Source organism: Xenopus tropicalis, chromosome 4 (genome assembly GCF_000004195.4).
Source record: "Xenopus tropicalis strain Nigerian chromosome 4, UCB_Xtro_10.0, whole genome shotgun sequence".
In the NCBI taxonomy this organism is placed as follows: domain Eukaryota; kingdom Metazoa; phylum Chordata; class Amphibia; order Anura; family Pipidae; genus Xenopus; species Xenopus tropicalis.
In genome coordinates, this window is record NC_030680.2 from 71,568,950 (window position 1) to 71,713,128 (window position 144,179).

At 36.2% G+C, this 144,179-nt stretch overlaps 1 protein-coding gene across 1 annotated transcript; it reads right to left on the reverse strand.

The window, feature by feature from the left end:
* Positions 1 to 20,695: 20,695 nt before the first annotated feature.
* Positions 20,696 to 67,846, reverse strand: LOC100493356 (ninjurin-2). Its single transcript, XM_018093359.2, has 5 exons — positions 67,768 to 67,846; positions 67,443 to 67,565; positions 57,102 to 57,254; positions 42,200 to 42,300; positions 20,696 to 21,180 (listed from the first exon to the last, which is right to left on the reverse strand). Exons 2-5 carry the CDS (start codon positions 67,557 to 67,559, stop codon positions 21,033 to 21,035), a joined length of 519 nt encoding a protein of 172 aa, XP_017948848.2. The 5' UTR covers positions 67,560 to 67,565; positions 67,768 to 67,846; the 3' UTR covers positions 20,696 to 21,032.
* Between the last annotated feature and the right edge of the window lie 76,333 nt (positions 67,847 to 144,179).

Sequence of the window (144,179 nt, forward strand, 5' to 3'; positions counted from 1 at the left end):
TTCCTATTTGTGTTTCAGGCAGTAATGTACATTTATTTTTCTTTGTAATTGTTATACCTGTGGCCTAGCATCTGTACGTAATTGCTTAAAAAATGTAGATATGAACAACACCTAATGTTAATTAGTTTAAACTTTGAACCCCCCTTCTATTCCCTATCTGACTTTTGACAGCAGGCAGATGAGAAGATGCCATAGAGGTGTGAATCCCTAAGACATACAATTTTGTACATACCTGGGGTAGACATAATAAATAAAAGCCAACTTCTTTGTTCACAATATGCTTAGTCTAAGCACTGCTGTGTCTCTAAATCCCTTACTAATCATATCCCATTGCCAGTAAATATTGATATATTTAATCACTGCATGCTTTAGTAAGTCTATTGTATCTCAAGGGGAAATATTACTTTGACATTGATGTCACTGATGAAGCGGTGGAGGAAGGTATGGGGTGTAGCAATATGTATGGGGATAAACAAAGGTGTTAGGGGTAGACATATTGCACACAGGATTTGAATACAAGGGCTGTATAATTAATTTACACATTCTTGGTAGTTCCTGACTACTTCAAAGTATTATCAGAGACTCCAAGTCAAGTAGTATTTCAAAGTGGAATTGTTTATACAGTTGTTTTTAAACTTGTTGTGAGCCAATCAGAACCAGCCCCCATTTTGGTCAATGGGATAGAAACAGTATAACCAGAGAGCTGGATTGCTGATTTTTCATGAGTTAGGTTAGGGAGAAGTCCTGAAGGCTAATCCCTATAGAACAGATCCTGTGGGCATATTTAAAAGGAACTCTGTATCATTTGCTGTCTCTGGGCTGGATAATCGAAATAAATTAGCTTCATCTCTGGAAAAGAACCGTGGCTGTTTTTACCTGGTTGTGGTAAATATTGGAATATCCAGTATATTTGTAATAATATACTACATCTACACGATACACAACATTGAGAAGGACAGGGAAATGGTGGTGTAAGAATCAGAGAATATAGGACAGACATCTTAAAAGATAAAACTAACCTAGTTAATGTAATGTAAAGCTATTGTTCTGAAGATTTGGGCTCCATAGTGATCTTTTCATTGTAACTTGTATGTTGTAAATGACAGGCAAACTAGGAGAGTTTCAGGGGATACCAATATGTTGCCACATATGCCTCCTTTGTACGTAGTTCTGACCACAGGCAGCACTATATACAGTGAGTGCAAAGAGCTGCACCTCAAGGCACAATAAGGAGATAATATGCACCTTGCCCCACCATGATTAAAGAACATTTTTTGATTGCACATGTAGAAGTGGTCTATGTTAGGAGCGACTGTGTTGCAATGATCACACTTCTGTTCTGGTGGGAACTACCCTGTCCTACTTTATGCCTTGCTGCAGACACTTTTAGAGGAATAAATAAAAAATGAAGGAGTAGAAAAAAAAACAATATCTGCAATAAGATGTTTTAAGTTTGGCAAATTTGGAAAAAACATTTTACTGACCCGTCTGACAGCAGAAAAAAAGTTTTTTTTTAAATAGATTATACCAATGTATATTATATATTCAAAATTCTTACTGGAGAAGCTGTTATTTTGTAACAACCAAAAATACACTATGTGAAATTAAAATTCACTATGTAATAACTACCTAACAAACAATATTACATAGCACTTTTTTGTTCTTCCAAAAATGCCCCTTAGCCTCAGGCATACAACTTAGATTGTAATCTCAGCAGGATATGTACTCATTGTGCTTGGGAAATTGGTACAAGGGAAGCTGTCATCTCGATATGCAGTAGACATACTTGTGTGATTTTTTCGAATGTGATGCTCAGGAATTTAATCTTGATTGTGATTGTGTAACAGGAAGATGTTTCAGTTGTGAATATGGAGCTTTTTTACAGTCAGATTGTTACCTTTAATAGATGGAGAGACTGCAGTGATCAGGTAAAAACAATGTGTATATTGGAAAGGTTTGGGGCTGGTCTAATTACAAAATACTGTGCTATTAATTGTAAAATGATTTGATTGCATTATGTTTAAAGTATGTAGAGATTATATAAATAGCAAGAGATATTCTACTCCAGACATATGAGGAAGGATACTATGTAGTTAGCACAGGTGACAGCTTTGCCAACATACCCTTTGAAAATCAATATAAAACAAGCTTTAGAGGCACTAAGGTTTCTGAAATGATTTGATTTATGAAAAGTAGGGTTTTATGGTTCATAAAATCTGGAACAGCTTCAGGTTACTACTTAATTATACAGAGAACACATCTGATAGCCTCTGAATTAATATAACATGTCTGAACATTTGGATTCTCAGGTCCTAAATGCATTGGACAGCGCTCTCCTTGTATATCAAATAATTAACACAACCAAACCACTTTAAATTTGCAACAAAACCCTGAAATTGAGTTTTTTTCCCCAGATTTTTTAGTAATAAAAGGTTCCAAAAAAGTCACAATTTTTTAGAGATTTACTATGCATCAAACCTGCAACAATTCTGAACCTGACAATATGCCATCTAAAACTTGTTGAGATTATGTAGACGTCTGAGATGTCCCTTCCCTGGAAGATCTTTCTTTGCTTTCTTTCGATTTTTGAGATAATTGGAAAAAAGTTGCAGTTATAATGTGAAAAGTCAAAAAATTCGAAGTTTTATGACTTTTTCCTGCACATGCTTTTTCAGTTCAGATTTTTTCATACAAATTATTTTTGTGTTTATTCAAAATTTTAAAAAGAAAAAAATTAGAAAGGTTAGAGTTTTAGTAAATTGGTTTGAATTTCATACCTATATCTGCAAATGTATTTTCTCTGCCTCAGATAAACTTTATGTGCCCACCTTTGTCACAGTTAGAAAAGTCAAAAATTGGTGTTTTTTCACTATCCACTATCCGTAACATTCCAGAAGAGTGTATTATAACTCCTTATGCCCAAACCTGGTGCCTTGAAGAGTATTTTTAATGTAGGGTCAATTTATAACAGAAAATCCCACCAAAATGCTCTCATCATATCACAAAATGACTGCTGTAACACTATTAATTGCCCTTTCCCTTTAGAGACTTTTAGAGACTCCTCCTTGGCCATTCCACTGGCTTCTGCTACCTTTCAGGATAAAAATTCAAGCTGACCCTGACATTTAAAGAAGTTCACAACTCTGCTTCACCCTACACCTCTGAAGTATTCACCAAGTGCTCATTACACTTTCCTAGGGATCTGCTCCTCTACACCTCACCCAGTACCTTTATACATAAATGCATGCATTCAAGGCTTTCTTAAAGCTCCACATTTTCTCTGGCATTCCCACCCCTCCCATAATCATCTTTCTCCTAATCTCTCTGCCTTTAAAGGAGAAGGAAAGCCTAAGTCACTTGGGGGTGTCAAAATGTTAGGCACCCCCAAGTGACTTTAATGGGTTACCTTGTACCCTGGGCTGGTGCCCCTGTTAGGAGAAAAACGCACCAGCCCGGGGTACCTGCAGCGCTTTCTTATTCCACGTTGGCGCTTGCGCATTAGAGTGAAAAGTCTAACTTTAACAACAAAGTCGGCTTTTCACTCTAATGCACATGCGCCGGCCCAGGGATTTTGCCGCGGAAGAAGGAAGCTCTCACTACAGGTACCCCGGGCTGGTGCTGTTTTCTCCTAACAGGGGCACCAGCCCGGGGTACAAGGTAAGCGATTAAAGTCACTTGGAGGTGCCTAACATTTTGGCACCCCCAAGTGACTTAGCCTTTCCTTCTCCTTTAAATAATCTCTTCTTTCTTTAGAGAAGCTTTTTCATCAGTAAAAATGATATGCCACTGCCACCTACTAAGGGCAATGCAATGCTACTTTGCTTAATCTGATTTGCCCATTACACCTTGTGTTTTCCACTCCCTTTTCTTTTTCTCCTATTAGAAATTCCACTTGGGGTAGAACTACATAGGAGATTTTGTTAGATGTAGTCAGTTGGACAGATCTCATCCTACGAGTTAGATGTAGTTGCACAGCTAAAAATAATGAAGCTAATAATAAAATCAGATCTATAAACTACATGAAAGTTTTGCCCTCCAACATGACAAGACTGCCAGAAGGGAATGCTGCATGCTGTGTTTCCATCTGACATCTCAACGATATACATTGACTGCCGGATGTAGATTCATGAAAACAAGAAACCATTTGACTTTATCAGATCAGATATTGTAAGTTCCCACAAATCTCTTTTCCTTAATGTTTCATAGATCAGATAAAGTCTGACCCGCATAAATATTCCTTATTGTTGTACCTTTAAGGTTACTGCTATTGCTTTTATAATCTTATTTAAAACATCATATGGTTAGATTTGCATTGAAGCTGTTTTTGTACTAACACTGATACTAATGTATCACTCACCTTTAAAAGCATTTTAACTTTCTATCACCAAATGTTTCATTTCTTTTTTCCCCAGCTTTTTTAAATAGCTGTTGATGGTAACAGATAAACTATATAATAATCAAATAGAACTTTTACGTGTAGCAGACAAAGAGCTGGACTGTTGCTTATTGATCCTTCTACCTGTTTATCAGCTCTGGATACAATTTACTGGCTATCAACCTAGGTATGTACCAAGCTCTGCATCTGTACCAAATGGAGAGCTAGGAGAAATATACAGTGGAACCCTGTCTTGGTGTAGCAACCTTGGTGTAGCAATTGTCTAAATCTTGTTGTTAATCAGGGAAGGCATGAAAATCCAATTTATCAAGGACCCTATTGCCAATGGATTCTGACCTCTTTTAGTGGGTCTGCACAAAACTCCCAATTTAATTATTTAACCGATCAGCCCAAAATGGACTACAACTTGGATGGATAATCTCACTAAATTAGCTGATTTGCCCAAATATACCTAGATGTATACTCTACAGAACATGGACTGATTCTGCCTATTAATTAATACACGGTGCTATGTTTCATTAGGAGCCCATCATGGGAATTAAAAATAAATGGAAATGCCAAAAAAAATGTCACTAGATGCTGTGTTAGTGCTCTAGATTTAACCATGCTAAGGCTGAAGTACTGGGTGGAAGTAGAGACAGAAAGAATTCTATTTAATGGAAATTCCCTTAATGGGAAATCTATTTAGCTGTTCAAAGCAAGATTTATAATTATTATTTTAAGTCTAGACTTCTGTATCAGAGAGGTGAGACTGTATATTATTATCACTTGAATGAACATGTGCTAAAAGTTCCAATTTATTTTTTCACCTTGCATGTCACTTTAAAAGCATCGATGCATACTTATTAACATAATGCATATCACAGGGCAGATGACCCTTCACCCACAATAACACAAAATGAAACCTTTTTCAAAAATGCCATCACAATTATTGAAAAAGTGTGATAATGATAATAACACTTGCTCTTTTTCTTTCACACTGCTTAAATCAATAATGCACATGTGAACTGTGTTGGCTGTTTGCGTGTCTATGTGTGTGTGTATATATCGACATACAGGTATGGGATACATTATCCAGAAACCTGTTATCCAGAAAGTTCCAAATTATGGAAAGGATATTTCCATTAAATGCAAATAATTCTAGATTTTATAGTATTTAATAGAGTAGAAAATAGGGGGGATTGATCAGTGATATTCCTTGGTCCCTTGGTCATTAGTACTTTAATATATTTCATATATCTTCAAAAACAGGGGTTGTATTACAAAGTTGATGATGATGATTCGAAAATTGCCCAGCCAAATTTATTTTGGTTACAGTAGTTGTTTCGTTAATTTGGCCAGATCCGTTGCACTTCCATTGTCCTTATATTTTACGTAGCCTTGGAGTGCTCCCACAAGCCTCCTATTTGTATATTTCTGTACTTTAGCAGAGTTATTCTGGAGGACGAATGGGCACACCTGCAGGCCTAGATTTATGGTAAGGCAAAAATTTAGGGGTTGCATGCCACCCAGCCACACCTAAACTTTTCTCACATATGGAGCACTGGGAACAGGACGAGCAGAAAACTTCAACGCGTCCTGTCCCCAGTGCTTAGTATATGAGGGTTGGGTACTGCTATTGCTGGTAACTGGAATATGTGGGTTCTGGTGCGATGTTTACAGCTGGTCAGTCTCTATGATCTTCCAAGTGTAAGAAAGAACAAAACCCTTAGAATTATTGGCAACCACCTTTGTAAGCCATAAAGAACCACAAAGTGTGGTTTTTGAACCACAAAGGCGGCTTTCAGAGGGAATCAATCACATGATATACCAGATTGGCCATTATATGGAACAATCCAGTCCTGGTTCCAATCACAGTTTATACTGATGGGCCATTGGGGTGTCCTATGGTGAGAATTCCCTGTTAATTATCTGGGAAGAAGGGTGAATGCAGACTGGCTGCAAATAACATGAAACAGAAATAAATACCGTAAATGTTGCAATTCCTGTACTATTTGCCTCACTTTTAAGTTGAGAAAGAAGAAGAGAACATTTTCTTTTTCAAAATAAAAAAAGTTTTATCACAAGAGGTTTATACAGACACAATATGGGGTTTACAATTGATTGCATTGATCAATTCCCACTCATTTGTATGCTTGTAGCTAATTTAGTCTGATCATTTGCACTTTCATTGTACTTATTTAAATGACATGAAGGCACATTTATCAAACTCAAATTTTGTGTATTGGTACACAAATGAAAATGTAAAAAAAAAAAACTAACAAAACCTCTAAAACCACAAAGCAAAGAAAGGTTAGCCAACTGAAAAAGGACAGCTGCCAATAACATGACCTCAACAGCTTTTAGATGGCGGATCTTTTCTTTAGGATTAGGAGTTTTAGAGCAAAAAAAAAATTACATAGCTTTTAGATGGTGAAGTTTTGTATAAGTGTTTTTCGTGGTTTTGATGCATAGTAAATAGGCATAAAATAGACCCCTACATTTATATACAGGCAGTTTTATGTGATATTTTTATTAGAGACCTGCAATATTAAAGGGTACAGTTCCCCTTTGGGTTCCAAATAAAGGTATGAAGTCGGAATCAATATGCTTACATATTAAACCTTTTGATTGATTTGCAGAACATTTCAGTAGGTCAGATATTTTTGTTTCCTTGCAGGTAGTTAAAACATTTAAAACATTCTGTTGTGCTCATGTTCATGCTGTCCCTAGCTGTCATCTAGTGACGGCCAGCTAAGGCAATCTTAACACCTGGGCATCTCAGCACAATAAACTTAATAGCTCACTAGAGCAAAGCAAACAACTTGTCTTTTTTCAAAATGTCAGTGATTTAACATCAGTTCTAGCGACTTTATCTTATTTTCCCTTCTCTCATGATGGGAAATCATCTATGATCAAACAAAAGTCAGAGTTTTTGTTTCCCAAAAGAAGCCGTCAAAGGTCAAATATGCAAAGAGTTCAAAGGGACAGCATTGCTTTCAGTATACACAATTTTATTCCTATTTGCTGGTTTCAGAACGGTCTCAAAGCAATTTTAGATAGAGAGGCATAAATACAGCCTGGAGCTGTTGATTGGTTATGTTTTGGCATAATGAGATTGAAAGTCATCTCGATATACTGTGGCTTCCAGGGTGCTTGTGAAAAGGGTCCTCTAACTGCAAAAGAATTCACATTAGTTAACTCGAGAGGTCAGGAACTATTGAACATCAATCATTACACTTTTCCTCTTTGCTTCTGTGGGAGATTATGATGAAAATGATAGCTTTCATTTCCAATATACACTAGAAATTCTGTTATTATGATAAAGATACATCCATAAACTGAACACAGTGAAGCAAGGTAAGGAATAATAAAATGTGTCTTTTTTTCTCTACTGATAAGACGCTAAACATGAAATCTGATCACCTATTTCTTCAATGTACAGAATTAAATCAATGATTTTCTAAAACACTTTTGCTTTGTGTACGGATAAATAAAAACTATTTAATGGCTTTGTTTCTAAAACAATTCTTAGCCAGTATTGGCCAAGACATAGAGGGCCAAGAGCAATCCAATAATTGATGAATATAACTAAGATCAGTTACAGGCCTTTCCCCACCTCAGTAAAGTAAAGGAAATATGAAAAAACAATGTTTCATATATGAAATGAGATATCAGCTAATTGTATCCTGTACATGTATGATCATTATTTCTTTAACTCTTTCTGTGCTAGGAAACGTTTATCTTGTTGCACCCCATATTAGCAACACATGGGATAGCTAGGATTAAACTAGGAATCCGAGTCTGTTCTCCTAGTGTACCCAGCCTCTTTAAATAGCAAATAAAGCTCTACTTACAGATATACAATGTCATGGTTGTAATGCATAACCAGCAGTTCCATTTAAGCTGTAAATCAATACTAAAATAAATATTTCAATCACTGCTTACCCCTTTGTTTTCATGAGAAATAATATGTTTGACATGGCTAAGTGTCTATATTCTCTTTTTAGGTTATTTAATATGCTTGTGACTCCTGGAAACAGAAAGATGTTTAAGTGGGTATCTATGGACATTTGTTATGGTGTCAAAGGTATTAAAGGTAATAGTGCACGTACTTTAGAAAAACACACATCTCTTTATCTCTATACAGTATAGGAGCTCTTTGTGCACTTTAGAAAGCTGACAAAACCAAGACTACTATAAAAAGGAGAATAGCCAACCACATGAAAACTAGCAGATTTGCCACTGGAAAAAGTCATATACTGTACATTTTGGGGTACACTTTCTGATGCACAAACATCCATTATGAGTCTGAGATTCATGGCTACATACAGAGAAACTCTTTCTAATGGTGGAACTTAAGCAATAAATCTTAAAGCTTAAATCATCACCATATTTCAAAACCATCATAAAGAAATACTGTTATATATTAACCAATTTATTAGATTTACATAAAACCAATTATTCTTATTTTAGAAGAGACCCTAGACATGATCTATGGCTGTTTGCACCTTGTGTATGATCCAGGATGGCCTACATGTATCTATGCTTGGAGTTTTCATGAGGACACTGACTCTTAAAGTTATTCAATTTCTTAACTGGTTATTGGCTGATCATTTCTTGTAGCATGATCTTCTGTACATTGTAGTAAAATTTGTAGCAAAGACCATACAATATATGTACCTTGCTGAAGGATTGACCCCTAAATTTTCTATTACTGGAGTGTATGACTGAGAATGGGGTTTTAAATGTGAAACCTGGCAATGGAGCCAGCTCTATATGAACCATGTGGTGTCAGTTTCTTGGAGATCTAGTGATATTTGGCAACTTCACATGAATGACTACCTATGCATGACTATGTATGTTGCTAGCCCTCTGATGCCACTTTGGGGGTGCTTAAACACTGAGATGCAGTACAGAGCAATGTTTCCAGCCAGTCATAGATTAACACCTGGGACTCTCTATGGTAGGATTATACAATGATGGCTCATTTTCAGTACTGATGTGATCCTAGCTCAAGCTATTACCATTATCAGCCTTGGTGAGCTTTTAGATATTTTCCTTTGGATATTACATTGTTAGACTCTATAGAGGGCCCATTAGGTATATTCATTTATCTGCCATAACCATTTTCATGAATACAAACATAGATATTCTGGTACAAAGTAACATATACACACACACACACACACATATATTATTTAGGGATGAATAAAACGATGCCAGCTTTGATATGTGTTTGATCCAAGAGTACATTCAACTTCAAGCATGTCTTAACTGAAATGCACTGAAGTTGAACATATTAGCATGGAACAGCTTCCCTAGCAGGGTTTACAAAAGGAGCTGCCATGCAGAGACGAGAATATACATACATTTATGATGGCAGTAAAAGTAAACAGAATTTCAGTATGAAACTTTATCCTTCCTTGTTTGTCCATGTTTACAGCCTCTGCCATAGCTATCACAACAAGAAATGCATGCAGACTAGTTTTCAGAGACCCAATATTTATTCACAATTGGAAAAAGCATCTTTGCAAACTATGAGAAATGACACAGACATTGAGATTTTCATTCAAGCCAACTGCAGGATATTTGAGAAAGACATGATTGAACCATTGATTTGTCTGCTGCTATAAACATAAGGTACAATGTTTGGTTTAAAAATTGTTTTGAATGGTAATAGAGCTTGTGTGTAATATATTCTGACATAAAATCAGGGACCAGGGAAATTGCTTTTGGGTTAAAAACTGATATTTACAGTATCTGGAAATTTCAATGTATGTAAATGTATGCCTGATGTTCTCTTTTCTGTCAGATTGCAGGTCATTAGGTTTGACAAAGGTCACAATTGGGCGGATTGTTAAGATGATTCTGAAATGTTTCTTTAGGATGCCTGGTTTATATTCACCTTTCTTCTTAAAGTAAATAAATACAACCACTTAAATAAGAACAACAATTTGCATTTTGGACTATAATATTCATCATTGGACATTGGCTAAGAATTTATATTGTGCATAACACATTTGCAAGAGCAGATTTAAATGACATGTTTTTTTGATGCAAATACAGTAAGTAAGTTTCTTACTAGTAATGAGTGAATCTGTCCTGTTTCACTGAAAAAATTCACGAAAGGGCAAAAAATGTGCAATACGGAAAAATGACGGAAAAACGTCCAAAAAAAACTTCATATCTTGAAAAAATTCTCCAGTGGTGTCTTATCGATTGAAATTTGGCATCTTCTTTTATCTATGTGCGATACTGTGTTCTCACAGTGTTATACTGTGTCAAATGACTGCTGTACAATGACATCTTATATATAAATTGAACATTAGTTTACTAATCTACCACACAGTGCAAGTTATTGGCATAATATTAGGGATGATTAGAGATGTACTGAATCCACAATTTTATGATTTGAGTAAATACTTAATCCACTGCAAAAGGTTGCTAGGGTTCGAATTCAGTTTATTAAGATACTCAGATTCAGCCAAATTCAAATCCTGCAAAAAAACTTGGATATTCTAGCCAAAATGCAATTTTTCCTAGTGTAACTGATTCATTTTTGCCAGATACTGTGTACAGGGTTCTGTTGTGCCTAAGGGTGCTGCCCCTTTCATTTCATGCACAATACAAGGTACAATGGCATTAGGTACAAAGTATAAAGCTTTATGTATGATGTTTTAGCTTGCCCAGGTCTACCCTTATTTTAGCACCAAAAGCTAAACCATCAAATAGTCAATACGCAAAAATGATCCATAGCTGAGTATGAGTATGATTGGACTTTCCCTTGACCTAATAATTAGTGATAGGCGAAATGTTTCGCCAGGCATGGATTTGCGGCGAATTTCCGTGTTTCACCATTGGCGGATTGTTTCGCGAAACGGATGAAAAAATTTGCTGCGGAAAAATTTGCCGCGGGCGACAAAAGAATAGCCGCGCAACAAAAGCATAGCCGCGTGACAAAACAATAGTCGTGGGTGACAATTTTTCTTTGACACGCAACATTTTCGCCGTTTCACAAATCTTTTGAAAAATTTGCACATTTTTCAGCGAAGCAAAACGGGACAGATTTGCTCATCACTACTAATAATGTCTTAATGTCTTACATTTTGAAAATCGTTGATATTGGTAATACTGCTGTGTGCAAAACATGATATAATGCTTGCAGTGTAGGAGATTCCCTCTATTATTTGCATTTCGAATATACAGTTGTGGTTGATGTAGTAAAGTAAAACCAAACCAAACAGATTTGCTGTCTATTGTATTTATTTGGTATGTTGGTGCTATATTTTCTTCTTCTTCTTCCTAATCAACAATTCTTCATCATCAACAAACTTATTAAATAGAATTTACATACAACAGATTAGCCGGTATTCAGTGCCTCATCACTGTGTGAGCATGGATTGAATGAGTAACAATGCAAAGGGTTCTTAATAATTGAGACTTTGGTAAAAAGCACATTTTCTCTCAAATGTGATTTTACGAACCTGATACAGTTGTATATTTTTTTAAAGGTATGTAAACCCTAGGAATGAGCATTCTGGTAAAAACACATTTTTCTTTTACCAAAAATGCTCAGCTTTTGGAGCAGCTTGGAATTTCTAGCCCAGTTTAATAATAAGCACTTTAGGAAGTTGGGATGTATGCACTTCATTAGGGAAAGTTGAGTAGAGGCCAGCATCCAGATCTCCTTGGCATGGGATGTTCATGCTGCTGTAATGCCAAAAAGAGGGTGTTTGGAAAAAGTGTCATGAAATACCTGATCCCTATGAATAAAACCCTGAAACTAGAAGTATGCCTTTAAAGGCAATGGTATTCTGTGACATTTGGCAGTTGGATTTAATTTGTTTCTACTTTTTAAATTATAGGACCCTTTTGTGTTCTGCAGCTTTCAGTTTGACCTTTCTATTTGGCTTAAAAGGGACTAATCAAAATGCAAATGATGCAACGCACATACAAACATGAAATAAATATTAGTTATTAGTAGTTATGTATGATGTATGGGCTGCCATTTGTCCAAAGCACATGTTATCTACATACATTCTATATACAAAAAACAATCCCCAGTACACAGAATTCATGTGTGGACATATACTGTACACTGGTAAAAATATATACAAAAGATATATTTCTAGTGAAGAATGAGAACAAAAATCAATTTTGTGCACAAAAGGATATTTTATAGAAAAGATTCTATAGCACAGAATTCATTCTGTCAACAAAATGAATACTCGGTTCCACACAACTGATAAAATATCTATTCTGTGAAACAATACTGTCAATCAAATTCCTGAACCAATAAAAACAAGCATATTCATTATCCAATAATATGCAGGTTTCAATTTACCGGTCTTCCCACTGTTTTAATTTGTCTATAAGTGTTGACTGGGGACGGTGCAGCCATGTGGGGCAGAACTAGCAGTCTTTTATCTTGTTAAATAAATCCTACAAACAAATCTTTCTTTGTGTGTGTGTGTGTGTGGGGGGGGGGGGGGGGGCAAGGTCAGCACTTTATAGAAACAATTCACACAGTGGGAAGAAAGACCTATAGATCTATGGACTTCAATTAAAACTTGCATGCTATTGGATATTGAATATATGTGATTCTTATTGTTTCAGTAATTTGACTGACAGCATTGTTTCACAAAATGGATATTTTATTAGTTTTGCGGAACTGAGTATTCATTTTGTTGATAGAATGAATTCTGTGCTATAGAATCATCCTTTTTGTCACAAGCATTTATTTTGTCATGAAAATCTAGCTTGGTATATGCTATTCAGTTACACCATTATATATTTTGTCAAAGCTTTGTTTTACATAATTCATTCTGTAAGAAAACTGCTTCTGCTGTATGGATGTTATACATTTGTGAGACAGAATGCTTGCTAAAATTTAAAGAATGGAGTTTGTAATATAATAATATTCTTTTGTGCATAAAATTGATTTTATTCTCAGAAATATGTCTTTTTTATATTTGTTACCAGTGTATATGGCCACACATTCATTCTGTGTACTGGCGATTGTTCTTTGTATACAGAATGTATTTTTGTAGACAAAATGTACTTTGGACAAACGGCTCCCCATACAGATGGATACTCTGTACAGGAACATTTTTCCCCAGATGCCAGAAACGGGGCCTGCTCCACTGAAACTGAGACTTATGTGAGTTGAAGAAACTCAGTATACCAGAAATACATTCACATCATCCTCACATATTGCAATAACCTGCCTGAAATGATCTTGAAGATCTCAAATGCAATCCATGCACTGCCAAGTGTAACCAACCGAGTGCAAGCTTCACTCTTGATGAACAATAATGTTTAATAATGATTATCATTCTGGTGGAGTCCTAATCTAGCCTTCTGATCCATTCACTACAAACAATCACCTTAGGAATATGTCTATTTACTGTTCATCCTCTGTCTTTTATTTATGATGTTCTTTACATCCACAACACTTATAGACTGGTACAAACATTAGTTCAACCACAATCAGTTCTTGCACTAAGCATCCGTAATATAACTGAACAATATTAAGACCTAAAACTCAAATCTGGCATCTGACTGTATACATGGTATTTATGTAATGTTATAGCTATTCAGTGAAGACATTCTGACAAAAATGTTCACTCTGCAGTCATATGAGTATAGATGAGAACATTTTTATTAGCTGAAAATGCCTTTCCTGTCATTCATATCTTTATCAGCTTTGGAGCATGTATATCCTTTGCAAACAAATCTAAGGTGTTTCAATGTATGGGATGCTAGGTATTCTACTTCTGGCTGTAAGGTTGTTTTATACTATCAGAGTGTATAATTTCCTTCACACTATGGCTTAGTTGAAGAATACTGATTTTATTCTTTCCCCTGCAGTCATATCAATGCTTGTTCCCATATCCTGCTCTTATTTTGCTTAGCCAGAGGTCAGCTTATATGGAGGCATGTATAATCCTATCAGAGACGTTATCAAGACAGTAATCTCCTTTACACAATGCTTTCAGAATTAATGCCTGCAAGCTTTATCTCCAAAGATGTATTTCCCTACTAATTGCTTTAGCAGGGGTGCTAGTCCAACAATAAGTTTATTCCAATTAGACCACATAAGAAATAAGTGCAGATCTGAAACTGCATGAACATGGATTCTTTATGCTTTCCTGATAAGCACACAACATGTGTCTGCATGCTTCAGTACAAGCAACAGATTGCTATCATCTTGTGCTGGTACATAATCAGACTGAAGATCTAGGCCTAAAATTAGACACATTCCTTGCAAAGTTAAAATGGCCTTGATCTGTTAATCAGTGTCTCGGCACAAGCAAATTAAGGGGAGCTTGCTGTTGCCTCTCCTTAGTAAACTCTGCATTGTTTGACTTTATAGTGCTCCTTTTTTATGGCTGTTATAGAAAGTGGATTTTGTAAAACTTTTTTCTATCTCAGTATCTCTTAGCATCCTTAAAGGAATACTACCACAGAAAAATGTTTTTTTTTTTTTACATTTCAGTTAATAGAGCTTCTCCAGCAGAATTCTATACTGAAATCCTTTTTTAAAAGAGGAAACAGGGTTTTTTATATTTCATTTTAAAATCTGACATGGGGCTAGCCATATCCTTACCATCCCAGGTGCCCATAGTCTTGTGACTTGCTCTGATAACCTTTAGTCTTTCTGTACTACTGCGCTGCAAGTTGGAGAGATATCACCCCCTCCCTCCCCCTCCAGTAGCCGATCAGCAGAACAAAGTTTAGGTAACAAGATAGCAGCTCCCTGACTCCTCTGCTGAAGGAATCAGCTGCCTGGCCTGATAGTGCCTCCATGGGCTAATAGCACTGCTGGTAATGTCCTAAATTTTTTGGGATGGGTGAACAGGCAAAACTGCCTACACTGCCTGCCAATAATTTAGGGTGACTTCAGGCATTTCTCTGCCAGTTAAAATACATTGTGGAAAAACAACCCATTAGTTTTAATTACCTTGTACAGTAAAAGATACATAGATAGATATATCTACAAAGTATGCACTTGTAAATAATGATACATTGACTTCTATGAAGAATAATTCCAGATCCTAAATACATTAAACAGTGAGGGGCAGAAGTAGTGGCACCCAAAATACATTCAATACAGTGAGAGACATAAGGTAGTTGCACCATAAAATACATTAAATACAGTGAGAAGCAGTAGGGACTTTAGCCCCAAATACATTAAATACAACAAGGGGCAATGATTTCTGACAACCCAGGCCACCTTACCCTTCCAAAAAGCAGGTTTGCTGAATTCTGGAGAATATTTCAGCATTGTAGACATCACTACATGCTGGACACATAGTTAAGCACTGGCGACTTGAGTCTTAGTGACAGTACATTGAAGAAGAGAAACAGTAGCTTATCTAAAAGCAGTTCTAATGTGTAGTGTTGGCTCCTTCTGAAAGCTCAGAATCAGGATGCACTGAGATGGCTGCCAACATACCAATATTACAGCTAAAAAATATACACATTTGTTGGTTCAAGAATAAAAGTTTAAATGGTAGAGTGAATTATTTGTAAACAGTGTAATTTATAAATAAAAAGTTTACCATAATAATCATGACAGAATACCTTTAAGGAGCCAGCACTTTTGGGAATTTTACAAAAGCTCTAGGTTCTATGTAAGTGAAAACCTCAAAAATGATGCATGTCTTGTTTGTAGAATCAAAAATTCAAAACACAGCAAGTATTGGATAGAATTAATCATTGTAAAATAGGGTTAACAAACCTTTCAGCATAAAACATACCAACTAACATTTTATACAGTGTAATTGGTATATGTTAGCCTAAAAGGAAAATGTTATGTTAACATTTGCAGTTTAATGTGCCAGACAGGAGATTTTCTATTTAAATGCTTGACAAAGAGCCTTTACAACTACTTCTCAAGGTTCCTCTCTAGCTGCAGCTGTAATAGTCCACTTTAGTGACACCCACTTAAGGCTTAGGTAATGGCCAATGTCCATTGCTGGCCTATGGCAAGTGCTACACATCAGCTAAACTATTGCAAAATAACATATGGTGGTGCAGCATAATCCTGAAGATTTATCCATGACATTGTTGGTGCTGTTATACTTACATAGTCACATAGAGTTGAAAAAAGACCAGAGTCCATCTAGTTCAGCCCTATCAAGTGAACTCAGCACACACAAACCCATACTGACCTATCTATACTCACATACATAAACCATATATACCAACTTAAATACTAACTGTACATTTTAGTATCACTAAAGCCTTGGATACAATGCGTGTTCAAGAAATCATCCACATCCCTCTTAAAGGCATTAACAAAATCTGCCATCACAACATCACTAGGAAGGGCATTCCACAACCTCACTGCCCTCACTGTGAAAAACCACCTACGCTGCTTTAAATGGAAGTTCCTTTCCTCTAATCTAAAGGGGTGGCCTCTGGTGCCATGATCTTTTTATGGGAAAAAAGAACATCCCCTATCTGTCTATAATCCCCTCTAATCTACCAACCTTGACAGTCAAACCTTGTAGTTTAAATCTTCCATCCCCTTTACAAGATTAGTTTTTTGCACTCTGTCCAGCTCATTCATATCCTTCTTAAGGACTGGAGCCCAAAACTGCACTGCATACTCAAGGTGAAGCCTTACCAGGGACCTATAAAGAGGAAAGATTATGTTTTAATGCCCTTTTTATGCAAGACAGCACTTTATTTGCTTTAGTAGCCACTGCATGACACTGGCTGGAATAAGACAAGTTGGTATCTACAAAAATCCCCAGATCCTTTAAGGATCCACCAAAACACTACCATTTAGGGACATTTTTATTATACTTTGTAAAAAACGGCAAGAAAATTTGCCACACATCGCCAGGCTTCGCCGTGTAAAAACGGTGTAATTTTTACGCATTTTTTCTTCCACCGGAACTTATGGAAAATAACGGAGTAATATCCGGCTTTCAGACGGCAATCTTTTCCATTTATTTTACACAGCTTTTTTCGGTGAATTCATTTTACACAGCTTAATAAATACACCCCTTAGTGTATAACTTGCATAACTTTGCACTTTTCAAATTTGAACCTTATTTTCCATTTTGCTTCCCAGTTTTCCAGTTTTGTCAAATCGCTCTGCAAAGTGGCAGCATCCTGTGATAATAGGGGTCCCTTCCGTTCTTGCTTCATTTTTTTACTAATTACATAAAAAATAATTTTGGATTACTTTTACTCCTAGCTGCAATACCCCTTTCCATCTCTATTTTAGCTTGCCTAATAGCTTTTTTGCATGCTTTATTTGTTTCCTTTTACCTGATGAAAGTTTCTGCTGTCCCAGCTAACTTGAATGCTTTAAAAGCACATTTTTTCTTACCAGCCTCGACACTAGCACTTTTATCCATACCAGATGAGTTCATTATTATTAGATATCACCAGGTCCAAAAGAGAACCATAGTAGGTTCTTGAACTGCCTGAAATAAAAAGTTATCAGCATATTTACAAACCTACTAGCTTTTTCTGACTTGGCCACCCCATTACTCCAGTCAATGTCCAGATAATTAAAGTCCCCCATAATAACAATTTGACCTAGTTGTGAAGCCTCCTCCATTTGCAATAGTAGCTGGGCCTCATCCTCCTTACTTATACAGGGTGGTTTATAGTACACACCATTGATAATTTTCTTTGTAACCTGCTGATTTTCTTTGTATTTGATTTGCTTAATTTTCTTGAAATCTGAAATTTTTACCCAAAGGGATTCCACACCCTCTTCATTACTGCCACTGGTAATTTCTTTAGCCCATGGCTTTAAATCTGGCTTTACATAAAGACAAACCCCTCCACCCTTTTTAATATACATAAAGACAAACTCCTCCAACCTTTTTAATCCACATAAGACAAACCCCTCCACCATTTTTAATCCCTCTGTCCTTCCTAAAAAGGATGTAACCATTTAAATTCACGGCCCAGTCGCATGTTTCATCCCTCCAGGTCTCAGTGATACCAATAATATCATAATTGTCAGTGCATGCAATAGACTCCAGCTCTCCTAATTTCCCTGAGAAGCTCCATGCATTTGCCAGCATGCAGCAGAGGTTACTACTTTTCCCTCTGATATTTACATTATGCAATGGAGAGTTAGATCTAAGATTACTATTAGGTAACAGAGGAATCTCCTTAGTTGGTAAACTCTATGCCCCCCTCACTCCTCCCCCTAACCTCTTGCTTAATGCACTGCCAGGTCTACAATAGCTTTCCTATGAAACTGTAGCTCACGCACCCCCCCTTTGCCTAGTTTAAACACTCCTCCAGCCACTTAGCCATTGTTTCCCCCAGCACAGCGGCGCCCCTTCCATTAAGGTGCAGTCCATCATGGCGATATAGATTGTACCCCAAAGAAAAGTCAGCCCAGTGCTCAAGAAACCCAAATCCTTCCTTCCTACACCAAGACTTTAGCCACACATTTAGGTCCCTAAGCTCCCGCTGTCTCCCTAAACTTTCACATGGCACAGGCAAAACTTCAGAAAAAAATGACTTTGGAGGACCTTTTCTTAATCTTAGGGCCTAAATCCCTGAACTCACTCTTTAAGGTCCTCCACCTACCATTAATTTTGTTATTAGTAACAATATGTACCAAAATCCACCCAATAATTTGTCAACCCGACAACCCAGCAACATGTCAACCCATCATGGAAGATTACATATCAGGATGCCTACATCTACCTAAAGCCTCCAAATACTGATCTTTTTCTCTTGCAGTAGTTGGCCCCTATTGTTACATTAGACAGGGCCACAAAGGGGGACTGGTATAAAGATAAACATGCAATAGTTTGCATGTAGTGGACCAATTATCCACTGTACAAAATGGTTAGATATAAAATGAAGCACCATATAAATAAGTGAATGCACCTTTGGGCATGCTGAAAAAACAATACATTTTCCTGTTCTTGGCAAGTCTAATCTATTTAGAAAAAATGGAAGTTAATGTTTGATTGGTAACATTTACTTCCATCTAGTGTCAGGGGACAGGTCCCAGAAATGTAAAAAAAAGTTGTGGTGTGATTGAATCATGCATTTTGCATCACTTCATTCTGATTTCAGAGGCTGTGCTGCGTGTGGCTCCAGTTCTACCGGGTACTCTCTACGAGGACGAAAAGTGGAGGGGGGAGGCAGAGGGTGCACTGCACAGCAGTTAAAAAAGGTACACTACTTTTAAACTGTAGTTTTGTGGGGGGGGCAAAATGAATACCCTGCCTAGGACCCCATTTAGTACTAATCCAGTTCTGTTGACAATCATTTTCCCCCAAAACATCAAAAACTGCTTCACCAGTTATTCCCTTGTATAAATAGCAGAAGTTAAGAAAAGAAGTCTCAAAAATTAAGTAGGTGTTAATATAATTTAACTTGCTTGAGAATGTCATTAAGTAGCTATTATTTAAAAAAGAATTTACAGTTTTATCCACATGACAAATATAGTTTTTTCCATTAAAGCAATGAAGTTGTGATTCAAATGTAAATAATAATACGCGTTGTTTTAAACAAAGTTACAGTAAATCTAACTTGAACATCTTTTGTTGCCTTGTTCATGATAACTATGGTGACTGATCATTCCTACGATTACTTTGTGTGTATTGAAACACAATATTCTTTTATATACTGTACGCCTCTGCTCTGGGAATTATTTGTTTAATTCCTTTGTCAAATACTCTTGATCTCAGGAAAGATCTAGCAAAAATATGTTTTATTCTAATTATTTTAATGCATAAGGCCCTGGTAGTACATCCCACTATGTGCAGCCTTATACATAAGCTCCATGATCTTTTTCCATTTTTACCTTTTGGAAACAAGGTTGCCTGGTTTCTTCTAGTAACTTAAAGGGGAAGGAAAGGCTAAGTCACTTGGGGGTGCTAAAATGTTAAGCACCCCCAAGTGACTTGAATCGCCTTGAATGAAGGTGATAATAATGATGGGTGGTATGTGATGCAATATACAGAAGACAATTTTTATGGAATATATGCTGCCTGGCAAACAAAAGATGAGATCTAAGAAAAACAGTATATAAACCTGTGGAACAGATGGTCAATATTTAGTTTAGAAATTTACTTATTAAGTGAAAATTTGGCTGTGCTTAAAACAATCATTTTGAGAAAATTAGCTTGGCAAACATACCAATAGCACTATGCAGTATGTGGTCCTGGTTATTGGGTGTGCCAAGAGCTTTTTTGAAGAAGTAATATAAGAACTGATATGGCATGTTGCATTAACAGTTCTCTGTATTCAAACAATTCTTAATTATGTCAAACACATTTTTACAAAATATTAAATAATTGCAGTCTTAAATACCTGTACACCCAAGTTTCTTTATTCACTCAGTACTTGCCTGTGATTATACTCAAAGTAAATGCAAAAACACAAAAGCTTCAATTTAACAAAACTACAGGATTTCACATGCAGTTTTGAGCCAACTATATTGTAGAAAAACATAATAAAACCATAGTTCAATAAATGTCATGTCTTGTTTCACTGTAGATTGCTTGTTCCTTTGACACCTAGAGAAAAAACACAGTAATCCTCTTTTTTAAAAGTGAATTGAAGTCTTGTCAGCTTTAGCCCACATAATTGTATTCCGTGTTGTGAGGAACATTTCTGTCTTCATAGAAGGTTTCACATAATATGGATCCCGTTAACACTCAGCGGTAGTTTCAACTGTACGAAAGTTTTGGTCCTCAGGGGTCGAGTGAAGGGGAGAGAACCAAAAAGCAGTGATGAACACGTTGACAGCTGTGATAACTAGTATTAGCCCGGTCACAATGTTATTCAGCAGGTGAACTCTAAAAGAAAAAAAGTGAAGTTAGATCCATGATCAAAGGCATCTTACATATTGTACAGGGAATATTCTTAGTATATTTAATTGCAGCTGAAACATAAAACCCAGAGGTACTTTATTTCTCTCAGTTTAAATCATAGTAAGTCTAATTGTGTCTCTTTTTAGCAGTTTACTCACCCAGAAATAAATAGGGTTATTCTACATGCTTTGTATCTATTGTTCTAGCGGTCTATGAGAAAAAAATCTCATTGGCATTGGAGAGGATGGCTCTGAACTGGCATGTATGGAGCTAGCTGACTCTTAGATCACCCTGGGGGGCAAATGCCCTACTACCGGTTTGAGTAGGAGTGTGGATAGAAATGTGAGGAAGGAAAAGCAGGTGTTTGTGAAGAGATTGGACTGGAGATTGGAACAAGAAACAATTGTTGGAATGTTATCATTTTTATCAGGAAGAAATATTTTAGAAACCATAATGTATAATGTTACTTGTGCAATACTGCAATACTGTGTGTTTATTGCTTTGCTTTATTGCTATGTATATAAATGGTACATATTAAATGGTTGAATCTTTTTAAAGGGATACTGTCATGATTTTTATGGAATACTTTTTATTTCTAAATTACGCTGTTTACATAGGAAATATTTCACTCTACCATTTAAAATGTTATTCTTGAACCAAAAAATATTGTGAGGCGCTCTGCCGGACCGGCGCGTTCTCCTACCTTAGGTCGCGCCGGCCGGCAGACGCGCTCTAGTAGGGGCCCGCACTTCCGGGTTCGGCAGGGACGGCACGGCGTTACTGCACATGCGCGATGACGCGCGTACATGCGCAGTCGCGCGCCTTGAAGCATTAGGCGCCATCTTTGTGCAGGTTTTCTAGGTTTCCGGTTCCTTTGGTTTTGGCGCCAAATTCGGCTATTTAAACCCCTTCCTTCTTGCATTTTGTTTGTTATTTCCGGATTTGACCTTTGCCTGTACCCTGACCACGATACTTGCTACCTGCCTCGACCTTTTGCCTGTACCCCGATTACGAATATTGCTGCCAGCCCCGACTTGTGCCTGTACCCCGACTACGTTCTGCCTTTGCCTTGCCTGTACCTCGTATCTCGTCTGAACTCTGAAAGTTTGCAGGACCCCAGCTTGGACCGCAGCAGAAAGTCCGGGGCCCCAAAAGGGCGTCGGTGAAGACCGGAAAGAGCTGGGAGTTCCTGTTATACTGTAGGAGTCAGATTTTGCATACAGCGGTCGCACACTGGTTCCCTTCTAACTTGAACGTTACAAATATATTGTTTTTGTTGTAATATTGGTGTGTAGGCAGCCATCTTAGTGCCTGAGTCTGAACTTTCAGAAGGATCCAGCGCTACACATTAGAACTGCTTTCGGGTAACCTATTGTTTTTCCTACTCCCATGTAACTGGAGGAGTCCCAAGCCTGACTTGGATTTCTTACTATTGAGTACTATTCTGTTCTACTGGGAGCTGCTGTCTTGCTACCTTCCCATTATTCTGCTGATCAGCTGCTGGGGGGAAAGGGAGGTGGGTGATATCACTCCAACTTGCAGCGCAGCAGTAAAGTGTGACTAAAGTTTATCAGAGCACAAGTCACATGGCTGTGGCACCCTGGGAAATGAAGAATATGGCTAGCCCCATGTGAAATTTCAAAATTAAATATAAAAAAATCTGTGTTTTTGAGAAAGAAACACAAATTTCAATGCAAAATTGTTGACGCTTTATTGTCTAATGAGTTTTGAAAAAAACATGTTTTCCCATGACAGTATTCCTTTAAAAGAGAAGGAAAGGCTAAGTCAATTGGGGGTGCCAAAATGTTAGGTATCCTCCAATGACTTTGATTGCTTACCTTTTACCCCGGGCTGATGCTCCTGTGAGAAGAAAACCATACCAGCCCGGGGTATCTGCAAGCGGGTATTTACCCCAGGTACTAGCCTGGTGTTAAAGGTAAGCCACTGGGGGGTGCATAACATTTAGGTACCCCCCCAGATTTTACCTTTTCTTCTCGTTTAAGTCTGTAATATTTGAAAATTTGCTTTCGTATTTTCGAGCCTAGAATTTCCTTCTTTAACCGCCTCTTGGCAACCCCACTCCCTATCACATTCTAGTTATTAACGCCTGAAATTTCATAACCCCAATAAGTAAAACATTAGCAAAAAAGTTTAAAATCTCATTGGGAAACAGCAGATCGCCCTCTGATACAGGAGAGAAATAGTCTTGATAATTATTTTTCTGAATTATTTCCTGGGTATAAAATACAGTAGTTAAAGGCTGGCAATTATTCTCAGTCTGATATTTTATTTAAGATATAATTGTCTTTGCTTTGGTTTAAGACCTTTATACACAAATATTTTATCACTTTATGTTATATCGCTTTCTAGTTTGACTACAAATAATAATGAAAAAGACTTGTTTCTGTGTAGCAAATCTTCTGACAGACTAATCTTTTCTTTGGCACACTTTGCATCCCTTGTAAGAGAGTATACTAAATATTTCTAAGCATCTCTAAATCTGGTGCCTTTTAATGTTTGCCAGTATCCAGCAACCTGCTGGGAGCATTGGGAGCTTGATTTTAGCTTAATTTTGTGTTAACAAAGTGACCAGATCCACTTGTTGACTAAAATGTAATTTAATTTATTCTTGATAAAATGTTTCATGTTAATTTTTGCTGTTCTTCAAAGTTTATTTTACAAGCAAAAAAGAATCCCACTTGACAAAATAAATACAGTAAAGAACGCTGTACAGGCATGGGGAATAATTTGGAATTAGGTGCATGAATGGTCTCTTCATAATTTGAAGCACTACTATATCACTTTATGTAAAATAAGACAGTAAGTTTGCCTAGGAGCAGTAACCCATAGCAACCAATATGCAGGTAGAATTTACCGGTCACCTGTTTAAAAGCAAAAATCGAATTGGTTGCTACTGGTTACTACTCACGGGCAAACTTAGTGCCTTTTATTATGTATAGGGGTTAAACATTAAAATACAATAGTACTGTTTTACCTTTATTTTTATGCTAGCTTAGTTATTATTGAGTACTCTGTGCTGTCTCATTATTACAAAAAAAAACAAATCAATCAGTTTATTATATAACGATGCCCCTAAGCAAATATTGGGAATGATATTTAAATTTGCAAAGGGCTGAAGATTATAAGTGTAACAGATATAATTTCTCTACACATGTATAGGATAATCCAGCATATAAATAGGACTGCATATGGCAAGAAATATTTTATTTGCATAAGTAGGAATGGTACCTTGACCTGTGGTAGGAATGGTACCTTGACCCCTGGTAGGATTGGTACCTTGATCCCTGGTAGAAATGGTACCTTGACCCCTGGTTGGAATGGTACCTTGACCCCTGGTAGGAATTGTACCTTGACCCCTGGTTGGAATGGTACCTTGACCCCTGGTTGGAATGGTACCTTGACCCCTGGTAGGAATTGTACCTTGAACCCTGGTTGGAATGGTACCTTGACCCGTGGTAGGAATGGTACCTTGACCCCTGGTAGGAATGGTACCTTGAACCCTGGTAGGAATGGTACCTTGACCCCTGGTAGGAATTGTACCTTGAACCCTGGTTGGAATGGTACCTTGACCCTTGGTAGGAATGGTACCTTGACCCCTGGTTGGAATGGTACCTTGACCCTTGGTAGGAATGGTACCTTGACCCCTGGTTGGAATGGTACCTTGACCCTTGGTAGGAATGGTACCTTGACCCCTGGTTGGAATGGTACCTTGACCTTTGGTAGGAATGGTACCTTGACTCCTGGTAGGAATGGTACCTTGACCCCTTTTTGCATATCTGACTGTGAATGGTACACATGCCATGTAAGGGATGCCATGTATGCAAGATGTTTGCCTCTTTGTGGACAATCCTGCCTTGGTTTATTCGGTGTTCCAGGAGCTCATGTCAGTGGAAGGTGCAAGTAAAACCCTGTACTTTGCTGTAACTGCATTTTGCGAATTTTTCGCCATTTCACAAATTTTTCCAGCAGTTTCTCAAATTTTTTGGTGAAGTGAAGCAAGACAGATTCATTCATCACTGCTTATTTTGAAAGATTTAAGAGTTGTCAGTCATGAAAGAAAGCTGTTATTTTACTTGCTTCACTGCCAGCAAAAACCTACAGGCTCCTGAAGATTATCATGTCTCCTACTAAGGCCACTGAATTAACATATTAGAGAATTACAGAGACCCTCTGTCAGCATAATAAACCCTAGTCCATCATTATTACTAAGCAATGAATCACAAAATGGGGGAAAGCCTTGCAAATTATATTCTGAATTTAAAGTGACTATCTGCCTCATGTGCATTTTGTACATTTCTGAATCAGGCCTTGAGAGATATGTTTGCATGTGGCCTGCATGATGAGTTCTACCTGCATAAACTGCTAAAGGAAAATAATCTAACTTTCCAGCCTGCTTGTGACATTGCCTTTGCTATAGAGTTAACCAGAAATGACTCTTAGCAATTAAAAGACCAAAACAGTTATTTACTTACAAATGTTCATAAAAAAAATACAATTCCAAAATCCACCAATGGTTCACAGATCCTGCACTGTCAGTCACAGGTGAAAAAAGCATTTCAGGAACAGATCAACAGAACTACAGATATAAATCTGAATCCTGTAGAAACTGTTGGATTAGTTTAACACCCATTAAAGTAATAAAGAGGGTGACTTGTATATAGCCAATAATAAACATGGGGGAGATTATGGTATTAAGATGGAAACTGATGGTCATCCATTAAACATGTTGCTTAATACTGTTTAAGTGAAATTACATTGTGGAACTTACCTTTATATCTTAAGTTATGTGCTTAAATATATTCTAACACCAATCACATATAAAAGACAATTATACTGACCTTAGAGTTTGTGAAGGGTGACAGGCCCACACTTTTGGGACAAAATTGTTTAAAACATATAAAGCTAAAATGAAGTAAATTCAGTTCCAAAGCCCATTTTTCTTGAGCATTGCCATATGCAGCAGTTGGGCTGCCCCAGTCATAGTGGTTTCCAAAAAAGGGTGACTACAAGGTTACTGTCAGACACTACTGTATGTAGAACGAGAACTCTACTCACTACCAGATGCAGAGGACTTGTTTGCTACTCTTACTGGAGGCAAGCACTTTAGTAAAACTGATTTATTAGATGCCTATAAACATAAAACTGGACCCTGATTCAAAGCCATCAATGCACATAAGGGTACTTACCATATGGAATACCAAAAACAGAGTCTTCAAGGAATAGATCATGTGTTCTGTTTATTGATGACATTTTAGCTGAAGGTTTATCTGTTGCAGAACTATTAGCACTGTGAAATGTGAAAATGCAGCACTTGACTTTTTGACTGGTGCAGTCAAAATGTACCATTGTTCAACTGTCAAACAAGGGCAGTGAACATTTAATATATGGTATTTTATGGATAGCTGATTTTACCAAAACAAAGCAAACCTTTAGTATGTTACATGAATCTAATCTTATATCTTGTGATGTACACAATTCAGATACTAGGCACCTAAAAGTATAGGTGATAGAACAGGTAGATTGCAGAGGGGGGAAATAAAGTATATACATTGGATAAAGCAGAAATTTACTGGATGTTTTATAGCATTGATCCCAATGTTTTTAACCAGAACTGTAACCATTTATTAACTTTAATGAGAACCTCATTAGTATTAGGGTGAAATGTCTGTTTTTTATTAGGATTTGTTAAAAGTTTGTTATCATAATCATAATGTTGGTATATAGAGCCAGGTCTATCTCTGATGCAATAGCCATTTATTATTATTTTGGTGGTTTGAGTAACAAAATGAATAATTCTTCTGTAATGTTTATTGCTATGCTATGAATGTTGGGAATAGTAGTTCTTATTTAAGCTTCTGTAAAAGGTTAAAAGAAGTGGTTATAGAAGACTCTCATAAGTAGGGGATGATTCTGTATAAATAACCCATAAAATACTCCCTATATAGGGCAGCTTACAGCAGTCTTTTCCCTGTTGCTTTTACGTTTGCAGGCTGCAGTTTGTGCATGTATTTATTATTCAATTTCAATTTAGTATTTTGACAGTTTGAAATGTCCTGCACCCTATCATGAAGAATGTCTCTAATTCTATCAAACATCATGGTTTTGTCTATGAAATGCTTCCCTGAGAGCAAACCACAGCTGCACATTTTGGGTTGTGGGCTGGAGATTTTACCGATCAAGAACATTGATTTTGTGGTCACTTAATAATTTCTTTAAGAATTTTGACCATTGCTTAACATAACTGGATAATTGTCAAACTGAATTATCCATCTGGAACACAGCTTAAGCTTCCTACCATAGTATGAATAATACCAATAATACCTTTTCCCAGGATTCCTGCTGTGTTTTTTAAATAGCTGTTTCTAAATTGTTTTCTAAAAGCCATTACCTAAATTAGAAGAACAGGTATTGTCTGTCATATCTGTTCTACATTTTAGCAAGTAAACCCCAGAACACAACTTTTGAATGTATCCATTGTTATGGTTTTCCATACATGGAAGAAAATAAGAGTTTTGTCACCTTGGCCCTTCACAATGATGAAACTATTGTTACCTTTTTTAAAAGAACTGAAGCACCAGGCACCAATTGACACCATCTAAACACGTACAGACATTTTACATTAATATTCACACAACAGAATGTTGACAGCAAGATTATATAGAAGCAGTTTTTATATTGTTTGTCTATATATGTGATTTTTTTTTAAAGCAAACTGTAGTTTTATTGAAAAACTAAATTACATTTCTTTCTGTATGCATTGGAGAACTTGGGACAATAGCATTTGAATGTGTATGGTTTGGGGGCTTTGAGAGTAATTTACAAATACAAGGGCTAAATGAAAAGGTCAAAAATGAATTCAGCTTACAACGCACAATACTGCTTTTATCCCAGAATTCTAGTGCAATAGCAGCTACCCATAAAATACAACACGCAAACTAATATCCATGTTGGTAAATAGAAATTTGCTCTGGTAGCATGGTATAGGATGCATGTGAATAGGGCATCTAATGAGACGCAGCAGGTCCCATGGAAACTACTGAACTGGGTGTAGTGGTCCCTGCAATAAGGCCTTGGAATTTGAGGGGGCTTAGCATGCCCATTAGGATAATGGGTGGATAGAGAGGGTAGATTCTAAAACTAGTAGTGATCAGGGGTGATTTAGAGTGGCGAACAGGTGATTTTGACCAAATTTTGCTGCATGTTCCTTACTTAGATTAATAGAATAAGAGGGAAATCGATAAGTTACATCTCTTCTTCTTGTACCTTTCCATTAATTATTTTGTACAGTGAAATAAGGATTGCATATACTTTGTAATTTTGAAGGAGATAGGTAATTATTTTTGACGAAAGCCTTTTTTTTAAAAGTACTGACTTTCTAGTAAAACTTCCGGTAAAGCAATATGTATGCTATAAACTGATACTTACACATTTTCCCACAGCATTACTACAGTTGTCTCATTAAGTACTGGAGCAAGAGATTCTTTTTTATACCTCAACATCATCACAAGACTAGAAATCTATCCATATGTCATAAAATAAGTTAAAAACACAGGAAAAACAGCTAGTGCCCTGGCTGGAATTGAACCAAGGACTTCAGCTCTGCAAAAACAGCATGGTGTCTCTATGTCAGCCAAGTGTGGATTTTTAACTATCTCTATAATTCATTCAAAAAGTGTGAGGGGGGAAGTAAAATTGCCACCATAAGGCTAATTACTAATGGCATTTTGAGCATAGAAAATATATTGCTTGGAATATGCCTCTCCACCAGTTATCAATTCTATTATTAATTTATAAAAACCTGTGTCACTCTTCATGCCAAAAATTCTTTCATTTCCAGTTGACTTCAATGTAGTTTTTGATACATACCATAACCATGATGCAAGAAAAATAACAGATAAAGAGCAATAGAATATATATATTGTTTAGCTTAATAAATATGCCCCTATGAAACTTGTGTGCTTTGTTTCCACTTTAGTTTATACATTCAGATTGGAAAAATATTTCATCTTCATCAGTTTCCAATGTGCAGGACTGTCAGCTCTTTAATCCCGTCAACATTGTTCTCTGATGGCTGCAAGGGGCTTGTAATTGACCTATAGACTATCTTGTAGCAGGCTGACAAAGCTAATCATTGCAGTCTGGTTCGAGAGGAATATCGATTGATTAAGATTTTAGATTCATTTAAATATGCAAATTGTGTTCATTAGTTTCTCAGCTGTATTAATTACATGTAAATTAGATGACCAGATTGTTACCCTGAATTAAGCATTCTGAGGAGGCTAATAATGATGTTTAACAACTCGGTGTTTCATGTAGCAGCTGCTTGTTGCTTTTAACCCCCTTCCATTTGGAGTCAGAGGTGAGTTATTTAAAGAAAAATAAAAAATTAAAAGGTTTGTTATACTCCTTTTATGCACCTGCTATGTTGTGTCTAGCACAATATCTTTACATAAAACTTTAAGGCGCATACAGTATAAAGAGTCTTGCTCATTGTTCCCTGAAGGACAACCACTGCTTCTAACTATTAACATTTTATACACCGCATAGCAAACAAGTTGGTTTTATTAAAAGAAATATCTATACCAAGGCTTGCTTGCTAACAATCTGAAGGATCACAGTCAATTTACTGTGAGTCACTAGATTCAGTCTGAACAACTGTAGAGTGCTTGTATGTGTGTCAGAGGACAATGCACAAAACATGTTTCTAAAGTACTGAACACACTGTACAGTCTAGAGAATTAAAAAGAATGTTAGCTATAACACAAAGGCCATGGCTGTAAGGTTGCTGTGACTATTCACATGCTGTACCTTTTTCCTCAGGTCTGAAATTAGAATCACTTACTTGCAGCAGACATCTGGTATTTAAGAGAGTTTTAATTGGTTCTTCCCACAAACCTCAATTTGATCAAATTAAAACATTAGAAATAGAGCAAGTCTAGGGCGTCTGTATGTAGTCAAGAAAGCAAGAGCCCAGCAGAGGAAAATATTTACAATTAAAGGGGTTTAGTAACAGGAATACCTGTATTCAAAACAAACAAAAATGCATGAAAAATGAATGTGTGTGCATGCTTTAAACATTGAAGAGGCAGTAAGAATAAGAAGCAATACATTTCTAGGCTACACCATCCTGAACATATCAATTATGTAAAACAGTAATATTCTGTAGAGTGTGGTGTCCTTTTTGGGACCCATTATGAGAGAAAGTGTTTGTAGTTAAGCATTCATGCCTTAATCTCACTCTGAGTAGACTTCGGGTTGGGGCTACCATCCATCTTGATTCAGCTTTTATAGGGAGTAAGCCCCCCAATGTGAAAAACACTGCTGTAAAAGGATGTACATGTATGCCTTAAGAAAGACAACTGACATATCACTTGATTAATGGAAACAATACATTAAGAAGGGTTTTGGAAGTCACTTCCAAATTATCCCAAGCACATACAAGGGCTCATTGTATGCCTGAAATGGGATTTTGTATGCTAAAAATGTCACTGCATTTTGTATTTTGCTATGCTGGACTGAATATATATTGCACTTGGACGCATTGTGTCCCGCCTGTTATTTTATGGAAGACTATAAATTATATATATATATCAACACTGAATTCAAAGTGAAAAAAATTCTTCATTATAGCATAAATATCAGTATTATAGCATGAAAAGTCAATGTGACGTTTCTCAAGGCTTTACTGAAATGTCACAATGGCTGTCCATGCTATATTAAACACATTATTACTTTTTTACTTTGAACTCAGTGTTGTGCCTGCAGGTACCAACATCTGGAAACCTGTTCTTAATGACATTATATAGGGGCTCCTTTACGCTACTAAGTGCTGTGCTACGTACCTTGTACCCATTTTTTAATTCACTGCAAGGCACAGAGGCATAGGCACTAGCGCACAAATGTAACAAGTTCTTAGTGCACAGTACTTTAAGGGTTACTGTAGCACATACACATACTGTAGCACTTCATATATTGGGGGCTATGTTTCTAAACAGAAATACATATTTAAAATGTTACACATGACAGATCACAGAGTTCTATTTCATTAAATACTTACAGTATTGCTGTAAATAGTTACAGTAGCTATAAGAACACTAGTTAAATGACATGTAAGACATATGATCATGCTGTACAAAATACACTTAAAATAATGGTAGAATATAGGCGCTCAAAGAGCACTATGCAGTGAATATGCTTACACAATGAATCTTCTTTTAATTATCCTGAGCTCTCTGCAAATCTAGGATACCATCTGTCCTAATGTTAGCTTTTTGATGGCATGATAGGCTTTTTCCTTCATCTATAGTTTGCCAAAATACCACAGCATAAGTTAATGAATAAATAAACAATTACTAAGAAACTGTCAGGGCCGATCCATCAGAACCTTTTTTAGTAGGAACCAAAATGTAATTGGTTGTTAGGAAAAAAGACAAAAATAAATGTTGAATTTTGTTGGTGTTCTATAATGTACGAATACACTGTACATGAATAGATCTGTTTCTGACTTTTTTAATACATAGAAGGCAATTTATGAAAGTCATTTATGGAAATCAGATGGAAAAGTTTTAGTAAATGTGCCCCTTAGTGTATACTCAAGTATATCGCTATTTGTCATTCTTTCTATTCATGTCCCTTGGTGGGGAAATATTTTGTTATTGTCAAAGTCCTATAGGTCAGGAGTTAATTACTAAAATAATGTATGATAATTATAGTGATTCCATAGGGTCACATTTCAAAGACAAACTGAGAACTTGATAATATTATAGAACAGAAGCAGTATAGTCATAAAGCTGATTTAAAAGTGGAAAATAATGTTATGTCTTGTTTTTTTTTTTTTAGCTATAAAATTGACAGGGTTGGTGTGGGATGTTTCTCAGCCAATTGAAATATGCTGGCAGAGAAATCACCTGGTGTGGCAAAATGTGGTGCTAAATGATTAGCACACAACACCTGGGTTGAGTCCAAGTTACAGACGACTAGCTCCATCTAATTCTAGTTATGGTCTTTTTTTGAATGTTTGATAAATAAATACATCCCATTAATGGAATAATTTTGTCACAGGCAGATCAGCTCTGGTTTTCTAAAATGAACAGGTGCTTTGCAATTCTGTCTTAGCTCCAGTTTACTGTATATTGTTGTCAGTCAGTTCATTATTCTTGTCACAAATGACTTCTGATTGATAGTTTAATTGACTGCTGGTACTTGTAATTGGCTAATTAGGCTGGTATGAGGGTGTAATTAGATTTTCTATTTATAGGTAATTGTGGCATTGCTGCATCCTGTTGACCAGGAAATAAAACCACTGAATTAAATTGCAATTGGAGGAAGGTTGCAATTAATCTAAGCCTGAATATATAGATATAAGTAATTTGTGTCTAGATCAAGCATGCTTATTAGGACTCCTTTTGGCCAGAGAATAGCTGGAGGCAGTATAAGTGAGATTAAAAAAAAAAGCAGATCATGAACCTCTAAAAGGATTCCAGAATTTGTATATTTACAAGAGATTGTTCCCTTTAGGCACTTTTTAATTTCAAGTTTGCTTGGACCTGTATTTCTTTATTATTTATTAAATGTTTCCACATGTATACTTTTAAATAGGTTTTAATTAAGGTAAGGACTACATTTTGCATAAGGTAAAATCACTGTAAAACTGTGTTCGCCTTTGACAGTAAAACATCAGGCATGATCTCCAGTTTTTTCCTTATCTATTCCTCCCTGTCAGAGCTGAGCCTTCTCTAGTTTTAAAGACTGACAGTCTTAGAGAAATACTTGAGTTTAAGGTTAAGAATAAAAGTTAGGTGTCAAGGGATTTATGTTCTTAAACAATAGCAGAATTTTGGACCAGAAATGCAGATAGAGTGGCAAATTGTGGTACTACAGTGTAAATGGGGATCCCATTCTCAGCCTAAATACTATAGGATTGTTAGGAAAACTAGTAGGAAAGGGTTAATATGGGATAAGATACTTAAAAACATTAAAAGTCAGAATATTATGAGATTATGCCAGCATGATTTTATGCATAATAGATCTTAGACTAATTTAATTGCCTTTTATGAAGAGGTGAGCAGAAACCTAGACTCTGGGAGGGCAGTGGATGTGATCTACTTAGACTTTACTAAAGCTTTTGATACAGTACCACACAGAAGGCAATAATTATTCTTCAACCTGCAGAAAAGTTTCTAAAACAGCTTTACTCTAGATGTACCTAGATGTAAACTTTTACTTTTGGATTGTAGAGAAAGACTACAATTCCACAAGGCACAGTGAAAAATGGGGCAATGAAACCTTTAAATTCTAAAGCCCTGAATTATATAAGAAGTAGCCGAGCCATTTTAAGTATGTTACAGAAAAACATTAAAATGAATTGTGTTGTTTAATATACCTATACATGTTCACTATAAATACAATTTATTTATAATAAAAACACCAGAAACAATGACCAAAAGTTCAAATTCAAGCCTAAAAATAATAATAATAATAATAATAATGCCATCGCTTCTTCTGCATATATATATATATATATATATATATATATATATATATATAAAGTTCATGTTACTTTAGATATATGTTTTTCACTTTTCACAAGAAATCCCGGTGTTGCTGGTCTTTTTTACACTATATATATATATATAAATAAGAAAAAGAAGCGACACTCGGATAATTGCAAAAAAAGTGTATTAAAAAAAGGATCACATATGCATATGTGATCCTTTTTTTAATACACATTTTTGCAATGATCTGAGTGCCGCTTCTTTTTCTAATATATCTATGATAAAGGGATGATACGGTGTCCTGAGGTTGCTGAGCACTGGAATATGCGCTATAGGAGGAGTGCGGTAGCGTCTTTGGAATAAGGTATATATATATACTTTTTTCTTAGCGTTAAGGAGAATAGTATTTGGAAAGCATTCTGTATTCAGGTAATTGTCTCCATCTATGCTCAAGCCCAAGATAAGGCAAAACATTGCAGCTTTCGTTGACAGGAATATATATAGAAGAGGCAAACATTTAGCAGCACACAACCTAAGAGCATAAAGGGGATGCTATACTTAGTCTCTCTATCTAATGCAAGTGACTTGTCAATCAAATTCCTGAAATATACTGTTGCTCTATTAGCTAAAAAGCTTTACATGACCTGAGACTTGGAACATTTTACATTACGCTAACCAGCAAGTAAAATGATTTATAATATGGAACTCAAGTGACATTGTGCCATTACTGCACAGAGTACTCCTTACAAGACCAACAAAACCAGAACACATTAGGAAAGTGCTTTGAGTTCAGGACAGAATTTTTGAAAACTCTAAACAATAAAAAAATTCTCTTCACAAAAAAGAAAAGTAGTTTGGAATTTTATTTTTGGCCTATCATATCTTTGGTTGTGTATAAGTGAGCATTTACTTAATAACAATTTTTTTGTCTTAGTTGTATATTTTCCTTTAAACAGACAGCTACAAGCACAGAATTCTTTTTCTGCATATTTGCATTTAATTAATATATGAAATGAAACAGAACTGTTATATCATTTGCGTTGTTTGGGATGTCACTTAATTCCTTAGAGATAGTACTAACAGCACCCCATGTGGTTACATATAATCTCTGCAGGTGTGGTGCAGGTGTGGTGTAACAGTACAAACACACACAAACTGTATCTTTGTAACCACATATCCCAGTCCCCTTGGCCAGTGATTAAGCTGCTAAAGGCCAAGCCCAATTTAGTGGAAAAGGAACACTGAAGGAACATGAGAAAAGAGTGTTGAAAGAGAACTAGAGCCCATGGCATGCCCTATGGTGGAAAAGGAAAAGGACGCCTAAAGCAAACTGGTACCTAGAAGGCCTGTTAACAATTGCTAAGAATGGCCATGTGTGGGCTGGAGGAACATCTGCATGTTTGGGGTCTCCCCTGGGATTCACAGAAAAAAAACTCTCTATAATTTCTGCCAGAAAACATCTGAATAGAGTCAAGATACTAATGTGTTAGGGATTGCAAAGGAGATTTAAAAGTACAGTGAGCAAAGTGCAGTTCCAAGCACAATTGCCATGTTTTTCCCCACAATGCTGCATTTTTTCCCCAGAATTCCAGCAACAAGGGGGAAATACACTTGGCACAATTGCCTACAGCAATTGCATTTGATTCCCAAAGTTAACACAAATGAGCTTGCATTTCGTTTCAAATCAGACACAACTGCATGGAATATTAATATCCGGTGTGACAAGCGGATGATGTCTGTGCACATTTAGGCTGTGTTGTGAAGGGAACCCTAAGCTAAGTTGTGGCAGTGCTTTTTCATGCAAGTACCCTTAATGAAAGTGGTTTTAAACACAATTGACTGCAGATAAATTGCAGGGGCCACAACTGCACTTTTGGACATAAATAAGTCCTACTATTTAATCCACCCATAAGAGCTGGAGCACTCAGACAATGTATTGCTAAACTGTTTGATTCCTATTGAACAGTTAAATTATTTTTTAGGTAGCAGATCTGCAATGTAAGTTTTTATTTATCATTGCTATATGTACCAGTTTATTTTTTAGAAGGTGCAATTCCTTGTATGGCGGAAGCACCACAAAAATGAATACCAGGTACCAGGCACACCCCATACTGCTGTACAGTTTTGTTACACAGTTTTAATTCTGTCCAAGGATAAATTAATTAACAAAAATGCCATGAACTCTCAGTTTTACTTGATGCGTTTTTTCATTCCTATCAATAATGATCCCATAAATGTAAAATGTATAGAAGAAGTTGAAAAAAACATTTGTGGGTGAGTATAAAAAAAGAAATCAAAATTTTGTTCAGGATTTCTCTTTGGTGGGTTTTGGCAATAAAAAGCTAACATTAGCTGGTTTAGTTCCTTTTGGATGAAACATAAAATAGGATCTGCTTACAAAAGGCACAAGGACTCATGTAAACAAGATGCAGTACATCTTGACCCTCATGTGGCTCTGTTAACCAGGACAATGTGGGATACAAAATGTGTCCCTCAGATAGCAGAGATTAAGATATTCCTTACAGGTCTAGAAGACAGTGTGATAAATGAAAATCTTAGTCTTACAGAACCATGTAGGTAAGACCTCCATTATTTCAAAGTAAAAAAAAAAAAGATTTGTTTACAGTACCGTAGGCAAATACTGCAAAAGAATAGCTTTATGGATTTTTTTTCATGAAGACATATGTTAATAAATAATTATTTTGACTTATTATGAGATTTATAGATTAAATTCAAAGTAAACCTAACAGAAAAGTCCTAAACAAACTTCAAAAAGAAAATGTGCTTGCAATATATTGTGAAGTAATTCCCTGATATATGAATAATGAGTTGTACTTGGGAAGCAAAATAGCGTTATTTCATTGTACACACTGTGCTTCCACCGTCATTTTGATGACATCTATATAACAGGGCCTTCAAAGGTTCATGTGTCTGACAGATTCTGATGCCTGTTTTTGTTGCTGTGATCCCCTTGTGACCTAATGGAATTGCTGGTCAAGTCTTAAACCAAGCAAGGGAAATAAGCATTAACCCTGAATCTAAATTTGCTGTCTGGCCCTCACTGCTTAGACGTGGGAAAATCCTCAGGTTAAAATAACAAATCTATTTTATTTTGAGAACTTTAAGAATTATAATAATCTATATTGCTGATTAAACAACCAACAAACAAAGCAGCAAAACAAATATTTGGAAATGTTTGTTTATGACGAAATGATAAAATAGGGAGTATGAAAAGATCTAATAGGGATTTTCTAAATTAGATGTCTCAGTGAAACAAATTTCAGTTTAGTTTACTCATCTCTGGGAATAAGGAATACTATAGATCATTTGTGAATTGGTGAATAGGTATGATGGCTAATAGTTAAGACTATAAAACAGATTTTGTATGGGATATGTGGTTTGAAAAGTAAGTGGATTTTTCTTATAAGCATCTAATCAATCTTATGTTTTGTAAAAAGAATTTTTGAAAAGGTATCTTTATAATTAAGAAGCTTAACAGCATTGATTTGGAGACACAATATTGATTTTGTAACAGATTTTGTTGCATAAAATAGATTTCTATAGAACCCAGAATTGATTTTGTTTTTACTAAATCTGTTTGTGACGCACAAATCAATTTTACAGCACGTAATGAACACATTTCACTTTTGTGACACAAAGCTATTTTGTCACAAATGTATTCCTATGGACTGACAGCTATATAGTGATTAAAACGTGTACTATATATAGGTGTTCATAATTGAATTTTAACAGTTCCGTTTGAGGAGCAACCTTTTTTCTAATTTAAGATATATAAACAGAAAACACTCCTAGTAACAATATTATATAAACTTTAATGAAAAGTATTGGGCCCAACTGTCAAGCTATTCAAAGTATGCAGATTTGTTATTGTTTTTCCAAATTATTTATAAAACTTCAGCTTTGACAAAATTATTTCATTTGAATGCAACAAAAATGTATTTCCTCACTTTGCCCTAGTACAACATATTTTAACATCAAGCAATTTATTATTGAAATCAATTTACTGAATCACATTATTTTGTATAGTAGAATAACATTTCTTTTGGTCACAATAAGAGAAGCAGAAATTGATATTTTCCTGCTATCAGTGATGTTAAGGAAGTCATTGAAATGCTACTCCAATTAACTTTACATTGCTCCTGCATATCAAGGGCTACATGCCTCTTAAGTTTTATAAATAGTCAGTTCCAACATCCACAGAAAGTGGCAAAATGTACTCAGTAGCAAACCACTAAAGTGATGTTTTTTAAGCAGGGTTCTTAGTCATTCATAATTTTTTTTTACCGTTGTTTTGATTCACAGATTTACAAATGTATTTCATCTCAGTAATCAGCAGAGAATACAAGCAGTTAATGTCACTGAATAGACCATTTTGCTCAATTCATACTTTTTTAGTTAGTTATGTATATAATATTCTTTGGTTATTAGTAATACTGTATGTCTATGAAGATTCTCATTCATCCAGGTCATGATATACAGTATCTAGTAGAATTAAGTCTAAAACAACTGGACTTTTTTCCTTTTTCCTTGAAAACATTTCACCACTCAACCAAGTGGCTTCTTTAGTTCAAATGACTGGTAGGGAATTCCCCAGCATTTAAACCCTTGAGGGTAGTACAGTTACAGGCATCCAATCACAATGGTTCCATTGAACTTATTCAGTTAGGTGTTGGCCACAACTGACAGGTGTAAGAAGGTATGATCCAGTCACAATGTTTAACAAATATAAATCTGCACCAATGTTAAAGTTAAAAAATCTTTTTGTTATTACAGTACATTTAAAAATAACTTAAACCCCGTGCATATAGCCTAATGCGTTTCATGCTTACCCAGCACTTAATTATAGGTCACAATGGTACCATGACTCTAATTAATGCAGGTGTTAATCCTTCAAACTACATGACTGGGAGTGTGAACTGTTGTGAAACCACCGGGGTAAGGATGTCAAAGCAGCATTGTATGTTGATGACAAGCAGTGTTGCAGGCTGAGCAGTGAGTAGTTATATCTATTGCTTAAAATGTGCTAGATCCATATTAAGGTGTAGCTTCTTCCCCCAGCATAAATAATTCTATTCATAGATACTTGTATTGTCACTAATTATTATTCTTAATGTACAGATTTCATTTTTAAAAGTGAAATTCTTATTTTAGAAGATATAAAGACTCATTCACAATGTGAAAGGCAAGGTGCAAAGTGCAAAAAAAAAACAGGCAAAGGCACAATGTAATCATATTTTAAAATAGATCATGTTATTCAATGAAACTGCAACTACTATTGTGATAATACTTATTAAACAATATATATATACACAAAGCAAGAATGATAATTAGCAATCACTTATCTTTACCAAAATAAAATGTACTGAGAAAAATACCAACAATTCAATGAAACATCATGGATCTCGTTCCAAGATATAGTCATAAAATGGTAAACAACATCAACATACTCTCAAACATATATTTGAGAGTTGACTTTCTTAAGATTACTAATACACCTCGTCTGACAATGGCAAGAAACTAGTTGAATTTTATGCAATGCTTATAAATGGGCACTGACAGAGAATGATGTAATTTGTTAAATTTTATAATACTTTGCCATCAATCTTTCTTCAGAATTCATTTGGTGTACTTAGCTTGATGCAGCAGTGCCACAGCAGATCTTCTCGTAATAGTTATCTACACCCCATTATTTGTGTATCTATAAGCAGGAACTTGCAACAGGGATTGTTTTGTTGCTCATTCATCTAAGAGAGAACTCAAAGCAAAAATGACAGTTAATGCTGGCCATACATGTGTCATTTTTTGATACTTGCATTGCAGGCTGACGATCCTGACCCAAAATTTATGTACTATAGATATGTCAGTTCTTAAATCGCTTATCTTTGAAAATGTAACCTGCATGACATCACATCTGCCAGAGTTTAACTCACTTTACTAAATACTAAATATATGTTTGCCCAAGACTCCACAACCCAGGGGGAACAGGTGTGAAATAGAAAATGAGATACTGGAAGCAAATGTTTCCAACAGGCAATCAAAAAGCGGATGGACAGAATAATGGCAAAGGTCAGCAACAAGCAGAAAACCTTAAGGAGATAAATTGAATGACAGTTTTATGAACTGACCATAATCAGGCAAGCATGCTGTTCCAAGTAATGGTATATACATAAAACTGCTCATGCAATCTTAGGTTAATGTACTGCCAAATAACCAGCAATAACTTTGCTGTTCTGCAACATTTTTTAATTTCTTTCCCTATGCACCAATGGTCAACCAAAATTGAATTTTTATTTATATATTTCATACTGATATAAAAAAAAGTTTCATACTTTGTTTTAAAAGAAATTGTTGCAAACATTGATTCTATTCTAAAATGTATAAATAAACATACAGGAACATTTGCTCCTTATAAAACAGACCAAAGAATGTCTTTTTGATAGGGACCTTATATTGTAAGCTTAATGTGGGCAAAGCCTGAATCATATATAATATCTGTAAAGTGGAGTATGTGTGTGTTATAGAAATTATAGAAATAATAAGGTGAAGTATTCTAGGTTGAAAATCGTACAAAAGATTGGCATTGCTATTAAGCATAAGTAAGTTAATAGTTTTACAGAGTAATGGGTATATTATCAACACATATACAATTAGCACCATTATATATAACACAATTAACAACTTAACCTGAATTTAGCTTTTGCTGCAAGTGCTAATCATTAGTAAATGCCACCTTTACATATTCAGCTAACCTAGGCAACATGTGGTAGCAATCTAGGGGTATGAAGATACAAGCCTTTATTATTTTTAATTGAAGTGTGGCACAAAGCTATAACTGTGACAACTGAACACAGTTCAGCAGTTTCAGCAACAATTGGCAAAGGTGTTTTTGCTCATTGCATTTGCTCCAGATCAGAACTACAGTAAGTATAGATAGCCAATCTGTGTCAAATAGCATTCACAATGTAATTTTTTTGTTGAGTTACCAAAAATTTCCAACACACATTGGCTTAAAATTCATCTTTCAAACACACATTGGCTAGTCTCATTGTAAACCACAAAAACCATAATAACAGTAGATAGTAGAGCCAGATGTAACATCTTATTTCATTTACTTTACAGAATAATTTGAGTGTTTTCACATAATAACATAGTACTGAACATTAAATTAGGAATGGAATCTACTATATGCAAACCTGTTTATTTTTATGTTAACTATTTTAATTAATATTAATTGGAAAACAATTGCAGTGGGTTTTTCAGTAGGTTTTACACATAATGCTGCATATTATGGAGAAAAACTGGAAACTCCAGGTTTAACATATTCTGGATAATAGATCATATACCTGTATTATACCTGTAACACTTAAGTGAACAGTTATAATAATATTGCAGGTGATAAAGACAGGACCGCATTGGGGCCTGAGACCTCTGCCGCTCCATAACTATCTGGTTAGGGAATTGGTAGGGCTTGGGAGGGGAGACTCCCCACTCTCAAATGATCACAGTCCTGCTGAATGCAGGTATCACTGTATTTACATGGGTGGCCACAGGTCTCTGTGCTCCAATACCAAGGTTGCCATTTAGGGATACAGAAAGGCCAAAGTGCAAAAAAGGCATATTGCTTCAGGTTTTTGCGTTCATACTGCCTTCCCAAGCAAATAACCCCTCTTATCTCCTAAATATCCTTAGGTATATCATAAATATAAATGGGCTCTAGTGAACAGTTTGGTGCCTAATATGCATATGATCACCACACTGCATGGTTGACACTTCAGTACATGCAAAACAAAACCATGCCTGTATTTTATGTGTTGTAAAAGCCCTAAACAGCTGACTGAATAAAACCATATAATTTTTCAATTAAATTTATGATGAAGGATACTCATGACAGACTGAGACACTATGTCTGTTTTAACATAATGCCTTGTTAAAGATCGAAGAGACTGTAAAACAAGTAGCAATAAAATTAACAAATATATTTGCGCACTTGGTATCTGAGGCTTTGAAACTGAACACTTCTTGCAACAAACCAAAAGACGGACAATTCACTGAGCTTATATAAGCCTAGAACTGATGGTAACAGGCACAGTAACATAGTGTGAAGTAGATATTACTTGCAATATCAAGTGTTAATATGTGTGGGACATTTTACAGACAAACAGAAAACATCCTTATTTAACGTAATGTAGACATGGTCTTAAAAATATTAAAAATATTTATGACAAAAGCCATAAAGACTTCTATTACATATGGTACATTTTTGTATTTTTCTGTTCAAACAAAAATATGTAAATTATAAGGTAAAATCCAGTATGAATTAAATTTGAATAACTGCATAAGAAATATTATTTCCCAAACCAATTACCTCCTAACATCTGACACCAAAACCAGAAAGAAATTCAATAATTATTCATTCTACAGATTTTACTTTGACAGAGTTTAGTATATCCTTGCCCCTAAATGCATACCTGTCACTTAGCCTACGCTCTGGGTCATCATATTCAATGTTCTTGGATCCTTTGTAGATCAAAATAGCTGCCACAATTAACTGTAGGATAACTGAAATACACTAAAAAAAAAAGAGTATAAGGATTAGAAATATACAGTTTGGTAGTAATACAGCAATACTACACACAGCACTACAATTACAGTGCAATACTACACAGGTAATAATCCTCAATAGGGAGAAAAAGACAATTACTATAACATGTATTTATTATAAATGCACTTTTTTGCATCTGCTTGATCCTTGTATACCTGTTGTGGATTATTAAAATGTGCTTAATATTATTTCTGCCCATAAATTTCAATCCCCAGGCTTGTCAATACTAGTTTCACAATCAAGAAAAGATACCTACAGTATATCTAAAATTTACAGACTGCCAGCATCCTTCCTTGGGGCCAGTGGTCTAAGCATTCTTAGTGCTTCTCCACTATTGCCCTATAGTTTTACTTTATCCTGGAATATCCCATCTGCTCATGTCTACCCTTCAGTGTCATCTTCTGTGAAAAAGCCTTTTTATAACTTTTTGTGACTTTTTAGCTTAATCAAACCTTTATCCCTGTATAATTCTTCAATTAATTAATTTAATAATCTACCCCAATATAAATATTTTACACCTCATTCGTGTTATATTATACCCATATGTATTTTTCAAAATATATATATATGAATAAAGACTGTTATGGGTCAAAGTGGGTTAATATCTTTTTATGCTACAGTATGAGCAGGAGCATAGTACTGATGTAGTTACTAATGTAGTTACTCTACATTGATGACCAGTCATCTCTTATACATTTAACACTCTGATATCTATGTATGTATAAATATTTTAGCTCTAAAAATGTGGGTTTAGGAATAAAACTACTACTTGTATCCTTTTGAACCCCATACCTATTTATTTAAGCATTGCTATAGAATTTCACTGAACCCCTGAAAGGCTATTTGCCAGTTTGGTGCACAGTGTCTGATTATTTAATTCACATTATCAGTGAATATATTGCTTTCTATGATTTTACACAAATGTAGCTTTCCTTGGTTCTTACATCTGAAGAACACCTACTGAATACTCAGAATTAGATTTTTTTCACACACTGGATATTGGAAAGTCAATAAACACACGCACACTATTTATGGAATGCCAATGAAATTACAAGATTCAGATATATGTTGACAGCTAAATATGGGAAATGAATTTTCATAGCTTCAGTTAATTCTTAGAGGTAGAATTCGATTATGGGATACTGAAGATTTAAATACGGTATGCAAAATCATGGCCGCTAATAAATTTAAAGTCTGTAAGGAGATAAATAAGAGTTTTTTTTTCTATAATTCATTTACTCAAACTGAAGTTTCAACAGCAACAACACAATGTTATTGATTTATTGGTAATGTCTTAAATGAATATGTTTCTTTGAATTATAGATAAAAGGCACTAAAAATAGATTACGACCAGACATACTGATAAATGGGTGAAATCATTCTTTACTCTTAAACTGCCAAAATATGGGTCATAATGTGAGCATTTTGGCCATTTGTCTTACACCAGTCTAGTACTTTTAATGGGGTATTTTTAATCTGGGGTCCAGCTGTCAACAGGAACTGTCTGGCCAGCATTAGAGTGTTACAGGAGATAGAGCCACATAAACCCATTTTTATTTAATAATAATCAGGAATATTGTGTTCTGTTTCATTATCTTGGGTGCAACTTTTTTGTCAAGGGGCTTTAGGGTTTATTTTTGTTTTTTTTGGCACATCAGATTTTCAGGACCATTGTACAAAAGGGTAGATATCTGTGTCATGCATAGTCATATCATTCACATAAAATTTGCCACCTTGTATAATTTGCCTAAATTTAACCAAAAAAATAATATTTGCTAATTAAAGCCTGTTGAGGCTGGTGAACTTGCAAATTGATTCAGTACAGAGGTTATTGCATCCTCTAATTGGTCTTCAAAGGTGGTTTTCTAAGGTGTGTGCCACAGTATCTATTTAATCTGAACACATTCAGGATCTATCACCCTTGCATAAGAATCTGGATAGATTCAGACAGAGATTCATAAAAGGCTCTGGAATTTCAAGCACACAGAGGCCCAAACAGGCCATTGAGGATCCTGGTCAGGAGGTAAGTAGTTCCTTGGTTTGCACAGCATTACAGCCCTGCTAATAGCTACAGCAGGGCTTAATTCGGAACAGAAGGCAGGAAGAACTCATAACTGCTGAGCCCAACTAAACGAAGTCCACAGAATGTGTTTGGATGCAAGTACCTTTAATAAAAGGGACTTTAGATGCAACTTACTGTGGGGTAAAGCGCAAATTGCACCTGCCCTAATGAGCTCTAGTGAGCCCTAGTGCCTTTTATTAGATACAGGTATGGGATACCTTATCTGGTAACCCGTTATCCAGAAAGCTCCGAATTACGGAAAGCCTGTCTCCAATAGACTCCATTTTAATTAAATAATTCAGATTTTTTAATTGTAATTGATCCCAACTAAGATATAAATAATCCTTACTGGATGCAAAACAATCCTATTGGGTTTAAATAATGTTTTATTGATTTTTTATGGAGAATGGAGATCCAAATTACCGAAAGACCCCTTATCCGGAATACCCTTGGTCCTGAGCATTCTGGTTAATGGCTCCTATACCTGTATAGGCATTTAATAATGTACAGACAAGGGTACTACCTAGAAGTTATGTTAATTATTTTGGAAAAATCTCCTATGATTACTTGCTATTCAGCATTAAAGGGTTTAGCATTAAAAAGAATTGAGGGAGGATCATTTTATTATTCACCTTTACAAAGCAGTGGTAAAACTCCGCCTCAAAGCAGGTGCTTATTTTTTTAATTTATGAGGTTTTGGTTGCATGAAACCAGTATGATACCAAACAGAGCCTTCTGTAGGCTGCCAGTCCACATAGGGGTTATTAATTAGCCAATTATTGCTCTTCTTGCTACCCCCAGGAACCTTTTCCATGCTTGTGTTGCTCCCCAACACTTTTTCTATTTAAATGTGGCTCGCAGGTATAAAAGGTTAGGGATCCCTGATCTACAGTATGCAGCACAGTTTTGGTCATCAGTACACAAAATGGACATTACTGAAATTGGAGAAAGGTAAATAAGCTAAAAAAAAGGTGTGGATTACCTTAGCCAGAAATTTTACAAATCCTTCTGCATTGGTTTCACATATAATGATGAGAATAATTTTATAACAACTCAAAGGACAACACCAGCCTGAAGCAGTGCTTTATATCACAGTGTGTGAGGTGGAGATTTCATCACTTTTTACACTTTGCTTACTGTAACATGTACTTATATTACTGGTCCAGCATAAGAATAGCCTAAAATGTTATTTTAATGCATTTTCACAGTTGTGTTTCCTACTAAGGATCGGTATTTATGGCTTTCAAGGCAAACAAAAGGGGCAGCAGTACAAAAGAAAAAATGGAATGACAGCAAGCCAGAGGACATCGATCACAAACCATTCAGAGGAGAAAAATATATATTTTCATCAATATAGGCATAGAGAGCTGAAGCTAAAAAGAGACTAGTATTCTACTTATGCTATGTATCATTTTTCATCAAGTAAATCTGATAGCACTTTATAGACTGGCTACTCATGTTATCTGTCAGATAATTTAAAATCCTGAGTTGGTCTTTATGATTAGAATGTACGACCTGCCAGAGAACATATTACATTATGGTCACCAGAACCCTGCTGTGTTAAAAAAAGAAGCACAAGTGCATTTCAACATGAAACAATACCCACGCTCTGTTGTCTGGGAGGCAATTTAAAATCGCACAGCTCAGGACTAAAGGATCATATAACATCTTTGGCTGCTTACACAAAGTTTATATTTCTTAGAATGTTCTTGACTGGAATGTGAGGAAATGTGTACAATGTTTCTGCTGATCTAAAAGCACCTATGAGTGTGTGTAGGAGGGGTGCAGAGTGATAAAAGAAAAAGGAAGTAAAAAATCCACAATGCAACATTCAGTTATACTGTAGTTGTATTTGCTGTGATTAAAGTATACAGGGATCTTATACCAATGCTATGAGTGCATATAGGAAGCAGTAGCCACCAGAAGCTGGGCAAGATGCAAAGTGCATTTAATGTGACCCCATAATGATCATTGAGCACTCATGAGTTTTACTATAAAACTTATGTATTTATTTATTTTAAATATGTATGAGACATGCAACATTTAACTTTATGGTCTAAACTAATATATTGATAGGTAATAAACAGCTTTTGCAAAATTAATTTCTACTTCACATGGCTCATGGCTAATGACGTGGATTAATGCATTTCATATCACAATGCAGCTTCTATATAATAATCATCTAACATAATAACCATCTAAAGCAGCATTATAAAATATAGACAATTGAAATATTTGATTTTTGACAGCACAAACATGCTGTACAGGTATATCCAGAATGGTATCCAGAATGCTAGGGACCTGAGGTTTTCCAGATAAGGGGTCTTTCTGTAATTTGAATCTCTATACTTAAGTCTACTTACGAATCATTTAAATATTAATTAAACCCAACAGGATTGTTTTGCTACCAATAAAGGTTAATTATATCTTAACTGGAATCAAGTACAATGTACTGTTTTATTATTACTGAGAAAAAAGGAGTCATTTTGAAAAATATGAATGATTTGATTAAAATAACTTGATTTTTGTAATCTCTGGTCCCATTAAAAAAGCATTAAAAGCCAAAATGAACACTTTCATTGCAGACACTTTTTGGAAAAGGGATTTTAGGGATTCAGGAATGAGCATATTTCCAGTTTTACAGAAATATGTTACCATCGTGCAGTGATTAAAAGGCACTACATTTCCCTGTGTGCAGTAGCCCATAGCAACCAATAAGGTGTTTGCTTTTAGGCAGGGCCGCTCTTGAAATGACAATTTGGCTCTGCTAGAGCAGAAAGCTCAATAGTCTCTCTGCACTAGAGATGGGGCCCCTTCTGCGAGAGGGAAAGAGGGGCCCCCAAACACTGCCAAAATGTTATGGTTTTTTATTTGGACGAGTTTTCCATATTAATAAAATAGCAAGCAATCATGTTTTTTTAAAATGCGTGTTTATTCGAATTAGAAAAGAAACTCTCCAATTCACAAACTCAAAAACTGATAAATAACCCAATAAAAGATTAGTCGCCTGTTCCTAGGACCAATATATATATCTAAATACAAACAGTATATATATTCTGCAGTCTCTTTTACAAAGACTCCATTTCTTTTCTTAGCAGATATATGTATAGACAAGAAAATTAGTCACACACAGTAAATCAATGTGGCAGCACTGCTCAAAATACCAATGGCTTAAAGTTTAAATAGCACAAGGGAAAAACAAATAATCCCATAAAGCATTAAGGCATGACAGGGGGATGGGTTGCCATGTGTTATTAGAGACTGTAGTAGATATTACATTTGACAGAGGCAAATCAAATATCATAGCCTAGGCAGTTGCTGAATGTGGAAGCCACTAAATGAATGCCTAATAGATCTTTAACCTACTCATTTCTAGAAGATAGAATAGAATATAGCAGAAACATCTTGTCTCATGATCAAAATGTGCTTTATTTTTTTTCAGCAGATCTCTTAATTTACATCCTATGCAGTAGGACTTTCAGTAGAACCAATATATTTAATAAACTTTAGAAAATATCATAAGACATTTTGTCCTGGTGCATATGAAATATATATTCTAAATTTTTTTATTATTTTTATTATAGGACTGGGACCCCACTGCATGAGGGTGATCAAATTAAATGTGTCTGTTTCTGTTTACAGAACATGTATTTATGGCTTAAATTAAGTAAATATCAATATGAAAATGGATGAACACAAATAGAGTGCTATGAATCGTCTTCCCATATCAATGCCTGAAGACACCAAGGACACTGAAGACCCTTAACCAGTCTATCCTGCATCGAGAATGTTTCACTTTATGGAAAAGAATTGTTAGTTATCCCATTTCTGTTTCCCACTTATAGTTGAATGTGGAGGTAGCACCATGGTTTCCCCGTGCCAATAGGCCCACTTGCTCACAATTCAGAAGAGTAGGAGGGACAAAGGCACTGGTGCTGAGTGTTAATATAGGAAAGTACAAGGAGAGCCTTTGGATGCAAGTAGGTTTAATACATATTGTTAAAGCATGCACGCATGTCCGCAGTTACAGCTATGGTTATAAATAAGCCCTTATATTTTTATATAGTTTACTCTTACAGTTATTCTGTACAGATCATTTTATTTGACTGTATCTTTGTGTACCTTTTTTCAAGTAGAATAGGAGATGGTTGCTCTTCCCGTTTTCGCTAGAACTCAAATGATACACGCAATTTTTGCACTTTGCACATTGCCTTAGATGTTGTAAATTGCCCCTTATGTCTTGTTTATATAGGTTTACTTTTTTAATGGTAGCATAGATTTTAAATTCCAGCTTGGTAACATTATAGAACGTGTTTTATAGCAATAAAATGGCAGTTTATCTTCGCAAGATTTTGGCAGCTTGTTAATGAGTGGAAGGGTCTCATGTTATAATTCTTAGAAAAATTGAGTAACAGATTTTAATGTCCCGTCCAGAGTCATTACATTATGTAACTATTATATTTACTGTCATTAATGCAGGTCTATTTATTGCTAATTACATTAGCACTGTGCCAATGTGCCCTTTTTAATTTCACTAAGATTTCTAAAGTATGCTGGGATAATTGATTTTGTTGTAAACCAGTGTAATAAAATACTTTTTTTTTTAATCTTGTAGGAAAATTCTCTTCATTTAACATGTAGGAGTCAGTGTCTTTGAATTTCAGTTTCTACAGATTAGAGCTGTAGCATTGCTTTTTTTTACATCTCTGCACAAGGAGGATTCTGATGGTGTAAATAAATTCATAGCAAATGATTCCTGTCGCTGCCTAGTAGAGATCATGGGTGATATTTAATTATTGTACCAAAGGGAAAGTTAAATATGTGTTTTTCTATTGGGCTAAATTTTTGAAAGGCACATGGCTCATCAGAAAATGGAATGTGGGATGAAATATTTGAAGTAGTAACTGCTTTAAGACAATCTTACCTACAATAATAAATGTGGATTCCTTTTTATACCATCATTTAGACAATGTCATTGATGTGTCATTATTATCTAGCAGTAAGGTAGTAATAGAAAGATGTGACTATGAAACCTTTCCGAAATAGCAAAGTCTCTCAATTATTGTTCTTTCACTATATTTTGAAACTATAAAGTCCCTTTTTTCTACTGTGCAATTTTTTTTACCACACAACTTTTTTTATTTTGCAGCCATTGGAGTCTATGGGCTTTTTTTCACAGGGAAACCTGACAAAAACATTTTTTTGGCTTCATCACTTTTGAGAAGAAGATGATGTTTGGAAATTTAAGAAAAAAGAAATGTTGTGTGCTTAATTGAGAAGAGCAGTTTAATTTGTATATCAATTTACATTTTCTTTTATCAGTACAGGTATAGGACCCATTATCCAGAATGCTCGGGACCAAGGGTATTCCAGGTAAGGGGTCTTTCTGTAATTTGGATTTTCATACCTTAAGTCTACTAAAAAAATCAATAAAACATGAATTAAACTCAATAGGATTGTTTTGAATCCAGAAAGGATTAATTATATCTTAGTTGGGATCAAATACAAACACTGTTTTATTTTTACAGAGAGAAAGGAAATACATTTTAAAAATCTGAATTATTTGATTAAAATGCAGTCTACAGGTATGGGATACAGGCTTTTTGTAATTCTGAGCTTTCTGGATATCGGGTTTCCTGGATAACAGATCCCATACATGTATAAGTTTTTTAATGTCAGCACATTTACATAACAATTTAAAGAGATTTTCCCCATTCACAACTGTCCAATAGAATTTACAGTCTGCGTCTCTGTCACATTTGTACACACCAGGGTCATTTTCTGAGGAGCCAATCCTGTTGGCTGTTTTACACATATTCTAAGAACATACAGTATACAACATATACAACAACAATACAATAAAACAATGTGGATTTATTTGACTTATTTATTCACAACTTTCTTCTAGGCTATTCCCACCTAGTCGGAACAGCCTAATGAACATTTCTCTTACCCTTTCCTGTACCCCTTTCATAAAAGGGCTCATTTACAGCAGTGGGCAAGGGGCAAAGTAATCCTGCATGGCAACTGTGTTGGCAGCTCATATTTCTTTGCATTTGAAAAATTCACTTATATATGCAGAGCTGGTAGTGTCTTTAGGAACTGTATAATACAAAAGCAGCACATGGTCAGGCTGTAGGCATCCACTACTGCAAAACTACACTGTGTCACTCAAGGAGAAGGGGATGCAAGCTATTCCTTTAATAGAGATATTATGCACAGGGCACCCTTGCACCCTGTGCCTTAAATATCTAGTGCAAGGTACAATACGCAAAATATTGTATGTATATATATATATATATATATATATATATACATACGCAAATCAGTTGGGAAGTGTTTGTATTTAATCATTCCAATATACTAAGCATAAGCATGAAAAACAAAAAATCTGCCCATGCTGATACATTTCTTAAATTACTTTTTTCAAGAAAAAAAACAGTGGGTAACTAACGTTAAAAGGGACTTGTCACCCTAATAAATAATTACAAACTCTTTTTTATTGTTTTTGTCTAGCAAAATAAACTTTACTGACACTTTGAAAATTGTTTAAGTATTCTTTAACACTGTTAAAGAATTATAATTCTTTATAATTATAATGGTGGCAATGGGCGCAGTCGGATCGGGGACCGATAACTTGCCCCTTGTTGCTGCCCCTGCACGGGCCGATAAGCTGCCGAATCAGTCTAAGGGACCGATATCGGCACCTACAATCGGCCTGTGTATGGCCACCTTTAGGCATGCAGCTATTGTCTCTACAAGAGTATTTATGTTAGATTTTAAACTTGTTTTTAATGGTAGAATGAGAATGTATGCTGTAAATGTGTGTCCATTACATCTGAATACCTAATGAATGGCTAGAGCAATTTCATTTGCACTGACAGCAGTCTCTAAATCCACCTACCTAAAGCAGCAAAGAATTCTGAATACAGAAAGATAATGTATAAATTACAATATCATATCATCATTGTTCTATTTTGTTCTGTTGCAAGCACGCAACCACTAAATATTGTATATCATCCATAAAGCACAGTGAAAACATTGAACTGTGTATTTGTTTAACTTCACCCCCCTTTTCCTTAGGGATATCATTCAAAAATGCTTAAACCTGTAGAATAATCCCTTGGAATGAAGCACAGCATACAGAGCAAAGTGGTTTAACATCAGCATGTACCTGTTTATGGTCTTTTATTTGTTAAGGAGAAAGTGAGTTGAGATATTAAAATTCCAAATTAGAAGGCAGATTTTCCAATTTAGATTTTTGTAAAAGAGGCTATTAGAAAGTGTACAGTACCAAATAGTGCCAGCTAACCCTTAAAACTTAGATTTCACTGCATGACTTTCTAAATATCCAACTTATCTACTCTGATTTCCATTTTTATTGGTCAGATTATTGCACAATGAACAAACGCTGTACTAAGGATTTGAGAGTGCAGTTTTAGCTTTCCAATAGATAATGGGTACTATCCTTTACTTTTTTCTAATTAATTTGCTAATGATCATCAACACATTTCTCAGCAAAAAGCTGAAATGTGAAAATTTAATGAATTGCAAGGTGCACATTGTATGAGACTGATGTATCATCTCCATTGTGTTATGAAGTGAGAAAGATGAATCCAGGCAGGCCAATTAGAGTAACACAAGTTTTATAGATTTCTAAGTGTCTTTAATTAGAAATATTATATATTATACATAATTTTATCCAGTTGCCCAGAGACATAGTAGATGAAAAGGATTTTATTTGACTACAGATAATAGTAGAATAGTAGAATGGTAAGACTAACGACATTTCTAGTACAGGAATATGTGGTTTAAAGGAAATAAAAGACAAGCTAAAATGCTATTCTATCTGTATATTAATCTATCTATTACGAATGATATCCCCAAGGAAAAGGGGGTGAAGTTAAACAAATACACAGTTCCATGTTTTCACTATTTACAGTAAGATTTTACTTGCTAGGCAATAGGTAGGACCTAGGAGGACAAGAGCCCAAGGATTATCATGGATAATATGTAATATATCTAATATGTATATAAATATTGTTAAAACAGAACCCAAAAATGTCTGGAAAATGTTCATTTGATCAAAATAAAGCTGCAAGAGAATAGCATTACAATAAATTTTTTGCAAGGGCTAGAGATGATTATGTGTGAAGACTATAGATAGGGGTGTAAAAAGCAAAAGATCTGTACCATGAATTGTGTCAAGGTAGTTGTGTGACCCCAGTTTTTTTTTCAATATGACTGAATGAGCCAGTGAATCCCCCCAAATGAATGATCTGGCTGATGAAAATGTTATCATGCTTTAGGTTATCAACAAAAGGTAAATTAGTTTAATTGCAATTACTGCATAGCAATGTAACTGATTTGCTTGAAACTGATCTGTTTGGTCATGAACCAAATCGCCATCTTACCCTTTTTTCCAGGGTTTTTCAATGCTTCAGATGAAAGTATTCCATATATGCCCTCACAAATAATTTCTTACAGTTTTAGGAGGGTCTATACAGAGAGGCTGTCCTCATCACCATTTGCAATCAACTCATATTGGGTTGATAGTGGTTAATTCCTACCCCTGTCTAAGCTAAGGTATAATAAATCCAGCATTACAGTCCAATCTCTACCAATAGCCAAACATGCAAAAGTTTGGTCTGCATTTTTTCCTTTATAAATGTATCCATATACAGGCCTACATTATTGGCATCTAACAAACTTCCCTCTGGGTGCACAAGGTTGGATAATGAGCAATTTGGCAATTATTCTGCTCATTCAGGTGAATGAGCAAGGGCATCTGAGTGAAAGTGAGGAAGAATTATAAAGCCTTCTCCCACATCTGTGAATGTTCTTTACATTGCCCAAAAAGAAGCAAGAGATGGAATCTAGAGACTGGCTGACAGCAATCTGATAAGCTAACAACACAGTGGCCTAAAATGCCCTCAAGGTGCCATACATGCCCTTAATGTTGGGTAGTATAGACCAAACATGAAATAAGGGAATTTGTGGTCTACTTTGAGTGCTATGCTCTTGAAATTGGCAATGGTAAATGTAAATATGCTGTTGAGCATAATAAAGTGAGTAAAACTGGACCCAACTGGACTAGAACCCAAAGTATCTCCCAGCCAGCTAATATCTGAACTTTCATACTGAGTAGTGATGAGCAAATCTGTCTCGTTTCGCTTCAGCGAAAAATTTGCAAAACTTCACAAAAATTGTGACAAGGCAAAAATGTTGTGAAATGTGACTTTTTTTTACAGGCACGCCTATTTTGATGCAACCATGCCCATTTTGACATGCCCACGCACATTTTTACTTGACTGCACTTGTTTTGCCATGACTGTGCCCATTTTGATGCCCCATGTTCAATGTGATGTGACCGCACCTATTTTGATGTGACTGCTAGCAATTTGCTGTGACTACAAGTTTTTTTGTTGCGACCGTGACTTTTTTTGACATGCATGACTATTTTTTTATGTGCTTGAATTCTTTCCGCAGCAAATTTTTGCAGCCGTTTTGTGAAAAGATTCGCCAAATAGACTCTACTTGACCACATAAGCTAAAATAAAGTAAACTGAGACTTTTATAAAATAGGGTAAAAAACATTAGTGGATTACAGAAGACTTATTAGTGATGGTCACATTTTTTCACCAGGTATGGATTAGCTGTGAAATACCACATTTCGCAATTGTGGTAAAAAAAAAGCCACACAGTAGCTGCATTTTGCAAATTTTTTGCCATATTGCAAATTTTTCAGCTAGAACGAGATTTGCTGACTAGACTTATAATATAATATATAATCACATACATTGAAAGGTGTTTGTCAATATGATCAACAATTTGACATGATTGTGTAGGCAGATATTTCAGCATGGTTTGCCTTGATTAAAAAAGCAAACACCATAAAAAAAATCATGAGGTTATATAAGAAATCACCCAGCGACTATCAACTTAAATTCTATTCCAGACGGTACATTTAATTCACATGTTTAAAACCCAAATTATCACTTAACAAGTTCAGTTCAAGAGTCTCATTTTAGAAGTATATTTTCTCAAAGTAGAACAGACAAGTACTCATATCCGCATAGGAACTATGACATTTATCTTGATTTAAGTTGGTGTTTAGCTAGAACACACAATTATGCATTCGGTATTTGCGCGCACAACCACATTTAAAGACTGCAGGAATTTTAAGTTGCTAAATCATGCCCATGGGAAAAAGTGATCATTTAAATGTACTTATGTATCTTATGCAAGCTTTTGTAATTGGTTCAATGTTATGATAACATGTAAAAATTACAATTAACTATTGTTTTGTATTTTTTTCTATTTAAAGAATCAGCTTTTTAGGGTTATTTTTCCTATGGGTGTAATCATAAAGTAGTTATACTCTTTCTTCTGCCACAGATTTTATGTTTGTAATTAGAAAAATATTACATGTAACATTGCCTGTTTTATTATTTTGTCAAGACCATCTAAAGTTCACAGCTGGTATGATCACATTCTATAACTGTCTTCATCAAATAAAATATTTTATTCCATTTATGGAATTATTTATTCAATTTTGGAAGCAAAGCAAGGCATAAACCAAAATACATCAATCAATGATATAATAATGATGGCAAAATTTGCTCCATCAAGCAAATTAGATGCTTGGTCTCAAACAGGTGCCTGCTAAACATTACTTGCAATTACTTCTTGGAGATGTTGGAGACTTTGCAACTTTTTACTTTGATTATATGGTATTATATGTGCACTGGTGGGGTTTTAAGTGAAATGGGAGGATGGGATTGGGTTACACACCTCCTTGAAATGTTGTGTGTGGGTTTAAATCCTTCAGTTTTTATTACAAAGTGGAATTTTGTATTTTTGTGTCTAAACTTGCCATACATTACAAAAAAGGCTAGTTTGGCAACATTGCCAAATGAACGGATCATTCCCCAATATGCCTACCTTGAGGTGGGCGATATCGAACTGATAGTTCGGCCCTAGGACCAAACAATTAGATCACAATCGAGGATGCAGCTGGGGCTGATGCAGTCATTACTCAAACAAGATTTTTAAACCTATTCGATCAATATCAGGCTGCTTCTTGGCCAGATATCATTTGGAGAGACCTGTCGGAGTGCCCCATATATGAGCAGTTAAGCTATTGACATGAACTGAAAGAGCCGAATCGGCAACTTAAATCTGCCCGTATATAAGTCATCGGTCAGTGAATCCTGACATTTGTCATTTGTGTGTAAGTTTTTTCCCACAAAAAACACAATTTTTTTTTACATTTTTCCTAAAAACTGAGCAAGTTAGGGGATGGATAGGGAAAGGATAGGGATAGGGATGCCTTGCCCTATTTGCTACTCAAGAATACAGTGCTGCCAAATGTAGACAGCATTCATCAGGGGAACTTAAGCCTTTGCTCTCCATTAGGGAGCCAGAGACCTGCTGTGATTTTTTTTAAAGCATAGATCAGGGCAGATCAAGTGCAGAAAACACTGCGGACTTGATATTTAGTCTGCAAATGGTCATTTTTATTTAGAGTTTAACTAATTAAAAAAAATTACCTTTAAAAACTTCTACCATTGTATTAAGTGTGTACAGGTAACAAATGCAATGGCATTATTAATTATTCATTGGCACCCCAGAGAACAGATTCCTATAGAAATTGTAGAAATTTTGCAGTAATCTAATTTGGGCTATCTATACTCCTGGCTAGTGATGCATTGTTTTGCCGGGTATGGATTCACAGCGAATTTCCGCATTTTTCCATAGGCAAATTTTTTCGCAAAAAAAGAAAAGACACACTCAAAATAGGGGCGGTCACATAAAAAATGGTACAGTCGTGTCAAAAATAGGTGCGATCAGGTTAAATATAGGTGCGGGTGTAAAAAAAGATGCACGGCATTCACGTTTTATCAATTGTTTGGGACAGATTCACTCATTACTACTCCTGGCCACAACAGCAGCCACTAGGCCTGATGTTTTCAGTGTTTCACCTCTGTGATGTAGAATATAACACAAAAAAAGAGGTGCACTAGGTCTGGTAATTAATAGCAACCAATCAGATGTTTGCTCTGAATAGGTGACATTAGTTGACAACTGTTGGTTACTATGGCTTACTAGACCTAGTGCAAACCCAGTGTTACCATAGCACTTGCTCTGTGAACAATGATGTCTAACATGATGTTATAAACATTTATTTTAATATGCACTGGTATTCTAAGATTGTCGGGAATCATTATTTTCATTTTTGTGGTTTTTGAATTATTTACATTTTTGTTCATGTCCTTTTCAATGTTAATTTTAAATTAGTATGCTGTTGCTAGCATCTAAGTGATCCTAGAAACCAAAATGCCAGGAAAGACTGAAAGATGAAATATAAGTGACTGATAAAACTCTAGTCTTGAAATAAAATGCTGTTTTCTTATCGAGTTCACATAAAAAGATAATATGACATGGTATAGTTAGATAAAGACATAGATAGATGATTGATAGATAGATAGATAGATAGATAGATGAAAGATATATAGATAGATAGACAAATAGCTAGATGATATTATACTTGCCAATAGATCACCCAAACCACCAAGGCATTAACAGAATAGTTGATTCAGTCAGTTTCTTAGGTATACAATAAATAGAGGATTTGAGCTTTGTATGGTATAAAATCATACCCGTAATCAAACAGACAAAACAACAAAGTTCTGAATGTTCTTACCAACAAGGTGAAAAGGAAATAGTAGAACTGAGTCACAGGGCCTTCTTGAAGAAGGTGCTTCATTTGTGAAGCATTAGCTGTAAAAAGAGCCATGTCAAGGAAACCTTGGGCTAATGTCTTTGTTCTGGCATAGGTATTGATGTTCCTTATTACCTGCAACAGATGACAATAGGAAAGAAAATTATATTGTAGCACATAATTTCTCCTTCAGTAATTCATGCACAGATAGATTACATGTATTTACAGAATCTTTTTTACCTTGAGGTTCTTTATTTATATTTACAACAGATAACTGTGTTCTTAGGACAATACCTTAGTAAGGCTTAGCCTTCCCTTACAAAGACACTGAAGTCTCTCTGCTCTATAAACACTTGTTCTATCCTGACTGGTTATTTACTTGCAAATTGTTAAAGCATTTCATTTGATCTTTGCCTTTTATCTTGTCATTTATTTTACGCCCTCTCACTGTAAGGAAATTATCCAGCGTTTTGTTTAACAGCCAGTAAATTGCTGGGTATCACCATAGCCCACTTCCCACAAAAAGTTACGAGTAACAGCTAGAAAAGCACTACGTGAGCAGACAGTAAAGATGTTTTTTTCCGATAAATTTGAATAATTTGTATAAGCCCTTTATAGTTACATTGGGAACTGATATACTGTAATAACCTATATTAATATCTACTAAGCAGTAATGATCGTAATGATTTGGAGGGGTATTAACAACCCATAGAGTAAAATTGTGTTCAACTGCTCAAAGCACTAACACTCATTTTTCTCTTTTGATAAATGTTTCAATTTTTTACACTTTGCTAACTGCTAAGAATACTTTAAGATTTCCAAATTCAAATTTTAGTCAATTTATATTATATATTTATATAATATATTTTTAAATCGGTTGCATTTCCAGAATTCGAAGGTACATTACCCTCTTTATGGCATAAATTGATATACAAAATGTTATTTAAAGAATAAACTTTTATTTAAAAATGTTACAAGGGATCTGTGCATGTGAATGGTCCTGGACAGCCACAAGGAACCATTGGGTAGTCATTGAAGAAGGTGGCTCAGCACTCACAGGAATATACTGATGCATTTTTTTTTTTAGCAAAGAGGATCACTGCCCTGTGATCCAAAGCTAGCGATTATGTTCAATGTGGAATGACTTACTAACTGGCACCTCTGAGTGAATGTCAGGAAAGGTTCAATCACTGGGGGGGGGGGCAAATGTTAGGGATGAAGGTACCCTGGGCCCCTGCAGTTTTCTGATAATAGAAGCATTGGCCCAGATTATCAGGTAAGTGATTACATTTACTGTGTGTGTGTTTGGGGGGTTGTCTATATTGGGCACAGTGATTGAACATTTACTTCTCCTTTAAAAAATATTTGATTTTTACATAGTTACATAGTTACATTGGCTTGAAAAAATCAAGTCCATCAAGTTTAACCCTTCCAAACAAACCCAGCACACACAAACCTATACTAACCTATCTATACACTCACATACATAAACCATATATACCAACATCAATAATAATTGTAGATTTTAATATCACAATAGCCTTGGATACAATGCTTATTCAAAAAATCATCCAAATCCCTCTTAAAGACATTAACAGAATCTGCCATCACAACATCACTAGGAAGGGCATTCCCCAACCTCACTGCCCTCACCGTGAAAACCCACCTACGCTACTTCAAATGAAAATTCCTTTATTCTAAAGGGTTGGCCTCTGGTGCGCTGATCATTTTTATGGGAAAAAAGAACATCCCCTATCTGTCTATAATCCCGTCGAATGTACTTGTACAGAGTAATCGTCCCCTCGCAAGTGCCTTTTTTCAGTGAAAACAATCCCAAACTCAAAGTTTAAATTTTCCATCCCCTTTACCAGTTTAGTTGCACGTCTCTGCAGTCTCTCCAGCTCATTAATATCCTTCTTAAGGACTGGAGCCCAAAACTGCACTGCATACTCTATAAAGAGGCAAAATTATGTTTTCATCCCTTGAGTCAATACCCTTTTTTATAAAAGACAGCACTTTATTTGCTTTAGTAGCCACAGAATGACACTGCCTTGAATGAGACAACTAGTTATCTACAAAAAAACCCAGATCCTTCTCCATTAAGGATACCCCCAAGATACTACAATTTAGTAGATAACTTGCATTTATATTATTTCTATCAAAGTGCATAACTTTGCACTTGTCATTATTAAACCTCATTTTTCATTTCCAATTTTCTATCCAAGTACAAATATTATGTTCTAGGCCAATATTCCTCAATTTTATCATTAACTTTCTGTGAGGTACTGTATCAACCGCAAAATCTAAGTATATGACATCCACTGCCATTCCAGCATCGAGCTTCCTGCTCACCTCCTCATAAAAGTCAATTAAATTAGTCTGGCTATGTTATACAACTTGGGTGAGCTGATCAACGATAGTGTTGCATTTACAACAGTTTACAGCAGATAAAAGCATCATTTCCATAGGAAAGATGCCCTATAACCATTTGGTGTTAAAGTAGAAGGAAAGCCATTTTGGCATTTTACTGTGAAAAATTGTAAAAACTTGTGAAAAAGTGGCATCTAGATATATCACCTAGAGTAAGGTTACGAGATCATCTGAATGATTGGTGTAAAGAAGGATATCACATCTTAATGGGAGGTGAGAATGGAAATCTGAAATTAATTAGTTAATCAATTTCTTTTTAAATAGAAAATCAGGAAAGCTGAAAGTCAGCAGAAAGTGCTGATTGCTTCATAGCAAAAGTTTATGTGGTAGCAACTTTGCAGAAAAAATAAAATAAATAAATCATGCATGATTTGACAAAATAATTATTTGAAGGTGTTGTTATGCATAATACTAAGACACCTGCACCATAAATAAGTATTAATCGAGGCTTGAGCTCCTAAATGATTATCAGCATTATGCAGAACGTATTTTGTTCAGTCTTCAGTTTCAATCACAAAAAGGGGAAGGGGGAAATCTGTAGGCATATTGTATCATAGTGTAATTTCCCACAGTTCTACTGTAGGATAATGTATATTTCTTTACATATAAACAACCCTTGTTTCATGCATTGTTCAACTTGTTTCAGAAGTGCGTGTAATGTTCGTATTCATTAATTTCAATTACTATGCATAATGGTGTAAAGTTGCACATTTTATTAATGTTTGAATGGATAAGCAAGAATTTTTAAGATGGTGTGACATAAATGTTCACTGAAATAATTTATTAATCATGACAACAAATTGTAATGGCCTTTCACGTGCTAAAGTTGCAGTCTCAAGTTGGACAAAAGCTATCTGATTTTGTATATTTTGGTATTTACAGCAAGAGAGAAAATCCACGACAACAGATTAAAACTAAAATTATCCATACATAACCCATTATATAAAAACAGTTCTGACAAGAATTATGGATGATATTTATTAATTCATTTTATAATGAAGATTCTGTCACAGTTGTAACAGATGCTGTATGGATTCTATTACAGGATATAGGACAACATAACAAGGGACCATCTTGGGCATTTTGCCTGCCGCTAATTTTCTTCTATAAATGATACAGTAAATCAAAATGCTCCAAATTGCTATCCATTGCCCCTCTATAATAAATAAAAACATTATAGGACAAGCACACTATAGGAGACTATGCACCATATTTATATGGCATTCTCTCTATGAGAAATTCTTGAAAGTGCCATCACAGGAACTTGCCAGGCAGTTCTCACCTCAAATAAAAACATGCCTTACCCTATTCTTGGCTAAATAATGTGTGTTCTCAGCCAAGGCAAAAATTGACCAGTTAATGAGGTATGAGTTATTGGGATAAAAGAACAACAAAAAGGCAAAGCAACTTCAAGGCTGTTTAGCAAAGTAATATTTAATAGTGCCTTACTATATACAGTACATATAACTAGCACAAGTTAGTACTTACGCTAATGCTATATGTAGAGTGGTGCTCTGCCTCAAGAAAAACTAAGTAAAAACAATAGCAGCGAGATATCAATATACCCAGACCTGTTTGGCTTCTCTTCTGCCTGACCCTTGGTACTTTATATTGGCCCTCCAGCCTCTCTCAACTGCTATGCTTCCTGTCTAATACCGCAGCATCTCACCCAGCTCTCCATATTGAGTCAGCATACTCTACTGTCAGGCTTACCCGGCAGGATCAAGTGCGTTGTTAGAGAGACCCTCGAGCGCCCCACACAACCCCAAGCTCACCCGAGGATGGTACAGGGAGCTGAGAAAGTGACGGGTAGCCGGTGAGGCCAAAACGAGGTACAAAGGATGAGACAAAGGCTTGGTCAGGCGAATCCGGGTCGAGTCAGGCAGCAGAGAATCATAAATGGGAAACAGGCCAAGGTCAGGAGCGGAGAGAAGTCGGAAGGTCAAGCGGAGCAGGGTCAAACAAGGTATTCAGGTACAGGAACAGGCTAGGTATCCAGGAGTAGACCGTGATAACCAGGCAATGATAGGCATTATGATCAGCCTTATATAGGCCAGGGGGAATAGGCGTCAATACGCACGCAATGCACCGGACGCGCGTCAAGACGCACGGCGCGTAGACGCTGAACGTGCGCGCAAAACTTCGCTCGCGTGTGCTCGCGATAAATCGCCCTGCATGCGCGCGCCACATCTCAATGCATGCATGCGACTAAACGCGCATGCATCAAAACGTAGGCGCGAGGATGCGCACAATGCGACGCGACGTTTAGGTCGTGACACGCACTGAGCGCCGAAAACCATGCTGATGGCGGACTGAGCGGCGAACACAGTAAGTATCCTTACACTCTACTGTGCACAAGCACCTCAAGTAAAGACATAAGTCAAGTAAATGCGCAATTTGTAGCCTTACCCCTCCAATTTTATATCCACATTTAGGATAGCTTCTAAGTACCCCTGATACTTTATCGCCTTCTTTTTGAGAATCCTCTTTTATCTATTTTTTATTTTTCACTTACAATTTGAAAATAGTATATCTATCTGATAATACTTTGATAATACAGGTATAGGACCCATTATCCGGAATGCTCGGGACCAAGGCTATTCCGGATAAGGGGTCTTTCCGTAATTTGGATCTCCATACCGTAAGTCTACTAAAAAAATCAACTAAACATTAATTAAGCCCAATAGGATTGTTTTACAACCAATAAGGAATATTTATATCTTAGTTGGGATCAATTACAAGGTACTGTTTTATCAATACAGAGAAAAAGAAAATCAGTTTTAAAATTCTGAATTATTTGATTAAAATGGAATCTATGGGAGACGGGCTTTCCGTAATTTGGAGCTTTCTGGATAACGGGTTTCCAGATAATAGTATATCTTTGGTAAAACAGAAATGGTTAGTATTCATAAGTTTGTGCAACAAAAGGGAATAGAAATTTTGAAAATATAGGATAATGATAATAATTTAAAGTAATCATGGACCTTATGGTCAATAACTGAATAGATTAGACATGAAAGGGGTTGTGCATGCATTAATATAATTTCAGCTAAACCATTTGATACTACTGAGGAACCTAGTAGATGGGCCTAACTGTTTAGAATTTATCTTGCCTTAATACAAATCAATTAATCTCTAATGCACATAGAGCATTCCGGCCATAAAACTGAAGCCCTTGGGGAAGGGTGGGTTCAGCACTAGGTTTACTTAAATACAGTATGCTGAATAGCACCACAGGAGGCAGAAAGGGTCAGCTTTGATCCTCTTTATTTTTGCTTTGATCTTTTTAATTTTTGCATCAAGATATAATTGTATATTCCCCAAATATTATATAGAACAGTATTTTGAGGTTACGCTCTGCTCCTAGTGCCATACCTAATAATGCAGAAATGATAACATTTCTACATTATTAGGTATGGCACTAGGAGTAGAACGTAACCTCAATCATGTCCCTCTGCAGGATCAAAAGGGACTTGATACATTTTTAATAGATTCTACAGGTCAAGTATTAGTTATTGCAACCAGTTATTATTAGTTATTTAATTAGTTATTGCAATCAGCAGATAGTCTTTACTCGAGCAAACTTTGAACCATTAATTATACACTAGCATGTTATTATTTAACAGTATTCTAGCACATTTCTTTTATAGACAAAAAAAAGATACATTTATTTTTAAAAAGGCCTATTTGCGCATAAACCATACTTAAGTACAAAAGCCATAATCTTATTTGCTGTTACTAGGCCCTGGAACTATTGGGGCAATGTATTAAATGATCTCATGTTTGCTACTTGAGTAATAACCCATAGCAATTTGGGTTACCACCTTTGATTAGTGATTATACTGCCAGGGGATGATGCAAGAGAAATGGGTTGCCTTAAAGGGGTGGAGTTATGACATACATCGGGTGATGAGAAGCATGGGGTTATAGAAGGGGAGCAGGGAATGGGTATTGGAGCAAATCAGAGGCAGTCCAGGGGGTAAGGAGGGGATTACAAGTTTACATTACATTAAAATTTATTTATAAAGCGCCAACATATTCCGCAGCGCTGTACAATAAGTGGGTTACATACATTGGACATACAGAGTAACATATAAAGCAACCAATAACCGATACAAGGGGTGAAGAGGGCCCTGCCCAAAAGAGCTTACAATCTACAAGGAGAAAGGGTTGAGACACAAGGTGTGGGAATGGGCATGACCAGAGTTGTGAGAGGTGGGGCACAGGGTATTGCTAAACTAGATTAGGGTAAGCCTCTCTAAATAAATGTGTTTTTAGAGATTTCTTGAAGGCAGAGAGATTGGGAGAAAGTCTGATAGTTTGTGGGAGCGAATTCCAGAGAAGGGGGGCAGCCCTTGCAAAGTCTTGAATGCGAGCGTGTGAGGAGGGAATGAGAGAGGAGTTGAGGAGCAGGTCAGTAGAGGAGCGTAACAAGCGGGATAGATGGTACCTAGAGATGAGTTCAGAGATGTAGGGTGGGGCAGAGTTATGGACTGCTTTAAATGTGAGGGTCAATAGCTTGAATTTTATCCTGGATGGTAGGGGAAGCCAGTGCAGGGATTGGCAGAGCGGCACGGCAGAGCAGGAGCGGTTGGAGAGGTGTATGAGCCTGGCAGCAGTATTCATTATGGACTGGAGAGGGGAGAGTCTTTGGAGGAGAAGGCCAATTAATAGGGAGTTACAGTAGTCCAGGCGAGATATTATAAGAGAGTGAATAAGAATTTTGGCAGCATCTTGGGTGATAAATGATCGGATTTTGGAGATATTTCTTAGGTGATTTGATAAGTGATTGGATATGAGGAGTGAAGGACAGGGCAGAATCAAGGATTACCCCAAGGCACCGGGCCTGGGAAGATGGGGTGATGGTAGAATTGTTAACCGTTATAGATCCCTCGGAAACAATGTGGGCGTTGGATGGGGGAAAGAGAACCAGTTCAGTTTTAGAGAGGTTTAATTTGAGGTAACGTTGGGACATCCAAGTGGAGATAGCGGACAGGCAGGAAGAGACGCGAGTTAGAAGCTCTGGGTTGAGATCAGCGAGAGGAAAGATAGATCTGAGTATCGTCAGCATAGAGGTGGTACTGAAAGCCAAAAGAACTGATTAGTTTGCCAAGTGAGGAGGTATAGAGAGAAAATAGTAAGGGGCCCAGGACAGAGCCTTGAGGAACCCCGACAGAAAGAGGCAAGGGAGAAGATGATTCCCCATTGTAAGAGACACTGAAGGATCGATCTGAGAGATAAGATGAAAACCAGGATAAGGCAGTGTCACGAAGGCCAAGAGAGCGGAGAGTCTGGAGGAGAAGAGGGTGATCCACAGTGTCAAAAGCAGCAGAGAGATCGAGAAGTATTAGTAGCGAGTAGTGTTTTTTGGCTTTAGCCGAAAGGAGGTCATTTGTTAGTCGGGTTAGAGCAGTTTCGGTGGAATGTTGCTGTCTAAAACCAGATTGTAGGGGATCCAGGAGGTTATTGTCAGAGAGGAATAGCGCCAGTCGGTTGTATACTAGGCGCTCAAGCAGTTTGGAGATGAATGGGAGCAGAGAGATAGGTCGGAGGTTAGTAGGATTGGAAGGATCTAGGGAGGGTTTTTTCAGAATAGGGGTTACCAGTGCATGTTTCAGTTGGGAAGGAAAGATTCCAGTAGAGAGCGAGAGATTGAATAGATGAGTTAAGGCTTTGATAAGATAGGGGTTGGCATTACGTAGAAGTTTGGTAGGAATGGGATCAAGCGGGCAGGTAGTAAGGTGGGAGGAAGACAGCAGTTTTGAGACTTCCTCTTCAGTCACAGGGGAGAAGGAGCCAAGAAGAGACTGGGGAGCATGTAGGGAGGGAGGGGAATGGTTATGGGGATTTAGTTGTGCAATGTCACTTCGGATGGTGTCAATTTTATTTTTAAAGTGCTCAGCAATAGCTTGAGCAGTGACTGAAGCACACGGAGGGGGCGGAGGAGGGGACAGCAGAGAGTTAAAGGTAGAGAAGAGTTGTGCAGGTTTTTTAGAGAGGGAGTTAATAAGTGCAGTGAAGTAGGTTTGTTTAGCTTGGCAGAGGGTGGTGTTGTAGGAGAGCAGAGCAGATTTGTAGCTGCAGAAATCTGACTCTGACCTTGATTTGCGCCAGCGGCGCTCAAGTGTACGTGACTGTTTTTGGAGATATTTGGTACGAGCAGTGTGCCAGGGTTGGAGCAGTTTGGGCCTCATGCGTTTAGTCTTGGCAGGAGCAAGCACATTGAGGGCAGTGGTGAGTGTGCTGTAGTAGACAGAGGTAGCCTGATTAGGACAAGAGACTGTTTGGATGTTAGAATGAAGAGAGTCAAAGGTAAAAGAGAGATGTGACGTGTTTAGAGATTGCAGGTCTCGGTATGTGTATGTTTGGGGGGCAGCAGAGGGTGTAGAGGGAGTTAGCGAGAGGTGAAATGTGAGCAGATTGTGATCAGAGAGGGGGAAAGGGGAGTTAGTGAAGTTGGAGGTAGAACAACATTTTGTAAATATAAGATCCAGGGAGTTTCCATTAGAGTGAGAGGGGGAGTCAGAACACAGAGATAACCCAAAGGAGGATGTTAGAGAAAGGAGTTTAGAGGTAGCAGGGGCATTAGGATTGTTAACAGGTATGTTAAAGTCACCTAGTACAATGGATGGGGAGTCAGAGGAAAGGAAGTAAGGAAGCCAGGCAGAAAAGTTGTCAAAGAATTGTGAGGTCGGTCCAGGAGGTCGGTATATGACCACAATGCGAAGCGAAACAGGGGAGAAGAGCTTAATAGAGTGAACCTCAAATGAGGAAAATGAAAGAGAAGGAGGAGGTGGAAGGACTTTAAATGAATAGCGGGGGGAGAGAAGGAGCCCTACCCCACCCCCTGCCCTGTTTCCAGGCCTGGGAGTGTGAGTAAGGTGTAGCCCCCAAAGGACAGAGCAGCAGGTGAGGCGGTGTCAGTAGGGGAAAGCCAGGTCTCAGTTATTGCAAACAAGTTAAGCGATTTAGCGATGAAAAGGTCATGGATGGAGGTGAGTTTGTTGCAGACGTAATGCCAGTAATTTGTAATGCCAGCCTGACCTTGGGTGAAATACCAGCCATGTCGCAGCCCTAATGACAACCAGTCAGCAGGTAGCATTTACTGATCAGCTTTTTGAAAACAAAAATCTTTTTGGTTGCTATGGGTTACTAGATGTGGGCAGAGTTTTATGTTTTATTACATTTCCTCTAATGGTTGCTTAAATCAACTAAGCCCTTGTTACATTTTATTAATTGCTGGATTGTGATTTGCCTGGCAACTCGCAGTTGAAATTAAATATAAACACCTGGCACTATAAGGGTTAAAGCATGACCAATTTAGCTTTTGATTTTTCTCTTATTGATCCTTGTAAAATAATAATGTTATCAATAAACATTGATTGCAAAACATAATAATTCAAATGCATTTATTTTATTGCATCAAGCCCTTTACTTACATACGAGATTTCTGTCTTTAGACAGGCACCAGAATACATTTTTTTTTTATGCAGTGCCCTTCGACCAGCAGCTTGATGGCGGCTAACAACAATTAGGTTTATTGTGGATAAAGTTTTGAAGAAAAAAAGACAAGGGTAAAGCTATTCATAGACCTTTTCTGTCAAATGGAATTATCTTGAATCTTTGCTAATTCACTTTGCTAAGTTACTGATGCATCTACTTATTGAGTAGATTCACAGTCTGCCTTTTCAGGCATAATTTTACCATGAGTTGTTCAGTTAATGCTGGAGTGTGTTTTTCAAATTAAGAAAAGATGCATAACATATGGAAACTGTTCAAATGATGAACAACAGATCGAAGGGTCACATCTTTAGCAAGGAATTTAATGGCTCTTCTGTCTGTAATGTTTTGGAGAAAAAAAAAGGAACAGAAATGGGCAAGTTTATCACTTACATTTATCCTACTTCCATCATCGGGCCCTTGTTGAAAAAGGGGCTCTTCATCCGCTGACATATCGCTGTCTTCTTGGTGTCCATTTCTGTGCATGTTCCGATGAAATATGGAGGTCATAACGGACTGACAAAGAAATAAATATATATATATATATATATATATATATATATAATGATAGCACAAATGAAAATGTATTTCTTCAGAAGTTTGCAGCTATTTAAGTTTGCCACAGATAAAAACTGTTCTTCTTACATATAATAACATCCACAATCCAGCACGATTCACACCCAGCATTCTACCCACCGACACAAACCTTATCACTTACTCTCTCTCAGTGGAGAAATTTAGCTGATAATCAGCTTCTAGTGCTCTCTACACACTCTAACAGTCTCCCAACACTTTATTCACAGTGCCACTGGATGCAGCTGCTGCTGACTCGATATAGGTATTTCAAAGCTTTTAGCTGCATAGTACATTTGTTTTGTTTTAACAGCTTTAACATGAAGTTTCTTTATTGACAGAAGCAGGCTTTTATAATAGCAGGTACAACTGAAGGCTGGTATTTATCTGAAGTTATCCTTTTAATCATTCTATTTTTTTTGTTTCTTTTAAAAAGCAAAACATACGTACATCTTTCTTTGTTGGATGCTAAACTGACACAACACCTTTAAAGCCTGCACTGTTATAGGATCTTTTAAAATAGTTTGGACTGAGATTCATTTTAAAATAAACAGAAAAGAAATCATTTGTAGCATTGTACTGGAAATATAATCCCTGTGGGACTGTCACAGTGTGTGTTGATTGCTAATCTGTCTAGAAATTCCAAATATTACCTGTATCCTCATATCTCTGTATTCTTTGGCACAGTTGCTTTTACTTATTCATTTAAAATTAATATGAAAAAAAAAAGATTTTTACCATGTTAGCCAGTAGTGATTAGTGAATCTGTCCCGTTTTCCATCAGCAGAAAATTCGATAAACTGAGAAAAATGGGCAAAATCACGTAAAATTAGTGTCTATTGTGCGACTTTTTTTACTTTTTTGATGCAACTGTGACTTTTTTGACACAACCGCAACTTTTTCCTCAGTCGCAAATTTTTTCTGCCTCAAATTTTTGTGCCCGTTTCACGCAAAAAATCTGCCAATGGTGAAATGTGAAAATGCGAATCCATGCCTGTATCACTATTAGCTAGTTGATCAGAAGAAAAAAAAACCTTGTTTTGTACCATGGTAGAAAAACAAAACCTTTTCTTTACAAACCATATTAAATTATGGAATCATACAAAATGTTACTAGATGCCTTTTTGGGGAGAGGCATACATGTTTGTATTAACTACGACATTTATATAGGTGGATGTTATTTGACTTTCACTGGATATAAAACTGCCTGCATTTAATGTGATTAACAAATGTACTTGCAGTAAAGGTTGTTTTTGGGAATTCTGCCACCTAAAGCAGCAGACCAGATGTGGCCCTCGCCCCTATGTACTGATCTCATTTGCCCAGGGGGTGGGTGACATCTTTAGTGCAGAGAGGTCAGTTCCGACTTTTTACACTTAGGGGCAAATACATCAAAATGTCAAATTAGAGCTCACCACAGAAAAATTCATGCATTTTCTACTTATTTCTATCTATACTGATATTTATCAAATGGTGTACTCTAACTTTCACCCATTGATAAACATGCTTCTAAAAGCCCCATAGGAATGTATGTATGTATGTATGTATGTTATAACTTCATTTATGAAGCACTACAAGGAATTACAAACCCACTATACAGAAGACCAATGAGCAAATTGCTTTTATCTTACACACAAATTTTCTATAGCATGTAAAGCCTAAGAGACAAATTATTAAGATAATTTCGAGATGGTATAAATTTCCTGATATGATACACAAAATTTATCCTGCAGTTACGGACCAGTGTTGGAGGTGAGGGGTCAAAGTGGGGACCCCCTTACATATTTGGTGGTAATGTCAATTATTGACGCCATTCTGGGAACAAATATTCAAAGTGATAAACTCGTGCAAGGGCCTAGATTTGAAACCAGACCCCTCAATAGGAATTTTAGCAATTCTTCTGGGTTCAGTCACTAAATACAAAAGGTCGCTGCTGGGGTACTGTTTAGGGGCTGCTAGGAGCGTGATTCCATGCCATTGGAGATCAATCTCCCCCCTCCCGACTATAACTGAGTGGGTCAAAGAGATGGGGAATGTTATGCGAATGGAGGAGCTGATCAGCAGTGTTCAAGGGCCACAAGACAAATTTGTAAAGACGTGGGTGATATTCTTGGAAACATATAAAGGTTAATAAACAAGAACGGACTAGGAGCTTCAATATGGGAAGATACGTATCAAAACAAAAGGTCAAACATCATCTGCTGGATATATGTCAAAAGGTTGATAAGGGAGTGACTGAGCGACTTTCCGGTTCCAGTTTCTGATTTACGCATCTTTTCTTTTTCCCCCTCCTCTTCTTTATTTTATTTTCTGTTTCTCTACTTTCAGAATTTTTTAATAAAGTAATGTTTGCAATAGGAGATATCACTGCAGAAGTATAATTATATAAAGTATTCAGCCACTATAAATGAGTCTGATGGATTGAAATAGATTTATATTGAAATTTCTATCCTCCGTCCTGTTGAAACTACCTTAAATAAGCTTGACTTATTTAAAGTGTTCAATATGGCTATTGGTGAGATTTCTCCTGTCTTATTATGCATTGATTGTAAACAAAAAAAACTGAAAAATAAAGAATATACAAAAAAAACAGCACTTGTACTTGTACTTGATCCCAACTAAGATATAATTACAAAACAATCCTATTGGGTTTATTTAAATGTTAACATGATTTTAATAGAGTTAAGTATGGAAATCCAAATTACAAAAAGACCCTGTATCCAGAAAACCACAGGTCCTGGGCATTTTGGATGACAGGTCCCATACCTGTACCTCACACATGCAAGACATTTTCCTACCCCAATTTTGGTGCAAACATAATAGAAGAAATTGCGTTGGCTGCTAATTCTGGTAGATAGATTTCTGCCATTGGAATTAGGGAGAACACATAGTGGTTTCACTAACTGGTAGAGTTGTTGCTTTTTAATGAGCACAAGAGCATTCTTAACAGTCTTTAAAAACTGAATAAGCAGAAACATTGAATACCCCTGCAATACATATTTAAAGAGAGTAATAGCTTAGTGCTAAGCTAAAGGCGCCATACAAGTTGAGATCCGCTTGTTAGGAAACGAACTTCCCCAGATATGCTGACCGAACAATTACATTACAACGGCAGGCATAGGCGCCAAGGACAATGCCTTATAGGACAATAAGCTGATGCGGTCCCCGAACTAATGGGAAAACCAAACCTGCCTGATCAACACCTGGGCGATTTATGGCCAGATATAAATTAGGGGTGCCCATTGGGGAGCCCCATAAGTAGCTAAGATAAGTAGCACATTTGATATAAGTATATAAGTGTTAATGAGTGTTCTCTTAAAGTGGGGCAGATGTTCCCCTATCAGGGTGCAGGCTAGAACATGTCTGATAAAGAGGCCTGTCCCCAAAACATCATGTTTGAAATACATACGCAAGGTTACACCTGCTTGCAAATGACCTGTTGTGCCAGTGATTCTTTGAGTTCTGCTTGTTAGGGGGTGCCATTTCTCCACACTGTGCACCAGATTGATCATCATGTGAGAGGCCAGGGTGTGCTGGGGGCTTATCCTTACATAGAACTAGACATCTGTGTTTGTTTTCATTTAATAGACTTTGTCACTGTAAAAGACAAGTGTACCAGGAAAGCAATAGCTGGGTGTGGTTAAACTCTACAAATGTCAAAATGAGAATGAAATAGCTTTGAACATCATGATGCTCAAAAATAGAAATAAAATTAAAAAAAAACAGAAGCAAAATCTGCCACGAGCATCATGACATTGTTAAATATCTATCTCGATGTTCTATCTCTATGTTCAATAACATCAGCACTGTGAACTTATTCTTCAGTTCTCCTACTAGATCTCTTGTTTGACAGTCTGGTGCATCAAGTTGTTCTCCAATGTTCAATGACAGCTCTGCCATTTATATTTAATCTTGTTAAACAACAGCCATAAAAATGCTCAGCACTTTATCATGGCACGTTTAAGCTTTTAACTGTGTTTATTTAGAACAGATGTTTGTGGTAACACTTTGAGTACTAATATTGAGAAGCACAGGGCATCAAAGTCCTTTATCGTTCATGAAGAATTCAGAATTAAAAGTAAAGGTACCAGAACACTGTTGGAATCTACTATACTGTTGCTGCTGTAGCAGATAGGAACAATTTTCCTACTCACATGAATTCAAAGGACAAAAAACACTTATGTTGTAAAATAGAAAGAATAAGTCAATAGAATAAATTCCTAGTAAGGTCAGGGCAGAATATTTGATATGCAGCATGCTTTTCAGAGTTCAGTATGGTTTAATAATGAGCTTCACATTTTCGATCTGCCATTCATATGCTACACTCTTATTTATGGTGTAAATAAGTAAGCGCTGATAATAGGAACAAGACTACGAAGTACATTATAAAGGGTGATGGCCTTTTCTAAGAGTTGAGCATATTGACAAATTTCTCAACATAATTGCACCAAAATAAGTAAGTGACACAAAAGAGCCACACTAAACAACCAAATCAAACTGTGTGTATAGAAAATAAATTATTGTTAAAACTGACACACTGACCTTAGTGATTCCACAAGGGAGTGTGTGTGTGTGATATCAGCCACTGCATATCAGACATATTTATTAGGGAAAATGTTTATTTCCTCACACACATGTATGGTGGCAAAATGCACCTAGATATGAAGAGTACAATGCAACAATTTGTTTCATAAGAGCACATCTGCAAGGGTAAATGACGTCTTCATAAACAAGGAACAAAGACTGCTCAGTTAAAATTTCTCTTCAGTCATTCACAGCTACGACCCTACGCTCTGCCTCCCTTCCACTGAAGGAATATAAAGTATGCCACATTCATTTACAATGTTTACTATTTGTAGCAATACTTGATCTCTCAAGAGTATGTTTATCTTTGTGCTATGACCTATTACATCCCACACCTGTGGTTTTATCTATCTGCAAGTCTGCTGGTACAGCCATAAGCCAGCAATACACTGAAATTGGTCACGGGTCATAAAATGAAGCCATTTTATATATCAAGTGTTTATCCCCTGCAGTGACATTCTGATTTTTGCAAGTATTGCATAAGCCATAATCTGCTTTCATTTAAACCACCGTATTAGCCTATAAATGAAACTTGTATGAATGTACTCACTGTGGCCATATGCCACATTTGCATTACTCTGAATTATATTTGAATGATTTTAAACAGTTATTCTGTGTCCTATTTTTGGGATATTTTTCTAAATTTGTTATATTTTCCTGATATTACTTAGTGTATGCAGTTTTGTTCTGATTATGAAAATGGCAGATATCAACTTGTATATCCTTTGGGAACATTACTGATAAGCAGTTATATTAGCTTTTTAATGTAGCCCACTTTTGGTATTTTCTGTGCTGCTACCTGCTGATTACTGTTCTTTGGCGCTACAGGAGTCCTGAGCCCCCGCTTACTTTGGGGGTTTACAAGGGATTCTCCCTTAAATGGCGTGCCTCCACCCAGGGATGGTGTTGTGGAACTATAATCCACCCCCTGGGAACTTAACAGTCTCTAGTACCTCTGCCTTGGATCCACACACAGCCCCCAGTACCTTGCCCCTCCCTGGGGTAGTAGCTTACCGGCAGGTAGGTGATCCTTGTGCAGGAAATAGTCAGATACACACGGAGTATGATGAATAAGATGAATCGTTTATTAGGGCAGGACCTCTCCAGGAGTGGCATATATTATTTCACACAGCATGCAGGGCTTTATCTCCTCACTACTCATTGAGTGCTTTCTCCTGTTGGGCAACTCACGGTACTCACGCCAAGTGTCTCCTTCTAGGTGATCTCCCCGGTACTCACGCCAGAAGGCACCCCCTCTTGGGGTCCTTCCCGGTACTCACGCTAGGCAGCCTCACCACAGGCAGCCCACCCCGGTACTCACGCCTAAGCCCCCTCAGATCCAGCCTCCTTGGGTTAGCCGTGACCTTGTCCACCTACCTAACCACTTATGGCCCTGCACTCCGGCTGATGTAATGCCGGGAGGTCTTAACCTCACTTCCACTCCTGGAGGGGCAATGTCCGCCCATTCTAAACTCCTGGTGTCCTACATATTACTCCTAGAGCAATCTATTACAGAACTTCTAACACTAAACTGTACCTGGGGTACTCCTTACTGGAGCAGTCCCCAAAATGTCTGACCCTCAGCACATGGCTGCATCCCCTTATATGGGCCTATGCACCACCCTGTGGCCATAACCCGAACTGCAGGTATACACCCTGTTAACTGTTTAACAACCCAGTCATCCCAGTGTCCCTGTTTACTATCACCACCCTGTGGCCTGTCCTAGGGGTTCCTGTCCTAAGGGCCCATTTTTGGTAAACCCCTACATTAAGAAAGAAAAAAAGTTGTATTCCTACAGTTTATATAGGTTACGCAGAATCAGATTTAAGGAGGTGACTGTTGTGATGCAAGCAAAGCATTCTCTACACTCTCTCTTAAAACACATTAAAAAATGTATAACACGGTGCATGCTACTGCTCTAGTTTTAATAGCAGAAGGGAAGGCTGAACTAACTAGCACACAAGGGGATCAATGAGTTTATAGCAAGGAGTAAGGGCAAAGTATTAATGTAAGGGGAGGAAAGGTTAGTGTGTGTTACCAGGCAGAATTTAATAATAAAACTTTGTTTAGAACCTACATTAAGTGATAATGTAATAAATTACACCAACATAAGTCACAGAGTCAACAAAATATGTATTAAAATAGTATTTAAATTCGCTCTTGCTGTTGGACTTTAGAGTTGGACTTTAGAGTCATCCCCAGGCTGTAAAAGAGAAAACACTGCCTTACATTACAGTGCATTTATGTTGCTGTTCTGGGATATATTGCTTTTTATTTGTTTCTGTTTACACCTATGCATCTATACACTCATTTGTACAGCTAATTTTTAGGGAAAACCTGCACGTTTATTTAGTGCAACACAGTAACGTTTCGGGGTGAAACAAATACTAAATAAACGTGCAGGTTTTACATGCTTATAATTGCCTTGCTGTACCAGTATCTATGCTGTTCGAGATTGCATTGAGTATAGTCTCACAGCAACCTTAATTCTGTGTTTTGGAATTCATGATAAAATATAAGCATATTTCTATAATATATGAAATACTATTTTTAAGATGTCTTGTGTCAGTTGCTTGCTTCCTATCTCTCTTTGGTATCATGTTTTTCCTGCTGCTCTCCTCGTGTCTCCAGAGAGCATGAGTTCCCCTGCCTGTTATTCAAGCTCCTAAAAATATGAGATGGAAAAGAATATCTATGGTATAAAGCACATCTCAGTTTTTGTATTTCAAACATTTCCCCTTTTCTTTACTCTTAGGGGCACATTTACTAACCCACGAATGGGCCGAATGCGTCCGATTGCGTTTTTTTTGGAATGATCGGTATTTTGCGATTTTTTCGGAAATTATCGCGACTTTTTCGTTACCAATACGATTTGCGCAAGAAAACGCGAGTTTTTCGTAGCCATTCCGAAAGTTGCGTAAAATCTGTCGATTTTTTCGTAGCGTTAAAACTTGCGTGAAAAGTCGCGATTTTTTCGTAGCGGTAAAACTTGCGCGAAATGTCGCGCCTTTTACGTTTTAACGTTACGAAAAAGGCGCGACTTTTCGCGCAAGTTTTAACGCTACGAAAAAAACGCCAGATTTTGAGCAACTTTCGGAATGGCTACGAAAAACTCGCGTTTTTTCGCGCAAATCGTATTGGTAACGAAAAAGTCGCGATAATTTCCGAAAAGTCGTAAAGGCGCCTAAAAAATCGCAAAAAATACGAAAAAGTCGCAAAATGTTCGTTTTCCAATCGGAATTTTTCCAATTCTGAGGGTCAGGAATTATAAGTAGCCAATAACATAACTGAAATAAAATAAGACCATGTCCCTTCCAATACTGGATCAGGTGCTGTCATAAAAAGAATATCTTGCAATGGCTGTTTAGACAAGGCTAAAGCTAATAGCACAAAGGATGCATACTGCAGTGGAGAAGCACCCCAGACCATGCCTGCTACCTTTTAATGACATCAGTGGGTTTTTTTTTTGACATCCTCCCTTTCTGTCCCTTCAGCCAGGGTGTCTCTTATTATCTCATTGAGGGCTTCCAAAACTCTTGCTGTATCCCAGTGTTGCAACATTTTCTTTCATGTGTACATTGTACTGGATGGAGCAGTGCAATGTCCCAAATACTAATGTACATATCTTATCAGTGTTCTTACAAAGAAGTCATGCAACTGCCTTTATAGCCTGTGCACAATTTAACTTGTGTTACTTAATTTACTTTTGTGTTATTTTATTTATTTCTTTAATTTGCCAATAAGAAATATGCAGGTAATACTTACCCATTATGTTTATCCATTTAATTGCAGCTTAAATATATATATCATATATTCTTTCACTGTTTTTATTGGTATTTTTTCAGAATATAAACATGTTTAATTACCTATCCCAATCACATTCCAGAAAAACAGACAATATTCATTAGCAGGGGATTTCCCCTTATTCTTTAAAAATATAATTTGTAAATGAATAATTTACAGTGATTTATTTAGGATTAGATTCACGATATATAGTTCAGTTCATTTTCAAAAAACTTACTTAAGACTATAAATCTCTTCATTAGTTTGGGCATGTGTGCATATATATACTTGGACTAAATAAGCAGCTGGCTAGCTGAAGGAACAGCCTGGAGCCTTTAGCCTCACTGCATGTTGTGCTCTGCTTCTCTCTCATTCATTGCTGCTGCACAATATTCTTTCAAAACAGCTAGATATTTCATAAATAACAGTATAACAGTAACTTAGTAATAATATATTGTGGCACCTATTTTGTAAACATAAGGTTAGATATAAATATATTCTTCTTTCACCTGCAAAACAGCATAAATAATGCTATGAACGTACACAGTTGTAAAGTCAGATTCCATTTCTGAGGTGTTTAATATTCCGCTGATGTTTCTTGGATAATAATAATGACTAGAAATACTGACATCCTGATCTGAGTGGACCAGTTGAACATTATAGTCTAGCTGTTAAGATTTTAACTCTTTACTGCTATTCCTCATTAAGAGGCATGTATAAAAAAGGGCATTGACTTGAGGGATGAAAACATAATTTTGCCTCTTCATAGGTCCCTGGTAAGAACTCACCTTGAGTATGCAGTGCAGTTTTGGGCTCCAGTCCTTAAGAAGGATATTAATAAGCTGGAGAGAGTGCAGAGACGTGCAACTAAACTGGTAAAGGGGATGGAAGATTTAAGCTATGAGGTGAGACTGTCGAGGTTGGGGTTGTTTTCTCTGGAAAAGAGGTGCTTGTGAGGGGACATAATTACTCTGTACAAGTACATTAGAGGGGATTATAGGCAGATAGGGGATGTTCTTTTTTCCAATAAAAATGATCAACGCACCAGAGGTCACCCCTATAGATTAGAGGAACGGAGCTTCCATTTGAAGCAGCGTAGGTGGTTTTTCACGTTGAGGGGCAGTTGAGGTCGTGGAATGCCCTTCCTAGAGATGTGGTAATGGCAGGGGCCTGGAAAAGTTCTTGAACAAGCAGAATATCCAAGGCTATTGTGATACTAATATCTACAGTTAGTATTAGTGGTTGTATATATAGTTTATGTATGTGAGTGTATAGATTGGTAAGTATAAGTTGTGTGTGCCGGGTTTACTTGGATGGGTTGAACTTGATGGATGCTGGTCTTTTTTCAACCCTATGTATGTAACTATGTAATACACTGTACTATATAAAATGGTTTATAGCAGAACCTGGTATAAAGAAGGGTCAGAAATGAATGGGACATTTATAAAGTTTTGGTTATTGCTCTTACATGGAAAGGGATATTGCAGCTAGGAGTAAAAAGAATCCAAAATTATTTTTTAATTATGTGAATAGTAAAAAAATGAAGCAAGAAGGTGTGGGAACCTTATTATCATGGGGGGGTAAGTTGGTTGATGAGAACGGGGAAAAAGCAGAAATTTTGAACTCTTATTTTTCATCTGAGGAGCCAGATAATGAAGGCTTCCCTTTTAATATGCCCAGTTCTAGTAATTTAGCTACTGACTCATGGGTCACTCGGGAGGAAATTCAAAAGAGACTTGAACATGTAAAGGTAAACAAAGGTCCAGGACCGGATGGGATTCATCCCAGGGTATTAAATGAGCTGAGCACTGTGATTGCCAAACCTCTTCACTTAATTTTTCAGCATTCGTTGAGGTCTGGCATGGTGCCGAGAGACTGGCGGATTGCTAATGTGGTGCCGTTATTTAAAAAGGGATCCCGTTCTCAGCCTGAAAACTATAGGCCTGTTAGTCTGACATCAGTAGTAGGAAAACTTTTGGAAGGGGTAATAAAGGATAGGGTATTTGAATACATTGCAGTTCACAATACTATTAGTTTTAGCCAGCATGGTTTTATGCGTAACAGATCTTACCAGACTAATTTAGTCGCCTTTTATGAGGAGGTGAGCAGGAACCTCAATGGAATGGCAGTTGATGTCATCTACTTGGACTTTGCTAAAGCGTTTGATACAGTACCTCACAGAAGGTTAATGATCAAATTAAGGAATATTGGCCTAGAACATAATATTTGTAATTGGATAGAGAACTGACTGAAGGATAGATTACAAAGAGTGGTGGTAAATGGAACATTTTCTAATTGGACCATTGTGGTTAGTGGAGTACCGCAGGGGTCAGTCCTTGGTCCTTTGCTTTTTAACTTGTTTATTAATGACCTGGAGGTGGGCATAGACAGTACTGTTTCTATTTTTGCTGATGACACAAAATTGTGCAAAACTATAAGTTCCATGCAGGATGCTGCCGCTTTGCAGAGAGATTTGGCAAAATTGGAAAACTGGGCAGCAAACTGGAAAATGAGGTTCAATGTTGATAAGTGCAAAGTTATGCATTTTGGTAGAAATAATATAAACGCGAACTATCTACTGAATGGTAGTGTGTTGGGGGTTTCCTTAATGGAGAAGGATCTAGGGGTTTTTGTAGATAACAAGTTGTCTAATTCCAGGCAGTGTCATTCTGTGGCTACTAAAGCAAATAAAGTGCTGTCTTGTATAAAAAAGGGCATTGACTCAAGGGATGAGAACATAATTTTGCCCCTTTATAGGTCCCTGGTAAGGCCTCACCTTGAGTATGCAGTGCAGTTTTGGGCTCCAGTCCTTAAGAAGGATATTAATGAGCTGGAGAGGGTGCAGAGACGTGCAACTAAACTGGTTAAGGGGATGAAAGATTTAAACTATGAGGTGAGACTGTCGAGGTTGGGGTTGTTTTCTCTGGAAAAGAGGCGCTTGCGAGGGGACATGATTACTCTGTACAAGTACATTAGAGGGCATTATAGGCAGATGGGGGATGTTCTTTTTTCCCATAAAAACAATCAACGCACCAGAGGTCACCCCTTTAGATTAGAGGAACGGAGCTTCCATTTGAAGCAGCGTAAGTGGTTTTTCACGGTGAGGGCAGTGAGGTTGGGGAATGCCCTTCCTAGAGATGTGGTAATGGCAGATTCTGTTAATGCCTTTAAGAGGGGCCTGGATGAGTTCTTGAACAATCAGAATATCCAAGGCTATTGTGATACTAATATCTACAGTTAGTACTAGTGTATTTATAGTTTATGTATGTGAGTGTATAGATTGGTAGGTGTGGGTTAGGTGTGCTGGGTTTACTTGGATGGGTTGAACTTGATGGACACTGGTCTTTTTTCAACCCTATGTAACTATATGCAACTTAGTACCTTGCATCACCATCAATACAATGGCAATGGTTTGTGGATTTCAGTGGTGTTCTATGCACAAATATGCCACAGTATGCCCATTTATTGGTGCTTCCCATTCCACATAATCATGTTAACCTATATTCTAAAGATGTTATATTGTTGGGTTAAGGTAAGTGTTTGTGAAATGCTTTTGCAATTAGTTATCTGAAGCCTCTTGGCAGTGCATGATCAAGGATAAAACTGTAAACAGAGTTAATAAAAAGATGAGGAAAACAACAGGAACTTAAATAATGTAGTCAGCTGTTTCTAGTTTTGGAGAAATACAAAGGGAAGATAAAAATTAAAGTAGACAGTCCTTTTAGGTTTGAATCAAATCTGATGAAGTCTTTGACAGGAAGACAAGAGAGACCCAGCTGCTGCACTTGCAGATACCTAGGCTACTGCATACTAAAGTCCACCCACAACTGGTAACATCCACATTTTACAGAATGGAGCCAAATAAACACTTGAACAAATGCTCCCATTAACAGACATCAGATGAAATTTAGAATAGTATGGGGAAAGACTTTAATCTGTTAATGGGATGCAGTGTCCTTTGATACATGGCAGAATTACATAGCTATAGTAACTGAACCTCTTTAAGATAAGAATCCATTTTCTATAATACCTTGCATGTGTCTTTTCAGGTCTATTAAATGTCTGGCATCTGCTACAGTTACTTCAAGAGTCAGAGCAATCTCTGCAGATTAAAAAAAAGCATAGTCACGTCACGCACTTTCAAAAGCAATTACATGAACAAGTTAATCTTTAAATAAAACTAAATTGTCTAATTATTGTAAACTGGTTTGGCCACTTCTGGAAACCATAACAGTAATTAAAATCTTTACCATGTATCCCATTGCCTTTACATTAATGGGCCCAATTTTTTTTTTTAACTCAAATTGAATTTTTAAAGCAAAAAGTCATGGAGAAAAAGCTACTTTACCGATATTTACTATGTGCCTAAACGGCTAAAAATCTGAATTCGACAGGTTAAACTTGTCGAGTTCACGTAGAAGTCAATGGCAAAGTTCCCTTCCCTTTCCCTGAAGTTCTTTCTTTTGTCTTGAGAAAAATTAGAAATTATGGAGTTTTAGTAAATCTGCTGCTAAGTTTCTTAAGCTTGGTGCTTCACTTAACGTAGTTTTGCCTACCTCAAGTGCAGTGCTGCCTGTGATTGGAACTGCTGCATCCACTTTGGACAACACATGGGCATCACTTCATAGTACTCCTACTTTGTGCTGGAAAGATTTTAAGTACAGAGAGACATTTTTGGAGACATTAAGGGCCAGATTTATCAATGGTTGTATTTTTTTTCCACAATTTGTATTTTTTATGCTAATAATGACAATTGTTTTCTACTTAAAAAAATGAACTTTTCACAAGGTATTATGCATCAAAACCACCAAAACTCAAATGTAAAAATACGCCATCTAAAAGCTTGTGAAGTCATGTGAAAGACAATAATGGGGCCGATTCACTAAAGGTCAATAACACTTATCTCATGCTTTTTTGCGTTAAAAAGTGTGCGATAAGTACCGATTCATCATCCATTTCGCATGTGTTAAGATGCATATTGCATATCACACTATAAAAAAACATTATTTCTATCACATTGCGTTAATTAGCGAATAGAAATAGTACTAACGCATGATTCACAAACACATATGAAGCATTAAATGCGCAAAATATCGCTTTAATCTGTGCGAATATTAACACCTACTTGGGGTAGGCGGTACTTAAACAAGATTGCGGTTCGTGAGTGTATGGCAACACAACATGGACTTGCAGTTGGATTTTTTCAAGTATGTGATCGTCCTAGAGTGATGCATCCTCCAGTTTTCAGGAAAATGGTAAGAACATCTCTTCTCAATTATGACAAGTGTCCTTTTAGTGAATCGATCGTTAAGTCGCAAAAAATAAGAAGTAAATAAAATTTTTAACGCATGCTATAAATAGCACTCGTTTTATCGACCTTTAGTGAATCGGCCCCAATGGGTGGTGTCCCACGCATTATTTTTTTTCAGTCCTTTCACTTCAAGGTATTAAAATTTTTCATATTTTTTTGGGAGCTATTCGAACTATTTTACCCAGTTCCATTCACATTTTTTTAATGAGTTTTTGCATCCCCATTTTTTTTTGGCGGGGGGGATTTTTAAGATATAAGAAAAGATTTGTGCTTTTTAAAAATGTGAGTTTAGATGGGGTTCATAGAAAAACCCTCTAAAATTGCACAAATTTGAATTCTGATAAATAGAACTAGCACCCAACACATAGTACTTTTTTACCAATGGTGCAGAGCACAGCTTATAACACCAATCACTGTGGGTTAGCCCTTTTTGCTCCTCAGGGCTCCAACATTTGTACCAACATAACTAATAAATCCCTCTACTTCCTAGTCTTTCAGATAGTTCACAATGCATGCTTGAGGTTAGTGTGGCAGAAACAATATTGAGGACTGCCCTGCCTTTGAACCCATACAGTATAGTTTAAATTATATATAGTAGATGCAGAAATGGTACATAGAATTGTGAGTGAGGCTATGCTTTATAGCTTTATACCTTAGTAAGTCTCTAAAGTAATGAACAAGATGCATGGTGGTATTAGCAGAGGGAATTAGATACTAGAGAAAATGAAAATGCATTATGGGAATGGTTCATTTTGCATTCTTCCCACATTTTTGCTATCTAGCTGTGGGGTCCTTATGATATATATGGTGCTTATTTTGCTGCAATAGGCTTTGCTGTAGTAGAAGTCATTACCTTTTGTGCATACAGCACATAATCTATATTTATTAGGTTATCTGTTGTGTATACTTTGTATTTGTCCAAACCTGACACATTCCTTGCATAAAAATAGTACCAAAGATTTATCTGACATGTTTATGCTAATCACTATCTGTTTTGTCAGCCTGTAGTTTACTTCCCCACTAAACATTTGTTATGAGCATAGGATGAGCCAAATGCTAGGAGCTCCTTCCTGTCCTTAATAATATGTAAAGTGCATTCTGAATGTGCAGCTCAGTGCCTTCTAGACAGTCATTACTGAGATTAATGTAGACAAATTAATTTGATTTTAATTTTCAGAAGTATCTGCTTTGGAGTCTTGGGAGGAAAAGTATCCCATATTTCATGCAAGAAACATAAAATGAAGTATAGCAGCAAATGAAAAATATCAAAAATCCATTTTATTGTATGTGAAAAACAATAAAATGTATACCAAAAAAATGTTGGTGAAAGTCACATATCACTGTGCACTCATTACATACCAGTTTATTAGCATAGTATACACTTATATCATTGCTACATCTTACCTTTTTATATATGGTGTATTCTGTACAAGCCTTGTTTAAAGATTTATAAAAACTTTCACTATGTATGCTGCTCTGGGCTGAGGCAGACTAATACACTTCTATAAAAAAGATGGGCTGCCAGCAGGGATATTAAAGAATGCTTGCTTGGCTTTATAAAACAAAAGTGTTTCGATAAAGTGTTTATCAGAGATGTGAATGTCGTGTTCTGTTCAACAAACAGAAGATCATAATGAGGTAGTTCTGTTCTGACTCACATAATGATACTGCCTCCAAAGTAACCTTGGACACTTGTTTGTTGAACCAGTCTGCTTCTCCTCAGTAGAGGCTGTTTTCATCCAACTGGAATGTTTCTTTTTAGCCTAGGTGACCGGTAAGATTGTTTGGCTTTATTATAGTACAGTCAAGTTGCAACTTTAGGCAGAGAGCTAGTCAGTATCTGTGAGTTCACCTGCCGGCTAGAGCTCTGAATATAATGCAGCAATATGACTGAGTTAAAATAAAATAATACAATTCAAGAATCTGCTTTTTTAACTTCCCACCTTGGTTGTTTAGAAGGATTATTACTTTTACAGTTGTTGAAAACCCCCGTTCATTTTCAGTAACTACTGTATAAACTGCCGTCCTCAGGGTATCCACAGACAGGAAAGCCCTGGAGCTATAAACACAGGGGCTGCATGACAAGGGATCCGAATAACCAGCAGCCAGATTACACTGGTATATGTTTAAAGATTGTCAGAAGCAATAAGTCAAGGTGGGTGAAAGCTGGGCTGGGGGGAAGGAGGAGAGGGATGTGATGTCAAAAGAGAAGCAGTTCACTCCCTTATCTTTTTACCCATTTCTGGCTGCTGGTGTTTTTTAAGGCAGGGATCCCCAACCAGTGGCTCAGAAGCAACATGTTGCTTACCAACCCCTTTGATGTTGCTCCCAGTGGCCTCAAAACAGGTGCTTTTTTTTAATTTCTGACTTAGAGGCAAGTTTTGCATAAAGACCATGTATACTGCCAAAAAAGAGCCTCCTGTAAGGCTGCCAGTCCACATTGAGCTACCAAATATTCAATCATAGCACTTATTTGGCACCCCCAGGGGCCATTTTCATGTTTGTGTTGCTCCCCAACTTTTTTTTTATACTTATATTTTGCTTATGGGTAAGAAAGGTTGGGGACCCCTGTATTAAGTTATGTAACAATGGGGTTCAGAGGGATGGTTGAAAGGGTCAATTGAGGAGTCCCCTTCTCAATGAATCACGGTCCATTGTGCAGTCTGATACAACTGTGAACCAATGCACTGCTTAGGACTGTTATGGCTTTGGCCAAGTCTACACCCCAGGCTGCTATGCTTGTGACCTATTCTGCTGCCGGGACAGCTAAATCTTTTGCACAGTGCACTGCCAAGGCTTTGATATCTATCCTTAAAGGATTTCTGTTTTTTAACTTATTTCTCTTACCCCTCAGGTTTATATAGGGTTTTAACAATGTTTTACCCCAAGTTATTTCTTGTTCCTCTTCCTTGTGCTGTCATTACTATTTACCTGTGTTTTGTAGTTCTGATTAGATGTTGTTGATCTTTGAATTATTATTGTCTACCTGCACCTGACCTTGGACTTGTGACTATTTTTTTTTATCAACCCCTTGTTAATACTGTACTTTCCTGTCTATTCCAAACTCCAGCATCTTCCATTTAAAAATGTTGGTGCCCTTGCCTGCCCTAGTGTTCAGGAATCCTTATGCCACAGGACATGGTAGCAATGAAGTACCTGAGGGCTACTTTTGAAAGAAAGAAAGAAAGAAAGAAAGGCAGAAGATTGTAGCCTTGCTTACTACTTTTTGTATTTGGATTTTTTGTTAGAAAAAAGGGTGAGATAGGCCTCTTATTATCTTATTACCATGCAATTCTTCTCTGAGGTGAATTGAAAACTGAGAGCATTAAACGTTAGTGACAGAAGAATGTGTTGAAAATAATTGTTTAAACATGTTGCACATAAGCACTGTGTTATGCTAACACCTTTATCTCAGATTGTGAATTAAGACGCAGTGTCATATTAAAAGAAACTCTGCATATATATTAGCTGGCCTGTAAAGCCACTTAAGTATAATTCCAATTTCATATACTTGACTCTTTTAATGACAGTCTGTAAAGATTCCCAGAAAACTAAACCTTTAATAAAAGATATATACATGTATTTGTTGTGTGCTTTGTACAAATATATTCCTGTTTATTGAAGAAGGCTGATTGCATGATTGCTTAAAGTCATGCTGTGGTGCTTACCTTCTAGTTAAATAACTAATAAAAAAGGTAAAAAGAAGCCGGTTGGGTAGCACACCAAATCCCAGTTAAGCTGGCCATACACGTGGTGATCTGACGATGTTTCGTGCGACCATCGGTCGCACGAAACATCGTCAGATCCGCCACACACAGTCAGGGCTGAAACAGCAGATAAGGAGGTAGAAACAATAGGATTTCTACCTCCTTCTGCCGATTCAGCCCTGACGGCAGATTTTGGTCAGGCGCCTTCTATGGCGCCCGATCAAAATTTTCTAACCTGGCCGATCGGCGAGTCGTCCGATATCAGCAGCTTCCTGCGATATCGGTCGACTCGCCGACATGCCATACACGCACCGAATATCGTATGAAACGAGGTTTCGTACGATAGTATCGGTGCGTGTATGGCCAGCTTTAGGTGAGTAAAATAAAACATAAGCTTTATTTTATAATGACTAAAATAATGTTAAATTGGAGTTAAAATAAGCCCACACTGAGCATGCCATGTGCATATATTTGGTATTCTCCCTATTGCATATTATAAGGAGGGTGGATATTCAAAAGGAAATTAGACACACTTAGCAAATCCTTTTCAAATAAATTATTTCATACTTATGATATGAAATGTGTTGTGCCACTGATTTAATCCATGGATACGTATACTAAATATGTAAAATATTATTATTTGCCAAGATATTGTTAACCCTTTGTGAATTATCTTGTTGACCGAATCCTAGCATACTGGAAATATAAGGTATCAATCTGGAGATTTTTTTTTTAATTCAAATGAATATGACTCAAAATCTGGAAACCCACCTATACAGTATACTTCAGTTTTTGTTTTTTTTGCAGGTTGCTTGTTCTTCTGTAAAAGCAAATTTTAGGGCCAGATTCAATGTGATGAGAAAACATTATTTTATGACTTCACATGAAAACTTATAGTAAAAATTCCACTTGAGGAGAAAAAAACATTTCCCCTAATTCAGTTCCAGTTTTTCCCATAGACTTCAATTAAATGTTCATGTTATGTACAGTGTAATTAGTTTTTCTCATTAAATTGAATATGGCCCTAAATGAAATAAATTTCATAATAATTCAGCATTGCTGGTGCATAATGAGTATTTTGTGATAGCGTCACTTATATTTTTTTTATTGCAGTATTACGAATTCTCCTACAGAATAACCTGATGTGCTACAAGGCAGCCATTCTTGGTCTGTTGTTATTGCCAGGATTAAGAGGCACGAGTTTTATGTCAGCCCTTTGTGTATTTAGGAGACGGCCATCTATCAAGCACCTAGTTTGAGAACAATGAGACTGCAGTGTTTAAGAAAGACACAATTCACTTAATACATTCTCTGCACTTTGCTGTGTATAGAAAATAACAGTACATGAGAAAAAGCTGTTTACTGATGACTTCCTTTCTATGATAAACTAGACAGTGTCACAATCCTACTCATCTTATTTTCAGGATGCCCTTGGAATTTTATTTTTTGTATTTGCTGAATGCCACAGTACATTCAATACAAAACAAGAAACTTGTTCTCAAGGATATATCCTTGATAGATACCACATATCTTAGCAACATAAAGGATTTTGAGCTGTATCGTCTAAAGGTCACTACACACATCAGAAGCTCTGACTTTGTGATATGAGCTTTTATCTTATTTCAAAAAGCTTTAGGGTTAATCATTGTGGCAGAAGAAAGACTTGCTTTCTTACATCTGCTGATTGATTTTTGTTCAGTGCTGACCGCACTCATGACCATCAATGACACTTTCCACCTTTTTATTTGTACTTTGAGACTTTTGAGGTTTGAAAGTTGAAGTAGAGAAATATGGCAGGCTTTTTTAACCTTTCTGCTAGAGAAAGTGTGTAAGAGTCTCTGTGGACTCTGTTTTCACTGTTAGTTTAAGAGTTAAAAAAAAAAAAAAAAAAAAATCATGCGCCTCTTTCCTTCTAAAGTTCTTTCATTTAGAGATGGATTGAGCTTTGATATGCCATCTCCATCAAGGAGGAAGTTTGCAGCACTCCTTTGAAGCAAAATGTGAACATGACTTGCTTATAACAGGGACGTGTTACATTGCTCTGATCAGATATACTGGAGTCTTAGGTAAAATAATGAATTTAGTGCAGCATTAAAAATGACAACTCTTAAATATCTGTGAAATGTTTTACGTCTTTAATTTATATGCAGTAAAAAGCAGGGATAGTTTTGCAAGATTGCAAATAAAACAGGTTAATTTGAAATATGTGTAAGTACTAAGAAGCTCTGCATGGATTTCCCAGCTGTGCATAGCAGCAAGACATACAAACATTGCTTTTATAAACATATTCTAGCAGCCATTGGCAAATCAGCATCTAATATTCAATGTGCCTGCAGGTGAAGCTTGTATAAAAAGGAAAATATGTCTAAGTTGTGAAATGATTAACTGCCACTGTTTTGTCTTTTTTCTCTTAACCCCTCCTCCCATATTCTTTTCTCTACTATCTTTATTATTTCACTTTCATCCAGGATTCCCTCAAATGTATGTTTTACAAATTAATCAAAAGTAACACTTTGGGGAACATTTACTTATCCACGAACGCTCCGAGCATTCGTTCGTGTTTTCTGCAACTTTTTCGTACCTTGTGGGACTTTTTTGGCGCTTTCGTGACTTTTTCGATGCTTGCACGACTGTATTTTTAGCATGAAAAACTCGGGCCGGTTTTGCTGCTGTTTACAATTGTTCGGTACGAAAATTTCATGACTTTTGGATTGCCAATACGATATTATCATGACTAATACGATTTTTTCATAAGCATTTTCGTGATATTTGGATCTACAGAAAATTTCGTTTCCAATCCGAATTTTTCCCATTTGGGATTCAAACTCGTGTTTTGATAAATCTACCCCTTTGTATACAGTTGTTAAAATGTGCAGGGTCGGACTAGGCCCCAGCGGCCCAGACCCGACCCTGTTGATGTTCCCCCAGCCACCGGTGTCCTCCCCTGACGCGTTTCACTTACGTGTGCTCAAGGGAGGACGTTGGGCGGGGCCCATGCAGGGGGATGGGCCCGAGGCCGGTGGGGGAACCTTAAGGGGTGCGGGGCCCCTGGGGCGGAAGCCCCAGTGGCCCTACACCCCACAGTCCGACTCTGAAAATTTGTGTGCAGTATGTCAGAGCAGTAGATAGGTTGGATAAGAGGCTGTTTTAATTGCAGGATTCAAAAAATATTCTGTGAGATTCAATATTTGATGTATTCTCTAATGTTATAACTTAGGTGCTAAGGCATGAGTGCACAGCTTAACTGGCATATTATCCATATAATGCTGACATTTATTTTTTGAGCAATTGTATCACACTTTCCTTATATTCTTTGTTTTATTTTCAATATAAATCTATAAGGTTCTCTTCTACTTCCCAAGTCTTCTCACTGACTAGGAGTTGTATTCTCATTACTTAACTAAACTTCACCCAAACCCCCTTATTGTTTTCCTTTATTAACCAATTTAAATTGATTTTAAGTACAGTGTGTTTGCTCAACTCTTCCCAATAACAATTCTAATATGTTTTGCCTTTTGTTGTTTAACTTACCAGTTTTTTTTCTTTATATCTCATGTACCTCAGTACCTTACTTCTTTTGGTTCCTGGATCTACCGCACCTCATTTACCATCATATTCTTACATATGTACATAAAAAAATCTAGGTTTTGTAAGACTGCAAAAGCTGAAAACTAGTGATGAGCGAATTTTTTCACCAGGAATGGATTCGCAGCGAATTTCCACATCGCCATTGGCGAATTGTTTTGCTAAACTTCTGTGAAAATTTGCAGAGGAAAAATGTGCATCAAAAAAAGTTGCAGTTGTGATTGAGTGTGGTCACATCAAAAAATGGATGTGGTTGCATCAAAAATGGGTGCGGGCTACAAGTGTTGTGACAAATGTGTTTCATGGATTTTTCACCGTTTTACGAATTTTCTTGTTGTTTCGAATTTTATGGTGAAGCGAAACGGAACAGATTCGCTCATCACTACTGAAAACCTAATTTAAAGCACAAACATTTCTTTAAATTTTCATTAAAATTTTTGTGAGTTTTTTGAGTGAATGCGCATCTTGTTAAAATCCAGCAACCAATTCGCTTTCCTTCATAATTCACCACTTAGGGTCACACTTTATCAAAAATCAAGAGTCTTTTTCACGAATCGGGAAAAAAACTGTGAAAAAACGTGAATGTGAATATATTTAAGAATGTTCTTCAGAACCACGAATAGTCTGTATTTATTAAAGAAAAATCCTCAAAGGCAATCCTTCAATAGAAATCAATAGAGTAGAAATCAATGAGAACTGTCTCAATGAGAAATATCTTAAGTTACCTAGAGCATTAAAGTTTCGTGCCTTTCAATATTTTTGCAGATATTTTCATTAAAAACCCTAATCTAGACAAGGTCTAATATAAAAAATGGGATATACTTTTATTTACTGTGTTGTTCTGTATTCAGATTCATGTTAGAACTACAAATTATTTATATATCTATCCATATATGTCCATATCCATGAACGTCCATATTTTACCTCCAAAGGATCATCATCATTGTATTTTCTTTTTTTTTTTTTCCAATATTTGTAATAAACTTTATGTAACCAAATGTTTTTATTATATTCCTCTATCTCTTCACAATCTCACCTAAAGACAGACCTTAATAAAAATAATCTATTGTTTACTGCTACTGACATTGACTGACAGATCAGACAGTACAAAACTGTATATTGATTTCTATACTGTGCTGAGGGTTTGATTGTGTGTGTTGAGAAGTGCCAGACTGCCATTTAACTGTAAATGCTGCATGTCAGCTCTCATTTCCAAATCCATCATGCTTTAAAGAATCTTGAAAATCTCATTAATTGCTCCTCCGGTACTTATAAGATTTCCAATCAGATTTATTTAATGGAGCATTATCTGCTAGATAACGGGAATACATATTTTTTGTGAATAAAATCATTTGTATTTATGATACATTAGCTTACTTGCTGCTGTCTGTTGATTATAATAATATATGGGTCTGTTATTTAGCAGCATTTTGCAGAAAAGTTATATTTCATAACTTAACATTATAAATCATTACTGAATATTACTTAACTGAATAATGCAACAGCTATCACAAGAAATACTTTGTATAAAATACAGGTCTTATATTTGTGATGGGTCTTCAATAGAAGTGAAAATTGCTTGTTTTAATTTGAAGAATTGTGTTATCTCACCTCTCTTAAAACTAATTTTTTTGGATAGGCCCATCTGAGTAGAGATGTAGCGAACTGTTCGCCGGAGAACTAATTCGCACGAAAATCGGGTGTTCGCAAGTTCGCAAACTTTTAGCGATGTTCGCAATTTTGGGTTCGCCTTAGCTGGAGCTAAATTTTGACCTCTCACCCCAGAGCCAGCAGATACATGGCAGCCAATCAGGCAGCTCTCCCTCCTGGACCACCCCTGGACCACTCCCTTCCATATATAAACTGAAGCCCAGCAGCCATTTTACATTCTGCCTGTGTGTGCTTGATGAGTTAGCATAGGGAGAGAGCTGTGCAGGGGTTTGAGGGACAGTTTAGGTAGCTTTGCTGACTAGTAATCTACTTTCTACTGCTCTGTATGTAGCTGCTGTGGGCAGCTGTCCTGCTGATCATCTCCAATAGTCCTTGTAAGGACTGCTTTTATTTTCTGATTACTGTTACTCTTCTTTTCATTGAGTACTGCAGCTCCGTCTGTGTGTGTTGGAGACAGGTGTGCTGCTCACAGTACTGCACTAAGCACCAACCACACATTCACATCATTTTTTTTTATTTGTGTTTTTTTACTTTGCTACTGTAATTTATAGAGCCCAGTGCTATTAGTCTAGCTGTGGGGGACTGGTGTGCTGCTCCTAGTAGTTCACCCCCAGCACCAATCAGAGATCACTTTTTTTTATTATTAATTTTTTTTTTTTAATTTAACTTACTGTTCTTTAATGTGCCCAGTGCTGTTTGCTGTTATTCATAGTAGTGCACCAAACACGTTACACATAGTAGTGACATTGCATTGCAATAAAATCACCTGAGCGATTTTTTTCCACCAGCAATAATATATTCCGTATCCACTACTGCGACGTTTTGTCTTTGCGTGTGAACCGGCTGTAACCTTTACACGACTTGATTGGCATGTAGACGCCGGACGTTTTAAAGCAGTTTATTACACAAGTTTAGCAATGTAGTGTGATTTCTGCCCTTTACAGCACAAAATGCAACGCTGTGTCAACAACGTATTTTTCAGAGAAATTTTTGCCCTTGATCCCCCTCCTGCATGCCACTGTCCAGGTTGTGGCACCCTTTAAACAACTTTAAAATCAGTTTTCTGGCCAGAAATGGCTTTTCTAGGTTTTAAAGTTCGCCTTCTCATTGAAGTCTATGGGGTTCGCAAAGTTCGCAAAAGTTTGCACTTTTTGGCGGAAGTTCGCGAACGGGTTCGCGAACTTTTTTTGTGAGGTTCGCTACATCTCTACATCTGAGGGCTTCATATAGGGGCTGATCACCTTAAGGATGTCAAAGCTACTTTGCATGTTACTGACAAGTGGTGTCGAAGCCCCCTCCTCTGTTTAAGTATAGTTGTTCCAGTTTGGCATGAATAGCCTCCTTGATACTTCTTTTAACCACCATACAATAGTGACTTTACATGCTCACTATATCACCCATTAACAAAATTGTGCCGCTTAAAGCTTATTTACCCAGCAAGCTGTACTTTGTACCTCATGCTGTCCAACTGAGGCACAAGTCAAGGTACAGGTAGGAGGTTAGAGAGGGGATGCTTGTGTTCCAGAAACTGACTGTTTAGTATGTCCTCTTTGTATAAATGGTCCATAAAAAATGTATAAAACGAAATTTGACATCTTTATAAAAGAGCACATATAGTTACAAATACCTGATGTGTGTAAATAAAAGGCGTAGAAAGATTTACAAACAGTAATTATGATTAAGACATAGAGCTATGTTCATTTGTACTGTAAAATGGAGATTTTTCAAAAATAAAGCACAAATGTGGTGCAAAATCCACAAAGCAATGCTTAAAGGGAAGTAATCTCCCTGTACAGAGAATTAACAAAGTCCTGCTGCCCAGATGAATACATATACTTTTTACAGCTTGATGTTTTTACATTTCCTTCACCTTATACAGTCACACATGAACTCCATCTAGTCAGCAAGTCATAGGTTACTGCATGTTTAAGTAAAAAAAGTCAAAAGGAAAAGGTCAAAATCAGTCAGCAGCTCAGCTCTAAACATACAGAATTCAATGACAAGTAATCTTTTTAGCAGATTGGGGTGAGTTACAAACGTAGAATCTATTTTATCCGCGCCTGATTCCTTGACAAGTAGCTACACCACACTGACGGCCAGTCTGTTGAAAACAAATTGCTCATTTAAGACTTGTATTGCTACTGACTGTAAATTTGAGCCATGGATTAAAATTGCATACTGCCTTTACTCTCATGATTTTTAACTATCACAGTCACTAAGATACTTGATAAACTGCAATTTATGTTGCAATGGTAATAAATATTCATAGCCCTTCAATGGTAATCATACATTTTCTTCGCTTACTTAATGTGGATTTAGACAGCAATGGATTATAAATAGGATAATAACAATTGTATAAATTAAACAATGAAGCAGGCTTTTATTTATTCTGTGGTTGATAGCTTCTACTTCAGTACTGGGCACCTTTAATATTGTCCTTGCTTAGACTGTTAATAGACATGTTGAACTACACTACATTTACAGGACAAGGATGTTATTCAGACCGTGCTTATGAATTTATAGAATATAACAATATGAGCAGTTGTGTGCTTTATTTAAAAACGTATTCATCTCTGAAAAACAGGATGTTCTTACAGAAAGTATAAAATAAAACTCCAACAAATGTTTCCTAATATGTAAATATGCAATAATACAAATGTTATATACAGAGAGGAACATAGGTATTTGAACACCCTGCGATTTTGCAAGTTCTCCCACTTCGAAATCATGGAGGGGTCTGAAATTCACATTGTAGGTGCATTCCCACTGTGAGAGACAGCATTTAAAAAAAAAAATTCAGGAAATCACAATGTAGGGTTTTTAAAGAATTTATTTGTATTTCACTGCTGCACATAATTATTTGAGCACCTGAAAAAATCAGTATTAATATTTGGTACAGAAGCCTTTGTTTGCAATTACAGAGCTCAAACGTTTCCTGTAGTTCTTGACCAGGTTTGCACACACTGCAACAGGGATTTTGGCCCACTCCTCCACACAGATCTCCTCTAGATCTGTCAGGTTTCGGGGCTGCTGTTGAGCAACACGGAGTTTCAGCTCCCTCCAAAGATTTTCTATTGGATTTAGGTCTGGATACTGGCTAGGCCACTCCAGAACCTTGATATGCCTCTTATGGAGTCACTCCTTGGTTATCCTGGCTGTGTGCTTCAGGTCATTGTCATGTAGGAAGACCCAGCCACGACCCATCTTCAATGCTGTGACTGAGGGAAGGAAATTGTTGCTCAAAATCTCACAATACATGATCCCATTCATCCTCTCCTTAATACAGTGCAGTTGTCCTGTCCCTTTCGCAAAAAAGCCCCCCAAAGCCCCCCCATGCTTCACAGTAGGGATGGTGTTCTTGGGATGCAACTCATCCTTATCTTTCCTCCAAACACCACAAGTAAAGTTTAGACTATAAAGTTCTACTTTGGTCTCATCTGACCACATGACTTTCTCCCATACCTCCTCTGGATCATCCAGAGGTTCATTGGCAAACTTCAGAGGGGCCTGGACATGTGATGACTTGAGCAGGGCAACCTTCTGTGCAATGCATGATTTGAAACCATGATGGTGTAGTGTTCTACCGACAGTGACCTTTGAAACTGTGGTCCCAGCTCTCTTCATATCATTGACCAGCTCCTTCCTTGTAGTTATGGGCTGATTCCTCACCTTTCTTATCGTCAATGATACCCCACAAGGTGAGATCTTGCATGGAGCCCCAGTCCTAGGAAAACTGACAGTCATCTTTAGCCTCTTCAGTTTTCTAACAATTGCTCCAACAGTTGATCTATTTTCACCAAGCTGCTTGGCAATTGCTCCGAAGCCCTTTCCAGCCTTGTGGAGGTCCACAATTTTGTCTCTGGTGTCTTTTGACAGCTCTTTGGTCTTGCCCATGGTAGTAGTTGGAGTCTGACTGACTGTGGGGTGGACAGGTGTCTTTAAATAGCTCAGACAGGTGCTACTAATTTAGATTAATGAGTGGAGTAGAGGTGGACTTTTTAACAGGTCTTTGAGAGCCAGAATTCTTGCCAGGTGTTCAAATACTTATGTGCAGCAGTGCAATACAAATACATTCTTTAAAAATCATACAATGTGATTTCCTGAATTTTTTTTAAATGCTGTCTCTCACAGTGGGAATGCACCTACAATGTGAATTTCAGACCCCTCCATGGTTTCTAATTGGGAGAACTTGCAAAATGGCAGGGTGTTCAAATACTTATGTTCCTCATTGTATATATAAAGAGTAGCCTCTTTATATATTCAGTGCCCTTTGTTCTTTTTGCTATGAAAATATCTAACATCCCTATATATGTATATTAAAAATGGGTGTATTGAGGTTTGAAAATTTGCCATTTTGCACCTGCAATAGATACTGGTAAATTTGCACATTGATGATACACATTTGCATGTTGTGACTTTATCAGATCATGAGTTGGCATGCATGTTCATACAAGGCACCCTCCATATTCATCTGCTTCATATACGAAGACCTTAGTCCCCAGGGAACTTAAGAAGCAGCAGCAGCAAACTCCCGTCAGATCCCTTTCATTCAACATCTGAGCTATGTATGTGTATTTTAAAGGTATGTTAAACTTTAAATTGGCTTTTAGTATGTAGCAAATAGAAGTATTGCTTGTAATGTGGATCTTCATAACTGGCCGTTAATACTAAAAATACTCTGTGTTTGCTGTTTGCTATGGACAATGTCTCTGGGACCTAGACATCATTCTTCATTTTGATGTTCTCACTTACGGTTGGTCACCAGAGTCCATGAGAGATTCCTATTTAGAAGAGCAGCAGCACAGAAAAATTAAATCATTTTACAATCATAAAAAAATAAAACTAAAAAAAAAGACTAACTGCCAATTGCATTAGAGTGTCACTGTGTCTAACATGCTAAAAGTTAAAGGGGAACATAAGCACTGAGATATTCTTTGTAATTTAAACTTCTTTGGCTCTCCAAGAAAAATGTCATTAAAGGAACAGTAACATCAAAAAATTAAAGTGTTTTAACATAATTAAAATATAATATTCTGTTGCTCTGCAAAAAAACTGGTGTTTTTGCTACAGAAAAGCTACTATATAAATAAGCTGCTGTGTAGCCATGGGGGCAGCCATGGGGGCAGCCATGGGGGCAGCCATTCAAGCTGGAAAAAAGGAGAAAAGGCACAGGTTACATAGCAGATAACTAATAGTGAAGCCCCATATAATGGGGGTTTATCTGTTATCTGCAAAGTAACCTGTGCCTTTTCTCCTTTTTTCCAGCTTGAATGGCTGCCCCCATGGCTACACAGCAGCTTATTTATATAGTATAAAGACTACTAAACTATAGTAGTCTTTCTGAGGCAAACACACCAGTTGTAGCAATGCAGGGCAACAGTACACTATATTGTAATTACTTTTATACACTTTCATTTTTTGGTGTTACTGTTCCTTTAAGCTCTGGGCATTTGTTTACTTTTACATGTCCTTGGTTCTTATTAAAATGTTCAACCATACTAAAAGTTACTGAATTGGGTGTATTAAAGGGGTTGTGCTGTATGTCAAGCTACACACTACCTTAGGGTAACACGTGGCGAGGACAGAACAGTTCTAACTGCAAATCCTCATTCATGGCTGATAAACCTAGATGCCCAAGCTAACAGCTATACTGTGATCTTATGTTTTGTAATATAAACCATGGCTGCTAATCATAAGCTTACATCCTAATAATTGTTCTCTCCTAATTGACTTTAGAAAATCCTTATCACCTGGCCAAAATTATAAACACTAAACTAAAATCTTACAGCTAACTGCCAACCAAGAACTCTAATTATCAGCCTTAGAAGATAAAGCTACAAACTTGTAACTCTCAGACATTTATGCAAGACATTCTTAATCTTGTTTTGGTTGAGTCAATAAGTTAGCTTGAAAGTTAACAACTTAACAAGGGGGGCAGCAACTAGCACATAGTGGGGGTAATTGGTTGCCAGTAACCCATGGCAACCAATCAAATTGTTGCATTCATTGTTCTACCTGCAGCTGTCTAAAAAAAGCCAATCGCTGATTGGTTGTTATGGATTACTACCCACAGGCTAATTTTCCCAGCATTGATAAATGAGCCTGACCAATATTAAGGGGCAGATTTACTAAAACTCCAATCTCATTTCAAAAAATCGATATCTAATTTTTTTTTTAAACTACAAATAAACTGATTTCCACAAATGTCAGACATTTATCAAATAATCAGAAGTGAAAAAGCCTGAGTTTTTTCAACTTGTCTCACGATAACCACAACTTTTTCGAATTGTCACAAGAAAACCAGTATCAAATATCCAAAAAACTCAAAAATGTTAAGCAAAGAAAAATTTTCCAGGGAAGGGATGGAACATCTGTCATTGACTTCTACATGACCTTGACAGGTTTTAGATGGAGAGTTTTCAGATTCTGAATTGTTGCAGAAAAAAGACAAAATTAATCTCAGAAAAATTGCAACTTTTTTTCCTGCAATTTTTTGGGTGTTTGTGATTTTTTTTTCTGCGTCAAAAACCCCAACCCAAGAAAGTTGTGGGTTAGTAAATGCCCCCCCTAAATGTATTTATAATGCAGGGTGGAAAAAACAATTAGTCATTTTCTGGAACTTGCTATTATTATTATTTGTAACTGAAAGAACATTAAATGAGTATATCTGTTCCTGAATTGGACTTTATTCTGCCTGATTTGATGTACAGTGTACAAGCAGGATTGGTCTTTGTTTGCCCATTTTATTCTTCTATTTGTCTGCAGTCTTTGTGTTATGTTGCACTCTTTTAAACAGATTAAATTGTTATTTAATCAGTTCTGTTTTTGGCCAAATAACTAGCTTGTAGCTTCCAAGCTGGCGTTTACTAATTGGCACACATACCAAATTATTTGCAATAGGCTGATTTCAATTGAAACCCGGAGAGTTTGGATAGCTACTGCCAAGAATGTCATCAAAGTTTGTAAAAAAGAAGTTTAAGATCCTTAGAAAAATCTTGTTTTGCTGCTGTGTATAAAAGTAATTATTTCAGTAACAATGTATTATTTTTACTCATTACAAGAACCGTGGATTAAATAGGAAACTTTCCTTGAAATACAAGCGGTTGACCGAAAGTAATGGCATCGGGCAACTTTTGAAATAAGAACGCATATAAACATCCTAGTTTGGAGTATGCTAGCTTTAGACTGTAATATATTAATCAAAGGGCACTTTAAGTTTGATTTTCTTGCTTCTAAATGTAATGTAAAAGTTTCCATTGTAAGTTGAAAAGTTATACATAAATCAGCTGCTAGTAGTTCAAAGTAATCAGAGCTGAATTAATAATTGTGGCAACAAAACAGGAAACGCTGCTAGTTCAAGAGTTACCTTTATACATTCTGTGTATAAATGAAGAATTCTATTGTTGAATCTTATAATTATCCTCGCTTTTCAGCACCATGTTCCCATGTGTTCCAGCTGCATAATTTTACTCCTCAGTGCACCCAGGCAGCTTGTGATTGTTCTATGTACTCTAACGCCCCTGATGATCAGTGGCCCATCACACACACATATACACATACACTGCTAACATGGAAATGCAGCTTTTAATGGGAATTACAAAAAGGAATTTTTCATGTTAAGTGATGTCTCTTGCAGTTATAATTTGGAAATTGTGGCTGACTACATTAGATTATATATGTTATATACATTAAATCCATAATTACCAAAATACTCTACTGTATTCTATTTCAGCATAAACATCTTGGAGGTAGGAAAAGGTATATTAAAATTAATTGTCAGTACCATCATTGTACATTGTAGATTCATTACTTACAATCATTATTATAGTTTTCAGATTAACACAATCATCAGTTGGTAATGCTGGCAAACAGGGACAGAACTATTGGTAGGCAGAAGAGTTGTACAGTGATGGTGGTGGGGCACTAGGCATGTACCTCTTGTCTACATACCCTTTAGACAGGACCCTCCACTCCTACTCACCCAAATCTGTGGCGCCTGCTCCCTGCTTCCCATTTCATCACTCCAATTCCTCCCCCACATGTAACTGTACATGTGTGCACACTTGCTCATGGGGTGGGAAGCTGAGGGGAGGGGGCAGGTATTGCCAGTATTAAGGAGCGAATCTGTCAGATTCGCTCATCACTGCTGAAAACTGTACATTTCAGAGGTTTATATCAAACTGAATCAAACCTCCTATAGATACAAACCCATTACGATGATTTAACAGTTGTCTGCGGCAATATGGGTCCATATAAGTATGCTACATAAAAACGTCTTTGATCTTTTTTTTTTTTTTTTGTTAAACTTGATGCGAAAGGGATACTTTTGAAATTGAGAAAAATCATTATTTTTTTTTTGCAATTGTTCATCTACTTAATGTGGTTTTAAAAAGTTTTGTAACTTGGCAAGCTCATTGCTTCTTGGCATGAACAAATGCACAATACAGAATTTACAAGCTTCGTAGTTTAGACATTGATTCTTTGGAAGAGTTTTGTTGTCAGCATATACCCATATGTTTGCAAATAGTGATTGTTCTTTATAGATTATCGTAAAGGCTTGGAATGAAAAGTGCATAGCTTTGTAAAGTCATGCTACGCCAAGATACCTGACACAATAAGTCAACCTGCTTATGTTTGCAACTCTCTGGCATACTGTCGACATGTAAATTATCAGTCTGTAAGATACAGCTTCAGCTATGTATATCTAGATCATTTGTTTTTTTACAAATTTTGCATAGGTGTGAGTTTAGTGATGCCTTTGTGAGGATGATTGCATGAGATTTGGAACTTGTGCACATCTCAGTGTGCTATGCAAATACAGTCAGACAGACTGCTGATAATAGAAACATCAGATAGCTCACACCCAGAGATCACAGCTTCTGTTACAGTTTTTACGTGTGCTTTTGCATGGCAGGCAGTAAATTTGGGGATGCAGATGCTATTTGCAACTTATACTGTATGTAAGTGCATTTTGAGAGAATGAAGCTTTGTGAAATTGTATTCTTTGTTACATATGCATTAGCCGATTTCCTGCAAGCTTTTCCTGCTTTAACCCTTTCCCTGCCAGCTGATTTGGTGCTTCTGGAACTTTTAACAAACAGTTTTTGAACATTTTGCACTCTTTCACATTAGGGGCCTTTCCTTTGGGGAACTTTTAATTTACCGAGGAAAATGATAAATAATTTTTTTAGGACAACCTAAGCTTTCAAAATATGCTAGAATTTTTGTGTAATTTATGTTTCTAAATGTCTTATGCATTTAAATACAGCTGATTTATGGAGATTTCTCAATTTCTCAAAACTCCCAGCAGTACACTGCCAAATTTCCAAAACACTGCTCCAGAAAGTTACATACTTTAAATTTCAAGGCCAAAAAATCCACTAACAGAAGGTTTACCTTAGAAACCTATACATTTCTGCAAAAAACAGATTCTGACAAATCCAAAATAGGTAGAATTGCCTGTCTACTCCAAATTACCAAGTTGCAATGCTTTCCTAAAGTTATTGGTTTTATAAACATTTGCGAAATGTTTATAAAATCACTTCAATTCCATTCTATAGCATCTACTGCAGGTCATAAGGTAACCAGATAAAATATCCTAAATATTAATGGCAGGCATTCACAGTTTGATACCAAAAGTATACGGTTTACCTAAGTATACAGCTTTTAAAGGGCCCAAGGTGAAGATATCTCAATATGATCATTTCTTGATTTTGATGACATTATCTCCCACATAACATTAGCTACCAAGATAAAACACCCTAAATATGAAAGCCAGGGGTCCATGCGCATAGATATACCAAAGTATGTGGGATATATAGACCCCAAATGGCTTTTTCTCTCTTGCCAAATCAGTTTCTACAAAAAGAGCCTCATCACTTTGTATTATGTATGGTAAGACCCCCTAACTGTACTGAGAACCCCAGAACACCATATATTTTAGGAAAATACACATTCTGACTAGTGATAGGTGAAATAATTTGACAGGCATGGATGCACGGCAAATTTCTGCTTTGGCTGGTGAAAAATTAGCCGCATGACAGAAAATTGTCATTTGTGTCAAAAGAAATTGTTGCATGGGAAGTTTTTAACAAAACTGTGAAAAATTTGAGAAACGCCACTATCATGTGGCTTTCGAGCACAACTTTTTTTGACGCGTAGCTTACTTCTGCCAGAAGAAAAAATGCTTAAAAAAATTTACACCATTTTTTATGCGGCGAAGCCTGACATGTGTTGCACTTTGTACTAAGGATGCACCAAATCCAAGATTTGGTTCTCTATTTGAACATTTGGTCTTTTTCAGATTCAGACAAATCCAAGTGCCTGGCCGAACCAAATCTGAATTCTTAAAATCATGTGACATTTTGTCAAATGGATAAAGAAGTTGAATTTGTTTTACTGTGCACGCAGTTCTTTTAGCCCTTCCATAGCCTAATTTCCATGTGCAAATTAGGATTTGGATTCACTACAATATTCAGACAAATCTTTCATGAAGGATCCAGGGTTAAGCCCCATCCTGGCCTCTATTCTCCCCCTGTGTAGCAGATTCAGATGCACAGGTTAAGAAGAACCAATGGGGAAGAGCTGTATTTAGGTGTCAAACTTTCTATCTGCCTTAAGGTGCAAGGAACAGCATAGGCTTAGACACAAGTGCTCATTAAATAAGAACTAAAGGAGTGGTTTTGAGCCCTTAGTGTTCTTGCTTTGCCAGATCTGGTTATAGAATGTATACTTTGCATGGCTAATATAAAAAAGCTATAAACATCTATATTCCAGGAGGAAGGATTGAACTTAGTGATGGGTGAAATTATTTGGCAGGCATGGATTAACTGCGAGTTTCTGCCTTTCGCCATTGACGGATTGTTTCGCGAAACAGGCAACAAAATTGGCAGCACAACATAAAATTGTCACCCACGTAAAATTATTTTTTAACTTGAGATACATAAAGGAGCAGTGTGCTGATTTGCTTTTTGCTTGGCTGCCAATTGTAATGTGAAGGAATAACTTCCTTTTTATTTTTTCTCAATCTATTCGGCCATATTATTGAAAATGATTTCTTCCTTATCCACACATATAATGAACATATGGACATCATTTGGAAGAGAGACATTTCAGTATTCAATAAAATGGCATCTGAGGCTAATACTAAACAGCCAACTATTAAGTTATCTCCATCGTTTCTAATATGTTGTCTAATATGTCATTAAACTCACATTAAAAAATGATAGAATTACTGCAGTGAAAAGTCACTGATATAAATAAGTTGTTGAATGCATCCAGTTTCTATAACCATCGACATGTAAGGGCAATTCCAAAAGGCCACTTTTTAGGGTCAGAAGAACAGCCTAAAGGCGCCATATACGTTTAGATTTTAGTCTTCTGAACATATTGTCAAATAAAGCCCTAAAAATAGCAAAGTAAAAAAAAATTCCATAAGAAATAGAACCTTTTTAATATTTACAGGAATCCTAGGATTTAGGATCACAAATAATAGAGAAATTATGAAACTAGCGGTGTGAAGAAAATAGAAATTTAGTTGGGATTAAGAAATTGGTAAAAGAGGGATCTGGAGAAATCATTAAAAAAAGAAAAAGGGGATAGAAGTAGCAGAGAAAATAAGCACAAAAATACCTATGACAAAGAGGAGAATGTGAATTTAATGGAAAGAAAACATAGTACATATGTGGAGGATAAATAACAGAAAAAAACACATCAGATAAAAGAATATCTCCTAATCAAAAACACATCATGCAGCCTTTAGAGAATGAAAATATGTTTAAGAAGAATGGGCAAACCACAGAGGAAATATGCCAAACTAAATTTGTTAGATCAAGAACACCCAAAAGAGAAGAAAAAAGAGAATTTAGAAAGAAAGAATAAAAGAACGAAAGAAAGAGAGAAAACATACAGGAAGTAAAAAAAATAAATATAAAGAAAAAAGAAACGATTAAACTATAGAAGCAATCTGGAATGTTTATTCTCTGTAGACATCAGTTAACAGAAAACCAGCTAGGAACTACAGAAATCATTGTTGTTTGCTCTTACCAACAAGCCAAAGATGTTTATTTTCATCATACCATATCATCATAAGGAGAGAAGTGAGATTATAGAGTTGTATGTTTTTTATGGGATTAGGAAAAATTAGAAGAATATACATATATAAAAATAGAGATTCTGAAAATGTAAGATAGGGCAGGTACTTTAGTATATAAAATATGGCATTTCTACCAAAGGGTAGTTCTCCTTTAAAATGTTTATTAACTCTAGCAAATGATCCTATTGATTTATAATACTTTATGGGAATATTATAGACAATTAATATTATTTCATTTGAACTGAGCCTTCCAGGGAATTGGTCCCTCTAACCCCCAAATTGACTAGAGGTGGAGTGGAGGTACTGAATTCCATAACAAAATATGACAAAAGTAAAGCTTTTTCATTGTGACTGATCAATATTAGTAAATTATCAATACTGAGCAAATACACTTTCCAGAGACATCAATTCTATATTGTTAACCCTTATGGCATTGATCCATTAAAAAAAAAGATCCAATTCTTTATGGATTACTTTATTGCAGTACTAAATACTATTGATTGGTTGTTACATAATAATTAAAAGTAAATCTGCAGTAAGATGTAAACATTACAAAGGTATTTAGTCCAGAATCCCTGTCTAAAATTAAACAGTGACTATTTAAAAAAAAAAAAAAAAAATTGCTTTATACCTGATTGAATTCACTTAAATTCTAATTCTTAAAATAATACTTTTGAATTTCCTTATTATAAACGATAGTGGAAATCACTAATTGCATTGTTGTTAGGAACTGCAGAGAGGAAATCTTGGCACTATGTTATACTGAGTCAGTGTTTAGCACAAGCTACAGTAATGCAGCTGCTTATTTGTCCTTGTGCCAGCCTCAACTGGAATCTGCTTGCCTTAATCTCCTGCCTGCATCTAACCAACTTACTTTTTTTTTTACCTGCCCCTGCCCCTTTATTTATTTCCATCTGTATGTCAAAACTGCAAAAGCAGTAAGGTATAAGTGAATATGAACATGCTTAGATTATTCAGTGCATGCTTATAAGTTACAAAGGGGGCCATTAACTAAGGGGCACATTTACTAACCCACGAACGGGCCGAATGCGTCCGATTGCGTTTTTTTCGTAATGATCGGTATTTTGCGATTTTTTCGGAAATTATCGCGACTTTTTTGTTACCAATACGATTTGCGTGAAAAAACGCGAGTTTTTCGTAGCCATTCCGAAAGTTGCGCAAAATCTGGCAATTTTTTCGTAGCGTTAAAACTTGCGCGAAAAGTCGCAATTTTTTCGTAGAGTTAAAACTTGCACGAAACGTCGCGCCTTTTAAGTTTTAAAGCTACGAAAAAGGCGCGACTTTTCACGCAAGTTTTAACGCTACGAACAAATCGCCAGATTTTGCGCAACTTTCAGAATGGCTACGAAAAACTCGCGTTTTTTCACGCAAGTCGTAATGGCTACGAAAAAACTCGCGTTTTTTCGTGCAAATCGTATTGGTAACGAAAAAGTCGCGATAATTTCTGAAAAGTCGTAAAGGCGCCGCAAAAATTGCAAAAAATACGAATAAGTCGCAAAATGTTCGTTTTCCAATCGGAATTTTTCCAATTCGGATTCGAATTCGTGTCTTAGTAAATCAGCCCCTAAGTGTTGGATTTTTTTTCCAATTTAGTGATGAGCGAATCTGAGTGTCACGCAACCTTTTTTTATGTGACGCGGCTGTGTCCATGTTGATGCAACCACACCCATTTTGACGTGACCAAGCCTATTTTGACACGCAACAAATTTTTGTGCAGCGAATTCTTGCAAATGTTTCTCGAAAAAATTCACCAATGGAAAAATGCGGAAATTCGCTGCAAATCCATGCCTGCTGAAAATCCGAATCCAACAATTCACCAGTCAATGGCAGATATCCTTCTTTCCTTGTAAACTTTAGAGGTTTTTGGAAACAGTTTGAAAAGTTGCGGTTTTCATGCAAGAAGTCAAAAAATTCAGGATTTTTGCAACTTTTCTGCAACTTTTACTGTGCAAACGTTTCAGTTTCGACTTTTTAGTAAAGACATTTAATGAATTTATTCAAATTTTTAAATAAAAAAATGAGAAATGTTAGAGTTTTATTAAATCTGCCCCAAAGTCTTAACATATTTTACAAGTACAGTTTCTGTGAATAATACACATGTAGAAAATGGTGAATTAACACATTGTGCTTATAAAAGAAAGGGACCATTTAATTCTGAATGAAATACATTAATGCAAAATATTTTTCTGACACATTTTGAACACACAAGTTTAAGAGTTTTGTGAAAAATGGATTGGCAAAGATAGAGAACTGGTTAGAGTATGGGGAAGCAAATACATGCACCCTGCAATGACTGCGACGTACAGGCTTGCGTTACTTATTTTGACTATAGAGTGCCTCACCTTAGCTATTTTTTGCTCTGCTCCCCTGAGGGTCTAGGCCATGTCTTCCTAGACTACTATAATTAACTAGTGAATTTTTGAAAATTTAGTTGCGCCATCATTTTTCATGTTGATAGTCAAGTTGCACTTTTCAATAAAAGTTTCAATAAAACTTACATTTTAATAAAACAGTAAAACAATCATTCTAAAAACACTTAGGTATACATTGCAGTTCACAATACTATATGCTTGTTCAAGCATGGTTTTATGCGTAACAGATCTTGCCAGACTAATTTAGTCGCTTTTTTTATGAGGAGGTGAGCAGGAACCTCGATGCTGGAATGGCAGTCATCTACTTGGACTTTGCAAATGTGTTTGATACAGTACCTCACAGAAGGTTAATGATCAAATTGAGGAATATTGGCCTAGAACATAATATCTGTAATTGGATAGAGAACTGGCTGAAGGATAGATTACAAAGAGTGGTGGTAAATGGAACATTTTCTAATTGGACCAGTGTGGTTAGTGGAGTACCGCAGGGGTCAGTCCTTGGTCCTTTGCTTTTTAACTTGTTTATTAATGACCTGGAGGTGGGCATAGACAGTACTGTTTCTATTTTTGCTGACAACACTAAACTGTGCAAAACTATAAGTTCCGTGCAGGATGCTGCCGCTTTGCAGAGTGATTTGACAAAATTGGAAAACTGGGCAACAAACTGGAAAATGAGGTTCAATGTGGACAATTGCAAAGTTATGCACTTTGGTAGAAATAATATAAACACAAGCTATTCACTAAATGATAGTTTGTTGGGGGTATCCTTAATGGAGAAGGATCTAGGGGTTTTTGTAGATAACTAGTTGTCTAATTCCTGGCAATGTCATTCGGTGGCTACTGAAGCAAATAAAGTGCTGTCTTGTATAAAAAAGGGCATTGACTGAAGGGATGAGAACAAAATTTTGCCTCTTTATAGGTCTCTGGTAAGGCCTCACCTTGAGTATGCAGTGCAGTTTTGGGCTCCAGTCCTTAAGAAGGATATATATACTGTATACTGTGTTCCCATTTTATTTGGTTTGCATAGGCTTCTTGTCAAATTGCCTGGGTTTCCATATGAAACCAATCTTCCTTGTTTGAGTTTTACTGCATATAATGGATTACAACGTTTTTTTTATTGCTAAAAGCCACCCTTCCCTTTGCAGCTCTAAAATAATCAGATGTGATTAGTTAGTATATTAATAAATATTAAGTTCAGCATTCCTTATTGTTAACAAATTGCTGTATTGTAGCCTAGTAGGCAAAAGCAGTTGCAGTCAACCTTATTAAAAAGGCACAAAGTAGAAAAAGAAGCTTGTATCCCTCAAGGAGATTTGATCTACATTGTTTCAGACTATTGAATATGTTTATGAATTAGGTATTGAGCTTTTAAGTCTACATTACAAGAGCCCAGGAAAAAAGCATATTTGATTGTTTATAAAGATTATTAGTATTATTAATGATCAGGTTGTTTAGTTTTGGTGTTTTTTTATTGCAGAATAGGTATGCAGTGGTCATGTTATGCTGTAAAACATACAATATGTATTGCTCAAGTTATGGCAATATAATAACATGTCATGGATAGTGATGAGCAAATTTTTTCTCCAGGCATGGATTTGCTGCAAACTTCCACATCTCGCTGCATTTTTTTGAAACTTCCGCAAACATTTACACAACAAAAATTGTGAATACGGAAGAAAGTTGCGTGTGTCAAAAAAGTCATTTGGTAGTCACGTTTTGTGAATTTTTCACCGGTGAAGCAAAACGGGACAGATTTGCTCATCACTAGTCATGGATGCATCAGTTCCTTCAAAGAAAAAAATGATCTTTTGTAGAGTAAAAGTAAAGTAAATCTTTGTAAAACAAAATCTTGTTTCCATTTATTAATGAACAAGTTTGCAATGGGTGAAAGGCAACAAATGCTTGTAAAATATAGTGCCACTAATTAACCCCTCTGGAGATCTCCTACTGATTAGTACCTACCAATAAAAATCTCTTTAATATACATATAGCAATTTATATTAGCATAGCACCTCCTTATCCTCAGGGGTATAATGTAAACATTTCTCAGCAATAGAAAACTATAAAACACAGATTTATTAATATTCCTAACTACTGATGGCATGAACATTTCCGACTCTAGTTCCAGTGCAAAAAAGAGTTGTTCGTATTATTAATTCCCATTTAAAATTTGCATTGGAGATTAACTTCTATTCAAATGGGCCAGACTGGTAGGCTGTTCAAAGCAGTCAAACACATTCTGATGAACTGACACATTAATCTTTCAAAGAAATGTTATCTGTTTAGAGTTAATTAGATGCAGAAAGAATCATATACTCATCACAAATAATAACGAATATTCATCTCACTTTTGTTTTTCCTATGCTCTAACTCATCTAATTTTTGAAGACTTCTTGCTGAGTTCTCTTGCATAATGAAAGAAAATATATTCCAAGCTAAGTTTCCAATAAACATTTATTAAAGATTTTCATTTTTTAAAGTTGTTTGTAAATGTCATTGCGATAGAAAGCAATATTTGTTTATCCCTTTCTGTTCCCTCGGTCTCAGTCTTAAAACAATGTAATAGGAATGGGTGCTCCTATAGGTCTTTAAATCAGTATTATTTAGCTGGCTTGCAATATTGTTTCAAGAGTGAGAAGCAGCAGTGCAGAGAATGTAACCAGAGATATACTGCTTTAAATAACAATTACATTTTTAAATCACTTTAAAAACATGAAAAACATAATAAATGTTTATTGAAACATTGCTTAGAATTCCATCTGTTTTTCTGTGCAAAAACAGAGTTTTAAAAAGTTTCGCAAATGGGAATTTGTATTCAAGTAAAACTATTAAGTTACATTTGTAACACATAATATTCCTGTAGAGGTTTGAGCAAACTTTGGAGATGTGAATAGTGATGAGTGAATCTGTCCCTTTCCGCTTCGGCAAAAAATCCGAGAAATGACAGGAAACTTTGTGAAACAGCAAAAAATTGCTGAAATTTGCAAAACATGTTTGTCACTTGACTTTTTAGATGCAACCACGCCTATTTTGACACGGCCACGCCCAATTTGATAGGAAAGTGACTTTTTTTGATGCGCAATAATTTTTTGTGGCAAATTTTTGTGGAAGTTTCGAGAAACAATTCGCCAATGGCAAAATGCGGAAATTCGCTGTGAATCCATGCTTGGTGAAAAAATTCATTTATCACTAGATGTGATATCATATAAGTAATCATTCAATTTTGACCATTTAATAGATTTTGATGCTAACTTACACTATTTATCTATCTATGTTATTTTATGAAAGGTATACTTTATGTACGTTTAGTAAAAAAGGATAGCATTTTTATTACCCTTAAATAAAAAACAAATGTTTTTAAGTAGTTAAGTTTAAAATAAAATAATATAAAACAGTATATGTGTAAAATAACAAAAAACAACCTCTTAATCCAGATGCCAGATATTGCATTGAATATAATATATTCAGAATAATTTCATTACAGTCCTTAGGCAAATTAATAACACAAAAATGCAGCAAGAGAATTCATGAAAATCCCATCTGCTTACTTATTACAAAGTGAAGCATTCATTTGTGGTGACAACTGTTTGTTATTGGCATCCAAAAGACTGGAGTTTATTGTCTGATTAAATTGGTAGCTACATTAAATAAAAAGTTCACTGGGAAATTTGGTTTGTCTTTATGGTGTTGATATCTTGGTTCTGTTTATAACATCAAAACATAATTTGGCAGATTATGACCTTTACTTGGATAACATAAATATACAGGCTCAAATAATATAAAATTCAACTTGTTTGTTAATCTAAAAAAATAATCGGAATTCAAACCAAGGCTACAGACAACTGAATGGGCTAAATGTCTTATGCTCCAACCACTTACATAGTTATTTTGGGTAGAAAAAGAGACAATAGTCCACCAAGTTCAGACCTTGTAAACTGATCCCATTGCTGATATGTACACACATAATTTATAATACATACACAAATATGTGCATGTGTTTTCACCCATGTTCATTTCTTTCACATGCACTGTTTGGGGCACAGGTGAAATGTAGACATACTGAAAAGGTGACACAGCAACCATCTTATTAGTGTTTTTTAACTAAATATAATGTAACCTCAGAGCATATTTCCAGGGCACTAAAGGATCAATGGAATATTATTACAGCTGATAAGGATCTACAGATTGTTAACCCAGATCCACCATAGAGCTTACATAATCTCTTTAGCATAGACTGATCCATTGAAGTGTTATTTAAATAAATCGAATTCATAGTTAAGCAGTAATAAGCCAGGATTTTGCTGCCCTAATTGCACATCATTTAGAAGGATATATGGACCCAGTAGTTAGTTATCTCTACCCATATATAGGGAGAAAATATTTCATTAGAAAGCATATCACTTGCTCCACAGTACATGCAATTTACCTAATATCCTGCCCTTGTGGCTTGTCATGTGTGGGAAATATGATTTGAGTTATGATAAGAATGGATGTACAACAGTCTGTCGTTAGTACTTCTTTCTGTGTTGGCAAAACTTCAAAACCTGTTGCTAATCTTTTGTAGAAAAGCGACACAGATTATCCAGTTTTCACTAAATTGCAATTGACCAAGTATTGTAGGAGTTTGATCCAAATTTTTACTACAGAGGGATGTTTTCTAGCTTAAAGAACTGAATACATTGTCACTGGTAGGATTAAATAAACATTGTTCATTTTTATGTTTCCTTATTCAGCGATGAATTTGTTGCAATTTGTTGCAAGTCAGGTTTTGGAAATAAATAGTGTCTATGATGTCAGTATGAAAGTAGCTTGTTATTCTGCATTATTCTATATTCCATTTGCACTTAACAAGGTATTTAAATGCATACTTATTTTTAGTATGTTATGTATAAGATATTATCTTTGTAATATGAATGTTTAACTCAATGTATAACTTTTTATCACAGATTCTGTGATTTCTGCTCTGCTTCTATGGTAACGGGTGATTCTTCATTGTAACTTATAATTTTTATTTTTATTATAAAAGTGACAAACAGTGTTGAAAAAGTACATACAGGTAATCTCATGAGAATCAACAAGGTTAAGTTGATAACAATGTGAAACAGCATGTGCAATTATCTATCATTTGCGGTGATATAATCTGACTCGCTTCAGAGTCCACCTCTGAAAGCATAATTGAACATGCTCATGATTATATAGTTACATAGTTACATAGTTACATAGGGTTGAAAAAAGACCAGAGTCCATCAAGTTCAACCCATCCAAGTAAACCCAGCACACACAACCCACACCTACCAATCTATACACTCACATACATAAACTATATATACAACCACTAGTACTAACTGTAGATATTAGTATCACAATAGCCTTGAATATTCTGATTGTTCAAGAACTCATCCAGGCCCCTCTTAAAGGCATTAACAGAGTCTGCCATTACCACATCACTAGGAAGGGCATTCCACAACCTCACTGCCCTCACCGTGAAAAACCACCTACGCTGCTTCAAATGTGCATGGTTTTCTTTTCCTGGCCACTAAACATGTTTTAGATTCCGGCCCTTTTGAAGGAGTATTCAGCTAGTCACTCAACATCTGGTGGTTGCTGAGAGGGCTTTCTAAAACTTAGGGGGTGAGCCCTTCTGGTTGGGGCAAGGGGAGGGGCTTGCCCATGGAAAATTCACATATTCTCGCCGAGTAAAATTGCTCCAGTGAACCTTTACCAATTTCCTAGAGGACAAGAATGACATTTCATTAAAGGAGAAGGAAAGGGTTTTACTCATTTTTTAGTATGTAATAGAGGGCCCCTGCCCCTACCTGAACGCTGAAATCATTTCTTCTAAAAATGCTCCTTTGCCCAGTACGGTCCTCCCGATGTACACACTATTTCTCCTTGTCTGCGCCGCCATGTTTTAAACATGGCGCTCCACTAACTTCCCCGCTTGCCTCTCCCCCCCCAGCACCTGTCAGCTGTCACCGTTCCTCACCCCTCCCTGCGTCCTCTCATCCCTGCTCCTCTCCTCGCTCGCCTCTCCGCCCCAGCAACTGTCAGCCAACACGTTCCTCACCCCTGCTCACCTCTCCCCCTCCCTGCACCTGTGTCCTCTGGTCCCCGCTCGCCTCTCCGTCCCAGCACCACCAGCCGACACGTTCCTCACCCCTGCTCACCTCTCCCCCTCCCTGTACCTGTGTCCTCTCGTCCCCACTCCTCGCTTGCCTCTCCGCCCCTGCACCTGCCGGCTGCGTCCTGTAATGGTCCCAGACGCTAGGGGGAGCGCGCCTGCTTGTGCGCATGTGCCACCTTTAATAGTAAGTCTCCAAGTCCTGGAAAAGAGCGATGCATTATGGGAATCTTTCTACCCTGCTCAGCGCTTTTTTTTCCTGTTTTGCTTCTGATCTTCTGAACTGGAGATATATGGGGAGACTTAAGGGCACTATTGAGACAACTGAAGGTATGCCTGCATTTTGAGAATAACTCTTTATTAGCCTTTCCTTCTCCTTTAAGAGGAAAATTCTTCAGATTCAGGCAAACTGCCATTAAAAAGACAGGGCACCATTTTTTTTAAACTTTAGTAAAAAAAAAAAGGTTCAACATTTTTCTCTCACAAAAATTTAATTAACATTTTTAATAAATATGAGATATGTTGTAAAAGTACTCCTGGTGTTAGAATAGGAAAAAATTTACACATTAGTAAATATTCCCCTAAATACTTGTGGTCCTGTCCCATCAGAATTTAAGGTCATTACATTTATGCATAGTGAATTTATAATACAAGTTTAACAATCTTAGAGTTACTACTAGATAAAAAGGCCTGCAAAAAAGGAATAACATTATAGTATTATTTCACAATTTAATAAAATTATATGTAATAATTTTCCAAATGCTTGAACTGTACAGCATAGATTCTTATTACATGAGAGATCTTCTTTGAATTTATTTATAGAGTATTTAAAAGTTACTATGGCTTTGATAGTACTGTTTTAGTTTGGTTTTAGTTAGCTTTTTTTTTTTGAGTATTTTATAAATGCTATTTAGAACAAAGGAAAATATACAAAGGAAAATGCAGTTCCTGTTGATCCCTAGAATTTTGAGGTAGTGGTAATCATTTCTATTGCATTGGCCTAAGCAACATCAGTGATAATAGGAGTGGTGGATGGATTTAGTTTGCTACAAAGAAATGCATTATTTAACTTTATACACCAATGGTTTTCTGTATGGATCAGCACAGATATTAAAGTAGGCAATTGCATCTGTCTGTGTTTGTTTTTCTATGATTACGTTCTGTAAATCATTATTTATTTTCCTGTGTACTCTGTATTATGTGGAGTAGTTGGACCCTTTATCTATCACATCACCTCTTGGTATAAACCTGCTTACTCTGACTGCACTTTTTTTTAACCCTTACTTGTTAATGTGTACCATTATCAGGCAGTTTGCTCTCCTTAGATAAAGTGACTTACCTCTAGGTTATCTCCTAGGTTATTTTCCTATACCATGTCCATTATGCTTTTTTAAAGCTACACTAAAATTATTTTGCTATCAGCAAAACAGGTCAAATCCATGGCAATAGATTCCTTTTAATTGCTTCTATGTGGCCAAATCCAAATAAATTGCCTATTTTAGCTGGATGATTTATATTCCAGTTTAGATATTATTATGGAATAATTTTGCTTTTTATAATCTTTTTAGGGTCCCCCCTAATACTCTAAAAACTCTCAAGTTTCCAGTTTGCCCTTTGAAGTTGATATTTCATTGTTTTGCAATGCATATGTTTACAAATATTGCTTGTGATTTTAAATCCTTGCTCTTATAGCTCAAGAGATTTAGAATTTCTCTCCGCACTAGTATGAGATTTGGCAGAGATCTGTGGCGAGGTCAAGATAAGGATAACATTGCTCGCAGAAATACCCAGTTAATATTCATTCATCCCCAATGTTTTTGATAGTTTTAGAGGTGTAAATCCTAGGAGCAAATGATTTTCAGTGAAATGAAAATAATAGTGGTAACAATGGACAACCCTGTGGTGTGCCCCCTTTTAATGGAATATCCATAGATAAAACACTAGAGTGCAAAACCTGGACATATGGATTTTTGTACAGTTGTTGTAATCCTGTTCTGAATTGTTGTGGCATATTATGGAGCTCAGTACCTCAAACATAGGTCCAATTTAATTATTCAAAAGCTTTTTTTGTATCTAAGGAGAGTAGCATAAATGTTTTACATCTTTTATGTTCTATTGTAGATATATTTAACTCTTTGTTTAATCCAAGACTTGATGCTCTACAATAAATCCCACCTGATCTGGATGGACCAGGGAGGGATATCTCAAGTCTATTTGGCAATATTACATATATTTTCTAATTAACATATATCATGGAAATGTGTCTGTCTAAAATATGTTTTCCTGCATTGCTGATTAAAGTTATTATAGCTCTTTGCATTTGTAGTGTGAAGGCTTTTTATTCCATATAACCTTTGCAGAGCTGTTAAAGATGAGGTGATTGCAAATCAATATATGTTTTGTAGTGTTTTTGTAATCTAGAGGTAAATCCATCTTGCTTTGGGATCTTATTCTCCTTAAGGTTTTATTAACAAAATGAATCTCTTTCATTGTTATCTCCCCTTTTAACAACTTATTTTGTTTTGTTGAAAGCTTTGCTAGTTAAAGGATGATTTATGAGAAAGTGTAACTGGAATGTTTGAGGGGCTATAGGGGACTAATTGTCAGCATTAAGTAAAATTGGGCCACAATTAGTGATGAGCAAACTTTTTTACCATACATGGATTTGTGACAAAATTTGCCAAGAAAAAAAAACGCTCATTAACTTTAATGTATTTGGAGTGAGAAAATGTTGTGTGCTTAAGAAAAAATAGTTGCACGTTAAAAAAAATAGTTGACTTTAATGTATTAAGCAAATTTCTCTGCAAAGCAAAATGGGACTAATTCACTCATTACTATCCACAATCTATATTGTGTACTGTGTTATTTTATTGTCTGGGCTTTCGTTTTTGTGGATAACATGCTTAGGTGCATGCATGTGTATGTAATAGTATGGGCTGCACAATGTAGGCAGGGAGTAGCACTGCTGCTTTACAAGATTTTGAGTTCAATTCCAGCCAGGTCAACATAAAGGAGTTTGTATGTTCTCTCTATGTCTATGTGGGTTTTCCTTTGGGTACTATGGTTTGCTCCCACACTTCAAAAACATACACGCAGGTTAATTGGCTCCTGACAAAAAAATTTTCATAGGGAGTGTGAATGAGGTAGGGACCTAAGGTTGTAATGATGTATTATCTCTGTAATGCACTGCAGAATATGTTGGCGCTGTAAAAATACAGTCAGTGTGTAGGGTCACTTATCAGCTAAAGCAGTCCTGCTTTTTTTGTTGGGTTTGACAAATACATGAGAAGAGGAGTTCCACATCTTTTGTCAGTTTTGTGCTATTTATACTGCTACATTGGCCTAGGTGTGGATTTTTCTTTCTGCCTGTTAATATTTATGGTTTGTTTTAGAAATGCATATAAGCTTCATTTAGTTTAATATACTGTAAATCCCACTGTTTATCACATGAAAACCATAAAACCTATGGGCAAAAAATGGAACTGAAATAAGAAAAAAGTTTTTTCTCCTCAAATTCAATTTAACATATACATTTTCATGTGATAAACCATAAAACCATGTTTAATCATTGAATTTTGACCATAATTCAAAGCATTATTCACTCTTGTATTCTATATAATTGGCCTGCTGTATATTAAAACCGAGAAAGCACAATAACTTGTTCTGGCATTATTAAATAAAAAATGTAGTTTGAAATGTTATTGATTTAATAACTTAAAATGTGATTAATGTATTTATTTTCCCTGCTTTTGGTTTGAAAATAAATAAATAAATAAGACATTAATTAGCAATTTATGCCCCAGAGTTGAATGCAAGCACATTCAGTATAAATGAGATGTTCTCATCCTTAAATTTAAAACATGTATTAGAAATATACAAGTTCTGGAATCATGATAGCTATAAGCCTCCTGTGAAGATCATATTCCCAGTATAATGCACTGCTATTTTCGAAAGAAAAAGCATGAAATCACAGGAATAATTCAGCAGATTTTCTAAGGCAACAGTTTGTATCTGTTGTTGGAGTAAGCTAGAATTATATTTATATATTAGAATATTTAACCTAAAATATTATTATCTAAGATTCTCTAACATAGAACTTTTAAATGCTGGATGGTTACACAATTCCCAAAGGATTATAATAATAATTAGAATTAGTCTATGGGAAGGGTCGTGCTATGAACTCATCCATATAATTACTGTAATGTTTGCTACAGACAGAGGTTTTCCTTTAAAATACTGTATTATTTATTAAACGTTAAGAGTTCAAAATGTTTAAAAATCACTCAGCAAAGAGTGTGTATGTATGTGGCAAATTAACTAGCACTAAAAGCGTTATTTCAAGGATAGGCCACTTCACCACTAATGATGTTGACTCTTGCAAGTGTCTGAGCTCTTGTGCACATACAGTAATGGTGGTCAACCTCCTACCATCTTTAAATTCTGGTGTGATATTAAAATAATGTAATATTTCTGTTCTTAATCAGTTTTCCTATTGCACTGTATACATGTAAGTCAGATGATGAAATTCATTTTTCAAGTTTTTTTATCACTACATTATACCTGTAGACTTTATTATAATTTATATTCTTTTGTATCTTCACCTCTGAGGCAACACCTACAACAACGTCTTGGAAAGTTCAACAGAACTGGTATAATTTAACTTCTATAGAGCCTTGCGGCTACTGAAAAGAAGTTTTAACCTTTTTACTACCAAATTTTACACTTCATTTGAGTTAAATGCCAGATGGTTTGAACATTTTGTTCTCTTTCACTTTCAGAATTGCTAAATATGTCATTTTACTACAGTGTAAACTACAGACTGCAAATATTTGCAGAAATAAGACATTTTCTTCTGTGTTTATATTATGATGATAAACAATTGCATTTCAAAACAGAAACGTATTAAATGAGAATCTAGCTGTAAAATGACTTCCCCTATATGTAATGAAAGGCAGTAAGTTTGCCTTGGTGCAGTAACTGATAGCAACCAAAAAGAGGTTTGCTTTGAAACAGGTAACCAATTTATGTTACCTGCTGATTGGCTGATAAAGGCAAATAAATCTAGAGCAAACTTTGTACCTATTAAAACATAACACCTTTAAAGAGAATTTATTTCCCTAGGTAATACTGAATTTAGCAATTGCATTAAAAAAGTGAGTCTGCTAACAAATCACCCTCTGTGAAAAAATGTTCTGGTATTCTGAAGATGCTAAAAGTCTTGTGTCAACTACAAGATGAACCAGACAGGGTCAGAATGATTCTTGGTGCATAGCGTAAACCAGGCAATGGTTGAATGGCATGGGAACATATATTTATACAGGGCCCTAAAAAGCAACAGAATGGGAAAATGCAGCTGAAGACCCCCTGTATAAATATATGCTCCCATGCCATTCAACCATTGCCTGGTTGCTAAATTAAAAGGGAAAATCCCAATCAGAAGAATCCAGAAGAAGAAGCCAGAATAAAAAGAACAGAAATGAGGAAGAATGAACAACAGATGCAAATTGTCTAAGAATACCATTTCAAATAACATACTCTCTACTGCTACTACTCTATTTTCACTTGGTATTGGTATTACTGCTATTACTGCTATTGGCAGGTCTTTACAAACTAGCCAGATCTGAAAAAAAATAGACCTAAGCATCACTTTGCAGTAAAAATATTCTAAAGGTTTGTGCAGTCTCCAAGAGTTTGATATTATTATTATTATTATTAGTAGTAGTAGTATTACTAATACTACTACTAATAATAATAATCAAACCTACACCTCAGAACAAACCATAAGGCATATTCTAAAAACATGCATCTTCTTGTTCTGCAATCTGATAGTAACCCTCCCGATGTTCATATTTAACTAATGAAGGGCATGCAAGGTTTGATGTGTCAGTCTATCTTTATATCTCTTACAATAAGATTTTAATCCAATACATTTAGCACTGCTACTGCAGTGTAATGGATAGACCATAACTCCATTACAAACACAGTCTCTTCAAGTGAAATCTATTCTCCAAACCAATTCAATCTTCACTAATGCAATTAGGGAACCTTATCCCTAATTATGTCACACAAGGTTCAAATGCCTAACTCTTTCTGCCGTCTCAATTTTACATTTCATCTTGAAATTTGAACTATACTAGCTTAGATAATGTGTACCTGACAGTACCAGTTATTGGATGCGTTCCACAGTCTCAGCATCTTGTCTGCATCAGTTTCCACTTACTAAGCTATCAGAAGCAGTTCAGAGACATGGTGCCCTTTACATTCCCATAAACAGCCATAGGGCTTACCCCATGATGGCATTCAACAATATTTATTATTCTGATAATAGATCAAGCAGCCTCATGTGTGTTGGCTTTACCTTTGTGCTTAAACATTACTTAATCTAACCTGTTTTTGCATAAATGTCAAAAAAGAAAAGGAAAAGATTATTCAGGACATTCTGACAGTTGCTTGTGAGATAGGATCTATGGACAAGAAAGCAGATGATTTGAGTTTTCAGAGCTTACATACTGTATCTATTACCAAAATAAATAAATCACAGCAGCCATTTAGGCTTTTTGGCATTTCTCTTCAAGACAGTGTGCAATCAACAATGTTTTATGAGGGATAATTGAACCTTTATCTCCTTCTATAGTGTTAGCAGTAGGCAAATTGTATGGCCTTGGATTTATTTATATAGGATCACAAGTGTAAGTAGTGCTTTGCTAAGCATAAACACAAAAAGGGGTTTAGTTAATAAAGTTAATGTAAAAAAAAATTAGTGCAGTGGTGCATCTACATGACCACAGACAGAATTCAAACCAAGTCTCTATTCCTTACCTGATTCCCAAGTATTTACTCATTCTCACCTCTGGCCTGTGTACCTACTTTCCTTCAGCCTGCTATTTGGCCTGACTTTTGGCCTGTTTGCTGGACTGTGCTTCTATTTACATTCATTGCCATGAATGGCTTATATGCTTTGCCATTTTAGCCAACTGACTATAGCTACCTCTACTGGCACTATTCAGTCAATGGATCCCAACTGTCTACATGCATTTAGTCAGTCTTGACGTGGGCCTTATTCATCCCTTGACTATAAGCCAAAAGAAAGCCTTTAAAAGTGAAGGGGTAATGAAGAATTAAAAATTGCAGTTTGTGAAGATGGGAGACTGGGAGATCAAAAAATAGGTTACAGTAGCCTATAAATGTGGCAGTAGAAGGGCACAGAAAGCAACATATTTTCTTTTGTTCCTGAAAAAAGAAATATTATGTCCTGGGGATGCAAAGGTGATGGAGTTGTCTAATGCTAAAACACCTGCCTTTGGAGACTTGAAGTAGAGTGATATTGATGTCATTTTAAAGGAAGGGTGGGGGGAAGGGAATATGAGCAGTTCAGTTTGGGCATATTCATTTCCAGGTACGAGCAAGCATCCCAGATGCTATAGGCATTGTGTGGCTTTTTTCTTAATATCAGAGTTAAGATGTCCTAGAGGTATCTGGCAAGCAAATTGGTTTTCCTGTATAGTTTCTTTCTGTATCCTGACGTGCTGTGAAGGAATGCAGAATCTTGATTTTTACCTGGGGCCCAGCTAATAAAAGAATATATGCAAAACAATATACATTTTAGATTTTTAAAATTGATGAACACATACAGGTACATACACAAAAGTTGTACATGTTAAACTATACTTTTTCACAAGAAAAATTAACAATCCATTGAACAGATTGTATCCTTGCAGAACCTTGGAGAACTGTCATTATTTAAGTAGATAAATATGTATTATTGCTATAAAAGATTACATGAAATGTGTTCAAATAATGAAATAATGTACTAATTATTATTTTTTCTATTGGGTAATATTGTATAAGGTAATATTATGTACAGTACCAACATATTCCACTGTGCTTTATAGAGATCATCATTTCCAAGCCCAGTGGAGCTTACTTTCTAAGTTCCATACCAGAAACGATGGTAAATTATTTATTAATATGATGGTAACATTTTTGTTTCGGTAGTCTGACAATAAAAGACATTCCACTGGAAAATGTATAATTGTATATAAATATATAACAGCTGGCCTGTTTCTGGGGTGCTAAGTCTTAGACATTGAAATTAAAATTTTCATTATATTACACCTGCAATTAATCTAGTCAAATATGATGTGCTTCTTATATATTGTACCTCACTTTTTGTTACCTGCTACAATTACAGAAAAGAAAAGAGAAAAAAATAAGATAATCCAGATAATGACTAGAGGTGTAGGGCAGAGGCAGACAAAATGCTCCATGTTTCAGTGGACTTATAATGCTGGATTTCTGTTCATCTACTAGTGTTGGTAAGTATTTGGGGAACAGAGATCACAGCATGACCTACTTTGAGATTATGTTGCAAGGACAACTGCAAGTCCCTAAATTTTCCATATACATTATCTAATACCTGGTATACCTGAGACAGGCCAATTTATTATGTGAAAAAACAACCAGGAAAACAAATAATTAAAATGAATCTGACATTTTTTTAAATATATAAATAGTAAAATTAAGTTAACAAGTATGGGAGCCTTGGTTTCAGATTCAGGTACATTGGTTGATAAAAAGTAAGAGAATGCTGAAGTTTAACGTCTTCTTTTGCTTACACTTTTTCATCAGATCATGTTAGTTAAACAAATGCCCATTACCTGATGGTATTCATACTTTCCCACCAGTAGCATAATTGCCCTTATGCTACTATAATAAGGGCATAAGGGCAATTATGCTACTGGTGGGAAGGTATTTTAGGTAGATTAGTTGCCCATGTAGCCAAGATGAACTAATCTTCCTGTGTGCCATTGCCCTAACTCTGTGGTTGCGAGACTACTCTTTTTAAAGTTAGCACTTCTTTGCATTCTAGCTTTGTTACAAGAGATCTGTAAAGTTCAATTGTGACAGCATGATTAAAATGGATTACATTTTCAGCTAGGGAGTTATTTGCCACTTCCGCAGAAATTCGGCATGAAAAAAATTGGCGCACATCAAAAACAGTTGCGGACGCATCAAATTGGGCGCTGTCACATCAAAGTTGGCACTGTTTCGTAAAAAAAGGTTGCAAAGTGGGACCGATTCACTCATCATTAGTATGGGATCTTTAAAATAAAATATTAAGGGATATTGGCATTTCAAATTCCAATACTATGGGGCACATTTACTAATCCACAAACGTCCGAAAGCGCCCGAATGCATTTTTTTCCGTAATGATCGATATTTTTGCGATTTTTTCGCCGCCGTTGCGATTGTTTTGTATTTTGCGCGACTTTTTCATCGCTGTTACGACTTTATCGTATATTTTCCGTGACTTTTTCGTTGCCGTCGCAAAAAATTCGGATTAGTTTTTCCGCCGTTTACTATAGCGCAATATGAAAAAATTGCAGCAGCGACTAAATAATCACGCAAAATACGATAAAGTCGTGACGGCGCTGAAAATGACGCGACAAATACGAAACAATCGGGACGGCGACGAAAAAAACACAAAATTTCCGTTTCCAATCTGTTTTTTTCCCATTCGGGATTCGGATTCGAGGATTAGTAAATGTGCCCCTATGTGTAAGGAACCTGCCAGACAAATTGCCCTCCATGAGGTGGTGAGAAGAAACCTATACCTTGCATTATATGAATTCATTTTTTATCTCTTACTTAATTGTGAGGCTGTGACTTGTTGTTAAAAGCCTACTTTGCATTTTTATAATACAAGATCAGTTTTCATTTTAATTTAAGAGCACAGTTTCTGGTGGTGCTTTTTTTCTCAGTTTTTTTGTGTTCTTTTTGGAGTCTTTTCCAATTTAAAAGGTTCACTCTGCTGTACTTTTTCTCTGTAACTAGTGATCGCCACCTTGTTCTTTGAAATATAGAAACTGTTCACATACATTGGAAGGGCCAGCGACTTAATTGCATACTTGAAGCTACTAACTGATTGTCATAGAAATGTATAATTTTTCCAGAAGAGGGATAAATCTAGTGCTCCACTTTACAAGCCTTGGTTAAAAAAAATAGTCAGCAGTGTTAACCTAGCAGCAAACTTACAACATAAATGCTTAGGTATCATCTTGACAAATGAATCCCTTACACTCTTATAAAATCAATACTAATCTCATACTACTTGCTCTTCTGTGGTTGCTACGTTAAATATGGGACATTTGCTTTTGTTTACAGAGACACCTTGGAAGGTAGCACTTATTTCAAATGTCTATGCCAGAATTAATATATGTGTATTTTAGATTTTTTTTTTTTTAATTTCAAGATAAACATATTACAGTTCACAAAGTAAAAGAAAATGGTGCCAGATGTCCCTAATTTAAAAAAAAAAAAATGTTAATATGTGATGTTTTCACAAGACTATACAACTGAGTTTTGAAAGATACAGCTCATATTTCATATTAATTATTCCGTGCTTTTAAATCTTCTTATGGAATACGATTTTTGAAAAGGTCATGCTTGTCTATGGCCTCCAGAACCTTGACTCATTAATTTTACTAGGACAAAAAAGATTAACTGGTATTAAAAAGAGCCAGGAACAGAGTGAGGTGATTGTGACAAACTTTTCTATTTTTAAAGATGACACAGAAGAGCCAATTTACTTTGTAACAGATAAAACAGTTTTGCCTGTACAGCGTTTGTGATAGTTGTTAGGAAATGGGACAATGGGATAATTTAGACAGTCTGTTCTTCCATTATTAACTGTGTTAATAACAGTGGTCTTTCATTTAGGCTACACACTTACATAATATAAGGTTGCAAATTTCAAAATAAAGATTCTAATCTTAAGTTATACTTGCCTAGGCTCTGCTCTTAATACTACTGCACAGATATCTTGACTCATATGTTTTATCAAGGAAAACTATGGTTAAAAAGATCCTTTCATATTTAAAACTTGTTTTCATCATTGGAATGATTTTTTTAACTGAGAAAAATGTGTCTTTAACCCCAAATGCAATTTGAAATGGTGATTAACTCTTCAGTGCTGCTGCTGCTGCTGTTGTGAGCTGAGTTAAAATAAAATGTGATTCATTTATTTTTACTTACCCCCCTCTCTACTCTGTGGAACATTATTTTATTTCCATTATCTTGTCAGTCTATAGATGATACCGCATTTAACAAAAATGAGAGGAGTGGCCACAGTACTGACAATACGGACACTAAAATCTAAAACATAAAAAGAACAGTATAAAGCAAGCATATAAATGAGAGTTTTTCAATGAATAATTTTGCTACTGCAAACAGCATTCGTTCACAAAAGCTAATGAATTACCAGTAATTAGTAATGAGCAAATCTGTCCTGTTTCACTTCACCCAAAAATTTGCAAAACTGTGGAAAAATTCACAAAAATTGTGAAACTCAGCTACCGTGCAATTTTTTGATGTGCACCTTTTTGATGTGACCACAACTTTTTGATGCAACTTTTTTGACGTGACCATGACTTTTTTTTTTTGTAACTAATATTTTATTCAAGGGGTATTCAAGTGTTTGGGGGGGATACAGAAAGAAAGAGGGGAGGAGGGGGTAAACATTGACATTTTAGACTGTTGTCTGATGGAGATCCATTTGGAACAATGACATGTACATAATTAACAGGATAGACTTGACCATGACTTTTTCTTCACATGCCAAATTTTTCCTCATGCCGTGAATCCATGCCCGCTGAACAAATTACTAAATCACTCATCACTGCCAGTAATAGTTCTTATCATTTGGTTCTTTAATGGGCAAATTTAGCAAAATGTGAGATAACAGTTCACCGCAGAAAATTCACCCACTTTCTATTCATTCCAATGGGATTTTTAGAAGCATAACTTTCACCCATTGATTAATACATTTCTAAAGTTCTTAAGATATTAATAGAAAGTGGGTGGAATTGAAGTATTAGTATATATTTGCATAAGAATTTATAATTATGGCCGGAACTTACCAAAACCCTGCAAATATAAATGTAACCAGTTGTTTCTTCACAAAAATGTGAAAAAAACAAAAAAAGAAACAGGCCTCTGCGTGCATAAACTGTACTTGGGGGCATATTTATTATAGTGTGTAAGCCGGTGATGTTGCCCATAGCAACCAGATCTTTGCTTTTGTTTTCTAACTTGTAGGTGACTGTTCAATTCTAATTGCTGATTGGTTGCTATGGGCAACCTGTAATGTTGGCTTACACTTTGTAATATATATGCCCCTGAGTCTTATGGGGGCTGTTAAAAATTATCTTTCTGTATTTTTTACTACATGTGGCAAGTGCACCAAAATGAATAAATATAATAGATATATATAGATAATAGATATAAACAAACAAAAAAATGTCCAGCTATATCTCCCTTTTCCTTGAAACTGTTGCCTGTAAAGTTCTTCAAATGCTGTACAATAGTCTAAGCACCATTAACTACAATATGATTCTTAAACTATAAATTATAGGTCAGTTGTGACATTTCAGCTCAATTGCTTATTATCATACATTTTTTCAATAAATGTCCAATTTGTGTTGACTAGCAAGGCATTTCTGCACACACAGTGCATTTTTTCATACATGCAAGTTTTGAGGTAATTCTAGGTTGCTATGGGAGCCATTGTGTTCTGCTTAAAAGAATGTGTCTTGATTATTCTCTCATACATGTAATTAAAAATGTATAATAATGCTTCTCCCTTCGCTCTTTAACTTCCCCCTTGTGCTTCCTGTTTAGTATATTTGATCTCCAATTGTCATAAAATAATAATACAATTTTTTTTAATAATACAAGTTTTTTTAAAAAATTCTCTTTACTACCCCACTGGGTTTTCTACCCTTACTAAGATCTGTATTCTGGAAATTTAACATTATTAATGCAGTTTTTATTTAACTCCAAATAAAATGTAAAAGGTCACTTGCCTCTAGTAACACCAGGAAGAGTAAGTAGAAGTAGCAGCCTTATTTGCTATTATGTCTTGTTGACAATAAGAAAAAAAACACTGCCCTAGTTTCACCTAATACGGCTTGTGTGTATTCATTTACTGAATTAAAGTGGAATGGCATTTAAATACATATGCTTGTATAAAGTAGGACACATTCACTAGAAAACTCATTATAATAACAAAAGAGGTCTGCCTAAGATCTGATGAGAAATATTAAATTCTCATCCAGAGTATTATTGAATAAAGCAAAGAGGATTATCCCCAGGCTAATGATTACCTACACATCTCATGCATAGATGAGTATGGGATGCAGAATAACTTTAAAGTAGACAGAATTGGAAACGCAACTGTTAGCTAAATTTGTTATTTTTGTTTGTCTCCTGTAGTTGTTTATAGATTAGTGAAGTGAAAATGACACTAACAGTGTTAGAAAAATATTCTAATATTTAGAAATAAAGCTATAAGAAAACTTGTGGGAAAGCAAAAATGAAGCTGCATACTGTCTCAAAATGTTGATTTTATTTTTTTCATATATTAAATGCAGACTTAAAAAAAGGGAAACTCGTACATTCAAACTGACTCAACTTGCAAGTTAAACCATAAGCTGGTTTAGCATCTAAAGGGCATATTTATTATGCTGTGTAAAAAACGGCGAGAAAACTTGCCACACATCGCCAGGCTTTGCGTGTAAAAATGGCGTAAAAACGGCATAAAATCGGCGTAATTGTTTTACGCGTTTTTTCTTCCACCGGAACTTATGGAAAATAACGGCGTAATATCCGGTGTAATATCCAGCGTTCAGATGGAGATCTTTTCCATTTATTTTACACAGCTTTTTTTTTTTTTTTTTGGTCCAGTTTATGGGGCTCTGATAAACATCATGGTGGGTAAATCTGAGAATGACCTAAGATGATGATTTCAGTAATGTAAATATGGCTGTTATTTTATTAGATAACAGCAGTGATATATTTTCCAATGCAATGCAACTTTACATAACATTTCATCCATGGTTAGGAATTAAAGTGTCATTCCCTGACTATTATGTTGTAGAAATAACTTTTTTTTTTTGCTTTTTAATACAACATTACATTTAAAAGGTAACAGCAGAGACAAACAAATGTAGTTTTCTTTTTTTCTTCTATATAACTTTGTATTTGTGAAATGAATGATTCATATGGTTTGCCAGTTTAAATACACTGTAATTTGGTGATGCTGTATCAAAATGTAATTTAGGCCATACGTGAATTACTTGGCTTACATACTTGGCTAATGTCTTGCTGGTTTATCTACAGTACATCAATTTATCACAAAATAAAATCACAGAGAGCGGAACACATTGTTTGCTATGAAGTAAGGGATATCAGCATCAATTGTTGTTGACTCTAAACTAGACATGCTAACCAGTCACTGGGAGCATACCAGTATCGAATTTCAGTATGACTGTCGCATCAAAGATGTGTTCAAGCAACCAGATAGAATTTGTTTATTCTTAACAGAGACAACAACTACAATTGTGTTTCATAACTATGTAATATTTCTGCTGACTATAACTGGTGATATCTAATGCTTAAAAGCTGCTAGTTGTAGGGAAGTAATAAGATTTATTGATGTGATAGACCTTTATGCCCTAGGAAAAAACAGCAAACAAACTTCATTGAAATATTACACATAGGGGCACATTTACAAAAGCACGAACACTCGATCGGTCATGCGAACGCCCCAAGTGTATTTTCGCCGATTTTTTCGGGTGTCCGCATGACTTTTTTGTACGGCGCATGACTTTTTGTACGGCGCATGACTTTTTTGTACGGCGCACAACTTTTTTGTACGACGCACGACTTTTTCGGACGTTTGCACGAAATAATCGGAAAGGTTTTACCGCTGTTTACAATTGTTCGGTACGGAAATTTTGCGACTTTCGGATCACCAATACGATATTATCGTGACTAATACGATTTTTTTGTAAGCATTTTCGTGATATTTTTGCGATCTTACGAATTTTTGGTTTCCAATACGATTTTTTCTCATTCGTAATTCGGATTCGTGGATTAGTAAATGTGCCCCTAAGAGGGTGATTTATCAATGGTTAAGTTTGATTTTTTTTTTCTTCTCGATATGAATTTTTAAAAAAAATCTAATTTGAGTTATGATTTGAAAACTTAAATGTCTGGTGTTTATTAAGTGCAAAAAACCAGAAAACTGGAATGTAAACATTTGCCATGTAAAAAAGTGCAAGTTTCTATTGAAATCAAAGGGAGTGGTCATAGGCAAAGTCAAGCCATATTCTCAAACTCAAGTTTTTTTGAGCTCATAAACTTGAAACAATTTTTATTCAAATTATCCAAATAAGTTTTCCTTATTAATAAATAATCAAATTTTGATAAATTAAGGCATTTGTGAACTCTGGTTCTAATTTACCATATATCAAACTGGGGATTGGGGAAACATTAAGGATTCCCAGCAATTCAATATTTTCCCCATTCAACAAAACTCTTCTGACTATCTCAAACATTTTTCTGACAGTCATAAGGGTTTTCACGAATTGACATCATAAAATATACAGTACAAAATACAAATTGCTTAGAGCTACTCAACACCCATCTAAATTCTGGCTCCCCAGTGTATATAAGATCTGGGGCAAAGGATTTTGACAGTTATTTTTCATTTTGAAATTAATCTTTCTAGCACAAAAAATAAATTGCTAAATTTATGGAGTTGTAAATCTTTTTTTTCTATACAATTGTCTGGCTAAATCCTGTAACTGATGCATGACTTGCCTGACATATGAACAATCATCTGTAGCTTTCATGTTTGTTTATTTGCATGGCTTTGAAACAGAGAGCATAAATTGTGTTTTATTGCAAAGTGTTACATACACAGTATAATAAATAGTAGTATCAGTTCTTTACTAGTACAGCTGATGTTCATGGCAGAACTTTTATTGTCAGACAGTTTTTGAACATTTTGCACTCTTTGATTTTAGGTGCCTTTCCTCTGGGGGACTTTTAGTTTCCCCAGGAAAACAATATATTGTTTTTTTCAGGACAACCTAAGCTTTCACAAAACGCTAGAATTTTTGTGTAATTCTACTTCTGTAACAAGATATATGCTTCTAAAGGGCTGATTGATCAAAGTATGAGTTCAAATCCCGAATTGGTTAAAATTCAGATTAGATACGATAATTTCTGATGATCGCAAATATCACGAGAATGCTTACGAAAAAAATCATATTAGTCGCGAAAATATCGTTTTGGCGATCTGAAAGTCACAAAATTTTCGTATCCGAACGATCGTAAATGGCGGGAAACCTTTCCGACTTTGATCCTTCAGTGCATGATTTTTGAAGCCTCCCATAGGACTCATTGGCACTCTGCAGCTCCAACCTGGCCACAGGAAAGTCACGATAATGAAGCTTTAATGAATCCGAAACTTTTGTACTCGGCATGACAGTATGATTTTGTCGCACAAATTTTGTCACAAGATACGAAAAAGTTGCGCAAAGTACAAAAAAGTTGCGGAATATATACGAAAAAGTTGCACAAAAAAACAAATATGTATTTTTTGTATTTCGTACCTGTTGTACTTAAATAAATAGGCCCCTAAATGTCTAAAAATGAAATTAAAATCATATTTTCCATAAACACATATACCAGAAACAAAAATTATTTTATGCATGAAAATACAACTGATTTGGAAAGTCCCATGTCTCCTGAATGTGCCAATACCAAATATATATAGTTTTATGGAGATTTTTCACTTGTATAGGCCAGCAGTATGAATTTGCAAAGCACTGCTCCAGAAAGCTGCATACTTAAGATTTCAAGGCCCAAGGAGTCAATTCTTCTAAGAGAATCCTGCCTATTACTAATAATTTTGGCTTATTTCTCTTTGTTCTTGCAACGGGAGCTGAAAGCCATAAACTTTCCACATTGCAATTTCAGTGTTGCTGTAAACTGATGATATAGTTTGCATAGCATGAGTGTAATCACTAAATAATATGACAAACTAAATAACCAATGGGTATAGTTGCTGAAATTATATACTTAATGGTCTTCCGCTCAATGTTTGTTATATGAAAGACTCTCTACATTATTAACTTACCTTCTAGGCAGAAATGACAAGTAAGCAACTTAATAACCCATGCCCTTACAGTCTTACACTTTACTTTCTATTTAATGAAAATAAATGGAAAATCAATCTTTGTTATGAACAGGGTAATCTCAGGACTGTCCATAACCTGATGATCAGCACTCCATCACATGTAGAGTTTGGATTGTAGAAGGCTAAATTTCTACATGTGTGTAATGTTTAAAACCTTCTTATTATTATAAAGAACCCTGCAAGAATCCTCTCACTAAATCTTCTACTTATTATAGTAATATAGTGCCTTGTTGCTGGATAAATTATAGAAATTCTTTCTGCTAGGGTAGTAGCATAGTTGGGAGAAACTGCCCCCCACATTTCTTATAAAAAAAAAAGATGGGTAGTGATGAGTGAATCTTTCCCATTTCGCCGTAAAATTCGCAAAACTTCCATGAAACATGTTTGTTGCGCAACTTTTTTGCTGCCCGCATCTTTTTTTTGTTGCATGCGTCGCAACCACATCCAATCTGACATGCCTGTGACTTTTTTCATATGCGATCATTTTTTATGAGAGGTGAATTTACGGTGAAATGCGGAAATTTGCTGCAAATCCATGCAAAATCCCAAATCTACAGCATTACAACATATTTCAGAATTCTATTCTCTGGATTATCTAAAAGTTGGTTGGGTTTCACAAAAGGTAGAAATTGATGATTGTGTCCATAGGTGGATTTTCAATAAGGCTAGGAGAGGCAAAGACTTCCCAAACCTGCTTGGCACCTTAAAAAAAACACTCAGTTTCTGCACTGCTCTGGAACCTTTAACATTGGGGAAATCTTCTTGCATTCCTGCAAGCTCTGGTTCTGTTGTAATCAGCTGTGTTCTGATTGGAGAAGCCACATAAAGAAAGATCCATTCAGAACACAGCTCTCTTGACAGACAGTAAAATTGACCAATCAAGGCACAGATGTTTGCATGGCTGGGGAGATATTACAAACTAAAGGCACTACAGAAATGAAGACTAATAAGAAGGATGTAAAATTTTACCTAAGAACCTCCCCAACTCTAAACTTTTGCTGCAGATTTCATCCCACTCCCACAGGTACTATACTGTATCATCCCACTCCCACAGGTACTATACTGCACTGTTTTGTTTATTTCTTGTAGTTACAGTGTAGCTCTCATGAGACTGCATGGCTGGAAAACAAACCAATGTTATGTATCAGTGTCAGTGTTATAGTGCCACAACCTGAATATCTGGCATCAGTACTCACTGCATCTCACTGCATTATGTGCATTTAACTGTATATAATGTTCCTGTGATGTCAGTACCCACTGCCTTTCTCTCTGTAAAACTAACTAAAACCTACTTAAGCTAACTGATCACAAAAACAAATGGATAGAGAACCCCTCACAGAAGTGAATGTATGAAGCCTTTTACAAGTCAGTAATTGACAACTTATTTGCAATGCGAAAATTCATGCCTCTGTGCGAACAAATTTGCCTTTGCGCAAATTTACTATGGGCTTTGCGAATGCGGAAACTGTTTAGCGACAACTTCCAACAGTGAAAGAAAGTTTTTGAATTTTATTGTTTGTGACAGTGTTCAGTGTATATAATAAAACTTCTTAATGAAAAAGTTGTTAACTGTGCTCCAATAGATTACATGCCTTAAAAGTTTGCAATGCACAATAAAAATTTGCAATGCAATAACAGTCTAATGAACAAAATTACATTTCAAAATGTGAAGTTTTATTCTTACTTCTGCAGATATTTTTTCCATTTATGATTGATACTACATTCCCCCATAAGCATTTTATGGTGAAAAAAGCACCCTCACCTGGACTTTTGCAGTATTCGTGGAAGTCAGTGAAACCCCAGCAGCAAATCTCAGCTATTAGCTTTAGGTAAGTCTATGGGGCCTATTAATTAAAGTATGATCACTCCGAATACAACAAATTCATATGTTTTCCTACTGTGCGTATTTTCTGCGACTTTTTTGTACCTTAGCGCGACTTTTTCGTACTTTGCGACAAAATTTGTGCGACCAAATCGTATTGTCGTGCAGAGTACGAAAGTTTTGGATTCATTCAAGCTTTGGTATCGTGACTTTCCTTGGGCCAGGTTGGAGCTGCAGAGTGCCATTGAGTCCTATGGGAGGCTTCCAAAATCATGCACTGGATCAAAGGATCAAAGTTGGAAAGGCTTTCCCGCCATTTACTATCGTTCGGATATGAAAATTTTGTAACTTTTGGATCAACAATACGATATTATCGTGACTAATGCGATTTTTTCGTATGCATTTTCGTGATATTTGCGATCATCATAAATTATCGTATCCAATGCGAATTTTACCCATTTCGGGATTCAAACTCGTACTTTGATGAATCAGCAAAATCTAGTACCCTTCTAAGGTACTAGAGGACCCTTCTATTATATATTATTCATAATATTTGATATGTTTAATTAATATGTATATTAAAAAGCAATATATATTTTTTATGTTTATTTATTTTATGTTCCTTATACAGCTGGGGATTTCAAAGTGGCCAGAACAAGCCAGGAATGTTTTAGTGGAGGGATGCTATGTGTGCTGTGCATTGCATGGTGTGCTAAATATAAACCACTCCCACAATTTTAAGCCATGCCCACTGTTACAATAAGCCACACCCACCAAGACTTTCTGGTTTCACCCACTTTAAAGCAAATCCATTTTGCCATTTCCTTCTAATGTACATCTTTATGATGCATTCACCTTCCTCATTTGGAAAAGATTGCATCTCTCAGCAATCTTTTTTTTTTCTATGTGATCTATTGGGGAAGAGGGATGCTTTTTCACAGAAATAAAGAAGTATTTAGTTTAATGCAACTCTGTGTAAATACTTATGCTAATAATAATAATACTAATACTTATGTTAATACTTATGTGCTGTGAGCTGCAGTTATAAGGATGATGTAGTGGCAATACAAAGTAGCAGAAATATTTGGTGTTTTTAATCTCATTACTTGGTTTTAGTCTTTATTTTGTGTTTGTGTGTTAGATGCTCATTGTAAAATAAGTGATACATATCAGCTGCCTGAATATTGCTTGATTTATATAGAATGATCATATTATGCAACAACATACAGCAAGTACTTGAATACTTTTGCTGCCAAACAGTGCAGCTGAAAACACAATACAATGTATTGGAATTTTCAGAAAGGTTGCATGATGCATGCATATTCTAATGGCTGCGTAGAAACAATTGAGCACCAGAATGAGAAATGTCCCTTTCCAACACAGCTCAGCTAATCAATCAATTAGATGATTAGTATTGATTGTAAATATGTGAGAGTTACATCTGTACAACATGTTAACTGGTTGTCGATGGGCTGGGATTATCACCATGGGACACAGCCTTGGCTATTTTTCACATGCACATGCCAGCAACTGTTGTAAACATAGTTCAAAGAATGAATGGCGTTATTAGTGTTATGGAATTAGTTCAGACATAAAGTATATTTTGGCAGATCTATACACATAAAAACCAGTTACAACACTCAAGTGGACATTAGTACTGTTTGTCTAGATGATTTGCTCATTAAGCTCTTTGTTTGCATAAAAGCAATTATACTTAAATCTACTGAAATATACTAGCTTTTAACTAAATAGTTACTGGACAAGTTCTAGCAAAACAGATTCTCTAAGGCTCTGGATACTGGATGTGGGGCTACTTGATGATTCCCCCCCCCCCCATCTGCATACAATACAATGTTTATATTTTATAAGGAAATGAAATAGGTTTTAAAACGACACTGCTTCTAGAAGATTGAGCACAAGTGCATAATTATCATGGTATCCAAGCTGAGAGTGTATGTGCATGTGGGGACGAGGTAATCTTATTACATCTAGGATAGGAGGATGGACATGCAGCTGTACAAATTCATTTCCTTGGGCTATTTTAATTCCATCACATCTCAATCTAATTTTCCACAGCAACAATGAATGGAATCAGCACAGAGAAAAATGCAAGTACCAGCACTTATCGGGCTGTCTTTTTATGACAAGTACTGGGGGGAGATAAATGCATGAGAATAAAGCTAATAAATGCATTTTAAGCTAAATCTCTCTTTTGTCACTGAGTAAAAATTTTAAACCTTTTCTGTGCAAAATGGTATTTAAGCAAAATTTATACAATTCCTCCTCCAACATATTCTCTGCAAGCATGCCTCTCTAAAGAAGTTTTGCCTGTAGAAATAAGCAAATTCAAATATCGATGGACACTGAAGGAAAAGCATTTTATAGTCTTGAGCAACATTTTTCAGCAGGTATGGATTCGCTGAGAAATTCTGCATTTCCTCAGTAGGAAGTATTTTTGCGAAAATGCCATAAAATTTCACTTTGAACAGATGGCAACAAAACACCCATAAACTGCAGTGTAAAAAACAGTGAAAAAACACCCAGAATGAGGAAAAAGTCGCCGCAAAAAAAGTCTGTTTAGCGAATCTGCACTGTTTCACAAATTTTCTTGCGGTTTTGCAGTTTTTCTGCAAGGCAAAAGCTTATCATTTGAGAGTAATGCTTATATTTTTAGTCTAATAAAGATATATAAAAATATTTTTTATTTCATACTTTTTTATAATTTTCAGTAATTTGTCTAATTTTTAAATTTCATAGTTTATTGGTATGTTACCATTTTAAACGCTCCTTTGTTATATTAAAAGGGTCATTTATGATTGCAAGTGCAGTGGGCTAAGAGCAAATTCATGCCAAATCCTTCAGATTCATCAACAAACGCACAAAACTTGGTGAAGGTGTGGCAGCTTCATTGTGGTTGTGCCCGTGCCTGTGGAGTCACTTATATAATTTTGTGCAAATGTAACGTGCCCATGTTGTAGAGCATGATGGTACAACATTCCTCCCGCTCAAGGTAATTTGGGGACTCTTCCAGGGTTTACTTGCACCTGTGCACCTGGTAAGTTGGTGCTGAAACTAGTTTTTTTTTTTTTCTAGGTGCTGCTTTGAACCCATTGATCGTGAATAAGCCTTATAACCAAGCAATATACCATGCCAAAGGAAAAATCACTCAGTACATTTTTTTTTTTCAATTAAATTTAGTTCAATAAGAATTTACATAAGCTTCTGCCAATCTCAAACAGCCTAGCCATCTATATAGTACTCAAATGCAGTACCAGTGTATTTATGTTGAACTTAAGTATAACCAGAAAGTAGGGTAGAAATGTTCGTTATTTTTTTGAAACTCTGTACTAGGTGACCACAGCACTTCAGTATTAAATATTTATCCCCCTGAAGACGCCCACTTGCTCTGACTCAATACAATACACTGTACTTATTTATATATCTATATAACTATGATATATAGGTATAGGATCTATTATCCAGAATACTTGGGGCCTGGAATTTTCTGGATAAGGGGTATTTCCATAATTTGGATCTCCATACCTCAGCTGAAAAACATTTACACATTGTCCCCTAAGCTTAGCTTCTCAATGGCTGCCCAAGGCACACTGAGCATATGTGTCACTGACACTCCTAACATAATTCAAGATGGTTACAAACCTGTGCACAGCTTTAAAGGCCTGGATCATTACTGTTATGGAGATGTGGAAAACTTTTGGCTGATGCAGAAAATTCATTATATAGTAACATAGTTAAGTTGGTTTGAAAAAAAAAGATCCATCAAGCTCAACCCCTCCAAACAAAACCAAGTGCACATATACACACGTATTCATACCAACCTATACACTCACATATATAAAATAAATATAGCAATATCTATACTTAGGGGTACATTTACTAACCCACGAATCCGAATCCGAATTGGAAAAATTCCAATTGGAAAACGAACATTTTGCGACTTTTTCGTATTTTTTGCGATTTTTTCGGCGCCTTTACGACTTTTCGGAAATTGTCGCGACTTTTTCATTACCAATACGATTTGCGCGAAAAAACGCAAGTTTTTCGTAGCCATTACGATGCGCTCGTATCTTGTCGCGACTTTTTCGTATTGAGCGCTCGTAAGCAGCGGGCGAAACTTTCAGACTTAGCATGATTTTGGAAGCCTCCCATAGGACTCAATGGCACCCTGCAGCTCCAACCGGGCCCAAGAAAAGTCACCATACTGAAGCTTGAATGAATCCGAATCTTTCGTACTCGGCACGAAGGCTACGAAAAAGTCGCGACTTTTCGCGCAAGTAGTAACGCTACGAAAAAATCGCCAGATTTTGCGCAACATTCGGAATGGCAACGAAAAAGTTGTGACAATTTTCTGAAAAATCGCCAAATACCGATCATTGCGAAAAAAACGCAATCGGATGCATTCGGCCCGTTCGTGAGTAAGTAAATGTGCCCCTAATTGTATGTTTATATAAAATATGGAATTTTTAGTAATACTTGTTTTAGGGTTTAGTTCTTCTTCAAATCACAAACACTATAAAGAATATTCTCATAAAACTCAAGGGCAAAAAGCAATTAGAAATATTACACTATTTTTGGGAACATTTATTATTGCAGAAATTATAAAAGTTTCCTAGTTCAGATTTGTACTTTATCTATCACAGCTATTTCCAGTAAATACTCAAGCTGAATCTATCAAGTACTATAACCAGTACCATAATTCAAATATGAATTTTAAACTATTTCTAAAGTACCAACAAAAAGCCAAAGCACAGAATAAAGATTATGAATACGTAGGGAATCAGAGAACTCTGTCCCCTGCTTCTCAGTCTGTGACATCATCCAGCCTAGCTACAGACTGGGGAGGGAACCGATTGGCTGGATGCCCCAGTGCACTTCTGGGAGGAAGTGTGATTAACTTTGGAGCCAAAAATCAGGGGGTGGACCCAAGATTTGATAAAGGGAGCCCCTGGTGTTTTGCCAGAGAGATACAGAGTGAGCAGCCACTTGTTGTGAGGTCATACTGAAAAGAGAAGAGTCTGCAGGGCTGCCAGTGATTACAAAGTCCTCTGTGGAATCTCAGTGTGTGTCCCCTGGTGAGAACAGGTATTGCTTGTTTGCCCGCTACGTGGGAGCAGCCACCTTTCCAAAAGGGAAGGTACTCTGGGGCAGGTAGCGCTACCTGGGGGGACTAAAGAGCTCTTGGGGAAGGGACTGAACTGAATAAAAGGGTTGTAGTCTATCCGGATTCAAGTTGGGACTGGGCACCTACAGAGACTGTGCCAGGAGTGGATAGACTGCACAAGTTCCTCAGGGCAGGAAATTCAGTTATCCCTAAAGTTGTTTTACATTCTATTTCAACAGTTATATAAAGTTTGATATTGCTGCAACTGTGTGTGATTATTTCCTAGTGGAAAGTCCCTTGAGGTGTGTTCCTCAGTGTCCATTAGGTGGAGGCACTGCACTAAAATCCCAGTTCCCAGTATCCTTATAACGCAAAGAGAACGAAAATCTCCTGCTAAAACAAGTAAACAGACCACAGAAGTGAGTGTGCCAAGAAAGGGTTACAAATATATGCCAACTGTAACTTAAAAAATGAAAACAAAAATATGTGCCTTGTTCTGTCCATGTTAAGAGAGCTAAATTATTTGATTATGACTTTTATTGTTAAGAACAACATGGGATATTACAAGGCACTGTAGAAAAATTCTGATTCACATGAATAAAACACAGGTTCATAAATACATTACCACATACAACTTAAATTGTATGCAACACCATGGTGAAGGCAAAGATATCATAACAATTGAATATACAGTATTTTCTTATTATAGACAATTGCAGTTATCATGATGGAACCCGTTTATTTGTCAGTTTATGATGCCATTAACTGCTGTCATTCTTGGAGCTAATGGCCACTCTGTGATCTGTGTTTTTTTTTTTATTTATGTTTTCCCAAATGTAGCCCTGGGCAAGCAGCAAACTGTTTGCATCAAACATCAAATCTCTGTTCCATGTTTACAATAGATGAAATATTTAAATAACAATCACATCATCTGTGCTGGAATAACTTACCCTACTGACTATACTGATGTGAAAATGAAAGTACACCTGTTTACATATCTGGGGGTTCGTCATATCAGTATGTAACTGTCAATCATCTAATCTAGATAATATTTTGTCCTTATTACATAGTAACATAGTAACATAGTAACATAGTAAGTTGGGTTGAAAAAAGACATATGTCCATCAAGTTCAACCATAATGCCTATATATAACCTGCCTAACTACTAGTTGATCCAGAGGAAGGCAAAAAACCCCATCTGAAGCCTCTCTAATTTGCCGCAGAGGGGAAAAAATTCCTTCCTGACTCCAAGATGGCAATAGGACCAGTCCCTGGATCAACTTGTACTAAGAGCTATCTCCCATAACCCTGTATTCCCTCACTTGCTAAGAATCCATCCAGCCCCTTCTTAAAGCTATATAATGTATCAGCCAGTACGACTGATTTGGGGAGGGAATTCCACAACTTCACAGCTCTCACTGTAAAAAATCCTTTCCGAATATTTAAATGGAACCTCCTTTCTTCTAAACGGAGTGGGTGCCCTCGTGTCCGTTGGAAGGACCTACTGGTAAATAAAACATTAGAGAGGTTATTATATGATCCCTTTATATATTTATACATAGTTATCATGTCACCTCTTAAGCGTCTCTTCTCCAGTGTAAACAGACCCAACTTGGCCAGTCTTTCTTCATAACTGAGACTTTCCATACCCTTAACCAGCTTAGTTGCCCTTCTCTGGACCCTCTCTAACTCAATAATGTCCCGTTTGAGCACTGGAGACCAAAACTGAACAGAATATTCTAGATGGGGCCTTACCAGCGCTCTGTAAAGGGGAAGAATAACCCCCTCCTCCCGTGAATCTATACCCCTTTTAATACAGCTCAAAACCTTGTTTGCCCTTGCAGCTGCTGCCTGGCATTGCTTGCTACAGCCAAGTTTATTATCTACAAGGACTCCAAGGTCCTTCTCCATTATGGATTTGCCTAGTGCAGTCCCATTAAGGGTATACGGGGCTTGCATATTTTTACATCCCAGGTGCATGACCTTACATTTATCCACATTAAATCTCATCTGCCACTTAGCTGCCCAGATTGCCAGTTGGTCAAGATCCTGCTGCAGGGATGTCACATCCTGGATAGAATTGACTGGTCTGCAGAGTTTTTTGTCATCTGCAAACACTGATACATTACTCATAATACCCTCCCCTAAGTCATTTATGAACAAATTAAACAAAAGTGGACCCAGTACAGAACCCTGAGGGACCCCACTGAGGACCTTATTCCAAGTAGAGAATGTGCCATTAACAACCACCCTCTGTACCCGATCCTGTAGCCAGTTTTCTATCCATGTGCAAACGACTTCACTAAGACCAATCCAAATAGATTATATCTACTGCATCCCCACTGTCCAGCTTCTTACTTACCTCATCATAAAAAGCAATTAAATTGGTCTGACGTGACCTGTCCTTCATAAAGCCATGCTGATTACTGCTCATAATGGCATTCTCCACTACATAATTTTGAATGTGATCCCTTAACAAGCCTTCAAATAACTTGCCCACCACAGATGTCAAACTTACAGGCCTATAATTGCCAGGCTGAGATCTTACTCCCTTTTTAAATATGGGAATGACATTCGCCTTCTTCCAATCCCTAGGTACAATACCTGATGAAAGAGAGTCTGAGAATATCAGAAACAAGGGCCACTGCAATTCTGCCCCTAGCTCTCTCAGTACCCGAGGGTGTATTCCATCTGGCCCAGGTGCCTTGTTTACATTTATCGTGTGTAACCCTTTAAGCACCATATCCTCTGCCAGCCACTGTGTAGTTGGAGCTGAGGCAACAGTGCAGCTATTGGGTGGGACTTGGCCCACTGGCTCCTCTACTGTATACACAGAAGAAAATAACTGGTTAAGCACATCTGCCTTTTCTGTGTCCGCTGTAACCATATTGTTATTATAGCTCAATGGGGCCACACCCTCAACCTGCATCTTTTTACTATTAATATACTTAAAAAACTTTTTGGGGTTAGTCTTGGCCTCGGCCGCGATGCGCTCCTCATTTTCTATCTTTGCCTTCCGGATTGCTGTTTTACAACACTTGTTATAGTGTTTATAATCATTAAACGCAGCTACTGTCCCCTCTGACTTATATTTCTTAAAAGCTTTTCCTTTTTTTCCCTATTAACTTCTTTATATATATAATATATTTATATTTTTTGAAGTTTATTTTCCTTTGCACATGCAAAGGTTGGACAGCACCGTTTGTTCTGGGTTTAATAAAAAGAGCACTTGCAGGTCCCTAGTTGAAAAATTTTAAAATAATGGTAAGGTAACTTTTGTTCTGCCAATATGTTTAGCAGGGAACCGCAGTTTATTGTATATTGTATGGATCCTGTATAGAACACAAACACCTGAATATCAGTGGAATTGTAAGAGGACAGAATAGTGTTACTATTCTAAAAAGGATTGTGTCTATGGATCAAATTAGATAAGCAAACTATAGGGGTCATTTACATCCGCAAGTACAGTGGGAAACTTGCACTTTTCACCAGTGTTGATCGTAAAACCACTTTCATTAAAGGTACTTGCATCAAAATGTGCTCAGTGCACTCCTAAATAGTTGTGCTCAGTCCTTCCTACCTTCTGGTACAAATTAGGCACAGCTACACTTATTGATACTATTGATACAGGGGAACCCTGGAGCTACCACCACCTCCTGACCATGCCATTCCATTTAGCACCCTGCATCAATAGGTGAGGTACACTTTGCATCCACAATGGCACTGGAATTCTGTAAAAAAAAAAAAGTGCATTGTGGGGAGAAAACATGGCGGTTGTGCATAAAAATTGCACTTTGTGCGCTGCAGCTACGTAGGACCTACTTTGTAAGTAAATGCACCCTTTTGTCTTAGTTACCCATCTCTTAGCATTGCAGCATAAAACATTGTTCCACAGATATAAATCTCCTGTAACAAAATCAAACATACATCCTAAATATCACATTGGGATATCTTTCTATAAATAATCTTTAGTCTGGATCACTCTCTGAATGTTTTGGTTCACATATGTTGCAAATAAGAATATGAAGTTCACATTATGGCCATTTTCCCATTCCCATTCATTTTTGCAAAATTTAGTGGTGTTGGTTCCCAATTCTGAAGGGCTCAGGGGGTAATAAATATTCAACTGTAAGACTATCATATCAAGCTTGAGGTAGCCTGAATTATCTGAGGCCAAGTCCTTTTTTTTATAACTCTTTGAAATCTATTTAAACTGTAAAGCATTTCACCTCTAAACATCCATTGCCATTCTCGCTTTATCAGATGTTTAACACTTGGTAGAAACTACATCTCCACTTGGCAGAATATATTGGAAATGTAATAAAGGGAACACTAGTCATTCATTTAACACATTCAATGTCTCAACTTGCTTTTGTTTTCCAGTATGTTTAGTGGAATAAAAATGTTTTACTATTTAATTCAAAAACTAAACATTTACATTAAAACAAATATGCTGCTGAAAAGTTGAAAATATTTACAATATAAAATAAATGAAATACCTTTGTAGAAGAAACTGAGTTTTGAGTCTTTAGTTTGTTGTGAAGGTGAAAATTTTGTAATACATATCTGGGAAATAAATTTGCCGAATGATGGAGCATCAAGTAGTTAAAAACAGTAACAATTCTTGAATTTGTGAATATCAGAGTTTTATAAATGAATTTGACATTTTATTAAACTCAAATGTTTATTTATTAATAAATTTTAATATAAAAACTTGATCAAATTTAACCATAAAAAGAACCTTGAATACATCGAATTTAGGTACTACCTATCATTTAAAAAAAAAAAAAAAAACATGTAAAAAGTTGAAAAACTCAAATTAAAAAGCAGCATAAATAAGGCAACTGCCATTGACTTTTTCATTAACTTTCATTAACTTTTTTTTTTTTTGATGCCGAAATTTCACATTCAAGTTTTGCCAATTTTTTGCACTAAATAAATATAAAAAAAATTCAAATTCATGAGTTTTAGTGTAAAAAAATCAAAACAAAGTTTTGAATTCAAGCATTGATATATGATCCACTAAGAGGCACATTTACTAAGGGGCTGATTTACTAAGACACGAATTCCGACCGAATTGGAAGAATTCCGATTGGAAAACGAACATTTTGCGACTTTTTCGTATTTTTTGCGACTTTTTCGGCGCCTTTACGACTTTTCGGAAATTATCGCGACTTTTTCGTTACCAATACAATTTGCGCGAAAAAACGCGAGTTTTTCGTAGCCATTCCGAAAGTTGCGATTTTTTCGTAGAGTTAAAACTTGCGCGAAAAGGTGCGCTTTTTTCGTAGCGTTAAAACTTAAAAGGCGCGACATTTTGCGCAAGTTTTAACACTACGAAAAAAATCGCAACTTTTTGCGCAAGTTTTAACGCTACGAAAAAATCGCAACTTTCGGAATGGCTACGAAAAACTCGCGTTTTTCCGCAAAAATCGTATTGGTAACGAAAAAGTCGCGATAATTTTCCGAAAAAATCGCAAAATACCAATCATTACGAAAAAAACGCAATCGGACGCATTCGGCCCGTTCGTGAGTAAGTAAATGGGCCCCTAAGTAATTTTAAGAAAAAGGCGATTTTTTTTTCCTTCTAGATATTTTTGAGATTTGTGAATGGGTTTTCGTCAGTACTCGATGTTTCTCCAAAAATAACTCCAATAATTTTTATTACTGTTAAGTTAACTTTTTTTTGCCAGACAAAAATTTGGCAGATTTGATCTGTCGAGTACCATTGAGTCCTATGGAGGCTTAGAATAGTAGAGGAATAGAATAGTCAATTACAGCCTGTCCTTGACATATTTTCAAGGAGAAGTTAATCCCATCAGTGTTTTCTGTTTCACCCAGGTTCAAGGAGAAGTTAATCCCCTCATTGTTTTCTGTTTTAGCCAGTTTCAAGGGGAAGTTAAACACATTATTATTTTCCAATAATGAGTGCCAATGATTCTAAAATTGCTACTGGAGCAATTCCCATTTGGGAAAAATAAAGAGGATTCATGGAAATAAATGTCTGTTTAAACTCATTTTTTTTTTTTCGAGTTTTAACAATACTTTCAGCTCAAAAAATTCAGGATTTTTTAATGTTGAAATTTTCATACAAACAATTGAAGCATTATCATGACATTTGATAACAATGATCGAGTTTAATTTCAATTTATACAATGTTTAGTTTATATGACTTTCAAGGCCAGAAAAAAAATAATTAGTAAATGTACTAAACTGTCCAACTTCTGTAGTACAGAGGGCTGGAATTTTTCTGAACTTCTTGTTGGAGGGCCAATAATGGAACCCTATTTTGACCACTCCCTTTTTAAACCACTCCCATTTTAAATCACACAAGAGCTGTTGCTCACTGCAGGGATATCAATATCACTTATATATGAATGAACTTTATTATGTCATATTAAGACATACACTTAAATCAATATGCACAGCAACCACCATTACATAATTAAACACATTAGGGACCCCCTAACAACTATTTCCAAACTCCCAGAACAAACCTCTGCTGGATTCACCTCCCACAGGTAGCATAGGTGAGGCAGATTTTGGTACACACAGGCAGCATAGAGCAGGGCAGGCAGAGTTTGACACACACAGGCAGTGTAGAGCATGGCAGGAAAAGTTTAGCAGCACACAGGCAGCATAGAGCAGGGTCGGCAGAGTTTGCCACACAGCATAGAGCAGGGTAGGCAGTGTGTGGGAAACAGGGAGAATAGAGCAGGCAAGGTTTGGCACACACAGGCAGCATAGTGCAGGGCAGGCAGAATTTGGCACACACAGGCAGTGTGAAGCAGAGTAGGCAGAGTATGGCACACAGGGTTCATAGGGCAGGTAGAGTATTGCACACAAAGGCAGTGTAGAGGAGGGCAGGCAGAGTAGGGAAGGAGACAGAAAAACCTATCATGTCTATGTGTCTATGTAAGTAACTAATCATGACCACTCCAAGATAACAGTTGGTATTGTACTAGTGACACAATGCTGGCACTGCATGAACAGTTGAACAATGCGAGCACTTGCAGTCTGAGGTCTTACAGGTGTGTACAATATATGGCCTTACAGGTGTGAACGATACATGGTCTTAAAAGTGTAAACAATACAATTTAAAGCTTACACAAAGGTAAGCAATTACAGCAACCAGGCTGGAGGCAGCCAGTGAGTGGGATGATATATATGCAACGATCATCAGTCATATGAGTTCATATTTCCAGCATGTTTATATGTTAATGTCTGCTTTGTTTTGAAGATAGAAACCATATTTTTGTCCATAACATCCTTTTATCTAGATTGTAGTAAAACTACTCTTTATAATGGATTCATTGCAAAAGACTTTTTTCTCTGTCAGTATGATCTTCTGCCAGCCATGTTATTATGTTCACTGCCAAGTCTCCAAATTTATGGTTTAGTGCATCATAGGACATTTTTTTTAATAATGTAGAGTTTGGGGCAGATTTATCAATTTGTGAGTTAAGAGCTCACATATAATAGTATACATACTGTATAAATACACTTCTAAAAATTCCATAGGAATGAATAGAACATGGGTTAGTTTTTATGTATTAAGCATTAAACTTACATTTTGACAAATCTGCCCCTTTATGTATGAAACAGGTATCTAATTTGTCTTGTGTTTCTTAACAAGAGGCACTTAATCTTTGTTATTATGGCACAGTTTTTTCCCCTAAAAATCTGTACATACATAGATTGAGCAGGGCCTTTTGATGCCATTTTTATTCTGTAACCATTGCTTGTTAAATTTCTGTAAGACCTCTGTTTGTTATAATTAATGTAAAGTGCTGAGTAAATTTCTGGCACTTAAATTAATTGTGATCAAGATGACAATACATACATAACATGTGATATCAAAAATGTAATTGATTTAGATTATATTTTGTTTAATAACAGTGTTAGAGTGACTCACATATCAGTTCAGAGACAGAGCAACATGAGAGACTTTCTAACACTAAAAAAGAATTTATATGTTGTAAAGGAAATGATCTTTTTAGTATTTTCATTTAAGTTAGAACATGCAAATATCACTATGACAGATGCAAGGAGCCAAATCATTGTTCTTATCAAACTTTATGGAACATTCTTTGTAGGATATAATATCTTGATAAGATTGTATCTCCAATTGGGAAGACATGTTGATTTGGATAATTGGCTTGGGGATTTTTCTGATCCATTTGAAGTCTCAAATTGCATTAGTTAGGCATGTCATAAATTATCACAACACAAATCACTAGAAGAACCATTTCTGAATTTACAATCAGCATCTGGAAAGAACTGTCTTTAGGGAAGACGAGAATGATGCAGCCCTGTAGTTTGATTCAGCATCATGCAAGAGTTATGGGAAAACTTAACCACACAACTCATTAAATTACTTCTAGATGCAGTCTGTGTCCGAATGCGGGTGTTGTCAGATTTTTGCTGTCTACTGTAACAAAACCATTCAGTGATGAAAAAGTCGATGGAGTTAATACTGGAGCTAATAATGAAGTATATGTGTGGTAACTGAATTACACAATGCAATGAACGATATACTAATAGATTTTCTAAACTGAAATACTCATGGTTAATTTTAGATGGCTGAAGATTATATGAACTCTATTGGGTCACTTATTTTAAAAAATCAAGCTGTTTTGACTCATTGGAGGTCATTGTAAACCCTACATTTTCCTACAATGTATATAAGTTGGGCACATCTCCTCCACACACAACACATCATTTGTACAGCATATATCCCCCCTGTTTGCCAGCAACATCACATTTCAATAAAACACACAGCAGCTTTCACCTATTTTCCCTCTGACATCATCAGTGACATTTACATCTGCAAACAGCACACCTGCCCTGTAAAGTTCATTCATTAAAGAATGCAGGCTTACACAAGCAGAATCTACTTTGATAAAATGTTCTGCTTAGATTAAGCGCTGTATTGATTATGGTGAGCTCAGGAGAAAAGGTTAGGATACACAAAACATGTTTCTCCAACAGAGTGTACGGCTAGAGCGGAGTTTCTATGGAAACCAGCATTGCCACCTCTTCATTGGCTGCTAGACTGGAGGATGTGTTTAGTAACCTGAGTTGAGAAGAACTGAGCATGCCCAGTAAGCCAACAGCCAAAGCAAATTCAAGAGAGGGGGCCAAGTGAGGAAGAGAAGGAATCCCAAGTAATAAAGGGGATGCGGCAGCCTTACTATTAACCCTTGAACAACAGGTGTGGCAGGTATTTAAAGATTTCAATACCAGGCTGTTTACTGATTACACTTTTTTGTGGGAGGTTTACATGTTTACCCAGTTTAGGATTTCTCATAAATAG

Bases quoted from the DNA above. Each gene is read 5' to 3' on its own strand.
- LOC100493356 (XM_018093359.2), bottom strand. From the start codon at position 67,559: ATGACCTCCATATTTCATCGGAACATGCACAGAAATGGACACCAAGAA. The intron at 57,255-67,442 runs GTAAGTGATAAA...CATCTGTTGCAG, and splicing joins ATGATGGAAGTAGGATAAAT to GTAATAAGGAACATCAATAC. The intron at 42,301-57,101 runs GTAAGAACATTC...TTTTTTTTTTAG, and splicing joins ATTTCCTTTTCACCTTGTTG to TGTATTTCAGTTATCCTACA.